At 42.5% G+C, this 144,179-nt stretch overlaps 5 protein-coding genes and 1 pseudogene across 8 annotated transcripts; 5 read left to right on the top strand and 1 right to left on the bottom strand.

Moving 5' to 3' along the window:
• Positions 1-6,686: 6,686 nt before the first annotated feature.
• etv5a (ETS variant transcription factor 5a) lies at positions 6,687-18,328 on the top strand. Of its 2 annotated transcripts, none has more exons than XM_041950411.1 (13): positions 6,687-6,813; positions 8,672-8,812; positions 8,972-9,065; positions 9,197-9,244; positions 9,829-9,879; positions 11,740-11,863; positions 12,003-12,305; positions 12,440-12,762; positions 14,538-14,600; positions 15,021-15,089; positions 15,380-15,549; positions 15,659-15,760; positions 16,242-18,328. In XM_041950411.1, the coding sequence occupies exons 2-13, from the start codon at positions 8,765-8,767 to the stop codon at positions 16,470-16,472; spliced, it is 1,626 nt and encodes a 541-aa protein (XP_041806345.1). In that variant the 5' UTR covers positions 6,687-6,813; positions 8,672-8,764; the 3' UTR covers positions 16,473-18,328. The 2 variants fall into 2 exon arrangements, with proteins under 2 accessions (XP_041806345.1, XP_041806344.1); XM_041950410.1 differs by having other exon boundaries at positions 15,659-15,766.
• An 8,831-nt stretch (positions 18,329-27,159) lies between these two features.
• Positions 27,160-33,980, top strand: rbm44 (RNA binding motif protein 44). The gene is given in 19 exon segments (XM_041950971.1): positions 27,160-27,174; positions 27,349-27,487; positions 28,375-28,565; positions 28,718-28,914; positions 29,298-29,712; positions 29,782-29,843; positions 29,930-29,978; positions 29,980-30,089; positions 30,238-30,403; positions 30,518-30,552; positions 30,669-30,735; positions 30,884-30,989; positions 31,084-31,212; positions 31,320-31,387; positions 31,615-31,688; positions 31,902-32,123; positions 32,707-32,976; positions 33,555-33,691; positions 33,778-33,980. Coding segments are annotated over 19 exon segments (2,655 nt in total).
• Positions 33,702-74,524, top strand: itgb5 (integrin, beta 5). Its single transcript, XM_041950720.1, has 16 exons — positions 33,702-34,287; positions 35,146-35,231; positions 35,391-35,598; positions 35,725-35,974; positions 36,899-37,067; positions 38,432-38,593; positions 40,178-40,273; positions 40,377-40,466; positions 42,238-42,372; positions 47,365-47,539; positions 47,850-48,104; positions 64,994-65,216; positions 66,657-66,757; positions 69,344-69,463; positions 70,291-70,457; positions 71,437-74,524. Exons 1-16 carry the CDS (start codon positions 34,209-34,211, stop codon positions 71,530-71,532), a joined length of 2,412 nt encoding a protein of 803 aa, XP_041806654.1. The 5' UTR covers positions 33,702-34,208; the 3' UTR covers positions 71,533-74,524.
• A 10,403-nt stretch (positions 74,525-84,927) lies between these two features.
• Positions 84,928-87,967, bottom strand: LOC121616258 (annotated as a pseudogene).
• A 1,891-nt stretch (positions 87,968-89,858) lies between these two features.
• tnfaip6 (tumor necrosis factor, alpha-induced protein 6) lies at positions 89,859-100,698 on the top strand. The gene is made up of 6 exons (XM_041951342.1): positions 89,859-90,007; positions 91,424-91,561; positions 92,355-92,516; positions 99,198-99,426; positions 100,292-100,332; positions 100,464-100,698. Exons 1-6 carry the CDS (start codon positions 89,908-89,910, stop codon positions 100,583-100,585), a joined length of 792 nt encoding a protein of 263 aa, XP_041807276.1. The 5' UTR covers positions 89,859-89,907; the 3' UTR covers positions 100,586-100,698.
• A 1,930-nt stretch (positions 100,699-102,628) lies between these two features.
• On the top strand, positions 102,629-125,771 carry rif1 (replication timing regulatory factor 1). 3 transcript variants are annotated; one of them, XM_041950949.1, is made up of 35 exons: positions 102,629-102,786; positions 104,178-104,314; positions 104,417-104,495; positions 104,619-104,715; positions 104,827-104,957; positions 105,085-105,179; positions 105,491-105,680; positions 106,624-106,716; positions 107,129-107,267; positions 107,357-107,508; positions 108,041-108,107; positions 108,269-108,445; positions 108,804-108,914; positions 110,037-110,099; positions 111,025-111,125; positions 111,514-111,600; positions 111,701-111,774; positions 112,921-113,101; positions 113,688-113,795; positions 113,928-114,077; positions 114,562-114,661; positions 114,747-115,036; positions 115,126-115,328; positions 115,655-115,748; positions 115,850-115,960; positions 116,103-116,245; positions 116,336-116,425; positions 116,533-116,587; positions 117,968-121,144; positions 121,277-121,405; positions 121,523-121,609; positions 122,435-122,550; positions 122,690-122,840; positions 122,930-123,056; positions 123,739-125,771. In XM_041950949.1, the coding sequence occupies exons 2-35, from the start codon at positions 104,199-104,201 to the stop codon at positions 124,026-124,028; spliced, it is 7,374 nt and encodes a 2,457-aa protein (XP_041806883.1). In that variant the 5' UTR covers positions 102,629-102,786; positions 104,178-104,198; the 3' UTR covers positions 124,029-125,771. The 3 variants fall into 3 exon arrangements, with proteins under 3 accessions (XP_041806883.1, XP_041806881.1, XP_041806882.1); XM_041950947.1 differs by having other exon boundaries at positions 111,022-111,125; XM_041950948.1 differs by having other exon boundaries at positions 102,629-102,842; positions 111,022-111,125.
• The last annotated feature ends 18,408 nt before the right edge of the window (positions 125,772-144,179 follow it).

The following is a 144,179-nucleotide window of genomic DNA, read 5'->3' as shown; positions in this document are numbered from 1 at the left end:
ATATATCTGGATAACGTATATGGGACTGATTCAAAAACTACAGTGCCCACAGTCGTAATGATGGAACATGTCACCCAGTGCAACAGTGTGGCTCACTGAGGTGTTTTTATGAGTTTTTGGACAAAAGTAAGTCTGTGTCACAGTGAATGAATCTGTATCAGGCAGTATTTGTTTAGTAAGATAGATGAATTGTTGTCAGTTGTCATCATCAGCCTTATCCTTAATTTCATTTTGCTACAATTGAGACATTTGATTACTGGCTGGTTGTTAAGCATTAAAAAGCCACATAATCAGGTTCAGTACCACTATTAGACAAATCCAGCCTGGACACTCGGATATGCTGAGCAGTGATGTTCATTCCAGAAGCTATTTTGAGTCATTTTTATTACTTCAGCCAGCCTGGTTTACTTTGTCTTCAGTTTGAGATTTCTCATTTTCTGAGAATGATATTCAGTAAAAGAACACACATTTGTGATTCAGTCGGCTGTATCTGCAGTTTACAGACAGGTTTCCAGTTGTAAAAAGAGAGTCTAACCCTTTATGCAAAACAAATTAAAAACACATGCCCTCTAGTCTACTCAAGCTGTTGTGGAAAAGTTGATTTCTCCTTGTGCGATCTTTGAAATGCAAATTAGCGAGTGAGGAGGAAATGCTTTGGAAACCGATTCTGAGGATCCATCACAAACATCTGCCTCAGCCATTCTGGGGAAATATATTTATCTTGCAAAGAGTTAGATGAAAACATTGATACCACTTGTTATGTCAGTGCGTTTACTACAGAGCTGGGGGTGCTCAGTTTAGTTTAGGATTAACCTGTTCTGTTTCATTTGTTCAATCTGTACACAAACAGAAATATACAAGCAGCAAGTTGTGATTTTTAATGGGGAGTTAAGAGGTGTAGCTACTTCTTGACACACCACAGCAGTTCTCAGTTCTCATCCTCTCACAACATCTTGGAAGTTGAGATATTCAAGTCAGATTGAATATTAAACATAACTACAAGGAGCCAAATGGGAAATCTGAAGAACTTTGAACAGTGGAGAAATTTCAGATTTGGGAAATTGGCAAAAAGAAATACAGAAGTGCCATCCAATGGCTGGTGGCTCCAGAGCCACATTACATCGAAATAAAATATGCAGTTATTGGTTAAAACTAATACAACCTATTCTGCTACTTTAAAATGAGCTAAAAGAGTTTGTGTTTGTTTTCACTTGTGATAACCATCCTCAAATACATCATACAACAAAATAAGATCATTTACAATATTAGTGTGGAGTGCCTGCAAGGTCAGGACTTCTTCATTTTGTAATATTACTTGAAAACTACCACATGGAAATTACACAAGGATTTCCTGCTGTGCCATTCTTCCGCATGAATGCAGCATTACTGCTGCCGGATGCTGCCCATGAGCTGCAGTGGATTAACTCCCAGTAAAACCATAAATTGTGCCTCTTTAACATTTTTTTACAGGTGGAGCAATAGAGCTACAGTGTGCTAACTTTGCAGGTGTTGATTGGTGGATTTTTGAACTGAGCCAGCATATGCAGCTGTTCTGTCTTCATGCTAAGCTAAATCAGCAACCGGCTCCAGACTACAGATATGACAGTGGTGTCAATCTTTTCCTCAACTGCAGCATTCATGTCATATCAAGTTATTGTAATTACCCATTTCCAACCTGTTATTAGTGTCAACATCCAAGCGGTGTCATGAGTGTGGAAGTTGGATTTTTCTGATACCTCCAATATATTCAAATTGGATCTAAAAAAAACTAAACGAACAAGGGTGTCTGACATCAGCCAAAGTTGTTGTTCAATACAGTTTAACCCATATACGCTGGCTATTGTGTCATAGTGTCAAAGCACAGTATCTTTAAGCCTCATAGAGCAGCTCTGCAGTTGTCTTTGTTGTCTAAGTCTTAAGTCTTTTATGTGCAACATGTTACTATATAACATTTAATATCTGGGTCCTGTGTGATTTATAACTAGCACCACACAACTCTGTGTTCTTAATTAGAGGCACTTTCATTAATCAACAGAATCGCAGACATTTGCTTCCATCTGCTCCCCACATGTGGAACCATCTCAGGTCCCTCCCCCCTCCTTTTGCTTGGTCCAACCCCCCCTGCGAGGCAAACGTGGCTCTACATTCCTGACCGGTGTGATCCAGTTCTCATCCTGGGACCGATTTGCAGTGAGTGACATCAGAGGCATAGATACAGCAGAGCCCCGGCCGTGTATTGTTGATCTACATGTACACTAAATCATTAACTCATAGAACTAGGGTTTACAAAGTGGATCACTAATCAGATCCCACAACAGCAAAGTCATCACACAGCCTCAGGGGATTATTACAGGGTAGGAAAAGGCTACTGTATTTGTCCAAGGGGACAGTTAATCATAAGATCTGATTGAACTGTACATCTGTGATATGAAACTCCCCCCTCAGGGTGGTAGGGTAGGGGACTCTCAGCACACAGAGGGTCAAGGGCAGACCATCCCCCATGTTGTCCAGGACCTGATTGGATGAAAGAGTTGAAGATCAATATGCCCAGCCTCTGCAGTCTGCCCTGTGTCTGTCCCTACAGAATGTCACCCTCGCTTATTGTTAACATTTTACCAAATAAACAGATGAGGTTGAATATGCATTTGTCCCTTTTTTTCTTAGATCACATAAACTAATGAACACCTGGATTCCTGCTGAAGATGGTATGGATTGGTACTGGACACTGCATATATTTACTCACATGTGAACTGATCAGAATGTGTTCAATACTGTCTGTTAGTGCAGCCTGATAAAGACAGAAAGCTGATCTTTCATCTTTGTGAATCTTTTAAACAAATACAAATACATTAATCAACACCTGTGAGTCACTGACGACATTAAACAGACTGAGAGGAAGTCTGCGATGAGAATGACTGAGTGAGCAAATCATGAGACGACAGTGTGAAGAAGACAGCGTTTCTCCCTCTGAACTGTAGTGGAGCACAAGTATAAAGTATCACAGTACTTTATTAATTGTGTTCAGTTACATTTAACCATAGATAAAGGTATTATTCATTGCTATAACGTTGTGGTTGTCCTTAGGGTTTTTTCTTCTCTGATCACACACACATGCCGGTATGTTTAACAATTAGCTAGAGGAAATGGCTATATCACAGGCTGCTCTTGTCCCAGCAAGCTGTACAATTTATCAAACAGGCAACTCAAAATCTGATGAGGATTTAGCAGAGAATATGAAACAAATGCAAAAGGAAGTGGAGAATCATTTCAAACTCTCTACAAAGTGGTGTGTCATTTTTAGTCTACCCCTGTATAAGCACAGCTATGTGGATGGTTGGTCCACTACTGTGTTTCAGACTGAAATATTTCTACAACTTTGGAATGGATTGCCAAAACTTTTTGTGAAGACATTCATCAAAGTATTAGCATTGGAATTACATTTTGGCATGCTGACATTAGCATTTAGCTCAAAGCACGTCTGTGTTTATTACAGTTTTACATAGCTGCTAGCATGGTTGTAGACTCATTGTCTTGTTAAAAGTTACATGTGCACTTTGGTTTCAAGTGTGTTTTTTATCTCAGTCAGTTCAAATCTTAAACCTGTTTAGGAGCTCCTCATCATTTTTTGCAGTGTTTAAATATCCTTTTTATCCTTTTGGCCCTGATCTGTGGACCAGTAGCTTCCTACAGAGCAAGCAAAAGCAGAGAGAGAGAGAGAGAGAGAGAGAGAGAGAGAGAGAGAGAGAATGACGGAGAAGAGAAGAGAAAATGTCAAAGAAGAAGGAGGCAGTGAATTAAGAATGGGAGCGAGACAAGAGAGAGATAATAAAAGAAAGCATGGTTATACAACTCAGAAGAGGCTGCCTTTGGCAAGGCTTCTTGAGTACGGCTGCTAAGATAACAAGGCAGGAATTATCTCCCAAAGTGCTATTAATAGCAGGCAAGTCACATCTTGTCCCTCAGTGAGAGAGCATCCTGCGCCCAGAGGCACTACTTTCCCATTTTGACTCTTTGAAATGTGCAGTTTGACAGACATTTGCAAGCTAGGACAGACTGCTAGGCCTCTCAGTTATAGTGCTCTCACAAACTTGTGCCTCATCATCGCAGTGGCTGTTGTTTTACTGTGATAAGATTAAAGGTCAGGTTCTGAGAGTAGCCTATATAAGAGTTTGAATTCGAAAAGAAAAAATCTCCATGTATATGTACATTTGTGCATTGCTGATGACATGTTGACAGTTAAGAGAACAATCTCACCACAAGTTTAGGAATTTTACATATCAAAGTCTGTTTACAGGTCTTTGGGAGTACTACTGCATATGTACAAAAAAAATGCATAAAGCTTTTTGTGGATTGAGAGAGAATTGCACCAAATCTGACAAACTGCCAAGTGGTGTCACTTCAGTTTGAAAGTTTTAAAAAGAAAAAAAAAATCTGGAGTAAGAGGTTTGAATTAGAAAGAAGTGATCTTACCAGACCTCTGTAGCCTGCTCTTCATCTCTAACCATCTCTGAGTACTCACAACACACCTGAGTCTCCGACCAAAGTGTCAGCAGTCCGAGTTGCATTGTGAATAATGTAGGCACCAGGCAAGGAAGAAGAACGTGTGGAGTAAAAAAGATGATATCTCTGGTTGTGTTGTAGTGATTTTGAGTACTATTGAGCTAATTTGAACATAATTTGATCAATTCAGTGACAGCTGAGTAGTAGACTGATCACCTGATGATGACTTTGTGATGATCAAAAGCTGTACAGTAACTGAACAAACCTTTCTCCTTCATAGTTTCTTTGGAAAAAGAATGGAGAACTGTGGTATATTGCTGGCTGTACTTGTACATGAAGGATCATGGATGAGAGGCTCCAGGTGTAGTGTTTTTGTGCCATTCTCACCTGGAGGATTCTTAGTATCAGGATTAGCCCACATTACACCCAGGCAGCACTGCTGACCTGGCTGTTATGTCAGTGTCACACTAACCTACAGTAGTAGTCTATGAGGGAACAGGAAATTGGCGCTTTAAATCTTGCTTGGCCTTCGCGACGCCCACTCTCACAGTCGCAGTCATCCAGAAAGAGAAGTATGTACACAAGCAGCATGTCACCCTTTGCATATGGCACATTTATTTAAGGAAAGAGTAAGAACGGCAACACAATGTGCTCACTCTTCACACGCCTCCAAGTGACCACCCACCACATCCGCACCAGCAAAGAGGTGCACCATACAGTGGACCTGCAGGCAGTTGCTTTTGAAATAGTCCTCTGCTGTTTAATGCTTCACATACATGTACAATTGAATTTGACAGTGGATTTTTTTAAGTCCTCTCACCTCCACATTTCTCAGTGCTACATCTCCAAGTGGAGCCCATATCCTGAAAGACAAGCTGTTTGCCTTTGTCCTCAGTGCTCCGGGATGTCAATCAAAGATAGCACTGCATCCTATCTGTCAACTACACGTGTGTTTGTCTGTTCTTACTATTATTGTCTCTGTCATAATCTCTGCATCACACACAGAGTACATGAGGGATTCCTAATTTGGTGACTGAGGTGATAATGACCAAGGTTATTTATGTATGACCTCCAACCTTTGGGTTTCATCAGCCGCTCCCTCACACACATATAGTGGGCAAACACTCAGACACAAGTCATGATATGTTTTTTTCTTTGAATTCTGACATTCAAACTTGGGAAGGTCATTTTAAAACTGTGGAACTTAAAGATATTTTATCCTCTGATGAAACCAACTAATGGTTCCAAAATTTCCACTACTCATTCAAGGTGACTGGGCTTTTGCTGTCACTAGAATACCAGGCAGGCAAACTCAGTTGCCTCTGTTGAATTTCTTCTCTAAATTCACTTATAGCTTTTTCTTAACTGATGGCATTATTATATGAAAAACCTACTGACCATGTTGCTTTAAATTGAGCCTTACTTATCAGATTGTGTGCAAATATAATGACTGATGCAAGTTATGATTTGTATTTGTTTATAGATAAATATATAGTCCAGGATTTTGCATTGAAAAACAGCAAACAAACAAATGTAAACATTTAAACAAGGCCAGTAATGCTTGGAATTGGACAGCAGTATTTTAGATGCAAGTGCTCTGAAACATTTGTGGTTTGAGGTATTTAACCTCTGTAGTTCCAATAATCCATTAATTTCTATCATTTAGCCTACTTTAAGTACATTTTTTTGTTTTAGATCCACACTGATTATCTGTCATTTTGGTCTTTCCCCTGAAAGACAAATATGTTGCATTACTGCACTGTTAAAATAAACTTAAGATCATAATGGTATGTTCTGTGTGGTACAGTGTGTCACAGTGTGAGTGTACTACTCTATCACTGGAGTCCAGGCAAAGTCAACTAGAAACTGACGTTGCGACAGCAGCCTCAGTGTAGGATTTATACTTTAGTATATTTCCATTGCAGCTGGCCCTTTAACGACACATCTTGGCATTGATGGTTGAAAAAAATGTGAATGAAATCCAGCCATTCATAAAAATAGGACACAGCTACGCTGTGATTGGCCAAACTGAGCCTCATGCATAATTCATTAGCTCCGGAGTAGCTATTGGCCACTTACTTAATCGACAGGCTCAATCAACCAATCAGTGTGTGTCTCTGCGTGCCGCTCGAGCCCAGGGGAAAACCGACCGGGCCATTAACGAAAAGCTCAGTCAAGTTTTGTGAGTCGAAGGAGGCACATCAGTTTATCCGTGCGCAGACGACTACCCGACTATCGACACATTGTTTTTGTATTTGTGGATATTTCTATCGCATTCTTTCGATATAGAGGAGATATATGTACACAGACAAGGTAAGCCCCACTATTTATTTCGGCGAGAAGTTCCTTTTATGAAGCTCAAGTATGGCTAGATATTTTCTGACGCTCTTTTTAGACTACAAATAAGCGCAACGCCATCTTATTTAATGATATTTACTTTGGCAACCATTTTATATCGGCTTCGTTCTTTGTAAAATAGCCGTGTGTTGTATTTAAGCCGAGCGTGTGTTGTGTTTGGTCCCTGGTTTATCTGCGTGGATGTTGGCTGAGGCTTATCAGCGCGGTCAGGCGGCTGTTTGTGATTTTATGAATGGACGGGGCATTTTTTTCTGCCTCTGTGTTTCCACACGGGTCGAGTTTCACTTCATTGAGAAAAACAAGGGAGGGATGGGTGGGGGAAGGGCGGGGAGGAGGAGGAGGAGTGGAGGGGGAGGCGGCAGGGGTGTCGGGTGATCGCCGCCCCCCAGCAGCGGCCCCCCAGCCTCGGCTGATACTCAGAAGTTTTAACGAAAATGTCGTTATTTTTGTGATGTTGTCGCAGTGGTAAAGTTGGTGTGAATTACGCAGTATCTAACTTTGACTGTTTACTTTTTGACACTGCAGTGACTGTGGAGCTGTAGTAAAAATCACAGGCTCACGGTCATAGCTGCATGTGCTCAACTTTGTCAAGTTTTTGGTGCGTTACATTATATTTTTCTATTTTTCTTGAGGTTCATCTTAGTAATACTATTACATAGAAGTACTGGGTCATCACTGTAGTTATTTTTTTGATAATACAGTAACTTAAATCCTCACATTTAAAAACAGAAATTTAAGTCTCCCCTCGTGCAGTTATATCTTCACTGTTATCCTTGTCTTAACCATGTGTGGATTGCATGGCACAGCATGGGCTTTAAAGTTGATAATGCTAACTTCTTACTGTTAATTGAGTGGTGTGCTTTGTGAACATACGCCACAAATGAAGGCATGCAAGGAGCTAATGTATTAAGTGGTGTCTGTGCTCCACGCCTGTAATTATTGCCCAGCAGCTATCCTGTATTTGTCATCTATTAACAGGAGATAGAGGAGTGAGTCACATCACTCTGCTGAGAGATGTGAGGATAGAGGGCAGTGTTAGTGATGTAGCCTTGCATTATTGTTGTTGAAAGGGAACTTTTTTTATTCATAGTGTTTCTAACTTATTGCACACAGGGGGGTGGGGAGTTTGGGTTCAGCAACTCGAACAGCAGTATTGTCACCCAGCAAAAGCTTCTTTAAGACACTAATCAGCTCTATGGCTGACCTTTCTTCGATCTCGTTTGGGAGGCTTTGTGCACGCCATAGACCATAGATGGACTCTGAAGAGTCACATTTCCAAGTCCTTCACTCACGATCTCCCTGCTGATTATAGTGGAAAGTAATGGCCACAGATGGCCAGTGAGTGTAGCTTATATAACTGTCTACTGAATAACTCCATGTGTTCTGTAATGGCGGTGTGTTTGAATTGTGCCGCGTCCTCTCACTCTGCACCGCCGTGTTCAAAGAGCTGTTTGTTGGTTAAATAAAGGGCTGACAGAAGATGGTGGCCTTGTTGCAGCATCAGAACATGATGCTGGTTGGGAGGTCCGTGTGCTCGGTACTCGCTCGAGTGCCAGTTGTGCTGCTACATAAACACATAATGAAGCCCAGCACTCAGTATGGCCTCAAAAATTATAACCAAGGTCAATCACAATCGCTTTAAAACAGTCTAACCAAAAACTTACATACTTAATAGTAAGGTCATGCCATTATTTTGGCCACTCTTCGAAAGATTTTATTTTTATATTTTTCAAAGATGATGTTTCTTGCTGTGTAAGTATGAAAATTTTTATCTTACCCCGCTTGATGTTTCCACTTTCAATCTGTTTTCCAGTGACCCACAAAGTGACCCAGGCACTGTCGCTTTAAAGCGAACACCTCCCCTCCCCCCATTATTGGAGCCCCCCCCCCCAATTACCCAGATAACATGGACGGATTCTATGACCAGCAAGTCCCATTTATGGTCCCACCCAGTGTAAGTGGACACATGCCAGCATCAAACATCACATCCTCACACTCAATCCGTGCCTCGGTGTTATGGGTGGACCACCTTCTGGTCTTTGTAGATCACTGTACATTTATAGCACACTTCTGTTAATGGTTTGACATTTCTCCATCTTTTCTTTCCCATCAGCACAAGTCTCAGGTGGAGGAACCATCTCACAACAGGCCTCTAAACGACAGGAAAAGGAAATTTGTCGACACAGAGCTTGCCCAGGACACAGAAGGTAACAGATAGTTAGTGCAAATGTTAGCTGCCACAAAAACATGTGCGAGTATCCCTGTACGTACAATGTTTTAACGTGTTATTGGATTGGTGGGAACCTATACTCAATATCTTTCACCACTTGATTTCCAGAACTCTTTCAAGACCTCAGTCAGCTGCAAGAGATTTGGATTGCGGAAGGTGAGTTCTTTGTTAATTTCATAATAGTTTTATCTTTCAGTTTCCTCTGTTGTTTTCTGATGATAAAAAGTCCTCCATTTATTAAACACTGCAAAATCATTTTGGTGTAATTATTTGGGTTTTGTGAAATTAATTTTTTACTTCACGCCACTACGATGACCCACCACAGCGTGTAATATGGAGGAGACGTCTTATCTCGTAGCCCTTTGTTTGCAAATGGTGAACACAATGAAATTAGGCAAGTTTTCAGATTGAAGATTAACTTGATGAGAATGTGAAATATTGCTGTTTTTGTGCTAGCAACTAGAGCAAGAAGATCAAAGTCCTGTGCATGAGAAACTGCTGTCCAAGACCTCTTTTGGATTCCCAAGAGTTGGCTTTTTTCACTCGCTCACTATCTTCCTTTTTACATGACATTTTTTTTACATTACTATGTTTTGTCGCTTTTCCTTGTTTTTTTTCCCCCCATGTCCACGTTTCTTGGACACATAAAGGTGTCCGTGCTAGGTTGCTGGCTATAGAGAAGTCAGAAGGGCTGTGTGTTTGATTGTTCTCACGTGCGTCACTCTCCTGTGTCCTCACAGCCCAGGTGCCCGATGACGAACAGTTTGTCCCAGATTTCCAGTCGGATAGCTGTGAGTACCTGATTTGTTTTGTTCACTTCTGAAAACTGTGAGTCTGTGTGTGTTCCCTGAGCAGAATCTGTAACTGCTGGTTAGACATCAGTCAAACTTGCTGATGATTAGAATCTTTTAGTCCAGCAGAGATTCAAATGGCGGAGGCAATTCAGTCTGATTATCAAGTTATATTTTCGCACAACTCCATCAGGTATTTTCACCTCTATAAAAACTGCATTCATTTGTTTTTATCAAAAATTGCTTTGTCCAGCTGACAACAAACATTGTTCTTCGTCTTCAAAACACAGCTCTGGGAACGGCTGCTCTCTTCCTCCCTCCCTCCATTTTGAGTTTAATCAGCCGATTGGCATGGGGCATCACATGAGCCAAGCTCCTAATCTGATTTCACACTTTCCCGCATTCAGGCCCTGCTGCTGAAGTGGGCTAGATTCCAGTGAATAGGGCAGCTTCAGAGCTGCCTGTTTCAGTCCTCCTCCCCAGAGCTCACATCCCGAGTCTGCACTGTCTGCACCACGTCCCCCAAACGGCTCCACACAGCCTCCTGTTTGTCTCTGCACATTCCCCTCAGGCTGCAGCTGAGGGATACATTTGAATTATGCCCAATGGAGCGCTTTATGATCGCCCCCCCCCCTCCCCTCTGTCCTTCTGAGTTTATGTTTTTGTCTGATGCGTAGGAGGTGGAGACAGGGTGTGGTTGCTGCCTGTCTTTGGCAGGGCTGCCTTTTTAAATCTTGGTTAATGTGGCAAAGCAAGCTGTAAACTGACCACTAACCCACGGTGCTGTAACACAGTGTTGAGGCTGATGCATTGACATGTAAGTATTTATATGGATGGCCCCGTCCAAGGTTGTGTTGTTTTACATAGTTGGCTGATTTGGAGTAGTCCTTGACCTCGTGCTGTCAGTAAGAAGTGTGTGTGTGTTTGCGGCTATGTGTCAGATGCAGAGAAGTGAGTTTGGCAGTTGCCAGGCTGCAGGCCATTCTGTCTCACAAATTGCCTGTTCACCAAAAGCAGATTTTCTGATATGAGCTGCAGTCAGTAGGACATAACGTGAAACACCGGTGCACTGACCCATGTCCGAAGTATGTATAATTTAGCTCTGTAGTGGAGGAGCAGTCTCAGTTTGGAAAATTTTTTAACTGAGATGTTGCAGGACAGGAGTTTGCATGTTGTTCTTTAATCCGCCCCCTCGCCCTCCTTGAGAGTGAGAAACGATGCCTAATCTCCCCATTATTTACTGTTCTCTCTGTGTGAAGAGTCTCGCTCAAGCCATTGGGTATCGCTGCGCGCAAAGGGGAGCTCACGTGCCCATTGTTAGCTCTGCTTAGGTCCATCAGCACCACGGGTGATTTATTTGGCTCCTGCTCCTCTGTGCCCAGGGATCTAGTTTCTGCCTAGCTATTATGTGGCGCCCCGGAAACTGCAGCCGATACGCAGAAAGCTGCAGTTAGTGTATAATGGTTACAGCACGGGAGAAGAAAATCATTCATCGCCATTAGATTACAGCCACACTGATTCATGGGTATTGGTATTGGCCTGCCCTAATGGGAATCAGACGAGAAGTTTGATAGCTTTTGTGTGTATAGTGCAGTTAGTCTCATGCTACCTAGCAGTGGTGGATAGATGGTTGTTTTCAGAGCCTAGAGACGACCATCATTAGGGCAGATGATGAATTGCTAAGTGGCTCTGTCAGTTGAGGGAATACTCAGACATTGTCCATACATCCATTTATCCATCGGTTCCAAATGTGGTTAAGATAACTGCTGCGCTTCTGTTTATGCCATCAATTAGGTGATATCTGGAGTTTATCTAATGCACTCAGTTGTGTTTCTTCTCTGTATGTCTGCTCATATCTAGTGATGTTTCATGGCCCGCCACCAGCCAAGATCAAGCGAGAGCTGACTCCCTCCAAAGAGCTCTCTCCCTGTCGCCAGGACAGGAGTCCCATGCCCTACGGAGAGAAGTGCCTTTACAGCCACAGGTATGTAGTGGATAATTACATTTGCGGTCTACCAATCTACCAAGAGCAAGGCAGCAGACACTGAATGGCATACTGATTAGCTATCCCTCTGTGGTTAAAGGTTTTTTTTTGTGTGTGTGTCCCATCTCACCATCCACAGTGCCTGTGACAGGAAGCCCACTCCAGGGTTCAAGCCATTAACTCCCCCCTCAACACCTGTCTCTCCTTGCGGCCCTACCAGCACAGCAGGAACACACCCACTGAGTGAGCAGGCCCCCCCTCCTCACCCCCACGTAGCCAATCAGACCCCAAGGCCACATCCAGTACACGTGCAACAGCCTATAACGGCAAACATTGGATCTCCGAACCAGCAAGCACTCCCAGTCCACAGCCACAGCCCACCCTTCGCTGTGCCCTGTGCACCCATCAACCAGGATGCCAACCACTTCACACCTGAGCACAGGTGAGCACTCACAGTTGAACCTCTTTCTGGTGATGGGATTTTGTCTTTCAGTGTTTCATTTAGTCTCAATATGAGTGGCGTTTGAGAAAAGAGGCTTGACCACATTCTCTTGCTACTTTCCCTTCCATCTGTAGGTTCCAGAGGCAGATGTCCGAGCCATGTCTACCTTTTCCCCCATCAGAGAGCCAAGGGCGCCCCCAGTTCTTGCCCCAGCCTGCCGGCAGCAACAACAACAGTCTGCAACGTGACAGCCGGCCACCATACCACCGGCAGATGTCAGAGCCATTGGTAGCTGTGCCTCCCCAGGGTTTCAAGCAAGAGCTCATCGACCCACGATACACCGAGCAGGGCGTCCCCACCATGGGGCCTCCAGGTCCACCTCCAGGCCCTCCGCGTCAGGCTTCTTTCCACCCAATGGCCATCAAGCAGGAGCCTCGAGATTTCTGCTTTGACTCTGGTGAGTAGCAGGGTTTGGTGAAGAGAAGCAGTCCACAGGGAAGAGTCCATTACCTCTTAAGATGCCCCTGTGGAGTTTTCTGCATATCTACTTCTCTGAACTAGCTCAGCGAGGAAGTCCATTGGTCCCTTTGTGAAAGTAAATGTCTATGGCTATGTGCAAGTGGAGTGGACAGAGGGTGAGGAATTTGCCTGGCCATGTTTGTTCTGGGCACTAACACATGCCTATGACTTTTAGCATGCAGGAGAGGTCTGGGTGCACAGGTGTTCATTTCACACAAGCACTCTTAGCGCGCGTGTTAGTGCCTCAAAGTCTAATCCACATCATTCCTCCAGAGTCAGTGCCAGTAGAGTAAAAGTGGGTCTTTTAGCTCAGCCTAAGCCTCCAAGGGCAAAAAGTAAATGGGTCATCCAGCCAGGTGCAAAAAACCTCTTCACCAGGCCTACCTGGAATAGATCTAGGCCAGTGCCCTCAGAGGACTTTGTGACCTGCGGCGCAGCAGGTTGATTGTAAGAGCCCGGTAATTCTCAACTTTGTTTGACAGAATACACAAGGGGCCAAATGGTGCCAGTCCTCTCCAAAAGTCTTGTCAAACAGTCGTGGCAGAGATGCTGTTTACTCACATGGCATAAATCAAACGGGCCAGAGCTACTGTCGGTGAATTGTTTGATCCTAACGCCCACACACCCAGCTGTTGTCCGTGCTCTGATGCATTAACATCCTCTTTTCCTGAAACTGCAAATTTTTTTAATCTTTTCTCGCTCACTCACTCTCATATGCTCTCATTCCTTTCCTGCCTGGTGGGTGACCGGCTGGCCGGGCAGTGATGTAATGACAAATCCTCTTAGCTTCTTATGGCCTTTAAATACCTACGTCACAGAGGCCTAGTACCTCTAAATGGATGGAAGAAGTGCATGTTCAGCATACCGACATAGAACATATTGTTACCACAGCGTTGGTGGTCGACAGGCTGTGACAATACCATTTATGTAGATTTAAGGCCACAATTTGAATCTGTGCATTTGGCACACGTTTTTCTTTCACTTCATCTTTCTTTTCTGTTTCTCTTCATGCATTGTAAGACAACAGTTACTTCCTGCAGACTCTCCTAGAGTTTGAACAGGAGGAGACAGAGACTTAAGGAAACACTTGCTCAAGATTGATCTCTGGCTCTCTTATCAGTAGACAGGAAACAAAATAATGGGTGGTGGTGGAGATGGTTGGTACTCAATGCAGAGACACTGAGAACGGAAGACAGGCCTCGACCCCTCAGGGGGGAGGACTGGTGTAACTTGATTGTCATTGAGATTTAAAACAGCAACCGTAGTGCTAATCTTATTTCCAAGCTTGGTGGACATGCAAGGGATGTTGTGTGCTGTGCAGTCTACTGTGGTCTGGGCTGTAGTCCACTCCTGGGTGTGTGGGTGGGATTAGCCATTTTTCCACCCAGTCGTCGGAGCTGCATATGAACATGGCCATTGGTTGGCTAGAAAAGCAGCCACCATGTGTCTTGACTCTTTATGCCCATTCTAAATATTTATCAATGGAATATAGCTTATAGAATTAATATAGCTTGGACTGAATGTCTCCTCCTTAAACAGCAAACCAGACAAACTGCAGTTAAGTATCAAAGACATGTATCTTAGTACACAGTGGAAGTGATCCAAATATATCTGTCGGCTGCGAGGTGGATTTTGATGTATTACACATTTGATATGACAGTGAGGATGTCTCTGGTCTAAATTTATACACCCTTCTTCTTTTTTTTTTTACAGAAGTGCCTAACTGTCAGTCATCATTTGGAAGAGCAGGGAGCTTCTACCAAAATAACCATGAAAGTAAGTTCAGATTATTGTCTGCTTTTGTCTTTTTATGTCTCAGATGTCTTAGATGTTTGAATTATTTCATTAGTCAAGTCCATTCTTAGTGACCCTGACCCTTATGACTTATGGAGCTGCTGAAAGATCACCACTGGTGATCGGTGAAAGAATAGCAGTCAGCAGCACTGAAATGACAGCTCAAGTGGAAGTGAATCTATCAATGAATCCCGTGGAGCTGCTCCACATGCAGTGCATTTCTCACATCAGCAGCGGGCAGAAGCTGCCCAGCTGTGTATATTGCTTTGCAAGCAGTTTGAATCTCTGGGTTGAACATGGTCAATGGCCTTCACGTCAGAACAAAAGCCTGTATCCCACGCTCAATCTGCTGTCCCACTTTCACCCACTTAAAGTTGCATTTCTTCCTTTTTTCAATTTCAGGTTTCTCCTTTGACAGAGATCCTCAGATGTACTTTGATGATACCTGCGTGGTCCCTGAAAGATTAGAAGGTAAACTATCAAAAAGATGTTAATATAAACCCAAGGTGTATACAAAAGTGCTAGATACTGTATGCACATAAAGTGGGCTACTGTGGGCATTTTCTGGGACAGAGTCCAGTCATGGTGCATAATGAACAGCAAGTCCACTTCACAGTGACCATCTGGCAGGAATGTCTCACCACACTGTGGAGTACAGTGCTGACTGACACTTTTCTTTTTCTTCACTCTTTCCACTTCTGCCTTTTTTTTATTTCTCTCTCCTCTCTTCTGCTGCTGTTTCCCTCTTCTTCCACTCGCAGGAAAAGTAAAACAGGAACCCTCTGTCTATCGAGAAGGACCTCCCTACCAGCGCCGTGGCTCCCTGCAGCTGTGGCAGTTCCTGGTCACGTTACTGGATGATCCAGCCAATGGCCACTTCATAGCCTGGACTGGTCGTGGCATGGAGTTCAAGCTCATTGAGCCTGAGGAGGTCAGTCCCCACTGTCCACAACTGGTCTATGTCTTCTGTCCAGTTCTACTACTCCTACAAGTTTGTAGTCTATGGATTCATGTTGATCTAATTGCGTGTGTGGTCTCAGGTGGCTCGTCGCTGGGGTATCCAGAAGAACAGACCAGCCATGAATTATGACAAGCTGAGCCGCTCCCTGCGTTACTACTACGAGAAGGGCATCATGCAGAAGGTAAAGGCACGTCCACTCTTTTGTTTTCTCTCCCTCCACCCTCTTACCTCAGCAACTTTGTGTGCTGCATGGGGGCTAAAATGATCTAGTTAGTGCTATTTGATTTAAACAGTGGGGGGTGCTCTAATGTAGACTCTTATCACAGCCAGCGGTTAGACAGTTGCAGTGAATGCTACCCTGCTGGACACATTTCTTCTTCTACCAAGTGTATTAGTCTATTTATGTTTAGTGTTTGCTATCTCAGATGTCAGCCAGATCCAGATCAACGTTTTGTAATTCTTACATTTCATCTGAAAAAATACATGTATGGGTATGGGTTGGCTCAGAAGTCATACAACAATACCATTGTATCAAGAATCTGTAAAGGAAATGACACATTTACAAATATGATGTTAGAATGGTTTACATTCAACATATACAAGCAGTATTAAACAGGGGGTTTCGTATGTAGGTCAAATATGTGTTCTGTTTTGTTTCTCAGGTGGCTGGTGAGAGGTATGTCTACAAGTTTGTGTGCGACCCCGAGGCTCTCTTCTCCATGGCCTTCCCTGACAACCAGAGGCCCAACCTGAAGGTCGACCCGGACAGCCTGCCGGGGCTGGACGACGACACCGTGCCCCTCACCCACTACGACGACACTGCTCCGTACCTGCTGGATGCCGGGGAGCAGTGTGTGGCGGGCTTGCCCTTTCCAGATGGCTACAGCTACTAGCGAGACGCAGGGTCCTGCCGCACAACACACATGTACACACAAACACTCCCAAAGTCTCTTGACGCCCACTCTTAAAATCCAGAGCTGGAACTGCTGAGCTGCTTGGACAGAAAACCTGGCGCTCCGCTCCCTCGTGGTTCTTTCTCCTGCTCCCTGGAAAACCTTCAGAAAACTCTGTTAGCTCCTAAGCTAAGAATGAATGAGGGGAAAAACCTGCGACAGCTCGTCGACTGCACCACCATATGAGAGAGAGAAAGGGAGAGGGTTGTGAAGCCAGTGAGGGTGAACTGGACTCGGTAGCTCTGCCCACCTTACAAGCTTCCTAAAGTAAGGCAAGGGGCTGCTGTTGCTATGGAGACCAAATGAAGTGAGGCCACACACCGCCAACTTTAAAAGAATGGACAGACCCCCCCCCCAAGACTGAAAGAGTTGTTGCATTTCTGAATTTGTGACAATCTGCTTTTCTTAAAAACAATCGAATAGCCAACAGAGTAAGAATTAAGCAACAAATCTATTGAGATATTCTAAATGCAGCACTATTCTATAGATGCCTTTTCGAGTCCCCCTCCCCATTTCCATGTCACCACATCTGATCTACAAGATCCGTGAAAGGGCTTTAATTTGCAAAGACGGATTGACAAGAAACAAAACAACACACCATGTTCTACACCCACGAATCAGTTTGTTTCCTGTAGATAGAACTCTTTTTTTCTTTAATACGCCAGCTGTTCTACTGTTTTGTTGAAACTTTAGAGACCCAGAACTCTCAGGTGTCTGGGGCATTGCTGTATTTCAGGCTAGTTGGTCGGGCTGCTCTCTCGTGTAAATGTTCCGTTCTTTCATCGTTCTGCCTGTGTACGAGATTGTATCTGCTTCCCTTTAGAGACTGCACCCCATGGTAGGAGCCCACAGTCTATACAGTACACTCCTCTTATGTCTGTTCATCATTGCTGGGTCTTTTTATTGAGATGGTTAGCACTCCATCTCTGCCATTTCAAAAGGGATACATGACGCAAGTACATATTTTCCCAGAGGGGTTGATAATTCCTAAAAGCCTAAGAAGTTATTATGTATGGTAAATGGTCACATTTTGTATTTCTGTCTGGGTGCTTGCTGTTTCCTCGGCAGTGTACTAGTTCCTCTGATGCACCAGTATGGCAGGAGCATCAGGACGTTGCATGCAAAAAAAAGAAGGGTGACATTTTGACACCCTCTTTTGGACACCTCTCTGCCAATCACAAGTTGTCAACAGGGAACTTCTGCTTCTCTTTGCATGGTGTAATCAGTCAAGACTGTGTGTCCACTAACATATCGCTTTACTGTCTTTGGACAAAGAAGATAATTGTGATATTCTCTGCATTTTTTTGTGTTCATTATATATGTTTCTGAATGGGGGCAAAGACAAACGTATATAAAGTATATATTTTTGCTATAAGGCCGCATTTGTTTTGATTTTGATGTATAAGCTGTATAGTTCTGGCTCTACTAGACATGTACCTTTTTAAAAACCAACCTTGGTCCTTATGCTACTACTGCAGACTGTTTCTTTAAGAGGCCTCTGTAATGGGTTGGAGAATGGATGAGAAGATATTATTATCTTGCCTATAGTGTGTGTCCGTGTGGGTGTGTGTCCGTGTGGGTGTGTGTCCGTGTGGGTGTGTGTGTGTGTATGTAAAGGCCAGAGTTCCAGCAAAGACCACAGTGAAGACACACATTATATCATGGGATCCAGCCCAGGCATGGGGATTGTCTGCACTTGTATAGGCTTCAGTCCCCTCCCCTCACAATGTGTTTCTTACACTGCTGAGTTTATTATAATCTGTACTGGGTACAATAAACAGTCCTTTATGCTTCACTGCCTGCAGTCCTGGTGTGTTTCATCATTTCTCCCCCCTCCCTTCTTGCACTCAGTCAGCTGACTGGCTGCTGGGGTCTGGCAGTCACTGTGCTTGACCAGGCTCATTTCTGAGTCACATGCCTCAGATTTTTTTCTGATACCTTTCTTGGTAAATGATTACTTTTTTAACCTGGGGAAACACTCACTCCATCCATTTCATTTTCTAAATGCCTTAAAACTCTTTTTTTTCTCTTTTATTTGTCCCCATGATGATAGTGTCTAATGTTTATTGGGCTGTTTCTCAGGCACAAAGTTAAAACTATGTAGGTTACAGGTTACCTGCACTGTTGGAAATAAAACCCCAGTATGTGCAGGGCTTTTGTTTGCTGCCATCATGTGCAGTACCAAAGTGTGAGAGAACAAGACAAGAAGGCTTAAGAATTTATGCTGTGGTTACACTTTTATGTTCTCATGGTCAAGTGTGATTCATCAATAAATAATTCACAGTTTGATGCTGCAAACCTACAATGAGCCCCAACATTTTTGATGCTGTTTTGTGCCTCTTTGAGTGTGTAGAATTAGTCATGAGTGCAAGTAGCAGACCTGAGCGAGCACAGAGTAATCCACGAATATTATCCTGTACAATGATTATAACATTCAAGTGCAATCTGAAAGCTGAGATAAAACCAGGAAAAATGAATGGAGAAATAAGACTTCATACTGAACTGTTTTGTATTAAAGAAAATAGAAAAGGTTGCCATAAATGCAGGCTGTTTAACACTAATTTCCTGCCTGGAGTGGTAACTAGAATACGGTATACTGTTGCACAGATAGGGGATGAAACAGAGGCCCAGCAGCTCAGTTTTGCCCTGTGAGTTCTACATGCTTATGTCCTGATATTTTTACATTCCTATTTACAATACAAATTTATGTGAGGGGGTACATCTGTATGCATGTGTGTGGTAAGAGCTGGAAGAAGCATTCAGATCATTTACTAATGTAAAAGTAAGATAAATCCCAGCTGGGGAAATTTGGATCAATAAAAATAGCAAAAAGCAAAGGCAATGGAATACTCACTCAATGAATGCTACACAAGAAAAATACTCCAACACAAGTAAAAGTCCAGCATTCCAACTTTTACTTCAGTAGATATATAGAAGTTTCACAAAATAAAAATATTACTAATGCTACATGACCCCTGTCAGTGTTACATTATCATATTATGATGCATTAACATTTCAGTGGTACTTCAGTTCTGGGGTTTGTCAAGGAGGTCCTGATTTAAAAGCTTTATACAGTTGGGTAGTTCTGGAATCTGCAGCGATGCATCTCGCTTTATAAACTAATAATATATTTTGTATGGAAAATCTTAATCTGAAAAGTAACTAGCAGTTGGAGGTGTCAGACAAATGTAGTGGAGTAAAATGTATGATATTTCCATCTGAACTGCAGAGGAGTAGAAGAACTGGAAGTACAAGAGGAATACCTGAACAAATGTAGAATTCCGTACAGCACTCAGTGGCTACACGAGCCACTGAGTGCTGTTTGAATTGACTGTGTTTGATTTTGTGTGAACTCTGGCTGAGGACGTGTGAGTTAGATGATGTTTTACAACTGTCTTGTGATATTTGTTTTATTTTAACGACTCATTGAATATTTCCCAGCGTCTGAAATGCTTCCCTCAGGCATGGCTAGTCCTTTCTTAAGTGTCTGGTTTGTATTGTTGCAGTGGTCTTCAGTCTGTCTTGAACATGTCGGTATGTGATACGGGAGAAATTTGTGAAGCTTCAGACTCCGACTTTGTTTTGATGGCCAGCGGCACTCTGCCTGCTGTTGAGTCAGAGCCTTATCAAACCACAGAGTGTAAAAGCCAAGCTCCGGTCTCCAGTAACACAGCCTGCCAGGCAACTCTCCATTGATTGAGAGAGCGGAGTGCCTTTGAATGCTGTAAGACCTTTTAGTGTGCTCAAGGGAGGTGTCCTGCCCTGATGTGCATGTGTGAGCATAGTAGCTGCCAGCACTCATAACGGATGTATTTTTGATAAACTTTACTCTGAGCTGCTTTTGTGTTTTCCTCCTCTCTTTGAGAGCAGTTGGTGGAGCTGTATGGGGGGCCTGGAACAGAACCATGTTAGATTGACGTCTATGAATGGAGACGACATCGCCAATGATGTAGCTTATATCTCTGCAGCACTGTGGCGAACATTTAAGCATTTTATCCCCCTAATCGACTGTCTATAACACTTGGAAAAAACACTGTTTTCTTCCTCTTTTCATTTATTTAGCAGTAGCTGATAACAGTAAATAAAAAAACAGTAAAAACGCATATTACTGTAGAAATTGAAATATGAATATTCACACCATAGCTGTGAATTCTCAAAAAGACACCCACAGTCCTCTTGTCAGATGCAGATGGAACAATGCATCACAGAAACACCTTGAGACTGTCCAGCTTTTTGAGCATGAAAGTTCATTCTTGACCTTGACAGCAGCAGTTTGACAATCCGATCTTAACTGAACTAGAGTAAATGGACTTGGCATTAATATTTGTTTGTCATACGTCCAGTTTTGTCACATCCCCATCAATCACTGTTTATTGCAATCCTTGTTTAAAGAGACAAAGAAATATTAGCAGCTCTGTGAGGCTGCACTAAGGGAACAGTGGTGCTTTGAGATACATGCTAATGCCGGCATGCTGACATGCTAACAATGGATGTAACATTCTGATGTTTAGCAGGTATAATCGTTTGAATCCCAACTTTAGCTGATGATGACTAAAGCCAAAGTACAGCTGAGGCTGATGGGAATCATCGGTTTAGTTGATGTTGATGATCTGGTGACCCTGGATGAAAACTCTTAGGATCACCACTTATTCAAATTCATCCTGTGAGGGAAATTCATGTTTGTACCAAATTTCATTGCAATCTATCCATTAGTTGCCTTGACATTTTAATAGAAACCACAAGTGTCATCCTCATGGTGGAGAGGAAAAGTCAGTGGGCTTCATCCTCTGGGAGCCATGAAAGTCTGGACAAATTTGCACAGCAATCCATCCAATACTTTTAGAGATATTTCAAACTGGAGCAAAGTGATGGACCAACAGACTGACTGAGCCATGGCGCTCATGTGGCTAAAATGTTCTTCTCTTGCTTTGTGTACCTTTCCTTCCCCCCACCAAAAACCTGCTATGCACAGTCAAGATTAAGCCATGAGCCCAATATAAGCATCCTGATCCATTTAACAGGAGCAACTGAGGCCTTGGAAATGTCCCATCACCTTGGCAACCCTCCATCACTAACACAGAATGCTTCCTCCTCCTCCTACCACTTATTGACCTGACAAAGGCTAACAGTAAGGTATGGACACAATGTATAGCTGTTGGAGAAATGATTTAGAGCTCCGCATGTGAACCAAACAAGGCTGCATCAGGCAGCATAAACATTGCAGTAAATCAATGCATACATTATTAGAAAGTGCTTGGCACATGGCCCTGGGCGTGAGCAGGGAGAAAAGTGAACATACCGAATGGGAAGTCCTTCAACATACATTATACCTCATGACCACTGGCTGCCTCCGAGTAAATTATTGATCCAGATACAAGACAAGGCAGCTCAGGCATAATGTGGTTTCAGCTCTGAGTGTTCAGACCACAGTAGGCACTCAGTGTGTCAATGCACACGCGCGCGCACACACACACACAAAACCTTCATCTTCTGTAGTTTGAAAGAGCGAATCACTCTGTTCTGGCCACAACCGTGTAGAAACATGGGTCACACTGGGAACAACACAAATCTTTCTCATTATTTGGCCAACACGCTGTATTCACAATGCTAATTACCATGGTGAGACCTCGCTCCTGAAACTCTGTTACATAACTGATTTCTCAAGAACATGCGCACAAACACACACCACCCACAAGTCATTGTTTATTTCAGATTTTCATGAGAGCTCATGTTTTTTTGCATTAACCGTGGCTGCCCTCTAGTGGATGGGTTCCTGTACTACTAGAAGGTGGGTACCATGGTGTCTTGCATGTGCAACACGGCAGTAACAGACTTACACAGCAGGAAATATACCCAAAATATATTTGTGCTTGTTAGAGGAACCTGTGAGGTGAGGTATGGCATCCTGGGTAACCAGGTAACTCCATCTTGTTCTTGTCGGATGTCAAGAAGCAACCTGTTCGTATGCAATGCATGTTTTAGATAGCATTACTGACCACTGTTCATTCACCACTATGTGTAGGCTGAATGTATAGGGCATTAATGGAAGAGTTGGTTGTTTGATCCCCAGCTCCTCCTGTCCTCCAGTTCAAGTGTCCTTGACTGAACGGAAACTGAAGCAGCTCCTAATGTGGGCAAAAGGCAAAGAAATGCAAGTTTCTCTGAAACGTCTGCATGAATACAATGTGCTATAAGCATAACAATCCCATATTTAGTCACGCTCTCTTGTTCTCTTCCAACAGGCTTTTAAGATAATTTGCATCTAAAGTGACAGTAGGGACAGCTAGGCCAAAATATTTCATGAGCCCTGCTGAGCATTTCTTACAGAAACTATTTGCCAGTGAGCTGGTTAGCCATTAGCATTACATACCTGGTTTCATGAACACTGATAACAATGCCAGTGAGGTGTTGTTGCATAGTATGCTGAAAAAAGAGATATATATATATATAACAACATCGTGTAAAAGGCTAAGATATATATATAAAAAAATACATTGTCAGTCCCAGTCTTCCTCAGTAGATGGAGTTTGCCCATCTGTCATGGAATTGTAGAAGTTCAAATATGAGAGACTTTATGGACTTGACAGTGTGTAAAACATGAGGCTGAAAGTGTCATCATTTTGCATGATGACACAATCTTCCTCTTCCTCAGAACAGCTACTAAATCGACCTTGTGGTGAGATTGTTTTGATACCAGCACGTACGAGGTAATGAAGTAGTGGACAAACTGCCAGGTGCTTCAGTTTATTTAACAAGACCAGCATCTGTCTTATAGAATTAAATGTATATCATATTATAGATTATTTCTGATTTAATTTAACTGGTCCACAAGTGGACTTACTGCACTGGTCTATAACACTGAATAATTTCATCAGCCAAGCATGACGGTACATAATACACATAATGCTGGTCATCACTCTTTTGAATGGATTGATTCACTCTCACATACTTCAGCTTGTAACACTGTAGCATGTGAGCATGTGTCCTGTTGCTTGTTGCAATGGAGAATGAAGCGTCAGCACCAGTAATTGTGTGTTTTATCATTTTGTGATATGTAGATGATGTTTCTGCATGCAGTGCTAGTTGCTAACCATCAAACTAACTCCAGTAGATTTCCCAGCTAATTTGCCAGATTAACAACAAAAAAACAGAAAACAGTCAAGCATCTACGGCTCTGTAAGACAACTGTAGATGGACAAAGTGTTCCCTATTGCAGCTGAATTTCTGCCTTTCTTGTTGTCTCTAAATCGTGGGTGTAGTGTGGGAGCTGTTATAATGTGTTTTTCACTCTTAGCTGCACGCTGAATTTCCACACGAGGACACTAAAGGTGCTGAACTGAATTGAAATGCACAAAGTGAATTGTAGCTCTCTTGAGAGCAGCACATGGATATGTTCTGGTGTCACAGTAACAGCCACAATTGTTCCCACATTGAACCCTGCAGACCTTAGATGTGCTGATACCGCCAATGATGTAACTGCCTTCCCTGTGGCTGCTGGGGGAGAACCACAATCCTCCTCACAATCTCTGTCACAACTGCAAGATGTGGCCACCTGTGACCACAGATGTCCAACCATCCCTGCATGGCCAACTTTTAACCTCTGTTAGTTCGACATTTCTGTGTGTTTTGCTGAAATATTCCCTGCTTTGATATAAAGACTTTTACCACATTGAACATGTTTAGTCATGAATTTGGATCGTGTCATCAGTGTTAGGCATGATGACGATGACCAGACATAGTGTTGTAGCGACATAATAAAATTACAAGGTAATGATAATAATATAATAATACTAAAGTAATTATTATATACTATATATTACAATAATAACCATTCTGATAATTAATATGAGATTTATATGGCAATAAAGAATTAGGCCAGACCGGACCATCAGGAGGGAGAGTGAGAGTCCTGTTTTTGTTGTCATATATTGATTACATTAAAAAGCCTGGATGGATGTGATGTGATCTGTGTTTGATGAAGCCCATCTGTTCAGGGTGAACTAGCACAGGGGTGACCTTCTCTATTCTGGTCACTAGAGTTTTGGTGATAATCTTTAAATCAGTGTTGATCAGAGAGATTGGTTTTTTGTGTTGTTTTGTTTTTTTTAATGGGTATTATCACAATAACTAAAAAGAACTCCACCAAACTAAAAGGACAATACTCCAGATGAAATACTCCGACCAGTAAAATGACATATTAGTGCGAATGCCAAAGAGGAGTGATTGAACCCAGCTATCAGTCATGTTGACGTGACATTAAAAACCACTGTGAATGAGCCAACAGTTGTAGCTTCTTCATATAGAGAGACGTATGATGTGCTATTTAAGGGGTTCATGATACAACTTCATGATACTGGGGTGAGTTTGCTCACATATGACATTTTCAAGGAATGAAAATGTCATATGTGAGCAAACTCTTCAGGTTAGGATGGGAAGTCCCCCGTGGTGATTCCCAGATAAATGTTAATAACCCTGTGCTGGTTAATAGTCGGTTCAGTGGTCTGTTTAGTGAAGCCGGAAGACAGCTGGGTTTCCCCTGTTTAGTGGATAATGGGGCTGTAATGAAAGACAAAGACCTTTTAGTCTGTAGGCTGATGGATATATATTTGAAATATGTTGAAATATTTCAAATACACACCCACACACACACACACACACACACACACACATAATATCCGATGCCAGCCTCCACAAATGTAGCATTCAAGTTTTTATAGGTTGATGGGAAGAGTACATGTGGAGTAAATAACAAATGACTGTTTTATGTTGCTTGTGGGGTAAGGACACACAGCAGCAACATAAGGTTTGGTTTTAGTTATGGCTGCATGGCTAAAAGGTTCACTGATACCAAAACAATACCTCTGGTAGATTTACTAAAGAAACGTACCAAAGTATATACCTACTATAACTAACAGTAACACTATAACCATGTTTTCCAGCTTCTCACCAAATTTCATAATAGAGGTCAAATTTCATATACTTACTTAATTACTCAAGCATTGTGCTTGATTAAAAACTCAGTGGACTTGTACTTTATTTCCACTTCATGACACTTCAGAAGAAAATATTGTTCTTTTTGCTTCACTACATTGGTCTGACAGCTTTAAGTTACTACAAATTGAGATTTTAAGACAGATGCATCAAAAAGAGAGTGCACAGAAAATCAACTGCCAATTCTTTTTATAATCATGAGTCATTTTTATGTAAAACCATTTCATGGTTCCACCTTCTAAAATGTGAGGATTTGCTGCTTTTCCTTTTAATTATTCTGATCATTTTAATGTACTTTTAAAGATGTTGAGGTTTCGACTGTTGCCTTATGCTCTGAGCTTTGGGTAGTTGTGATGGCATTTCTCAGTATTTTCAGAAGTTTTACAAAACAGAGTAGAGAAGAGAGAAGAACTCTACCGGTTGCCTTTTGAAAGACATTCTCAGAGAGTGAAAGACTCTGGGCATGAACATGTGGAGGTAACAAATGCACACTTCTGTAATTTGCAGAACCATTTTACAGGTAAATTCATAGCAGGCCGACACTGAAATACACATTGTTGTCTTTTTTCAGAGAATTTTGAAAATGGCAACTGATGTAATACTGCATGAATGTGTCTTCCTAGGTGAGGCTGGGCTTAACCTGATGAAAGTAGGAAGAAGAGGGAGAAACACTGGCCACAGAGCTTTTGTTGCAATCATACAGAATGGGGTCCTCCACCTGTATGCCATCTTAATTCATTACACGGCCCACATACTCACATTTTTAGGCAGACTACGTTACATGGTCACAGCAGAAGACCAAATGGATGCAGAGCAGATTTTTTTCAGCATGGTGGCAGCTCCAGGCCTGTGTCAGGATATCCCTCATACAAGCCACGGAGGAGGCCGGCAACCAAATTTAAGCAGGGTCCCTGTGCAAAAATGGATTTGCCTTTCAAAAAGACGTGGCTGTCTTGTGAGACACGACATTGCCTGTGGATGATCTGCTATTGCCAGCAGGTGAAGAGACAGAGCTTAGGCTTTATTTTTAAATTCACCATTTCTTTTTTATTGTTTCTGTCCTATATTCTCTTTAGAATATGCTCTGTTCTGATTTTCTGAAACTGTTTTTATCAGTGAGCAGTGCTGGCCTTGTGTTGTTTGGTCAGTATATTCATCTACTTTACAATATCTGAAATAATAAAACCTAGACAACAATCATTATGATTAGAAAAGTGGAAATGTTAAAAGTGATTTAGACCGACCACAGCAGTATTTTTTTTTATCTACATTTTTATCTAGTTTTGAAAGAAATGTCTAATTTGGCAGAAGATCTTTGTTTTGTGCTACTACTCTGTGTGGCTGTGTGAGTTGTGTTTAGTGCTTTGACTAAATGAACCACGTTTTAAACTGCTAGGCGCTCTTGAACAAACGTTGGCTGGAGATGAGATGTTCCTGCTCCTGATGCGCTCGCTCAGGCCCTCTCAACGCCACGCGACCCCCAGCAGGCAGCAATCACTGGCAGCTTGTGTCAAGGCAGCTAGCTAGGCGCTAGCTAGCTAACATAGCCAACGACACCAAAGGAGCAACAAACGACATCACAGCTGAAACTACTGTCCGGTTTAATACATTTTCATTTTTTGTAAAAACAGTCAAAATGACAACGCGGCAGGTAAGCGTTTAAAATTGAGGTTAAATGAAATGAATAAAGGTAGGTCGTTTGTAAATTTCAGACATTTGTTTATCCATAGCTAGCTAACGGAGTCTCGCTGTGCCGCTCACATTTTCTCGATCCCAACTGCTGCTCATTTAAATTTTTGGAAAACCCGACCTGTGCCGTTTTCAGACCGCGTGGCCGGGCTTTCCACCATCGTTACACTACGGGGTGCCTGTGCCGAGGCCATCGTACTGGACTGGGGACTATGCAGGCGTGCCGGTGGGGATGCCTCGTTTGCACCGTACAGCGATGGAGATGCCAATTCAAAGTAAGTTAGCTACAAAGTCAGTAAGATATTGCTTTTAAAACGAAAATGTCTGTAAACAGTATTTTCAGCGGTGTAAAAAAAACCTCTGTTTTCCGAAAACTAACTAGCTTGCTCCACCTATAAAGTGACGGTGGTGCAACTGCAGGGGACTTTGAATGTGTACCGTCGTTGTTTCTGGGTGGGCTGTAGATGTCAGTTAACCTTTAACTGCGTAAAAATCCCGTTTGTGACATTCAGCTGTCAGACTGGCTGCATTGCTATGTTGATTATCCTATAAATAAATGCTGTGTACAAATCCAACAGTGACTGTTTTTATTTTCAAACCATGCAGATAACACCGGAGGCACCAGTCCTGCCCAGCAAGCCATGACATCCCACAAGCGTCGGTATGTGTCACAGTGATAGCACGCTGCAGTAAAATGAGTTCAGGCTTTATCCTTTCACAGTGATTTACAGTTCAAACTCTTCTGTTCTCAGATCGAGAATGTCAGGAGCAAAGACGTGCAGATGTGGTAATGTGCAAGTCTCATTCACTGCTCGTGATATAGTTTTGCTTTTCATTTAAGAGCTAAATATGTAATTTTAAAGAAATAAACATCCTATATTCAGATTTGCTCTGACATGAGTTTGTCCCAGGTGCTGTAGTTCAGGTCAAACGTCCTGTGTTTGGGGACTTCACAGTGAGTCATCAGTTTGCCAAACAGGAAATGGGGCTACTTCTCCAAACCCCTTTAAATGACAACACAGCACACAGACGCTTTGTCTGGAAAGCTGTAGCTTCATCCACTTTCTTTCAGTCATTCTCTCAGGCTTTCAGTTCCATTAAAACCCAGGTTTCATAGTTAAGCTTCAACTTTACAGTTTTGTTTATTTGCTCCTCCTGCAAGAAATGCCCCGTGCACCCCAAGAGATGCTTCCCAGTAATGAGAGGGAGACTGTAACCCTGCTTGGCTGTAGCAGCAGTTGGGATAGGTCACAAAAACATCCACATGAGAAGATCTGCCATTCCAAACTCCACCTGCAAGACAGCTTCCAAACGACCTTCTACAGCCCCATCACACAGGATCCAAAGCACAAAGTGAAGCAGTGTATTGTATGTATATATTGTATAAGAGCTGAAGTGATAACACTACTATAGTCTTTAACTGCTGCTGTTGTTGTTTTTTTTGGCAAAAGGATGAATAATACAGGATTATAGGATTTATTTTGAAGGCTTCACCTCTGTTCCAGCTGAACGAAGTGAGGCCATCATGGCACGTGAATAGCAGCACAGCTGTTTGCATGGATCGAGCAGCCCTGATGAGCTTCTCTGTGGACATGGAGCAGGAAAGACGCAGAGAGTGGGCAAAGCCTGAACTCAGGAGCCAGACTGCAATGACACAAAACCAGACTGCTGACTTCAAATATGCTGAAGTCAGTCCATTACAGTGAGTATGCATTTTATGGTCAACACAGTACGTAATTTATGCATTTCTTGCATCTTAACCAGGTGAAAGTGTACTTTTTGTTGTATTTTACATATACATATGTGGAAAATTGTCAATGTAATTCATCAGTTTCAGAACTAGTCTAAAAGTCATTTCTAGATCAAACTGGGCAAAATAAATTTAGCTGCGAAAGATATTTCACTTCACTCTGTAGTTAAATGGCTTTAATTAAGGACGTCAGTCATTACATGTCTTTAAAGAATTTGATCTGTTCACATGTAAGGGGAAATTTTTTAATGAAACTTTCAAGTCTGCTGTATTTAGTTTAATTTCAGTGTACAAGAAGAATTTGTGCTGATATTTTACACATTGTCATGTTACAGGTCAACAACTGAGAAGGTGTCTTCTTCTGTAGACACTGTGGCTGATGAGGCTAGCTTAAGCTTTGAAGATCAGAGTGACAACTTCCACAGCATCATGGAGGATGATAAGAGCATACTTGTCTGTCTGGAAAGCAAAGATGTGAAGGCACATAACAGTGGGGTTCACTCAGGTCCAGTCACCACTAACAGTGAGGTAGCCAGCAGTGAGAACTTGAAGTCTGATCAGTCTGTCATCAAGAAGAACACTGCAGAAAAGTACACCTCCCCAATACCCTGCGTTATGACCTGTGACATCATGGCTGGCACTGAGCTGGCACTGTGCATGACAGCCTTCACCCAGACTGAAGATCCAAAAACATCTGATATGAACGTCATTACTGAAGTCCACATGGCAGATCTGGACTATATCGCTGAGGTAAGGTCTTAACCAGGGAGCAATCATTATAGTAGCTCCAGCAAACACAACCTCTTTTTACCATTTCAGGAATTTAACAAACTGAAGGCAGCTGAAGGGGAACTGAGAGAGCAAAAAGAGAACATGAACAGGTAAGTATCCAGTACACACAGTCCTACATTAGAGTTGCCCCCAAGGAATTTCTTCAACAGTAGAACTAATATCTTTAATTATACAGATTGGGTTGTAAATTGAGACAGGAATGTGATTATATATATATATATATAGCATGCTCAGCAAGCAGAGCTGTGCCTCCTGGCCCTGTAGTACAGTATGTGCAGACAGCACTGCTGGAGACTCTATATACCTCTGCTTGAGGAGACAACAATATTGATCAGGTTTTATCTGGTTTAACCTTGACTTAGTCATTCACTGTGACAATTAATGGCCATAATATATCTATCCAGATGTATTTTTGTAAATGCATAAGGAGGCCAGCTGTTTAGGGTGGCTAGTATTTACTATTATTATTCCCCCCTCTTGTAGGCCAAAGAACCTTCCTGCAGACATTTTAAATGTTCTGCAAAAACTGGAATCTGATTATACTCAGATGAGGGATGAGATCCTAGCAGGGGTTCCACTGGAGCAACTTGAGCCTCTGTCTGTTGACTCTGAGAAGACGACCACAGGAGCAAGTTACATCCCTGCACAGGTGAGACTCAGTCTACTAAGCCATTAATCTCTGAATACTTCAGACTGTAGGTGGTTTCATGTTTTCATCAAAGCTGCAACAGTAATGGTCTAATTCTTCATTGTTGCTGTTCAGATCATTGGTGATGTGCTGGGAAGTGTTCCATCTTGGTATGTCAACACATGCTGTGCATGCATGTGTGTCTGATGTAGTTCAATTTCAACAGCTGTGCAGACAGGGCATTTGACTTTCTAGACACTGTGATACTTTATTTCCTGTTCCCAAGGAGCTCCCAGGAGCAACATTATGTTTTAGGTGAATCCAATGAAAGTCAAAGCAGAAATACCTGCCAGGTATGCTCGCACCTTGAGATGTCAAAGAAGAGCAAAACCAAATCCTTGAGCAGCGTGGTGCTTTATTTCTGCTCTTTGAACCTAATTTGGCATTTAGTCCTGGTCAGTTTGACAAGCTTTAGCTTTTGGCTGATTTCTTTCCAAGCAGAGTCAGAGAAAAGAGCAGACCAGGAGAGCAGGGGGAGATGTCCCGTTTGTCACCCAGGATGGAGACGCTATTCATAATGCAAACAAGCAAGAAGAAAAACAGACACGTAAGCCAAAGAATCCTTCTCACATTTTCAAGTTATTCCCTTGGGAAATAGTTAATCTAAAGAATAGATGTGCCGTTCTTTGTGTGGACGGCAGCTGCCGTCAAAGAGCTCAACAGAAGCGAGGTGTGGTATGATGCTGAAGAGGACCTGGAGTCTGCAGGACCTGCAGTAGCTGCCGAGATGGGACAGGACCCAACAGTGATCACAGAAGATAAGAACAATGGTAAGTAGTCAATTTCTCAGTGTAACTAAACCACTATAGCTGCAGATATAGACATTTTGAATTAATTTGGGATGAGATCCTCTGTAGTGAATTTGTTTTTATTACAGAATCGGCCAGTGAGGAGGCCAAGAGCTCACTACTCTGTGTTTCCAACCTGCCCTGTAATGTGACAGAGGTGTGTTTGTCAATTTCTGCTGACTGCTCAAACAGTAACAGTCATGTGAATAAGTATTGTTATAGTTGTCAAATGTAATTCAATATTAGTATATGCTGGAAATGTTAAATAGCAAGTCAGATTTTGTAATGTTTATATTTTTACCTTAATGCATTTTCTAGTTGTATGTATAGTTGTATGTAACCAGCAGATGGCAGTACAGGCTCTAAAACTTTTGTCTTTGCCAGAGTGACTTGACACTGTGGTTTGAGAAATACCATGCCTCTGAAGTCAGCATCTCTGCTTTAAAGAATGATTTGAGGTGAGCTACTGCTCGGCTATCTGAGGACATCTGTTGTAAAACACATTAATTAGCATTAACAGTAAATGTTGTTCAGCTTTGCCTGACTGTATGTAGGTTTTACAAAGTCATCATTCATCAGCATCACTCAGCAAAGTCAAACTCTTCACACTGCTATTGAAGCAACAAGTTCGAATGTGAAAAACAGCAACAACTGCCAGTCTCCTTCTCTAGAGTTGCCATAGTGGTGACAAGGGGACGTCAGTCTGCTGAGGCTGCAGTGAGAGAGCTTAACGGCTGCAGCATGCAAGGCCATACTTTACATGTGCAGCACGTCAGTGGAACCATTGGTGGTAGCCACAGTCAGGCCTTCACCTCCATCAGTGGGCGTGAGTCTTCACAGGGTGCCACCAAACCACAAACCTCCAAGACTGAACCCAGCGGCGCTGAGAGAAAGGTGAGAGTATGAGGAGGAAGAGTCTGGTGTTAGTACTTCAGTCTGTCCAGAAAATCAGGACAGTTTTAAAAGATGTACTGACAGTGTGGATTTAGTGAAGCCGTGACCCCTGACTCTTTCTGTGACAAACCAAATGTAATTAACAGTAACAATCTGTATATCTGAATGTACAACAATAATCAATTTATCTTTTTAATGCATTGTCAAGTAAAGTCAAACGTTCTCAGATTTCAGCATCTCAAGTGTGACTTTGCACCTTTCCTTTGTTACATATTAAAGTGGTCTGAGTATTTTTAGCTTTGGGACTGTAGCTCAGATGAAACATTGAGAATATGACCTTGGATTGTAAAAACATTTTGTAGACAAAATGTTTATTTGGATTTATCAAAATAATCGTCAGACTAATACTGAAAAAATCTACAACAGTTTCAATTTGAAAATAGAGATCTATTTTCAAATTGAATGGGTTTGTAGATTAGTCTATTTATTTGACATAATCCTGGAAATGTAAACAGTTGTGTGTTTTATTCTTTGGGAATGATTGATTTCTCTTTGTCAAGAAAAATCTCTCTGTCCTCTCTGGCTGATAACTCAGTCAGTGCTCTGCTCCAGCATCAGGACCAGGAAGGTAGTCTCCACCTCCCCCACAGCAAAGGGCACCTATGTGCCCCAACACTTTGGCACCATGGGCAGCTTTGATACGTTGATGGCCGAGCTGATGCAGCGCCACCCAGATGTTGTAAGGCAGAGGATTGTGGATGCTCTGATAGAGCTGAATACCAAACATCAGGGCGTCCTCTGCAGCCTGCCCCTCAGCACCATCAGGGAGATGACTTCTGAGCTTCTGACCAGGCGAGCAAGTGCCACACAGTTATGAGGAAGCAGTGCTCAGCACTTCAATGTCTTTCTCGTTGATTTGATTTGTGATTTGTTTGATTGGGATTGAACTTCCAAAGTTGAAAGTTTGGCTTCACACAATCCCACCCCCGGCCAGTTCTTTGGTAGTTAAATTAGATTTAAAAATATGTTGTTGTTTTTTTCTCAGATTGCTTACAGTTGTATGTATAGCAGCTTTATTTGTGTCTAATTTCTTAATAAAAAAAAAAAAAAATAAACTGGCATTGAAATATTTTTCTTAGTTGTGTTCAGTGTGACTCCCTCTGTGTTTGACTTGAGGCCTTTCTTTGATTTATAGTCCTAATGGGATTAATAAAGGGTGTGAAGGTAAACACCAACCACTGGGAGAGGAGCAAAGGGGGCGATGATGAGACCTGAACACTGAATCTTCAGTCAGGAAGTACAACCATGAGAAGGTGGCTCCCTTTGACCCACAGAGTGGGGTGGGCTGGATTACATGCAGTCCTGTTGTGCTACCGTCGAGCCCAGCAACAGATCAGTGACCCCTGGCAGTTCCCTGAACCCACCACTAGGTGTCCGCACCCACTGCAGGCGCGCTCAGCGGGTGTCGGCCGTCATATGGCGTTCAGCCCGGAGAGGAGCGGGTTAATGTTCGTAGCTGCGAGTGGGCGGAGAGTCCAGCTGGGACGCAAACGGCACAGCGCCACAAGTAACACAAATCTGGGAAAGAAAACTACTCTCGGAGTTGAATACCTACATTTGTTTATCTATCGGACCTCTGTGATTCTCTTCCAGTTCACCTTCGAACAGCTTTTGGACCGCATCGGAACGAGAACTACCGAGAACCCGATGGAGAAGTTTGTGAGTTGCTGGCAGCTATGTGTGAAGTAGTCAAGACGTGGAAGTTCGAGGCGTCCGGACTCAGATACTCAGCGGAGTCGAGTTCAAGGAGCAGATCAACAGGAGCGTGTGGAGCGGCCGCGGGCTGCACTCTGTGAAGACATGGGAACAGGGCTCTGCCTCTCCACGGATCCTGCGTTATGAGCACAGTTTAAGCGCTTCGGTGGAGCTGAGATGGTCTAAGCCCGCTTCATTACATTTGCACAGATCAACAGGACTGAATCCAATGAGCGGCCTGGAGGAGAAGGAGCACATCGGTGTCAGCTGCTAGTAAATCTAGAGATCTGGTGTTTCACAAAGCGTTGGTAAACACGCCGGGTGGCAGCATGTGGAGCCCGGGGACGTGGATGTGGAGAGCGGCTCTGTGCTGCATGCTCGTGGAAACGTTTCTGCACAGCGCTAGAGGTAAGACAAAGCACGCTTGTCTGCTTTGCAGTGCCATCAGCCTGTTTTTGCAATAACATCACAGTGAGCCAGTGTTTGGTGCGCGCGCACTCACACACACACACACACACACGCGCACGCACGCAGAGTGTAGAGCTACTGTAGACTGGAAGCACATGGAGGAGAGAAACAGTCAACACTGGGTTGGCTGTGTTTTCAGTCAGTGCTGTTTACAGTGGAGAGAAATGGCTCTGAGAAGTAGAAATACTATATATGTGTGTGTATATGTCTCTTCTTTAAATCCGCCTGCTTGGAAACAAAGGAACTGTATAATACACCACCCACACAGACTCACAGGTCTCTGCACGCACGAAGGAATACAGCAATTAATCAAATGCCAACAATGTCGAAGGTGTCATCAATGTGTATCACAGACACTTCACATTGGCTGACCTGAAAGCAGAAACTCTCTCAAAGTCATGCTTACTTCCTGCAGGTTCGAGCTCATCATCATTAGCACTGTGCCAGAGCAGTGCAGCTGTGAGCTTTGTTTCATTGGCCCACATTTACATTCTCAGATGTCTTCGACATTTTGTCTCCCTCATTTAAATATAGATAGAAGTGCTTGAAACATCCTATAATATAATTTACTTCAATGCTGCACCATAAACTACAGCTTCCGACATCACTGTAGAGCTGAGGAAACACCTCTCAGACACACTGCCGACAAAAGCAACAACAGAAAGTGCGTTGGATTACATTACTGTGCACGGGGGCTCTGTTTTTCAGCTCCCTAACTTGAAGTCCTTATAGAAATATTCCATTCCAGTCTTGTACTGTAACTGTCCCTGTCTGTGATCCTTTCCCACCTCTTCTCAGGTCTCAACATGTGCATGAGTGGCAGTGCTACATCCTGTGAAGAATGCCTCCTGATTCACCCCAGTTGCGCCTGGTGCGCACAAGAGGTAGAGATTACCTGCTTCATTATTTTATTATGGTGCACACGGTCCACAGAGATGAAAAATGATTGTAGGCCACACATGTCTTAACATTTCAAGCCTGGATTATTTCCCCCTGAGTTCCAACAATCAGTCATGTGAGGAATGTGGCTTTCCGTCCCTTAGGATTTTGGGAGGGGGCGGACGCTGACATCAAGGTGTGATTTTAGCCAAAACTTGCAGAAGAGGGGCTGCGATGTGCAGTTCATTGAGTACCCCACCAGCAGCATTTCTGTCCTGAAGAACATGCCCCTGAGTTCTAAAGGGTCTGGGTGGACCCAGTATGATGTCATCCAGATTATGCCTCAGAAGATCTCTCTCAGCCTGCGGCCAGGTGAGTATGTATACAGAGAAGGCACCGTTTAAAACGATTTTTTAAATAAATAACACATGGCTCCCTTCCTTGAGGATGTTTCTGTGAGTAAACCAGCTGACATAGTCTGTCCACCTGCCCATCCAGGAGACCAGACGTGGTTTGGGCTGCAGGTGCGGCAGGTGGAGGACTACCCAGTGGATCTCTACTACCTGATGGACCTCTCTCTTTCCATGAAAGATGATCTGGACACCATTCGTAACTTGGGCACCAAACTGGCCCAGGAGATGGGCAAGCTCACCAGCAACTTCAGGCTGGGCTTTGGTTCCTTTGTGGACAAAAACATGTCCCCCTTCTCTTACACAGCACCTAAGTATCAGGAGAATCCATGCAACGGGTGGGTAATGGCAGCAGGATTACACATATTTAAATTGGATGGTGCTTTGGTGGGTTTTGGATTAATATTCTAACGGTTAGATTAACATTAAAGGTATGTCAGCCCAATTCAAATGAGCCCTACTAAGAAACAGTAGATTGATACAACACTGTGTGTGAGCTTAAGAACTCAGGAAATCCTGAAAAAATAATCTACTGTCACCCACATCTTTTATTTTTACACATTCATGAATCATGTATAGGTAGATATCCTGAGATTTTTCATATTTGATAAAGGAGAGTGAATAAACAGTTCTTCAAAATGGGCCCTCTACTCAGGGTTGTTGATGAGGGCAAACTGAAAGGGAGCAGAACAGATAGCGGTCAAAAGCTGTGGCACACGATGTTTGCCCTGGAGGTGAGACTGCACTGCACTAACTCAGCGCCTGCCATCGCGCATCACTTCCTATCTAGGTTATGGCTTTGTGTGTGTGTGTGTGTGTGTGTGTGTGTGTGTGTGTGTGTGTGTGTGTGTGTGTGTGTGTGTGTGTGTGTGTGTGTGTGTGTGTGTGTGTGTGTCACATAGGTTGAAGCACAGCAGGAAAATATTTAAAGGGATAGATAACATTTTGACCCCTAAGCCACCCTGCTCACTTCTGCTGCTCCTCGCCCCATTTATACAAGACGAGAAAGCAGCCTGCATTTAGTTCCACTGGATCTTGAAGAATGTCTGATTCAACATTTAAAGCCAGTAGCAAAGCAAACTGAACCACTGATGACCCCTTAAAAATGTTCAGGAATGTTGTACAAATCAGTCAGCTGTATCATGTTTTTGTAAATGTCATGAGTTAGTACAGATAAATCATGTTTTGCTCCTTTGAATATTGTCCAAATGTGACTTTCAGAGTCAATATCTGTATCTCCACCTGTCTTTCACCCCACACAGATACAAACTGTTCCCCAACTGTGTCCCCACCTTCGGTTTCCGCCACATCCTCTCACTGACAGATAAAGTGGACCGCTTTAACGAGGAGGTGCAGAAGCAGATGGTATCTCGCAACCGGGACGCACCAGAGGGTGGATTTGATGCCATCCTGCAGGCTGCTGTTTGTAAGGTAACAACTGTCTCATTCCTTTATCTCTTTTCTTATGTAGGCACACATTCACCCACTATTGAGTGGACTTATTTAGTGCCCTTTGAGAGTCTTTGAATGTTCCCTCTAAATGAGTGCTGACGTGGCTGCGTTTAGTGACGGCACACATTTGGTTCTGATGGAGGGGAAAGCTGCAGTGAAACCAGAGAGATGGGCTTGTGACAAGCCTCTATTTGTTTGTTAATTAAAAGCAGCAGGGGGTATACACAGGAAGTGCAGTCTGGTGCAGCTGGTTAAACACGAGGACGAGTCACTGGCAGGCCCAGTCATAACCCTGGTTTCCTCTCCAAATGTAATTGTTTTCTACAGGAAGAGAATGACTCCCTCCAAGTAGCTCCTGCCTTGTAATTTACTCGTGCTGCACTATTTCAAACAGTCACTCGAGGCTGGGCTGGATCTGTCCGACGGCCTGATTGATCCTGGGGTTTTTTTTCTGTCTTTTAATTACAGCAAGTGACATGAACATGACTTCAAATAAGTGAATTGAGTTAAATAATTGCATTGTGTCTAAAAGCAAGACTTATTTATTTATTGGGAGAAAACGCAGTCATGCATATGTGGCTCTTACTAGAAGCAGACAGGAGGGATTTGTCATGTTTTCCTAGTGGACGTGATTTTGTCCTCAGTTTTCTGCTGGCTGTGATTGTTTGATGAGTTGAACACAGTTCATTTTGTTGCTTCTGTAATTTTTGCTTCTTTTTTCACTGTATGTCCTCAAGAACAGGATATAGCTTAACTTTGTCACACAACGTATTTTCTCTTTTCATAAAGCTCCTCTTCAAAGAGGCCTCTGACAGGGGCATCCATGGCTCTACTGTGAACTGTACAGGCCAAATAACAAAAAGAACAAAAGAGTGAGAATAGCCCTCTCGGCAGTGTTAAAACATTAGGTTTCTTTAGTGTCATGCATTAGTCAGCACTCTGTCAAATGCTCACTTTGCCATTGCGTGTATCCTATTGATAGAGGCCAGGACTGGACCTGTGGCAGAAAGCTCTGGCTGTTGTTACTCTCTCATTGTTTTATGTGTGTTTGGATCAGTGGTTCTTAGGCTTGCTGAAAGTGAAAAGAATCCTTAATGAGTTTTTAGTTAAATGACAAGACCTACAGAACCCAGGATCTAATTATCAATTACTGATCTGTTAACATGCTGTTCTGTCAGCTCTGATGGAAATGCCTTTATATATACTGGCTCTAATAACTTACAATAACATCACTTGGTGTAATCCTAATAACCAAACCAAATAATAGCAAGACTACATGTCACCCTCAAGCAAAATACAAAAAGCATCTCTCCTGGTGCTAATCTGCTGCATGCTGTAAACAGGAGGAGATCGGCTGGAGAAAGGAGGCCTACCACCTGCTGGTATTCGCCACAGACGATGTTCCTCACCTTGCTCTGGATGGCAGGCTGGGAGGCCTCGTCCAGCCCCACGATGGACAGTGTCACCTCAATGACAAGAACGAGTACAGTGCTTCCACAAAGATGGTAAGAAGAGCTGCCTTTTCTGCCTTTTGGCTTCGCGTTTCCAGCGGTGCGGGGACATGGTTTGAAATAGAGACCCCTCCGCTCTCATTACTGTCATTTTAAAGCAACATTGCGTAACAATTTTTCCATAAAAGAAGAGCTTTAGAATCATTTTGATGGTGCACTGACTTGTGATAGGGAGAACGGTGTCATTCCTACTCAGCACCCAGAATGCCTGTTAATGCACCATGTGACTTAGACGAGCAGGTACGATCCTGTGCAAGAAGAGTGCGATGCTTTACGCCAGTACATCACAAACCACCAACTATGTCAGCCAAACTGGATCATATTTCATGGAGAAAACGTTTTGTGGTTTTACCTCTGATTTCCTCTGGGGGCTCTGCCTCAGCATTCTGTCATTTATGGAAAACCTCTCGTAGTTTACCTTACAAATGCAGCAGTGAATGGATGTTTCGATTGTGTGTACTCAACGGATGGCTGAAATGTACACTGTGTCTGATACGCTGAGCCTGCTACCTTCTTTGATGACAAAGGTTTTTGATGATAATATGCTGTTCTTTTCAGGATTTCTGGCTCCACTTGGCTCTTACCCAAGCTGCATTGGATATATTAGGTTATTTTATGTCCAATATGTTTGCTAAATCTGTCTTCATTCCAAAGACAATCTTGAGTGAAATGAGGCATTTTTAAACTCTTATGCAACCCAACAACATGCTTATTATTTGCAACAGTCTGTGGTGGTAATTGCAGAGGGAAAGGCCAATACGCACGTCCACACCTGAAGGCTGCTAGTAAAACAAAGAACTGTTGACTCGTAAATACACTGTGAAAAGGTACAAATATTTCTTAGAAAACTCTGGCCCACATTTTCAACCGGACTCCTCCAGCTGACACATGGAGACAGTGCAGCAGGTTTGATTTGAGTTATAATGCTAATCAGGTGCCAGTGGGTTGTTTTTTCAATAAAAGTCTTTACAGTGTCTGAAGATGAAGGTGGACTAATGCTATAAAATGTCTGAATATCGTGTGGATGACACTGTGCTCCCATTTAAAAGGATTTCTGAAATTTGTTTTTGTTGTTTCTTCTAAAAGTAGAATTTCAGACACACTTGGATACCTGTGTTCATCACAGGGGAGCTACAGTAGAGGAATTAAAGGAAGTTAAAGGAGGTCATTTATCTTGAATAATTGTATATCTTTGACTTCAGTCCGTGTTATGCTTAAACAAGTTGCATTGATTGTGTTTGTGGGACACGTTCTATCAGAGTCAGACTGTTGGATGGATGATTGATTCAAATCAGTGGTCTGGAATAGAAATGTCAGTGGGGACTGAATTGCACAGAATGAAAATAACCAATCTCAAAGTTTTGTTCTTTCTGATAATGAAATGTGATAAACATGAGCCGTTGTCTAAAGGTAGAAACCACATCCACCTTTACTCGGGTCAGAAGGCCAGCTGAGCAATGTAAACACAGCACTGGGGTCATCAACATGTTAGCCAGCTTCCTGACTGGGAAGTCTGTACTCTCTCTGATCTGTGTGGACAACAATACCCATAATGCTCCTTTCCATCTCTCTGTACAGGATTATCCCTCTCTGGCTCTTCTGGGGGAGAAACTAGCAGAAAATAACATCTTCCTCATCTTTGCAGTGACAAAACGGCTGTACGTTATTTATAAGGTACTTTGATTTTACTGTTTCATCTTAAAGCGCATACACTTAAATGATCTGTTCATTTATGTGTCGGCCACTAATGCTGTGCCTTATGCCCTCCCTCACAAAGAATTTTACTGCTCTCATACCCGGAACTACAGTAGAAATCCTGGACCAGGACTCGAAGAATGTAATTCAGCTCATCATTACAGCTTACAATGTGAGTAAAGTGTCTGCGTGTGTGTGTGTGTGTGTGTGTGTGTGTGTGTGTGTGTGTGTGTGTGTGTGTGTGTGTGTGTGTGTGTGTGTGTGTGTGTGAGAGAGAAGAAGAGGGGGAGCAAAACGGAGGCAAATTCTTTCAAGTCTTCCCACTGCTGTGACACAGTTAATGAGCCTCCAGCTGACATGGGTGGTTGCACACAAGCTGGGTTTCTCATTTTGGTGGAGGAGCTGGGGTGCTGAAGTGGTTTTGATTTTGCACCAAATTACATTCTTTTAATAGAAACTTAATGAAAAATTTAGATAATACAGTAATCATTTAAGCCACCGACCAAGCTAAATGCCATTCACTTTAGTTTCAGCTCCTCAAATGTGAGGATTTGTTGGAAGTTGAATATCTTTGGGTTTTGGACTGTTGGATTCTGATGATGTCACATTGGTGCTGAGACATTGTGATGGACATTTTGGACTATTTTCTAACATTTTTATTGAATAAACCAGCAGTGCCCAGCCTCGGCGTTGGGGCCGCCCTCAAGAAGTCACAAGTTAAATGTGAGGCGACATGAAATCGTTACCAGAATAGTAACCAGAAAAGGCAGATTTCTGCTGTTGTAGTTTTCTTTACTCTGTCAGACTTTCCTCTGTTCCATTTTCCAGTGAATAACTGGGAAAGTTAACCTCCCCACAGCTGTAAAAATCAGAGTGAAAAAAGGTTTAACTGGTCACAAGTGGTGATGAGGGGAAGAAGATATTCCATAAACGATTGACAGATGATGATGAATGAATTGATAATGAAAACAGTTATTAAATGCAGCCATATTTAATGAATAATAATAATTTGTTTTTGTGGATTTTTTGAATCCAAAGATATGCACTCCATGTAGTCAACCTTTCCCTGAATGTTTTCCTGTGTGGGTGTGCACATTTTTCCTTGCCTTTGCAGGAACTGCATCTTGTTTTGGCCCGTGGCAGTATTTTCTGTGCGACAGAAACTCATGTCAAACACAGACTTGACATACTCAGCGTGTGGGAGTGAGCCTGAATGAAGTGCTTTGACTCACGGCCTTATTAACATTCCAGCTGCCACATTATATTCACCACTCTAGGGTTGTTGGCTCGATAGGCTTTGCCAAACACTGTGAGGTTACGTTGTGTAACCGGCTCATTTTTCCTTAAGTTTGACTGTGGCACAAAGCTGCTCCTTGCTGTGATTGTGTTAAGGGTCAGAAAAGTCCAAGTGTGTGTGAGGGAGAGCGAATGAGGGCACGCTTATCCATGTGTACCAAGTATGACTCTGATTATCCTCGGCACGGTTACGTTGCAGTAAATTTGCATGACTGACTACAGACTGGGTCTGCACATGTTGCACGGACCAGATGCAGCTGGCTTTGCCAGCCATGGTATTTCACATCCACACACAGACAACCTGCATCCACGCACAGCACTTGTGGTTTTGGTAAGACTGACTATAAAAATGTGCCTAACCAAGGCAATACATTCCCCATGTTTCACTCTTTTCCACACTGTTACTCAACCAGAGTTACAGGCCTGGAAAGACAGTTTGAGGTGGATTTAATATGAACGTGTGTGTGGGAGGCATCATTAATGTGACGCTCGTTTCAGGACACAGGAAAGTGTTTATGTACACAACGCTAACTGCCTCTGTTCACTGCAGAGAAGCCTGGAAGAATTGAGTTTACCATGCAACAAAAGTCATCTGTTGTCACTACCATGTACCAACCAACTCTGTGTCCCTCTGGGTGTGTTCTCAGAACATCCGTTCTAAAGTGGAGCTGTCAGTGTGGGATCACCCAGAGGACATCAGCCTCTCCTTCACCGCCACCTGCCAGGATGGAAAGCCACTGCAGGGCCTCAGGAAGTGTGCCGACTTAAAGATAGGAGACACTGTGAGTCCCTGCCCACGCTCCCTTCTCCAACTCACCTCACATTAGAAATGTTTGATGCATCCTGTTGGCCCTGACAAGGTATTGTGGTGGCCTGGCTGTCTTCACCTGAGCCATTTCTTTCTTTGGGGTTGTTGTTTTTGAATGAATCAGATGTGTGCTAATTCCATAACATGTACAACCTGTGCTATAGGATCTGAAAGGTGTTACATTTATCATTACAAGGATATGTAATGGGTTTCAGGAAGTATAACCTTTAAGTTGTGATTGCATGAGAAGAGAGAGTTTTCTCTGTGACTTTAAATCTGCTGATGCATGTTAATGTTGTGTGCTCATGCAGAGATGTTTTGGTATAGATACAAGTGCTCAGGACTTTGGTTCAAAAAACATCTTTATATGTTTCAGTACATGATAAGGCCCCACAGCATCTCTCTGCTTGGTAAAGGCTGCAGATATCAGTCAGGTCTCAGGTTACAGCCAAAGGTTGCCATAAGACCTTAAACTGTGGACAGATTGATTAGAGAGAGGTTTATCTTATCGTGCTTGACAATCCACCAGATTTATCATCAATCTTCTTTTTCACTGATATGTTTAAAAAATAGCCAATGTTACATTAATCATTACAAGGATATGTGCACAATTTCCTTCCAATATTGGTTTTAGGTCATATAGCCCATCTGTAATCCTCCTGCTTTGCTCAAAGTGAAATTCAGAATCGCAGTCAATGACTAAAGAAAGCAAGTTGTGACTTCAGGCAAATGCTGTGTGACCTTTGAATCCTCTTAAAGTGAGTTCCTGTCTGATGAAATCAAACATGTGGGTGGCCAAAAGACAGCTGGCAAAGACGTGCTATTGGCACGTGTGAAGAGAAGTAGCCGCAGTAATGAAACTCAATGACTGCCTGAGGGTCACTCCAGGACCCGCATTCTGTAACCAGAGGCCTCTGCTTCTCAACGTTTTAACTGCTTGATAACTTTTATCTGCTATGTCTAATAGAAGACGCACATACCATCACACAGCTCTGCTGGCAGGTACTGCTCATTCCTAAGGGAGTACTTACTCTGTTGACTCTCAGCTGGGTTCAGTCAGCAGCAGATACAGCTATGGGAAAGTGTTAAAGTCTCACCCACTGTCTCTAGACTGTACTCAGACCATTAACAGCACAGCAACAACACATGCATGTTCTCCCAGTAAGAATATTGAGCCTGGCTGACCTTTTGCCTCACATTCATCAACACTGAGGGTGAAGTCGATGGCTATGATTGTTTTCCGTTCTGAGAGTGGAAACCTTCCCATGCTATTATAAACTGCTGTGCAGTGTTGTGGTGTGTCATATGTCTTCAAGCTCATAAATGATCTCAGTTCAGGGAACCTGTTGTCCTGAGAGGTGGTGAGACTCTAAACCAAAGAGACCAGAAGCCTGTAGCTGGCTCACTTTTAAGCTGGGTAGATGACCATACTCACCAGTGCTGGATGGAAAATCTTAACAGCTTCTTACATTGCATTCATTGATGCTCGTCTCCAAAGGAACATTTTTCCTCGCTACATACACACAGTGGCAACAGTTTGCACCTTGGTGACTTGCTCTAGGATGGCATGTGTGGGAGGACCCAGGAATCAAAACACCAGCCCCGATGATTAATGGCTGGCTCAAACTACCATCAAGCTGCTTGACATGACAATGCCCATGTTGTTTAGTAAGGCCTCCTTCCCATAATTACAGTCTATATAGCCTTTGACTTACTTGTTGTATTTGGAGATTATTTGAACTATGTTAATACTTGTTTTGTATTGGACAATTCAGACTTAGAAAGCTGATAGTCAGCTTTGTGATACCAGTTATCCAAGGTCAACTGTATTAGGTCTAGTGAGGCCAGGTAGCCCACAGAGAGCCAGGCTAAGAGTCTTGACTCTTTTCTTACGTTGAAGCGGAATTTCTGAATGATGCACTGATGGATGAGACGCACAGGAGCAGTGGGAATAATATATTGAAGACTTGTGTCTTTTTCTTGGCTGTACATTCAGCACAGTGGGAATGCTTTCTCAGTTCCTGTCTCTCTGGGCAACAGCAGAGGTCAGCTGACACAGGATGACCGTACATCTTAATTGCTTTGCATTTTGCACAGCCCCCTCTCTGGTGGTCACTTTATATTCTATACAGGCCTCAATTAAGATTTGTATTGAGTCTTGGATCCATTGAAAATGCTAGCAAGGGGCAGTTTCATACACGCTGTCACACAGTGAGCTTCGGCGTGGTGGAATTCTTCTCCCCGCACCCCCGCGCCCTTCTCTCAGCTGCTTTGTTTTCCTGGTTATGGGATGGGAACAGGTGCTGGAGAAGTTGAGGGTGATTGAGGCAGGATAACACCAGTGAATGGAAGGGGGCTCTTGGGTGATGGACCTCGCTCACGTCTTTTATCCTCAGCAGTGAAAGGAGATGGAGCTCAGTCCGCTGGGTGCCAAGCTTCCCTGTCTTTGCTGAGGATACGACCTAGTCCACGGCCCAGATGTCACTCACTGTGTCTGTGTGAGCTTGCCATGGAGCCTGATGCTGCATCTCAATGACCTCACACAAAAGTAGGCAGGGGGTGGCCTGTGAAACTGCAAGCCATGAAAGGAGTGAATTGGCAGGGGGAGAAGTGCTAGTTGGAGTGTATATAGTTAAGCCAGCATCCTTTTCACTGGAACACCACAGAAATGTATGGCTGCTGAAAAGGCTCATGCATATGAATGAAACCAAGTCTGTGCTAACATGCCACAGGTCTTTTTTTTTTATTAATAAAGAATATTTGTCCAAGCAAGCCAGACGCATTGGAATTAGATTCTGTGATGTTTTGTTTGACCTTATCGATGGGGTCTCTCCCAGTTAATCTCATTTTAGGCAGTCATGAGAATTCAATCATCCCAAAAGTCTTGTTGTGATACAGTTTTCAATGTTTCAGATTGAACTCCATCATCACTGTTGTTCTACTGTCTACGTGTGTTTCCGTCCTCTACACAACATACAGTCTGTCCTTGAATTACATTACTGTGTCATGAGGCATTTTCTCAATGAGTCCCCCCCCCCACGATGTCTTCTATTTCTACAACTCTCTCTTAAGTTTTTTTCCCCCTCTGTGTCTCCACAATGAGCCACATGATTGGGTGAGCTGGCCTCCTCGCGACTCACATTTACAGTAAATTTAATTGGGTCCCTCGTTAACTTGTTAAGCTTCTGTGTGCAGGGTCCGGACAACATGTGACGTAGCCTCTTCCTGAAACACCCCCGCCTCCTGAAATAAATTCAAGCATGCTCATTGGTATCAATATGTCCTCTATGTTCTGTCTAAACGGTTTCTACCTAAGAGATGTGGCATGTCAAGCCGTGAGAAAAACGAGAGTCATGAGTAAAAGATGGGTGGTGTGAGTGCCAATAAAAACTGTACCAGGAGAACGGCCTGTCTGCACAGGAAGCTTTTCAGGTGACGTTTAAAACGGTCTGCTCTGCCCATTGATCTGCTGTCTGTACCTGATGCAGCTACAACTGTTGGTGTGTTCAGTGTCTGTGTGTACCACCAGGACATTTTGCACTCAAATAGCTGACACAGTGATGAACTCAAACAAGGTTTATGATAGCAGACTCCACAGTGTGCATTGTGATGTTTTACATGGCCACATGACAGACAGACTAACAGAGCAGCAGTATAGTTACCTCCTCTTTCCACATCTCTTTCTCTGTCATCTGTGTAAATCTGCTGTTTGGGCAGCCTGGCTTCCAGTATTTACACCTTGCAGTGGCTTGATCAAGTTTATGTGATGTATTTACAGTGTGATATTTCCTGAATCAATTAGTTGATGAAAATTTGAAACACCTGTGGCTGGTTGTGTCCACAGATCCAGGCAGAGGACATTTGTACCGGACAGGCTTTGCCCAGGTTGTGACATGTTTGGTCTTGATTCTCAGGAGAACTTAGGGCGAAATTGGTTTCTCTTTATTCAGGAGATCCAGATCCAAATACACAGATCTTCTTGCTAAGAATGGGTGCTGCAGGACGTTTGTCTTCAGATGGTCAGATGCTTCTAGTCAGAGCTTCAAAGCAGAATCATTGCCTTTCCACTGTAACAGTTTTGATCTCTGAACCAAAGGAGATGAGAAATCTTGCCTCACTATTTTTTGTAGCTTTGTGTGTGTTTGCCTGTCTGTCTGTCTGTATTTGTTGTTGAAAAGCTGGGAGGCCATGTATAAAAAGAGCTACAATAACCACACAGGATATCTAAAATGGCTGTAAACACCCTCAAATTAAAGTTGAAATCTGGCACGTAACCCTTGCAAAGCTTTTTTTTAGCATGTTGTCATACTCTTTTATGTTCTGTTTGTCATTTCAGCAATCACTTGTGCAAATTTGTAGCAGCATAATTTCATCAGTTAAAATCAAGGCATCTTCACTGAGCTGTATATTGAGCAGACAGCGTTGAAGTTGCAGTGATTGAGTACATTTGAGGAAAATAGCAGAAGAATGTTCTAATGGTGGAGCAGAAACAACAGCCAGGGTTGGGTTTCTCCTTCTTTCCAGACTTCCTTCCTCAGAGCAATCAAATGGGTGTAGTGTTGTGTCATGTTCCACTTTCTGTGCACCCTGTAAACTCCTGTTTTGGTGAAATAAGTCTGCTGGTGTAAACACAACACACAGGGTCATATGTGGTTCATGTCTGCACACAGGCTAGCTGGCAGCTGCCAAGTGTTTGTATGGTGGTTGTGGTTGCTTAGATGAAAAGATGGTGTTTGTGATCAGATCACGTAGAAATATGGCAACTGACGGTGCTCATTGAAGATATTGGGGTTTAGACGCTGCTGTTGTACAAAACTCTGCTCTTGTATCTCTCAAAATCATCTGAACTTGACCTGAACCCTTCTCAACCCACAAACAGGAAGTCACTTTCCTCTCCCCGTCAGTGCCAGTGTTTGTGCATTTTGTTTCTAATTACACCACTTCCTTTTTTTTTCCTTCTTTGCAGGTATCATTCAACGTGAGTGTGGAGGCGAGGGGCTGCCCTCCCCGCGGCACTGACCAGAGCTTCACCATCAAGCCGGTGGGCTTCAAAGATCGTCTGGAGGTGGCTGTGGATTATCAGTGTGACTGTGGCTGCAGTCAGACAGCAAAAACCAACAGCAGCATCTGCAGCTCCATAGGTACTTCATCTTGCTTTACAGTTTTCCAGTGATGTTAGTTCTATTTATTAGGAGCTAGATGTTAGAACAATAGTATGAATAATAGCCCAATCAGATTAGACCAAGCCGTTTTACATTCACATTTATTTGATTTTAAGAGTGGAGCGTTAATTAAGCACTTATAGGATGAATTAGGTCTCATTATATCCAGTTTTTATTTACCCCTCATTAATCCACGAGTTTATCTGTGTTGATTAGGAGCAGGAGCAAATGTCAAAGGTAAATAAGACGTAAATCAGTCAGTAGAATAAAGTAACTGTTGCCCTTGCAGGTACTTATAACTGTGGGATTTGTCACTGTGAGCCGGGCTACCTGGGCGCCCGCTGCGAGTGCCAGGAGGGCGAGGCCAGCAGCATGTACCTCAGCGCCTGCCGGGAAGCCGAGGGCAAGCAGATCTGCAGCGGTCGAGGAGAGTGCAGCTGCAACCAGTGTCTGTGCTTCGAGTCTGAATTTGGAAAGATTTACGGCAGCTTCTGCGAGTGTGACGACTTCTCCTGTGCCCGACACAAAGGCGTCCTCTGCTCAGGTGGGAATGTCCATGTTTCCACTGACGCTCACTTGATCTGTTATGGATTTAAACTCTGCTGTCAGAGTGATGTGTAGAGAATTGTTTGATGTGATTACATTGAGTTGCTGTGTCTGTGGTGAGGTGGTGGTTTGAGCTACAGCTGTTGAGAGACCGCACCTCCCTGGGCATTGAACTAAATGAGAATATAAGATGACATCAAACCCGCTGTAAACTCTTTAGATCTGCTTCTGGTCGTGAGTTCTAATTAAAGATAATGCACATTGATGGTGTTGAGTCACGTTCCATACCTGCTCTGGGTGTGTCTTGGTGGTTTGGCCCTCTCCTGACTCTAGAACGACTTACCCAGCTTTTATTTTCAGTGGGAGCTGAAACAGTCACCTGCAGGGTTGCTGGCTTTGCTCCCAGACGAAGCTCAGAGGAGCAGCTGCAATAGTAGTAGTTCAGATTTAGGCTTGTGTTTTGTTTCGCTTCTGCCTCAGGAGGGCTTGTTTTTTATATGACACTATGTCTGAGAGTGATCGAGGACCTGAGGGAGGGGGAGAGACTTGTTTGCTGGAATAGAGAGTGAAATAAATATAAGACGGAATTGAGATTTTAAAGTGACTGTCAAAGCTTTGAGCTGAAGCACTGTGGTCATCCTGAGACATGAATATGCTCTGTTAATCAGTGATTCATGTGCTGAAGCCAACTTAAAATCCTTTTGCTCTCGCTGAGCCGTCCCTGCTTTACTCCGATGCCCAAAGAGACTCAGTATGAAAGGGCAGGTTTGGCTCAGTGGCCGAGGCTGTTGTGTTCCCACAACATCGGGTCCAAGACTCTGCTTTCTGGCGCATCCCCAAGCCAAAGGCTGTTCCTGTGAAACCACAGAGAGTGCTTTGTGACAGTGGGGCCAGCTTTGGCGCGATCTCCTAACACAATGCCTGCTTCTATTTATCTTTGTCCAGTAGAAACAGAAGTCTTTGCAGCAGGGCTGGACACAGTGAAGGCACAGAAGTGCCGATCATCCATAAGTAGTCATTAAATGTGAACAGTCCACTACCTTCTGCTGCTCTTCTTTCCTCCTTTCTCACTGCGGTTGCCCAGTGTGGAGCCATAATGAGTTCCTAATGATACCAAACAGTACGCCTCCTCCACACTTTCCTCCCCTCACTCCTCTGAATCTGACAGTTAATTATTGTGCAGTGCCCTGCTGTAAAAACTGTTCTGTGCCTGCACGTTACTAAAAGCCCACTGGAAATGCTCTTAAGGTCTGCTTTGAGCCCCTAAGCAAGCGAAATTATCTTGTAAACTGTACTGTGCTGCACCTGGATGGGCCACACTCCACTGAGAGCTGCTCATTTGTATTCTTATGTCTGGGAAAATCTAGGGTGTTCAGTCTGATAAACCGCCTAAAGGCACAGCAGGTTTTATTAAAGAGGAAATCAGCTGGCGTGGTATCCTCAGTGGTTTTTTTCTTTGTCTCCTTGAGTGTCTGAAAGTAGTTTTCCTGCTGGAGCTCGCTGCGGTGCAACTATCAGCCTGTGAATGTGAAATGCTGCGGGCTGGAGAGTGTTTGGTATCAGTTGTTGAACTTGTGATATTTCTAGTAGTACTCTTGTCTTGGCAGCATGAGCTGCTGTGCAGGAGCACTGCTAGGGACAGTATATACCTCTCCCCATTCACTCCTATTGCTACAACTACAGTATATCAGTGCTCTAAATGCAAGCAAGCACTGCTGTCCAGGTGATTGAATACATGACTGCCACGTGTGTTCAAAAATGCTCAGACTTAAATGATCATCTCAGATTCATCTCTTCATCCTTTGAGGGGATATTTTCTTCTCCCTGTTAGTGCATGTCAACACTTTGTCATGTTTTCTGAGTGAAATGCAGTGCAGTTGTTTGAGTTTCTGTGTGATATTTTCATTACTGTCAGTACTTTGAGCTCTACTGTTCTCTCTCAGCCTGTGTTTGTCCCTGGTCCCTGCTCCTTCTTCATATTCATGAACAGCACTGTGATGAACTTAGTTCCACCTTAAATCTCATCCCTTGTGGGGAGAAAATAACGTGTAGGACCTCTCCTCTATGTTGGCTTAAAAGTGAATGTGTGAAGAGTCCTGTTTAAAGAGAGTTTAACGTGAGGACCCAGCGACAGACGCAGGCAGCTCCACACCCAGCTGTGGCCCACACCTGCTAGGCAGACCGCTCTTTGGGTTGGGCTGTCATTTTGTGTGTGTATGTGTGCACGCATTAAATGGATGTGTACGGGTTGTGGTGACACAATGCAGTCGAACCAGCCAAAACCACTAGAACACACAGTTCTCCAGCGTGCCTCTCTGAGTGTTATGCTGCTGAACCAGGAGCAGTACTGCTAGACTCAGCAAATGCTTGTTTGGTGGAAGAAGCAGCCAAAAAGGATGGCAACACTTTAGATTTACTAGCTTTCTTTTTGTATTGCTTAATGTGATCAGACCCCAGAGACATTAATCAGTCTCAACACTTAGCTGCCCTTTGAGTATATATATTATATAGCATTGTTTTGATATAGCTCGTAACTACCCTCTTCTGTTCACTCTGAAGATAAGATAAGATAGACTTCATTAATCCCCAGCACAGAAATCTGGGTATTACAAGCAGCAGGTAATGGCAGTTGAAAAAAAAAATAGCCACAGAAAAAGAGAAATACAAAATAAAAGGTACATTTATACAAATGAATGAATATATTATTGCCGCAAAGAACTATAAGAAGAATTGCCGTAAAAATATACTACCAAAAATACCATGGAATTTCACAGATTTTACACAAATTACACAACGCTGGATATGGTGACTACAGCTTTATGATATTGCACAGTAATAAATATATATTTGACCCATCAAGGTGTAGTGATTTGTTTCGTTGTTGAACTAGAAATGTATAGATTAATTATGGTAAGCCCTGTACTTTCTCTTGTATGCCCCATGCAATGGAAGGGGTGGAGGGTGAGAGGGGACGTACATGGTTTTCACAGGACAGCGATGGGCATTTACCTCCTCGAGACACATCTCATGTGAAGTGTTTGTTAAGGAGTGTGTGCTGGCGTGTCTTTATCACGTCTTGTACTCTTGGTATGGTTACCTGCCTCAGAAATGCTGCATTGCTCGGGCTCTTCTCTCGTGTCTGCTTTTTAACAAGGCTCGAGCACGTCTTGGCTTCCTAGTCCTCCTGCCCCCCTGACCCACATCTCTACTGCAGACTGCAGCTGGTTCTAAATAATGATCTAAGCACTCAGCAGTCTCTGGTTGCCAGAAATAATGTGGCTTTATTTTCCAGACTTGCACAATCCCCATAAATAAAACTGCTGTCCCAAAGCTGTGTCCTTACATACACACTGAGTGTATGCGTGCATGTGTGTGTCTCCTTATAGGGTAAACAGGAACATATGTGTTTATTCTCGTTGGTGCCGAGCAGCACTGGACCAGTGCTTCACTGCAGGAAACAGTTCTCTTCAGACCCCAAGTGCCTTTTGGCCTAATGAGCCTTTTTGTTTATCAGAGGACCCATCAGTTAACAACAGAGACGATCTTTTCTTTGCTTTTTGTTTGAAGCAGAGCAGTCTGACAGGAACAGACAGCGCAGGTGGAATACAGAAGCTCAAGGTGTTTCCTAGTCACAGTAAAGACATGCTGTAACACAGGTAATACTCAGCTTCAGCTTCAGCTGTTCTGGGCTGAAACTGAAATAAAAGAACTCCTGTTTCTTACGAGAGAAAAGTATCTCGATGTCACAAATTCGTGTCTTGCTGTTATAAGCAAACTTTCCTATTTCCCAGTTTTATTGTTCAATCAAAGCCAGTTAGTAAACTAATTAGGCTTTCTGTTAGCAGGTAGCTCTTAAGTCTAATTAATAAATATTCTACACTTCAGTTTACCAAAGTGACACTCAAGATGTTGTAATATTCCATTCTGGGAAGCTTATTGTCTCATCATTGTTCTGCGTTCTTTTTCTGAGCTCTCCTTGTCATCTGAACTATAGATCACGTCTTATAATGGAAGTATCTTGTTTGTTGTTGTGTCTAGTTTGTGCCCCCTGACTTCAATGAGGTAATGTGCTGAAGTCTTTCCACTGTGGTAGCTCTGCTCTTTTCTAGCTTGTCAATTAGATGGAGGTTTGAATATGATTTTCAACCATGTTGCAATGAGCAGTAACTCATTTACTAAAAGAAACGAATCCTTATATTCTCCAGTCAAGCCTGGTGGTATGTCAGCTGCTGTTCTCAGTAGGAAAACACTCGGATGTCTCCTCCAGCAGTCTGTAAAGTGTCTCTGAATCAGCAGCTGTGATGTTGCAGTGTGAAATGTCCACATATTACTGAAACCCTGAACGTTCGTTCGTGGTCGGGGAAAGGGGGAATTCAGGTGCACTTTATGTAATTGCAATGCTTCTGACTTAACAAGGCTGAGTGAGCACCTGACACTCTGTCCTCAGACCCTAAGGTAAAACAAACACCGGATGAGTCCTCCCTCTGCTCTCAGCTCTTTGAGACTTGACTGAACTTGACCGCAGTAGACAAAGACCTCAGGTTTGTGTGGTGAAATGCTGCAGATACAAGGCCACACCCTGATCCTACCACTGTGTGCAGACTAGTAAAGCTGCTTAGAAACATTTGTGAAGTTGTGGTATATTTGAGCTCTCAATATGACTTTATTATTTATAAATGTGTTAATTTATTTGTGTGTACTTGGAGCTAAAATTGGTGGTTAATTTATTTTTGGGATAAAGCAGAAAGTTCAGGAAATGTCCTTTATAAATGAGAAACTTTGTATGCTAAGTTCACATTTTTGAAGGAAGCTGTCCAACACTCACTTGCTGTTCACATGTAAATGTCACCATGTGCGCACCTGACAGAGTTTACACAATCAGGTGAAAAGCTCTGGAAATGTTTGCGTGTCGTGTCGTAGGCTGAGCTGCTGCTTCCAGGGCTAATGTTGAAGTCTGTCAGGCTTTTGGCCAGTTCAGCCTCCTGGGTGATTCTTCAGCATTTAGAGCCCCCAGAGGTCCCTGAGATTTAGATCCTTCAAGTTAAACAGCTGACTGGTGATCCTTTCAGTGGGGTGGAAAAAAAAGAACCACAGCTGCCTGCTTAATGTTAGTGATGATGCAAGCTGCGCTGTCCGCAGTGTGTTGGACCAGGGTGCTGATGGGAAAATAAATAACTGAGAGCTCCTGAGTTGACATTTTTTTGTAGAGTAGAAGGAAACCTTTCTTACATTGATTTGCCCTCAACTCATTCAATCATTCAAATGATTGATTGGGTTGAAACATGTCTACAACTGAATGCTAATCTTGCTCTGTAACTGCTGGATGTGTAAATATGTAGCTGGAATCATCTTACATGCTGATAATATGTCAGTGTTGTGTTTACTGCTTGTTTTTGCTGCCCCTAAGTAGCCAAAAAAAAGTTTAGTGCAGTGTTTAAAGTAAGTAGAGGTACAATGTATTGCTTGAAGATAAGTCATGTAAGAGCACAGAAGTGGCTCAGGTGGACTGCTTTCATTAAAGGCACAACTATACATCTGTGTCAGGATTATTAGAGGCAACGTGCACAAGCTTTGTAGCTCTGGTGCTTATGTGCCTCTCCTCAGAAGAAGTCATGTTTGGTGATATTCTCCACTGTAGTCTGCTGCAGAAAATATACCCATAGCATAGGGAGAAGATGCCGGAGGTAAAGAGGCTAGCTAATAGAGACAGGACTTTGACTTTCTTGTGGCTGGAAGGAGATTTTCTTTATTCCTTGTTTGGCACTTCTGCTGTGCCACCCATCCACCATAAAAGCAGCATAAATCCCTGTCTGTATTTTGGAAACATAATCAAGCTGAGCTTGCAGTTCTCCAGTAAAGAAAAAAATGAGGAAAAACTTAAGAGATTATTATCCCCTAGCACTCCATGGAGTGTCAACAAAGAAAATGCTTACACAGCAAATGTCAGCATTTACCACATAGCTGTTTGCCTCAGACTGCTGAAACTCAGGTCACAGAGATAATCATGGTGTCTCCAGGGTGCTCTTCTGTGAGTCCTTTTATAGGCTTTTGTCTTCTGCTTACTGTGAGTAATGTCAGTGGATGCTGAGGTATCCTATGACTGTGAGGCTGAGGACAATCTAGAAGTAAACACTGTTGTCATGGCTGCTAATGACTGTTGTCCCTCAAACACATGATGTTATCCACGTAAAGATCACACACCAGGGCTGCTGATACCTGTCATCGCTGCTGCACGTTTTTTTAGTTTTAGTGAACTCTGCAGGCTGATTATTTTGAACGTGGCATTATTCCTCTTTAACAGGCAGACAAACACAAACAGAGCGAACAGAAGAAGCTCTCACACAGACCAGATATTGACTGTCTGTTGTTTCTGGTGACGAACAGCTTGGCTCAGCATACAAAAGAGAGCCTGTCTTAGCCTGCACATTTTAACAGCCCACATTTTTCAGCTGTTTTACCCTGACAGACACACACACATACACAAGGTCGGGCAGTAATATTGTTTTAACAGCCCTGTTAAGTTGCACAGTACATAGAAAACACACATCACAGGAGTTCCAGATGGAAGATCCAATGTACTTCATGGAATTGGTTTCAGAAATGTAGTAAATGGGTGAGTAGGAGTAGAAGAGAATAACATATTACACTGCAGCACTCCACCACATTTACTGTGGCTTCGGTATTTTGCAGAGCTCATTTTGATGCCTTAAAGAAATGGCTTGACGTTTGGGGGAAATAAGTTATTCTTTTTCTGCCGAGTTTTGATGAGATGATTCACTGCACTCTATTTTCTGTGTGTTAAAAAGGAATCTCATCTCTTAAAAGATGGTCTTGTCATAAAACCGGGCTGTTTATACATTAGAGAGTAGCAAATATTTCTGAAATTGGTGCTAGATGACCTGAGAAAATAGAGAAAAAAGGTTTGTGGTATTCCCTTCTGCTCTCAAAAGCTAAAAACCCTCCAATAACCAGAATGCACTGCCTTCATTGCCATCCATGGCCACTCTCAGATTCACATTCAGATTTCCTCATTTACACATTTCCAGTCTGCTTTTTAAACCATGTCATCGCAATAGATGAATGGATGCAACAAAGCTCTCAGATGTATCTGTGAGAGATCACAAAATGAAGTCCTTTTGGGATGACCCCTGCATTGAATTCATCTCTTTATTTATTTGTCCTTTTGATGTCCTGTGACAGTGAGAAACTGTGTGAGAGCTGTGAACCATCTCTTGGGTTTGTTATCAAACTTTTCCCACAGTGAAAAATATTTCCTTGTTTGATGCAGTACTCTGGTGTTGAAATTCGCTGCAGCACAGGGACTCGTCGGACTCGGACTCGTCTTTGTCCACTGGTTCACGTGGTTCACTGCGTCGCTGTCCTCATCAGCCTGACCCTTGGCTGTGTGGCCCCTTCCTCCTACATACACCATAATTCCACATTGTATTCTGGCTTACATAAGTGGCTCTGAATATCCGATAATTACACCAGTAAAAGAGACATTCACTGCTTAAATCCCAAACAAGCAAGACAAGAAGGAAGATTTGTTTTTGAGTAGCGTCTAGAGCACCCCCCCCTGGATCTCTGACTTGCTTTTATGTTGTGCTCGGTGCCGTTGGCAGCTGCAGTCATACAGCAGGATGTAGCTGCTGTGTGCCTCGGGCATCTAAATCTGATGGTAGTTTCTAGCTTGATGAATCATGGGCCTTTTTAAGAGGACAACATAGAACTCAAGCCCTTGTTATCCACTGGTTATATCTGGCTTTAACATTTCTAGCATTCTTGAAATGCAGTTAGTCTCAAGAAATATTTCCGCCCTCAATTTGGAAGACATTTACTTCCACTCCCCCTCCATCAGGTTTGCTTAGTTGCCTTCAAAGGTGTGAGTTTGGAGAGGCACACAGAGGAGCCACTGTGTGTTTTCGTCTCCCTCTCAGCGTATCAGAACAGTATGTATAACAGCCTCGGGCCCTGAGGGAAGTTTAGTGATCATTCCTCATGAACGACAGAAAACGTGACTGGCAGTGTCCTTGAGTGATGCTGAAGAACCCTAACTGCTTGAGGAAATGATATAAACATGTTTTTGGTTCTGCTTGGTGAGACAGAACTGATTTTCAGTGTTATTTGTCATGGTGGAGAGTTTACTGTTGTGCTGTGGAAGAAAACCTTTAGTGCCTCATCAGCAGTTCGGTGCTCATTGACTGTCACTCCAGAGGCTTGGCAGTGCTTACTTAGAGGGTTTCTCTGCTGGTTGTCTTTGTGGTTCTTCCTGTTGCCATGAAAGCATCACTTCTGTTTCCACTGCTGTTTTGGCAGTTCGTGTCGGGCGGGGAGATCTTTGCTGTTGCATCGTTGGGAGACTGAAATGATTTTCTCACCAGTCCTGAGGTTGAAAATAAGTGTGAGTGCATATATCTGCCACACCTCTTTGAGAGAAACTTTGCACTCTGACACCTGAGTTTGAATGCAAAGCATGAAGGGAGCAGCCTCTGTTTCTTTTTCTCTGTATGTTTTCCTCTCAAACACAGAAGGAAGAAATGCTCTCAAGTCTGGGTGAGCCTATGACCAAACCATAATCTCATCCCAGGGCCTACTATGTAATTAGGTCGAGTGGTTTTGCTGATATTGTTCTGCTGTCAGAGCTCTCAGTTAAAATGGTGCAGTCATATTCTGCGTTCCTTCCCAGGGTCAGGGAGGGGCTGCGTGCTATGGTAGATTTGTCTAGCCGAACCTCTCTGAAATTAATGCACCAAGCACTCTGTCATTTCACATATTGGCTTTTTTTTAAGTCAGACAGAGAAGCTATACCAGTCACACCAGACGTGGTTGTATTAACTGGAATACTTCAGTTGTGTATAATCATACATTTAGATACAACTATGGTGGTTGTTTCTACTTTGAGCTTTGACCACCACCACTGTGGCTGTGGTTCAGTGTGTCTTAATGAATCTGGTGATTTAATCAGGTTAGTCTAACAAGCAATTCATTTTTAAAGCAGAAATGCCAAAACATTCCCCATTTCAAGCCTCTCAAATCTGAGAATTTGCTTTTTTTTTAATTTTTTTAACCAGCTATAATAGGAAGCGCATGTTTGAGTTGTGGACTGACAAAAACAAACAATTTATAGAGGTCATATTAGCGGTACACATTGATTGATCTGTCAGCTGATGAGTTCAGCCGATGATGCTGATTCCTGCTCTCATGAGGCCAACAAACAGATGCTGCTGGGTGCTTCTATGTTCACTCACATTGTTTAATTATTTTCTATTTCATTCCGTCAGTTTCCAAATATTTGCTCTCTTTCAGAAATAGGAGACGTTGGTATGTGCTGATAAATACTCCAAACAACAAACAAAGCATTTATTTAGTTGCTGCATTTATTTATTCAGATCGTTGCCCTGCAGACAGACAATGCTGCTCCTTCAGCATAATAAACTGCTCAGCTGCCCATCATTGCTGGTCGAGTGGCAGGTGGAACTGTCTGGTTGGTGGGGAAGGAGCAGAAGCTGGAATTGTCCAGAGGCTCGGGCATGGTGAGGGGTTGCCTCTACACACCTGCATATTGCAGAGAAGAGGAGGAGGAGGGGCAGAACAATGAGTTTCTGTCTGGAGCAGTGGACCAACTCTGGTCTCATGGCCCAGGAGACCAGAGGGCTCATCATGGGACTTTTCCCACCCAGTCTACATGTGATTTGTGGACTGACTGTGTCCCTCAAATCTCTGGTCTGTGTCGTTACCCTCACCTGTGGTCATGAACTCTGGGCATGAGGAAGATTTGCAGGTACAAATGGCTGACATTAGCTTCCTTTGCTGCATGTCCAGGCTGTCTCCCTCAGGAACAAGGTGAGGACCTCAAGACATCCTGAGGGAGTTTGTTGAGGTGCTTTTAGTACCTTATCAGGATGCCCTCTTGATACCTCCCTGCTGAAATATTGTGGAGGAGATCCTGGGCCAGACCCAAACCACACCCGAGAGATTTCCTGTGGCAGCTGGCTTCTGGATCCTTCAGGAGGAGCTGGAGGATGTGGGCAGGAAGAAGGCTGTCTGATTGACCTTGTTTATCGTGCTGCCACTGTGAGTGCAACTAGCATTAAAAGTAACAAAAATGTGACATACTGCACTGTGTGGCTTCATAATTTAAATAGTCACTTTGCCTCAAAGCTGAGAACGTTGCACCCTTATATATAGGCCTGCTGTTTCAGTTTAATATTCACCCTCACTACCTTCACTTTGAGGCAACATTGTTTAAAAGACTGTATGCAGGTATGCCAATAATGTACTGCAGGATTTCCCACAAGAAATAAAGCCTGTATGCATTTTTTCATCCTCCCTGGAGAGACTTGTTACCTCTTCACTTGCCTTTTTTCAAATGTACGAATTCTTAATGTGAGGCAGGCGACCCAGGGTGCACCGCAACTATTTCAAATTTTCAGTGAAGCTTTTCATCAGAGTCAGCTGAGAGCAGAAAATAGGGCAATTCTTCAGAATGCAACTGGAGATGTAAGAGGTTAGAGGGCATATTTTCTTTCCATACACACACACACACACACACACACACACACACACACACACACAGCACGACCTCTGGGACACAGGCAGCTCTTTGACCACGACTGCAGGAAGTGACTGTTTCTGTCTTTGCATCAACAGAGAGTCAACGCTCTCTGCATGCTACCACATCATATCAGACACTGCATTCCTAATGAGGGTTACTGAGTTTGCTATGACGACCCCTCTAGGTTTGTTGGAGATGATTCCTCCAGACCAGAAGAAGAATCTTGGCTGGATGTAAAACTGCTCGTATGCTTCAAATCTGAGAGAATTCTGTTGTGCTTCGTATAATCACTGCTTGGTTTAGTGTTGAATGTGATCTGTTTGGTTTTCATTCGTGCAAACCTCTGCCACGATTATACATTTGGAAAAAATGGCAAGTTTAAATCCAAAAGCTTAGCGTCAGAGAACTCCAACTCGCAGGGCCAGACACGATGCCCAGCTGCTGTAAAACAACTGGGAATAGCTCTGTAGACGTCTGACAGATTACACATCTGTGTCCAGCCCATCTCATTCTCCCTCTCTTGTTTTTCCCCACACAAAACATGCCAGAGAGGATGGTTTGTCAAACGCTTCTTTGTTCATGCTCTCGCTGCAGACAGGAAATATTTGGATATGCACAAAGGTCTGTTGCTTTCAGATGTCAGATATAATTTGCTCTGGGAACGTTTTGTTTACTCTGAATTCTTTAATGAAAAGGGCAGCATTAGTTGTGCTTCTGTTTGCTTTTAGAGCCCAAACACTCGCTGTCCGCCACATTTGCACGATAAAGTGCAACAGCTCTCCCTCTAAAAATAACCCAGCAGTCCATTTCCTCTTTATATAATCTCTAAATATTCACCTAAGCCTGTCTGAATATGATGTAGAAATCCAGCATGTCTCCAGGCAGAAAATGTGGAAATGCATCAACAATGTGTCTCTGTACTGCATCTGCCTTGGTTTAGTGAGAAATACATTCTTGATCCCAAAATTAAAACTTTAAAGCTGTTCCCCCAGCACATTCACTGGCATTTAACTGGTGTGACAATCACAGATGTGGCCATTCATTGTAAACCGAATACTCTAATTCTATCTGTGTTACTCCTCTTTTTATGTGCTTCTGAACCATAAATGAAGCATTGACAGAGCAGTCTGTCTTCATGGTCATAACTGGTCGGGAGCTTTTGATCGTATATCACATTATCTTCATCAGTAGATGGAATTTGCCCTTTTGTCCTGGAAATTCAGATAATTTCCCTTGAGCTCTGTAACGGCATCTCATCCATGTTGGCTTATGGGTTGAGTTTCAAAGTCCATTCTTGACTAAAACTGAATCTGATCAACTGATCCCCCACCGTCACCTAGTTTATTCCTGCTGGTAAGATGAATTTTCACCGTGCCTAATCTGAAAATGCTGTCATTCTAAATGTAGCCACATCCCATAATGAATGTATTCTGATTATTATTATTATTGTTAGTTTGAACCATTTTTTTGTTTTTTTGGCTATTTGTAATCCCACATGGAGTCAGATCAGATTATGGTAAACTCAACCATCCCATATCAGGCTCGTTGCATGTTTCAGGGCAGCATTCAGCTGAGGAGTGACACTGAGCCTCACTCAGAAATGATTTTCTTCATAAAACCATACAGAGAAAGAAAGAAGAAAACATCTGGTTCAGAAAACCACACTAGAAATAATAAATGAATGTTGTGCAGCTAGTAACAACCTCTAAATAAACTTACACTCTCGGCTCTTAAAACCAGATAATTTGCCAACAATTCAAAATCAACCTTTGCGCTCAGGGGAACCAGACTGACTGCGAAAAGTTAGCATGGCCACCATTCCACATCATGACTGTGAGAATCTATAGTGCTGGCTCAAATGTAGTTACACAATATCCCTCGTGAGCTCAAATCATCTGTTCCACTCCTGGCTCTGACATTAACACACAAACTTAATTCTGCTCTCACTAACCGGCATGTGAGCTCTCACAGCTTGACATGCAGACTGAGTAGCACTTGAATTTATTTTGTGCTTTCTCAAGTATTTTGTCGTCAGTGAACTTCCATATCATTCTCACTTCCACTATTCTGATGCCTGAAATACAGGACTGAACAGTCTGAAAAGATGTACTATTCAGGAAAGTCTCAGTTTGGTTTGTCTCCAGCAGCTCCTTCTTGTGTCATTTTGACTCAGCTTGGCTGCTTGTCCAGACTGACTGAATGTCTAGAGAAACGTCATGGAAAAGTTGCAAGCAAAAGAGGAAGGTCACAGCTCTGAACGATCTGAAGACATTCCACATCTCCTCCTCTGCCACAGCTGTGTTTATCATGAGAAGTGTTTAATCTCACTGGCCCGGCAAAACAGCCAGAAGAAACGTAACAACTTAGCAGCTCGGCTACGAAGCGGAGTGGTGGGATAAAGAGCCTGTGCACTTGCTCTAAACATCTGTTTTAATTCATCATGATGGTTATCGTATGAGGGCTTGTGTATTGTTGGTGCTGGTATTCTCTTCTGTCAGCATGCCAGTTATCTGTAGAGTGGTGAGCTGGCTGTCAGTGTCTGGATAAAGATAAAGTACTTTGGCGAAAATATGACAAGGCAGAGACAACTCTAACTCATGGACTGATCAAATCTGACACAGCTCACTTGAGATGCCTCTGTACCACTAGCATGTACTCATTGTGAACTCTCTTTAGGGCATTATTTTAGAAGAGTAAGGTGTCTCCTGGCTGACTGGTTACATCACTGGAAGTGCTTTCACTCCTTGTTTTTCAATTGGAGCAACATTAGTATTCATTTGTGGTCATTTTTCCAGCCACCTGGCAAATGTAGGCCCAATGCTCACCTCCTTGTTGCTCTGTTTTGGTCTCCACCAAGTCCCAAGGGAAATATCTGGTGCTTCACTGTGTCACCAGCTAGTTGCTGTCTTTGAAGCCTGCCATTTGGTGGTCAGGTAGTGTGCTGTGGGTTTGTCAGAGCTTTATTACTGACAACAGCTGCCTGCTGCATCAGGAAACAACACTGAGGAGAGATGAGAAGTTGAACTAGAACAGTTAAGTTGTTGCCGGTGAAACCAAAACATTAAAGCAGCTGAGGGGAACCGCAGACTTAGGCGACAATTTGTTTGTCTTCCACTTCTATCGCCACCCTTTCATATGGACAAATATTTTATTAGTCAAGCTTTAAAGCTGCAGAAAACGGCGTAGGAGAACACCAGTCAAGTCCTTCCCGTACTAAAGGGCTATGAAACAATATGTACAGACTTGCATAATCTGTCACATAAACACAGTGAGCAGAAGAGAGAGTTTGTAGATGGCAGTCCTGCGAGCAGCTCGTCTGGACTTGTTGAATGATAAGCTGATGTCAAAGCAGCTGCACTTGCACTTTTCTCCTCACCAACCTCTCTCACAAAAAATAGAAAAAAAATAAACGCTCCTCTGCCCTCTGAATGCCCGAGCAGCGGTGCTGTCATTTCAGGACACATGCTAAGGGTTGGTGCTGTGACCCAGCCACATGCCACTCGTCATGCTGGCCTCCTCCACTGAGGTTTGGGAGTGGTGCTTCAGACTCTTAACCACAAAAAAAAGGATTAATTTGATCAGTCTCAGTTTTTCCACCTTAAAATGCACAGGTCTGCAGCCTACTGTATGCTGAATAATTAAGAGCGCAGACGTGTCAAAACAAAAATAGAACCATTTATTGCATGTCTGTGAGTCCAGACAGCATGTTGCACAACCCTGACCACCCTGATGATGATCCGACGGAATGTTTCCTGTTGATTTCGAGAAGTCTCTGTGACCTCTTTGAGGATCTGGGTTTAATCATAGACTCTGTTTTTCTTCTCCACTGTGTCTGAGGTTGAGTCTCAGCATAATATGATTGTTCTCATCCCAGACTGTCATGGGTGCATGTTGGACAGGAGGAGCAGCCACTCCTAGACAGACATCAGTGATTTCATTTGGTAGTGACCCATTTTCTCCTCAATCTTCACTCCTTTGTCAGATCATAATTCTGTTTTCACTGTTTTTCCACTTGAACTGCTTAGAAGAGGAAATGTAACGACGGCTATTGGAAAGATAGCTGTGTTACTTCATTGCTTTTTCAAATAGGTTTATGAAATAACAAATGTAAGGCTCATTTTCTCTGACCATAGTGCCCCCAACCCCTGAAACATGACTGACCTGTCTGAAAGAGACCGATGCAGAGCTACAACTTACAATTATTTTCACTGACAATTAAACAGATGATTATTTTCTCAGTTCATTGATAAAAAAAATGTCAGAAACTCCCAATCACATCACAAGATCCTAAAATTTGATATGATGTCCTCAAATAGCTTGTTTTGTCCAGCCAACCGTCCAAAAGCCAACGGTATTTGGGTTATCACAAAGCACAAAGAAAGCAGCAGATCCTTACAATTAAGACACCGAAACCAGAGACAAGGGATTGGGGGGTTCCAGGCTCCATGATGAAACCACATGCTGCTTCTTACCACAGCTCAGATCCAGCAGAGAGTTCTGTAAAGACTGTTAGCCACTACAGGATCATCACCAAAGCTTTGTAGATGCCCCACAGTACTGATGTTTTCCTGCTGTTGGTCTGCACTTGTCTTCTGATACAGACCATGACGTCTTGGATTTGACCTGCCTGCAGCCTGTCTTGATAAAGTGTGGCCATCTCTTTTCTGTCCACTCCTCATCCATCTCAGACAGAAGCTCAATGAATGTGGTCTTTGTGGAGGGTCTTGGAACAACTAGCGTGAAATAGGCTTGTAAAATAATGCTTCCCTGATTACAGCTGCTGTCCCCCTCCCGTCAAGGATTCCTCTTGTCTTAGAGCAGCATGCAGCTGAGGGAGAGTGGTCACGAAGACGACCAAGACGAATCAGAGCTGCAACATGACCCCATGGGACACAGCTCACTCCCAGAGGCTTGCCTCCTGTTCAATTTACTCCAGTGTATGGTACAATAGGGGCAGTTTGCTCAGTGCTGGTAGTAGATGTGGATTCGGTCAGCTCTGTAAACCTCCAGCTGCTCCAATTGTTCACAATTGCAAAGGAGGTTTAGATTATTCTCTCAGGCAGAGGAAACTGTGAGCTTGATTATTTTATGTCCAACTGTTTTTTTTTTTTTGTTTTTTTTTTGTTTTTTTTTGAAGAGAAGTTCACCCCATAATCAAGCAATTGTTTTACTAGTGCTGTTTATCAGTCTAGTAGACTGTTTTGGGGTGACTTGCCTGAGTTCTGGAGAAAAAGGCTCTGGAGATGTCGGCATTCTCTTAAATACAGTGGAGCCAGATGGCACTTGGCTTGTGTCGCCTAAAAGGTGACAGAGACAACCCTATCACTGTGCAGAGGGAAGTGTGCATCCACTCATGGACGACAGGCTTGTGCCCTCCTATTAGCTAACAGTATCAGTTGCTATAATTAATGTCCACAAGGTAACCATGTCAGATTAAGATTAGGGTGTTAGTGTTAGGTCAGGAGATACACGCTTCCTTCTGCACAGTGATACGGTTGGTGGGTGTGGTTTGGTGGAAAGGAAATGGTTCCTACATGAAACTGCTCACAACAAAAGGTCTGTGGATTATCTAGAGTAACTGGGTCATGATTTCTGAATGTCTCCAAGAGACATTGCTGTCGGGTTTTGCTGCTGAGCAAAGTAAATGTTATTGCTACAGCATATAATGATATTTTCAGACAGTTGTGTGCTACTGTATTCTTCTGTGCTCAAGGAGAGGTCCATAAAAATAGTTTTCCCAGTTCAATATGGAAGACTTTAATTTATGTTACCCAGAGCCCTGACTTCAACCCCATCCAACACCTTTAGGATTAATTGAAATCTTAACTGCTGACCAGTGTTGGACCCCCCCTAAAGCTCTTGTGGCTGAATTGGAGCAAATCCTTGCAGCCAAATCCCTGTAGAGCTGTTAGTGTCCACACACTTTAGTCCATTGTAGTGTGTTCTTTTACACAATTCTTGCGTTTTATCAGGCTTGTGGTGTTGAGTCTTCTAATTCTAACTCCAGCCTTAGTAAGCATTCTGCCTTTTTATTTTTTTATCCCATCATTATAAAAAAAATCCACATAGCTGCCAACATCAGGCAGCCGCCCTCAGCTGGTATGGGATTGACTACTAGCATTATTACATGTTGCTCATTTTTTCTGTGGCAAGTTGCACAAAGTGTGTGTTTCATATGTGTTTCAAAGTATTTTTCTCTGTTTTGACTGTTTGAAGATGGTATCACAGAAACACAGTATCAGATCAGATCTACCTTATTACAGCAGCTGTGTATTATAACTGTCCCGTAGAAAAACCGTTGCTGACTCCCTTGTTGTTCCTCTCTTGTCCAGGTCATGGAGAATGCCACTGCGGGGAGTGTAAATGCCACGCCGGTTACATTGGCGACAACTGTAACTGCTCCACAGAGACGTCGTCCTGCATTTCAGATGATGGGAAGATGTGCAGCGGGCGAGGCCACTGTGTGTGCGGCCGCTGTCAGTGTACTGAGCCAGGGGCCTTTGGAGATGCGTGTGAAAAATGCCCCACCTGCCCTGATGCCTGCGGCACTAAAAGGTAAAGTCTGCGTTAGGAACAAACCACACTGTAATGAGCTCTTCACAACACCAGTGGATTCAGAATTGTGGAACAGCCTATTGGGCTTCATCACATGTGTTTCTGTGATGCTTTTATCATTTAATGGAGGACGTTCATTGTGTGAGAAGGAAGGTGGAAAACTGAAACAAGGTGCAGCCTCAGAAATCTGCTTCAGTGATGAGAAGCAGTGAGCCGAGCAGGGAAAAGGTCAAACCATCAAACGCATGAAGTCTAAAACCAGCACATAACTCACTCAGCTCTGGACTCATCTAAGCTTTGATGAAGAAGTCATGAGAGAGTTGTCCAGATAACTCTCATTCCATTTGTGACCCGAACAAATGAAACTGTTGGCCCGTCTTTTGAACTTGCATCACGCCGTGTGGCAGCTCAGCCTCTTTGAGCCTGGCGTTATATGGTCATCAGATGTCTAATAAAGAGAATAGTCCTCTGTGAGGACAGAGTAGCTGCTGTGCCCTCTCAACAGGCCTCCTCACATACACATGGCTCCAGTTTTCCAAGGCAGTGGCAGTCTTTATGGAACAACCTTTCACCCTGGACCCTTTTGCCACCCTTTTGCGTGTGTGTACTTGCTCCCTTTAATGTTTTATTCACCTGCATGTGCCAATGCCAAGCTCAAGTCAATGTTACATTTTCGGATATATTTTTTTTCCGTACACAATGTGGTGGCACAGTGCACTGCCTGCAGTAAAATGAGAGAAGCTGGTTGAAATTTGAATTAGAAAGATACTTTTATTTTATATGGTGATCTACAGGATTATATGCACTCAGTTTCTAGTTTATTAGGTAGTACACATAGCTAAAACAAATGCAGTCTGATACAACAGTCCTGCTGTAACTCCGACCTGAAGGTTGAAATGTTCAGGTTTTTGTTTTGGAGGTGCTGATTCAACTGTATGATGATTTGGAGGCTGCAGTTTAAGGTGCTGTACAGTAACTGTGTTATATTATACAGAGAAGTATTTCTGTTATTTAGCCTAACTTCATTGATGTAATGGGGTGGACAAAATAAAAGACCACACCTGTACCAATAATGAATTTCAAATTCAGGGTTTTACACACTTGATGCATCTTTAATATATTGCTGAAACCCAAAGTGACTGTTTCAGTCTAACTGATGCTCACTCAAACATCAGTAATTGGAATCACTGGCTGCAGTTCATTTGGTTTGTCACCCGCTGTTCAGTTGCTTACAGTTTGCTGCAGAGAAACTTCCAGTGTTTAAAGGAGCGCAGTGGGACATTTGTGACAGCTGATGTACCCAGAGTAAAATAATAAACAGCATTAAAATAATAAATTCAAGAGGCTGCGCAGGCCTTGTGTAGATGTGTGCTCTCTGAGTGCTTCTTAGCTTAGAGGCCCTTTGTAGATTTAAATGTAAATTATACTTCTCTCCTTCAGAGAGTGTATCGAGTGCCGGCTTTTCAATTCGGGACGGCTCGCAGACAACCAGACTTGCCAGCGCCTGTGCAAAGATGAAATCATCACCGTGGAGACCCTCAGTGAGTAAACACCCCCATACACACACATGCAGATACTACAGGCACACACAGACCAGCTGGCTGGCAGAGGAAAGTATTCACATCTGTGACATCTGCAACAGTTTCACTTTTCACATTACGTACCTCCTCCACTGTCACTTTTTATTAGCCTTTTCATGCTGTTATTGTGGGGCCCTGCCAAAGTACAGTGAGTTGTCCTGTGATTCTAATGTGACACATTTAACACCTCTGATGTGATAAAGTACATACAAACCCAACTGCTTAACACCATGCTTAAGCATTGTCCTACCAAGAATAGGTGTATTTAAACAGTTGGTACTAAAAATGGCTAAATGTGTTACGAGGTGAGATGTTACCTGAGGTGCCAAGAGTACCAAAATATTATACTCAAGTATAAAAAAGTAGTAGTAGGAGTAGTAGTAGTAAAGTTTAATTCATGAATTTTACTCCAGTCTAAGAACTTTGGTAAAAAATATTTCAATAAAAGTGAGGGAAAAAAAGGGGGAAATTTTTTTTAAACAGTTCCTGTGTGGATGTTTTTTTTTTTTTTTTTTTTTGGAGAATGAACCTGTGTACATGTGGTCTGAGCATAAGTGCATTCAAATCCTACTGATATGTCACTTGCATAATAATTTGGAACACGGTAAACTGGAAGCAAAGAACAACATTCAAGAAGACGCTGGTTGCTGCTGAGTAGAATTAAATTAACGGCACATAAACATGGACATTGTACCGTAAAAGTTCAGAAGGTTGGTGATTAGATCTCAGAGCTCCTTTTGTCCATGCACTGACGTGTCCTTGAGCCAGACACTGAAAAATTGTACACATAGTTATGATAAAGTCACTTTGGACATTAGCATCTAGCAAGTGCATGTAATATAATGTGTCCAGAGAATCTGACAGACTATCTGTGAAAACAGCTGGTGTGAAACCAAGCTGGCTGACTGCTGGACAGGAGCCTTGTCCTGTTGTGGATAATGTAAGAATGCCTCAGTGCCCACTGAACAGGAAATACTGTCTGTTTGTTAAAAAAGCCCTTTGCCATTGTGCTCCTACAACATTGTCGGCTTGATAATGGATAGTTAAGAGAAAAACATTTTTAGATGTAGTGAGGGCCTCACAGAGCCACCAGCATGGCTGCAGGCTCTCTGTGGTCGGCTGGGGCTTCACTGCTTCCATCGTTTCATGATTAAAGCCTCACACGCCTCTATGATTAGTAAGGAAAGCACACCAGTAAGCACTCGTCAGTCTTTTCCTGATGTTTATATTATTATGTGGCAGGTGTCGGTCTGCTCCACGGACACCTTCACTCTACCCTGCAGGAAACAACAGCCACCCCCGCATTTGGTTCAAAGAGTTCAATCCATTCAAGTATAAAATCCTTCAAAAGACTCCTCTGCCCTGCCCTCTCTTCAGGGAGAATCCACCCACTAAACAAACCTGTACCTGCTACAAAGGAGGGCCTCTGCATGTGTCATTTTGAAAAGTTTGAGGTCTGACTGTGCAGACTGACTTCACTGTGTTCACTCTCAGTGCTCCTTTCCATAAAGCTTTCTTTTTACATCCCTCCAGCCTGGAGGAAACCAGCAGAGAGATGTTTAGGAATGTATTAATAAATGCACAGTGATTTATGGCCTTCGATCCACCGCTGTGCTGCATGGCATTGCACAGAGGAGAGAGAGGACACTGATGCTCGTGTGTTTAGTTTTAGAGCCTATTATAAGAGCATTCCATGCCCAGCGTGGCCCTGGCCCAGATCTGACGTGTTTCATAGCATTCCCCGCTCGTTCAGCCATCTGACTGGCCTTAATGGACTCCACATGTACATTCCAGATACTTTGTGCATGAAATAGAGGAGGAGAGGCTGATGGGGGGGGGGGCGAGCAGAGGGAGGGTTGGACCAGGGCAGCGTGACCTCACCCTCCCTCATGAGCTTTTGAGTCTTTTTGTGTGATGAAGATTGACTGAAAACGAGAATATGAGACAGAGTATCAGCTTCTCAATCAGTTGTGATTTCACAGCAAAGAAATTCAGGCTATGTGAGGATTGCTGACAAATGTTTTCTGTAATTCCCTCACCATGACATTTCTCTTCAATTGTACCTCATCTTTTCCCCCTTCTTTCTCTTTCTTCCTGAACCTGAAGCCAAACATTAAGTGTAGATCGATCCATGTCCAACGAGAAGAGTTTCTTACGGAAATGAACGAAGAGCAGAGAAGCTTAATGGTGGTTGAAAAAAGGAAGTCAATACAAGTGATTATTCCTTCATGAACCCCCCTCTGGGAAATTCATCGTTCACCATCCTTACTACTTCACTACACACAGATACACCAGCACAAGTTTAATCAAGCGACACGTTGTTCAGGAGCTTGTTTTTGTTTCTCAGCGTGTTCATTTTGTTTAGATAGAACAGAGATTCTGGTTTATTTCCTTGCCTATTCTCCATCTGCTTCTGTTTGACTGAGTCCTTTGGTGGGAAAAGCTGTTTAAAGAAATGTCCTTGACTGTTCTAACGTGGGATTAATACTGGAGAAAAACTCTTTTTGACCTGATTGAAACTCAGGTCTCTCCTGCTGTCTCTTTCAGAAACGGAGGACCCCGGCGCTGTGCTTTGTCTCTACAAGACAGACAACGATTGTCTCATGAAGTTCACATATTCTGAGCACGCCAGCGGACTATCCATCCTCACAGCTTTAAAAGAGCCAGGTCAGTGCTCCAAATAACAACAATTAGGTATTTCTTCCTTTTAACCACGCTGGTTTGTAAGTCAGAATTTGACCGCTGCAAAGAACCAAATGCTTTTAGATTGTATCTATGCTGCATAAAGGAACAAGGATCTCCACCACAACTTCTAAAGATTCTACAGTCTTTGTTCATGAGCTGACCTTTTCCATGTTGGCTGCTAACTGTGAGCCTGTCACGTCGTAGCATAGACTCAGACTTCTTTGACTAACTACAACCAGCTCTGCACAACTTACTGGCCAAATGTCAACCACAGATTCATGTGAAATGTTTGAATTTTAAATATTTCTGTGTGCTGTGTTCTTGCATTTGGTGATTCAGTGTAAACTGTGTAATGCACTTTAAAGATTAGCACTCATAATTCCATACACAAAACAGCAGTAAAGGATAATTCCTATGTATTCTCACTTGTGGCATACTTTAATAGTTTTGACCATCATTTCTTTGTGAGATTGTTTAGATCCAGGAACACTATTTAAAAAGTCGTATTCTGAAATTATGATCTGCTCATTCACTCACTTGTCATTAAAATTGGGGGCCTTATTTTAACGGAATAGAGTGTGTATGTACACATACACATGCAGCGACAACTTGCTTTGCCATGCCTCATTTCAATGAACCTCTCTCCTCCATGTGCTCCACACTGGGCACCAAAACACAAAACAGACGGGCAAAGCCAATGTCAGGTCAGGGAAAAGCCGAAGTGTCAGAGCGCTGCTTGCTCTGGTTTTTGGGCCTCTATAAAAGTGTCACCCTCAGTGTCTAACCACATTTGCTTTTTCCCGTCTCAGAGTGTGGTGGTGGCCCAGATGCTCTGATGGTGCTGCTTGCAGTGGTTGGCAGCATCCTGCTGGTGGGAGTAATACTGCTCGCTGCCTGGAAGTTGGTCATCACCATTCATGACCGGCAAGAGTTTGCACGTTTCCAGAGTGCGCGCTCACGAGCCCGATACGAGATGGTAAGGATGGTCCCCTTCGCCTGTAAAATTTTGTTTTGGTATAGTTTATTGTATCTACTGGCACCAAACTGCATAATAGCCAAAAATGTCAAGCAAAAATATGAGGCCTGTAGTCGAATGACACCACAAATTACAGCTTCCAAAGTGACCGTAGACTTGAATCAGTGCCTTCTTGCATAAATAGTGAGAGAGGAAATGCCAGCACCATTTCCCCGAGCCACTAAGCCTGCTAAAAATGCTGAAACAAAACAACGTGTTACAACGTCGTAGTAATTAAGGCCCAAGCCATATGGGATTTTCAGGCTGGCGCCAATGTTAAGAGTTAAAGTGATGTAAGTATTTTAATTAAAATATTCAGAAATTAACTAAAATGATCAGCAGAAGGTAAAGAAATAACAGTTTAGACGTTATGTCAGACATCTGTTGCAAAGATCTCTACAGAAGTTAGTTTGCTAGCCAGCTAGCTGCAGCCCTGTCTCATAATACCACTTTGTACATCCAGGGGTGCTGAGTCTGATAGTAAAGGCCTCAGGGCTCCTCCCGTAGTTTCAGCTGGGAGATGTATGCCAGCTGCCAGTTCGCTCCCTTCCACAAGCTCTCTTAGCTTTTTTTAGTGTAATAACTAAATCACAATATGACACAGTTATTTTCCTTATTAAACAGAAAAACATAGCCGTTCACCTTCTGCATTCAAGTCTCTCTCTTTTTCAGAATCTAAGACGAGCTTTTTGCCTTGTGAACTCAAAACACACTTTATTCAAACTCGACAGAAGTGAAATAAAACTAAAATAAAACAACAATCACCAACTTTGCTCTGTGCTCTCTGGTGGACATTATATATATATATATATAATATATATATAATGGGGACATGAGCAGAACCCGTGTATTAGAACCCTGAACTTTGTCAACTGAAGTTCACAGCTCTCATCTACAGCTGCCTTACCTTGTACCTTTCTGTTGGATCTCTCATCCACAGGCCTCCAACCCTCTGTACAAGCAGCCTGTCTCAACACATTTTGTGGAAACAGATTTCAACATGTATGGGAAGTCTTACAACGGAGGGGTCCACTGATCCCTCTGCACAGGGGGCGGCAGGACCGGTCCAACAAACAGATCCCTGGAGGACGGGCCGAGGCGGACGGCGGACTGAACGCTCATCCCTCTGCATGGGTCACATCTGAAAGCAGAAGTGAAATGAACTCGACTGTGTCCAAGGGGGAATCTGTGACCATTTCATCTTTACGGCGGGGATTCAAGCCTAGCACAGAGCGTGATGGGACTTTTTTTTTTTTTTCTTCATCTGTGTGTTTCAGTGACAGCGGCGGCGGTCGAGGGAGGAGCAACGCATGAACTCCTCGGGCTTGTTTAGAGAGAGAGGAAGAGAGAGTAGAGTTTGTCTGCAGTTCCACAATATAAATAAACTCTCTCATGAAAACCTTAACTCCCACCACATGAAACACACATTCAGTCTTTGTACAGAGCAGGCAGGACGTTGGTTTATCTTTGTATATTTTTAAAAAACACAAAAAATGCCTTTTTTAGTAAACTTTGCACCCAACAGGACTCTGAACTGTTTGAATATCACTCCGCAGTACATAACTTCAAATTTACAGGATTATTAGAAAGCACATGTTTCTGACGGTGGCCATGATGATCTTGTGGTACTACTAACATTTACTAAGCAATAGACTTCTTACCTTCATTTTGCACAGAGAATGTTAAGAATCAAGTCTCGTAAAGGGTTACATTTCCTTTTGTGTTGTGTATACGTGTGTGTGTGTGTGTGTGTGTGTGTGTGTTATTATATGCTCAATTGCACTCCCTTCTCTTAATCTGAATTGCAGGGTACCCAGCTTCTGAACCCTTAAAAGATCAGGCCGGTGTTGCTCTCTCTGTCTTTTCTATTAACAAATCTCATGAAAAGACCAAAACCAACAACTTCTTCAATACAAAGTTTCATTTTTCTAAGATATTCAGCAGTTTCCTAAAGCCACTGGGCACAGAGGTTATTAGCAAACATTACTTGAATAGGAAGAATGAATTTGTTGGGGACTATTTTCAGCAGTGCATTAATACACATTTGGAGCTTGCAGTAAACTGTTGTTTACTTGATTGTAAATTGACAGAAAATTGGCCTGCAACTATTTTGATAATGGATTAATCGTTAAGAACTTTCATCTTGTGTTGGTTTTGGCAGCCGCTGTGGACAGAAGCAGGAGTGTTTCCTCCGCCTCGTGTTGTAAAGAGCTTGATCTGGCTAGCGTGCACATTTGTTTTGGAAGTGAGTGAAAGCATTTTTCTTTTTGAAACACAGCTGTTTGCTGGATGCACAGTGATGAAATAACGTATCTGGTCGTGGCTATGTATGACTAATAACTACAATATGAAGATGGGGAAACAAAGTTTTAGTACCATTTATATACCAAGGCTGTATGTTAGCCTAGAACAGATTGGGTTGCTCAGTAATAAAGCTAAAGCTATCAACATTCCCCATGTTACATGTGTGTCTAAGAGAGCCAACTTACAATCAGTTTTGAATCCTGTACCATTTATTTTTTTTCTTTTTTCTCCCTCTTTGCTGATCCTGACCCAGTATCAGCCATAACCACAGAATGTCGAAAAATAAAATTGAAAAGAAAATTGAAGTGCTATCGTGTTGCTTACTACAAGTCAGCCTGGGTAAATATAAACATAGGCTCTTTCAGCCTACGTCGCATAAATGGTTTGGTCTGATTCCGCAGGGAATCCAATCCACTGACAGACATGAACAACCACTATGTATGGCCTTGTTTGCTTATGTAGGTCGTATAGAGGCATCAGTATTACGTACATTTCATAACCAGGTAAAAGCTCCTTGTAGTATGTTTATGTCTTTTCTTTTTGTTTTTTCCTCAGAGTCATCAGCTCTCTCCAGCTTCAGTGGTCATTGTTAGGATTGGCTGCTTTTCCCTGTTTTCATTCATTGTAAATTGAATATTTTGGGGGTTTTTGTCAGACAAAACAAGCAATCTGAAGATGTCACCTAGGGCATTAGGAAACTGTGACAGGCATTTTTCTTTTACTATATTTTAAAAAATAATTGACCAAATTAACAATGAAAATACTGTAGAAATAATGGAATGAAAATAATGGTTAGTTGCACTGCAACATGTGGCTCATTTTCCAACAACAACACAGAGGAGTGACCTTTATCAAGCTTTGGATACACAAGCAATACTTGCTAGTTGGATCAGTTGATTGTTGGTTTTGGTATTTTGGTTGGATCTGTTGACTGTAAGAGTCTCTGACCCCTTAACAACACCTCACAATCAGAGGCAACGTCACATGATAACACTGTATATCCAGCACTGTGGTGACTGCCTTAAAACATTCTCCTGATAAAGTAGATTTGTTTCGTTCAGGATCAGTAGAGATGCAGAGTACATCACCTCTTTCTTGGAATACAGACACGTGTGGTACTTGGAGTTAATGTACAGTAGATCTGGGCATACGATATGACTGGCTGCTACATGAGAAAGTCCTTGTGACAGTTTGTCCACCCTGTCTGCACTGGGAGTGGGTGGAAACTTTGAGACACCTCAAAGGATTGTGTCCAGAGTTATAAATCTACCGTTACAGTTCCCACAGGAAGAGGTGGAGTATGAGCTGTCACAGGGAAGTCTGACAGTGAGAAATGCTGGAGGGGTTGAGCCTGGGTGACAACGAAGGGTGCTCTGTGGTCTTTTTTGGGATGGTTGTACAGTAAAAGTGGCAGGGATTTGGAGTTTGTATGTGTAAGCGTGTGTTTGAGTGGAAAGAGTGTGTGTACATGGGTATGTATGTACATACAGTGCCAAATGAACTGATTTTTTTTTTCAGTTTGGAGTTTTGACTTGGCTTGGCTGTGTGCCTTGGCACAGTTTACTAAAACTCACCCACACCTCTTTCAGCTCAAACATAAATCTGTAGTATAGCGCTCTCTGTACAATTGTGAACATTTTCACATGGATGAACAGTCCACAAATGGACTCGCACCACTACACGTTTATGTAATACTGTACACAGAGCAAGAACAATAAATCTCATTATCTCCAAAGCCAGTGAGTGCGTTGTGTTTGGCTCAGTCGTGCATTACATATTTACAAAGGGTACATTAAAGTCTGAGCTCTAATTTTAAACATCACACACGACTCTGCCTGTGTGTGTGTGTGTGTGTGTGTGTGTGTGTGTGTGTGTGTGTGTGTGTGTGTGTGTATGCACACTCTTAAGTTCAGGAAACCATCTGTTTTTACCACTAGCCATGCTATTACATGTTTGATGTGTGACACAGACAGGAAGGCTGGTCTAATGTGTCCTCTGATGCTGTAATTTACACCTCCCTGGTTAGACCCCTCCCAGATATGATGATAATTATGATACTGAAGCTTTTGCAAAACTCCCCTATTATTACATATGCAGTCACTTATTTCTTATATGATATTTTGAAGCATCATACCTCTCAATTAGCATTATTCTATCTGAATCAATGCATGTGTACTTGGATTTGTGTTAATGTTGAGGGACTGGATGAATGTGCTAATGTACATGTAGATGTACAAAATGTGTATAGAGATTTGTGAATATGTACACAACAACTGTAAATATGTACATCAATGTGTGTGTGTGTGTGTGTGTGTGTGTGTGTGTGTGTGTGTGTGTGTGTCCTGGTGCTTGCTTGCTTCTTCCTGTGCATGCTGTATGGACGGGCAGCTGAGGCTATATGTTCTCCTTCTCTTCTCTACTTCACACCCGTCTAAGAAAAGCTTTTCTGCTGGAGATGTTGTTTTTTGTTTTTTTTACTTTTAAATGCTTTTATTTCAGTTCCTTTATTTGGTTTCTTCCCTCTTTAAATAAGTTCCCTTCTGCTTTATTTTCTATACACCCAGCATTTTCAGCATCATTTCTCTTTTTCTGGTCTTCTGACCCAAACGCTCTGCTACTTGAGGTCACACCACACCACGTGCTGTGTAGCTGTACTCTCATTAGCTGTTTGCAGCGGAAATTCAAGAATTGTGAGTCATCACTGACAGCTTTGGGATCAATATGGTAATGGAGCTTAGTTTTCACTTCACCTTTGCTGACCAGTGGACACTGTGAGAAAGAGAGGCAATTACAGCATAATGGTAAATGCTACAGGGTAGTGTAACAGTAGCTAGAATACAGAAGACTCATAGAGTTGGCAGACTGACTCTGTATTGTCAGAAACACAGGAATATCCAGTTTGCTAATAGCTTAACTAGCAGTCCTACCAGATCTAGAGAGGAGCAGCAAACCCCAGAGTCAATCAACTGAAAAAGCTTTGTTTAATTGCTTAAGAATACAACTTGTTTGTTGAGGAAGATGAGGGAAATATATATAGTGGCACTTCAAATAGCCTAAAAATACAAATATCACAATGGTAAAATGCTCCACTACAGTTTAAGTTCAAGTATTTAACATTTTACTGATGTTTTTAGTATTAAAGGTGGCCTGTGGAGTTTTCTTGTGAACAAGCAGTTATACTGACAAAGTTCCACTCACAGTCTGTTACTCACCAGCACTCACTGGGCACGGCTACCTTGTTGTTGACAAGTTGTCACCACAGCATGTCCTCAGGATCCCAGTCAGGTCAGGATGGAGCCTTGGCAAGTGAATCCTCCACAGCTCCACCCTCTCTCCAAATACAACATACAATAACACGTAGCTTGTAATCACAGCTGTCAGATAAAATCAGTGGATTTTGATGATTTTCTTTCTGGAATGAAGTAAAGAGTAGAAAGTCTCTCAAAATCAAAAAATCCATGCAAAGTACCAGCACCTCAAAATTGTACTGATGTACAGTAGTTGAGTGAAAATACCTTTGTTTTCATCACCTATTTTGTTTCAACAGATATTTAACTAAATACTTAATTCAATAACACTCTTTAATCCCAGTTTATCACCAGCACACAGAGTATGCTGTTGATGTAGTGAAAAACCTCTTACGTAAAAGATCTGAATACTTCTTCCACAACTATTCCAGAGTTTTAATCCACTCTTGCTAACTGTATGATGCACCTCTGGGCTTGAAATGCACAGTATAAATCCACAGCCTCTAAACATGCCTGTCAGAAATAATCGGGCTAATGTATCACAGTCTTCACATCGAGAGTGGGGAAAGGGAACTGCCAGTCTGTTTTCTGTGGAGCCCTAACCTCTTTGTGATGTAAACTCAATTCCCAGGTCTGAATGCAGAGATGTTTCAAGGAATGAGAGCTTTTCACATGAAGCCCGGTGTGTGTGACAGCAGTTCAGCTGTCACTCATCCTCTCTGAGTCAGCATGCTTTCATGAACACGACACTGATGTGCTCGGCACTTTGCATGCCTGCTCTCACATTCAGGCTGTGCGCTTCACAAAAGCTCTATGAACCGTGTGAAACAACATTGTCACAGAGTCGCAGTGCTTTGACCTTTGACCTCCTGTTGGTGAATGCCATCAGTCAATCTGATGTGTTTGCTGTGAAATACATGTGGTGGACAAAAACACTACCATAGCTGCAGTGTTTTCAGTGTTCAGTTTAGTTTGATAGAATATATTTTTTAGCCATCAAGAAGCTTTATCTTAAATCTGATCTCAAAGAAATCAGTGATTCACAGGGAGTGGACAAAATAAAGGAAACACAAAGTACAATTACAATTCTATTTTACACAATGGCAAGTGTGAGGAAGACTTTCCTGTTTCAACATGACAATAATTCCCGTGCACAAAGCTAGGCATAAAAAGATCTTGTTAGTCCACTGTGAGCCGGGCCTTGGCCGACCTCGCTAGTGCTCTTCTGTCTGTCTGGTGGAAGGCCTGAAACCAGAAACTGTTACAACAGCCGGTTACAGTCCATATCCTTCAGATGTGATGTTAAATCAGATGGCGTGTAATGTCTGGATGTCCATATATTTCTGGCTATTTTACCTATGTGTATAAATAGAGTGTATTCATGCCAATATTTGACCTGCTGACTTGTTGTTCATGAGAAGCCTGATTGCTCTCCAGTATCCTGCCTTCTGCTGCCATCTAGTGAATGAAAAGATGTCAGTGGAGCTCATGCATTTACCTTCACAATCTTTTGGGCTCTTTAGAGAAACAGTGCACTGGCGTAAGAGCAGACAAGTGGACAAGGAATGTTTGACTTGTTAATTATATCAAACACTTGCAAGTTGCCAGTAGGCTTGCTTGGGACAATAAGAGTGAATTCTGTGTTGCCATACTGATCTTCAGTGTGTTTCGTATCAGTATGGTAGTTGTAAAGACATTTCCTTTAACTCTGACAACATTTACATGGGAGCTGAGCTACAACTGTCTTAGAGTCTCCAAAGGAGATATTCCTGCATGAGAATAACCAGACTCTGGATTTTCAGTTCAATCTGTGAACACCAGGAGGCGCCATCAGCTGCTCCAGCACTTCAGAGTGCCAGCAGTCATGGCGGAGGACACATTGTAATAGCGGCGAGGTTGTCTTGACAGTATCCTGACTCATGTTGCTGATGGAAGTCTCCCATAACTGCAAAGTACGGTTCAGCACATTGTCAAGCAGCACTGGGCGACACCCAGGCTGCTGGTGGTCTGCACAACAGGAGGAAATCATTTTGAAGGATTCCTTGGTAGATCCACTGGCTAAAGCCTTTTTACACACTGGATTTGAAAGCAGTCTGCATACCTTAACATTCCCCACTTTTTTTTTCAAACTCCTGAGAATTGTACAAAATAAAGTAGAGATCACTTTTGAAGGGCAGTTCCTGACAATATGGTACCTCCCAAAAGAAGAACATTGATAGAGTCAAAAGTGTTTAGTTTAGCAGATTACAGGACCCAAAATAGCACACTTACAAAGGACAGGAGAGCAATGTAGGTTGAAAAGTCTTAAATGATGACTGATCACAGAAGCAACAAGTGGAGTCAACGGGTTTCCAGACACTGGACAAGGCTTGGGGAGGAGTGGACCAGACAAGCCTTCTTCCAAGGACGCAGACAAACAGTGCATGGACAGAAACAGGTAAAGGCAGGCACCTCAGCACAAACAAAGACAAGGATCAGGAAGGCAGGCAAGGAAAAAGAGTTCAAAAATACTTGATTGATTATACTGATGATTTGACGAATACTGAGTGGAGAGCTGGTGCTTCTATCTACACTGTCGCAGTAGGTGAGTCTTGATTGCATGATTGAGTGCAGCTGCGCTCAGGTGGGGAGGAGGCTGAGCCCAACCTGGGGCCTGTTGCACAAAAGTAGGATTCAGACATCCAGGATAAGTTACTGAGCCTGGCTCAACCAATCCAAAACAACAGAGTTCAGGCTTAATTGGTTGCACAAACGCCAAGCCAGGATAAGTAGACACGGATTCATCAAGCCAGGTGAAACCAATCCTGGATAAGTTGCAGCACACAGCTCCTCAAATAGGGCCCGCAATCAATCACAGATTCACGGATTCACCATGGCATCTCGTGCAGCAAACTTTTCCCCGTTGGAGCAGGAGATAATTATGGACGCATATAAAGAGGTGAAAGACCAAATTAAAAAAAAGGAAACACCGCCACTACCATAAAACAACGAGAGAAAGCGTGGCAAAGTATTGCACAAAGACACACTCACTACTCCACTGAAACCATCACAATTACAATCCAAATAGTTTATTAACATCCCCAAAAACGTAGTTGTATTCTGATTATGAAACAGCTGGAACTGCCAGTGAAATTGACTGCAGATGTGAGTGAAATCATGTTAATGCAGCTCCGTATTTGCTCCTCATGCTCCTCTGTTGTTGCATTCATTATGTGTGTGTGTGTGTCCTTTGTTCATTTTTTAATTTAATGTATTATTTTCAGATTAAACATGACTGGGCCCAAACGAACTTGGCAGCAAGTCAAGATCAAGTACAAGAACATCCTGCAGAACAGTAAGTACTCATTCAGTCTACAATGGTGAGAAGTCATCATCTGGTGCCCACACAAAATGTCATGTCTGTCACAGGACCCAGATGCTGTACAGGGTGAAAGCCAGCCGTGCAACATAGTGAGTATTAATGGAAGTGCATTCTCATCATACAAATAAAACTGGCAGATCTGGACACTGAATATAATAAAAAAAAAAAACAGATTGAAGACCTCTCATTGCAATCTGAACTCAAAAGGAAGACACTCAGAAAATTGGACCTCGAAATAAAAATACTTGAGCGGGAGGTGAGTTTTACCTTCAGTGCACACTATATGCTGACTGTAACACAAACAACACAAAACTCTGGTGTGCTGCTGGGTGACTGAGGGTATGCCTGTGAGCCTTTTTGCCTCACACCTTACGCAGACCCTCAGGGAGCACAGCGGGCATATAACAATGCCCATGCCAGGACAAGGGCTCAGATCGAGATGACCTTTGGCCTCCTGAAGGCACGCTTCCAATGTCTGCACCATCTGAGGGTCGGTCCAGACAGAGCATGCGATATTAATGTGGCTTGTGCTGTCCTCCATAATGTGGCCTGCCTGAGGAAGGAGAGGGCCCCCAGAGTGCCATCAGACGTGGACTGGGACGATCCAGCCATCTTCCCGGATGACAACAGTGGTCGGCTGATCAGAGACCAATATGTTTTAAATTATTTCAGTTAAAGTGCATTCTGTACATTTAAGTTGAATATGGCCTGCAATAGCAGATAGCTATTCATTTGGCCTATTGTGCTGTGTACTGTGTGTACAGGCCTAACATTTGTCTGTTCATTTGTTAAGTATGGATTTGTCCTGCATTTATTTCAGTGTGCAGACATGCAGGGTGTTTTATATACAGACCTTTGAGAATGTGTATTTATTCTTGTGATGAATAATATGCTTTGATTCTGTGCTTTCTATTTTGTAGAGCACTGTGTGACTTCACTTTTGAAAGGGACTGATGGATTACTTGCTTTGATTTATCCTATTCAATAAAGGAATGTCATGTCACCTTACTGTATGATGTGTATTTATATATATATATATATACACCCACTGAGCATAAAGACATGATCTCTGAAAAGCCAGAAGACGTCCTCAGGGGAGCCAGAATGAGGGGGTTTTATACGTCTTTTCTGGACATAGTATAGATTCCCTTACTAGACATTATATGGACACAATGAAAATTACATTTTAAATACGCAATTACTAGACATCCAGAGAATGTCCTTAGGGGCGCTAGATTGAAAGTCTGTCTACGTCGTTTCTGGACGTCATATAGATGTCAATGAAATATGTGTTAAAGACAAAAAATACTGCATATCTAGTAGACTTGCTGACTGCATGAGGATAAGGACTTTACATTTGGAAATGTTAAACATTCAAATTGGGTAACTGGGAAGAACAGCTTGTAAAAGTAGTTCAACTGATCACCATCATAGCTTTGCAACCGTTCATTCCTTTGACAGCAAACTGACCACTCCAAGAAATCACTTATATAAGTCAAATACTTTTATTCTCTCACTTGAAACAAAGTGTAAATAAAATAAAAAGCTACGACAAATCTGAGAGAGCTCTGGTCGCCACCACTGCGCCCCCTAGGACACACTGCTCCCATCAGTTATGTGCAAATTCAGCTATTCTGAATACAGAATACAGTTAGGTAATGCAGAAAAAAAGACGGACAAAGTGATGTCAAGTTGGGGGTGGACTGAGTCTTTTGTTTTTAACAGGTAGCCTGAATTTGTTTTTGCATGTGTCTGTGTGTATTGGGGATACGCGCCTAAAATACAAGTGACCGTTATTTTTCCAAGTTGCTTTAGTGAATAGGACATCATAAAATGTCTGTCTAGCTCGCTTGTGTTTTACAAACAGCTATGAGTGTTAAAAGTTATGCGAAGTTAACTTCTTACCTTAAAATAGTCCAGGTGCAAGTTGTTCTGTGCCAGGACTTCCTCCTTGGATGTGGACGTCCAGATTACAGCCTGGCATGATATCAATTTGTCTTGGATGTCCACAGACGTTGCTTGCTCAGTGGGTATATATAATATACGATTGCAATTAATGATCACAAATGTTTAAATAATGACAGTGGGTCTTGTTGAATGTGATAAGAATGTGTAGTGGGAGGTGGAATAAATATTGGTTTCCATTTATGGTAACTGCTGACTGAGATAAGGCATGAGATTAAATAGATCTTGGAATTTAGCCTGGTCTGGAGCAGGCTAGCTCCACAGAATAAATCTCCATGGTAACTTATGTCAAAACATATCCCGCTTCCCCCTATCCCAGTTTTGTGCAACCTGATCAAGGATAAGTTGATCCAGGATAACCAACATATCCCGGCTTAATCCCTTATCCTGGTTTGTGCAACAGGCCCCGGGTCATTTTTAGTTTTGTCTGTGTTTGTTGCAGTTTCCTCTCTCTCCTTGGTGTGTGTGTTTTCTAATGAATGAATGACTGAGTGAACGAGGAGCAGGTGGTGTCCCTTGATTGGCTGCCTTGGCTGCCTCGCCTGATTGCCGCCACATGATGATGGTCACGATGGTCAAGGGGCAGATCCATGACCTGTTTTGAACAGTCCGCAAACTTCACTCTTCCTCCTCCCTGTCTTATCAGCATGTTTGGTAGCATAGTAAAATGCTAAAGTAGTGTGTTTGGTGGAAACTGCTGTGAATGTTTGGTTTGAAATTAGATACAGAGCAATATTACGCAGAACCTTGTGAACATGTGAAAATCCTGTAAGAGTTGAGCAGTAATAGGAGGGAGAAGCCTTTTTGTTTAATTCATGTTCTCATGTTCTGTTTCGTCATTTATAGGAGGTAGTTTTATCCTTTGTCATTTATTTACCTTTTCTTTTGGTTAGGGAAGCTAGGGTAATTTAGAGTGTTTTTGTTTATGTTGGATCATTTCTACCTCTGAAGCAAATAAAACTGCTCCTTTTTGAATTTGGCTTGTTGATGTTGCTGGCTTCCTTGGAGTGGGAAGACTGGGGGAGCACCATATCATGTTTTGTTAAAGGTTCCCCTCGACCGGGGCATAACATTGACAGACAGGAGACAGAGGGAGAGGGGAAACACAAGACACAGAGAAAAAAGGAGGTGAATGTGCACATCCCCACAAAGAAATTATGTCAGTATTAGTAAATTCTATTACACCATAATGATGAACGGGTGGCAGCATTCAGTGAGTTGCACTATACAATCAGTGAGAGTCAATGTTGAACTCTTTTGGCTTTGAGCACAGTGTCTGAGAGCCAAACTTTAAAAAGATACCACAAATACAGAAAAGAAAAGCAAACCCTGAGACATGTGTGTTGTGTTGAAATTACATGGTCAAAAGTACATGGGTGTTAATCTGCTGCTATAACAGCCTCCACTCTTCTGGGGTTTTGAGCTCGATGTAGGACCCTGGCTGCAAAGATTTGCTCCCATTCAGCACAAAGGACATTAGAAGGATCGAGTAAGGCCTGGCTTGTACAGTGTCAGCATTTCACATCATCCCGAAGGTGCTTGATGCAGCAGTTTGATGAATCTGTTAGTAGTGCAACAGACGAGTCTTGTAGATCCACATACAAAGGGGCTGACAAGATGATGAGGGTGAGCGGGCAGGAGAGGAATACAGATCTGCAGACCCTTACAAAAAATCTACTTCTTACTATAAGTGATATAGTCCAACATGAACACAAGATGATCTGAAAGGACAACCTTTATTGATTCAAACGATAAGATGTTTCATCCTCCTGGAGCACCAGTCAGGGTTTCACCACATTTGAATCAGAATCTGACGACAGTCGTTGTTTTCTTGGGTTACCAGCATTGTCAATCAAATCCAAATCAATGCAAAACACATCCACACAGTCCTGTTCTGAGTAGTAAACTCTTAATAAGTTATACCTGTGTTTTTTATTCCAAACTTGCTTATTTTAGTATAGATTTTAAATGTTACAGGAAAAAACTGGATTTAGAAATTGTCAAAGGCTTTAATTGGTACTAAGTAATCTCAACCAAACCATAAAAACCAACCTCAGAAGATAATTCCTAATAACGCTGATGATCCCGTAACTTTTCCTATCTGTTCATTTAACCAAGTTCATACCATTGTTTTTATAACCCACACACTTTTTTATCCAAGTGTTTTATAACTTTTCAGTTGATTTTATGGGAAAAAAAGTAAAACAAGAAGATATATGTATCCATTAAAGCTTCTGAAGAAGCTGAAAAGGATGTTTTTGTATACGTATGAGTGTGCATGCATCAGTGTGTGTGTGTCACAGACCACCAGGGTGAGGAACACCACCAGCAGCTCCAGTGTGACACATGCCGGTACCAGGATGTTAAGTCAGTCAGTATGGCTGTAAGAATTAAAGCGGAAGAGAAAACTCAGCACAGAAACAAAGACACTATTATCCTCTGCATCTCTCTCCTTTCCCCATCTGGATCTGTTGGATTTGGCATGCATGTCGAGGTTCACAGCAATGCTCTACAGAAGAGTCTGAACAATAAAACAAGCTCTGCTCCAGAAACGTGTTTGACATATGTGGGGAGGATGTCACGTCATTTCAGGGCAGTAATTACCGACCACATGCTGCCCCCAGTGCTCAGGGATATTCTGAAGAAATTTCCTGGTACTGCTGATAATTTCACAAGAGTTCAAACTCACTGGGACTTTACTGACCAAACTAAAACAAACTAAGTTTTACCTTAAAACTCAATTATATGTTTTATAATGAGATTATGGTAAACTCAGCACAGTGAGCTAAATGATGTGAAAACACTTCATAGGGTTCAGGGGAACCACAGAGTTGACTGCAGCTTTATTGCTTCACTCTCCCTGTTCTCATCAGCCTCATTCTCCGCTCAGCGGGAAGCTGTTTTCAACAAGCCTGAAAAAGCCTCAATGAACAATAAACCCATCGATAAACTCACTTGTACATCGGCTTTGTAGCAGCGAACAGGAGGCCGACACAGTTAGCGACTATCTTGTGAACCTAATGGAGCATTTAGCAGCTGAAGAGAAATTTCTCTTATGACTAGACCAAAATAAAGCTAAAAGAGTGAATATTGGACTGTCATTTTTCTCAGATGGACACAAACATGAATCCAAAGGAATGCTGATGTATGTCTGCTGGATGAAATGGTTTGCTAACACATTAGCCATAACTTTAAAAGGCGATAACATGCACATTATTTTGTACTTGTTGTGGAGTTCTGCCCCTAAGAGCCCAAATAAACTGAATTTTAAATTAGTCCCACATAGTAAGGGACAGTTAAGGGATTACATTTATACTGTAGATTTGGGTGTGTGCACACAATAGACTTGAATGAGATCATTTGTCCTCTGTCTCATCTAACCCTAACCCATGAAATATAATGCCTTATTTTGTTATGCTACACTACATGGCGGACCTGTTTCTAAAAAAAAATATCCTGGAGTCACTGGGTGTTTCGGGTCTCACAATAGACATCCTCATCCAGACAACCCGACGGAGGCTGATCAGACCCCGGCCCGTGTTCAAGTGGCATTCTAATGTTCCAACCACTCTCCCCTCCTCAACCAGAGCCATCTGGACGCTTTCTTCACAGCCTCTGCATTGTTGTTCATGGCTCTCTTTTGGTTGGCATCTGTTATGCCCATTGGGCCGTAGGCCTTGCTCAGGGAGTGGCTGGCAAATCCCAGACAGCCCACCTCCACTGGCATGCATCTGGTCCTCCACCCCTGAATTTTCAGTTGCCTCTCCAGGTCAACTGCCATAGCCTAGTCTCTGGCCGTGGAGAGCAAACCAGCCGAGCAGTACTTTGGTGTTGTCTTTGGCTTCTGTACTTCCTTGATGAACTGGATGGCTTTGGCTGTAGCTTGGGCGTATCGACTGTCCTTTATCCCCTCGCTTAATGTTAATTGGTCTTGGTCGTGTCTCCATCGATAACGGCCCTCACTCAGCACCTTGGAGCAGCAGCTTAGGGTGTGTTCCAGTGTCCCTACCTCGGAACACAGGGGGCATACAGGTGTTTGTATTTTGCCCCAGGTGCACAGGTTAGATGGGCTTGGGACATCATAGACCCCTTGGATTAAGAACTTGATCCCCGATCAGATGCCCTCCAGGTGATGCGCTGCTCCATCGCCTGCTCCCACTTCATCCAGGCACCTTGCTGCCTCATGGCCACTGCTCTGCTGGTTTGCTCTTCCTCAACTCAAGCTTGCACCTGCTTCTGCACCAGCCTCTGCCTCTCCCTCCTGCTAGCAGACTCGCACCGGGTTTGATATTAAGCTCCGAAGTCCAGCTCTGCCTTGTGCCACTGTGCTGAGGATGGCCTTGTGCTGCAGCCAAGTTTCAGCTTGCTGGACTGCCTCCGCTTTGGCGCTTTGTCACTTTGGCATCTCTGGATCCTGTGCCCGTGCCACGATAAACTCTTCCCTGACTGAGCTAAAGGGGAGCCTGAGCTTTTTGGTGTTCCCATACAGCCCGATGTTACTCAAGCTGCATGGCAGACCCAGCCATCTGCGAAGATAGCTGCTAACTCTTTGCTCGAAACCTTCAACCACAGTCATGGGAACCTCATAGATGAGCAGAGGCCAGAGGATTCTTGGCAGGATTCCATGCTGGTATATCCAGGCCTTGAATCTTCTGGGGTGCCCAGACTTGTCCACTGTCCACCCCTCTAGGTGAGCACTGGTTGCCTTGATGGAGTCATTCAGGCTGCAGTTGAAGACCTTGCCAAGGCTCTTCACTGGCTTCTCAGTGACTGATGGGATCAGATGTTGTCCCAGCCTGAAGCGGAATTTGTCCGTGACCTTCCCCTTCTTTAGAACCAAGGACCTGGACTTTGCAGGCTTGAAGCTCATGTGTGCTCATGCCATGATCCTCTCCAACCCCTGGAGAATCCACCCAGCCTATTCCTGGTTGTCACTGGTACTCCAGACTATCTCTGTTTCTAAAAAAAAACATCCTCTGATGCACTAACTTGGACACACCATCAGAGACAACAAGAAGTGTGACTGCCTTTGTGTTTTCTCTTACATGTTTTACTCATTGTGAGGACAAGACCATTTTTTAATTTCTATTTCAGTAACCCTTCACCTGTATCATGATCCAGCAAAGCCATTTCCAGTATAAGCCTTCACTATTACAGTGAATAAGAGACTGTAAACATGATTAATGGTTTCATGGCATTGATTTTCTTTTCAGTTGTTATAAACGGTAAACTGTCCTATGATACTATGTCACAAGGTGAATGAAATAATCTACTTCAGGTATATAATTATAGCATGACATGTCTTGATGACACACATCTGTAAAGACAGATAACGGGTCAGATCCCATTGAGCTTAACTATAAATCAGCTCCCGTACTGAAGCCATGGAGCCAGAAGCATAAATCCAGCTTGTCAGGGTTATAAAAGTTGCTTACTGTGTGAGTCACACATGCACATTACAACATGTTAAAGTTTTTCCATGATAGCAGTCAAAGTATTGCACTCACACTGTTCACACTGTTGTCTCTCTCAGTATATGACAACATCTTCTAGCAACGCCAGCACCTTTGCTGCACTATGTAATTTTGATTTTTAAACCTTAATGTCATTTTGCATTTATTGTTGTTGTGTCCATTTAAACCTTATTAACTTGAAAGCAATGACATCAGTCAGATTAGTTTTAAATCAGTGTCTCTTGTATGAGCTTGTTCAACATTAAGCTGCCTTTCTTCCAATTTCTGAGCACATTTAAAATGTTTTTTGGATTTATTGCCCTCATGACAGACATTATGTCAGTAGTATAAATAATTTAGTGTACTTTTATTGTTGTTTAATCATGATACAGACGAGTCACTCCAAGCTGTGTCACTAGTTTACCCTCTTTAGTTGTAGGACACATGGAAATGATGATGAATCTCTTATTCATATGCAGTTGTAATATACAGTATTTCAAAATGACTACGTCTGAGACGGACTTTCCATGTGTGGGTCTGAATGGGAGAGGCGCACTGAGAATTAAGAGGGTACAGATCATTTCCTCCCAGATCTGGAACCTATTCAGGACAATTTTAACGTGTGTGTGTGTGTGTGTGTGTGTGCCCTCTCACATTAACCTGTGATTCTGAGAAAAGGGGATATAACGTTGCAAGTTGAGGTATCAGGGCTATGCTTCTAAAAAAAAAAAAAAAAAACATATTGCAGCAAATAAAAATTAATTGTCCTAACATTTGAATGTGGTTTCCAAGGACAGCATTTAAAAGGCTAATATGGTTTCACCTGGCTTGATGAATCCGTGTCTACTTATCCTGGCTTGGCGTTTGTGCAACCAATTAAGCCTGAACTCTGTTGTTTTGGATTGCTTGAGCCAGGCTCAATTACGTAACCTGGATGTCTGAATCCTACTTTTGTGCAACAGGCCCCAGGTTGGGTAACAGTTGGGTTATCCTGTGTGGGTTTGTCAGCACAAGCAATTTATTTCACACTGTAGATAGTCAATTAATCCATTGTTAATGTAAAAATACTGAGGTCTAAGTAGGTCTAATAGTAACAGCCCAGATTTCTACTCAGACTGTGTTCTTGGTGGTGTACCCCATTATCGAAGCCGTGGAAGACAGCTAACATCTGGAAAAGCCTCACAGATGGTGTTGTGCACTGTTTCCCTTACTCAGCAATACTGGCCCCCTTTTGGTCTGTGTTGAGTAACTGTGCTGACAGGACTCTGCTGGACTGAGGAGCTCCAATCCCTTTCCTGTGTTAAAGCATAAACACAAGAAACAACACGAGACATGATTCTGCATTCAAAATGATGCCTTAATAAAGCTGCATTATCAATAAAACACTAAATTAAATGACCACCTGTAATGTGAAAGGGCTCACTCCAAAAAGTTAAGACCCTCACAGAAACCCCCCCCACCCAACTCTACAGCTCTACAGGGCGTTTTCCTTTAGCTCACTGTTTTGTTTTTATGACACATTTACTGCTTTGGTTCCCTCTCACCACTCTCAACAAGCCCATGTCCAGCAGCAGCAGCAGGCTGCTAAACACACCAGTCTAGTCCAGTCAAGTCTATTGTATCTGATAGACTACCAATATCACAAATCTTTGCAATCTATAAAGCATATGACATCCACTGTCATTAGACCATCAATTTAGATGAGGAAAAATTCCCCCAAAAACCCCTTTAACAGGAAGAAAACTGAAGAAGCCTCAGGAGGAGCAACTCGGGAGAGATCCCACTCCCAGGACAGAATGACATGAAACAGATGCCATGTATACAGAACAGACATTACAAAAAAGCTACAAAGAATGGATGGATGTCAAGCAACTTCATGTGTCCCGAACATATAATATCTGAACCACATGACCTCCTCTCCACTATCGAGACGAGGACAGACTATAAACACACAAGACCAAAGCTCAAGCACACCGTTCACACAGGTAGGAGGAAGGAAACAAACACACACACAGGCAGAGAGACAGACAAGAGGAGAGGCTGATTTCCAGATCTGAAACATCTGGAACAAGGCACAGACAGCCAAGCGAGACCGAGGGGTCCCAGGACGGCTGATGTATCCGGCACAGAGACGCTTGAGTGAAAAGAGAGGGCAAGGAGGAGAAACAATTAATAATTAGAGGAGCCTTGAACTTTGAGAGGGAGATAAGCACACAGCTGTGCTTGAGGGACACGAGTGGAGACAAACACAAAAAGACAAAAACTAGCAGCTAAAAAGCTGTTGGTGGAGACCAAACCGGAGCTAAAAGGAGAATGAATACTGGTTGGTAAGAGTTTCATTCATCATGTGTCTTGCAACACACTCTTCAATGTCTTTAATAATATATATATATATATAAAAATATCCTGGCTTTTGGACACCGGATCCTGAATGGAATTTAATCAACTTTATGGTGGTTTCGTTTAATTCAGGTCAAAGATAAAAGAACCCCAATGACATCATCAGGGTTTTCTTCGTTTGCATTTTTTTGATGATGCATAAACTGATGGAGAGTCGATTGATGCAGCTTTAATTACAGAAAATATACAAGCATTCAATGTTTTAAATAACAGTCCCCTCCGTGTTGCTTTCACAAAGTTACCTTATCAAATTTCTTTAGCATCGCTCTCTTACTGAAACTCTAAAGTAGCCTTAAGATCATGAAAACAACATCCAGAAAAGTTTAAAGATCTACAAGCCTTTCTTCACCGGACAACATTATAGCATTTCATGAGCTGACGATGTAGCAAAAGCAGACAGTGAAGCTGTAACCCCCTGCAGTAAAATGGATGTACAGGTTTATCTGTGGAATGGCAACAGACAGTAAGCAGGACAAAAGTTGACGTCATGTTAATAAAGAAGTGACCAGTAGCTGCACTGAGTGAACCTGCAGTGAGTCATTGAGTAAAGTCAGTGAATCCCCTGTGCGTTGGTTGGAGCAGCTGTATATAAGGCGGCAGCAGCAGCAGCCGCGGGCGGACGGAGGACCGAGCTCCTGAACACATCTCCACAGAGAGCTGCTGCGCACTGAGGCTGCAGGATGCGCGTCTTTACGCTCCTCTTCACACTCGGGTTCCTGCTGAAGGAAGCGCGGGCATGGGGCTTCAAAAACGGAGTATTTCATAACTCAATATGGCTGGGTAAATAACTCTTTTCTTCCTGTCGTAGTCGTTTGCAGCCGTGGAAAATGTCGCCTCCGCTTGGACATCTAGGACCACTTTGTTGAAGTTGAAAGTAATGATTGTGATGAAGTTAAGCCTCAATCGGCATACAAATGATCGAGCTGCGAGTTACCAGTCATGACTTAATCAGTGTCATATAACTTTAAGTAAATATGATGACTTCCTTTGGTATTTATCAAAACTAGTTTAACTTTATCAACCGGTGTCTTCAGGGGCAGCGGTCCAGAAATATTCACGTCTTTCACATGTAATCAGTTACTGTTACCTGGGATAGTTTTGTGTTGTTTTTTATTTCAAACACAGGCAGAACAGGCTTTCATAAAAGCATATTGTTCGAGTAACAAGCATTAACGGGCAGCACACCAGCAGCTCTCACTGTGCCAAGCGCATGTTTATGACCTGGCTGAGTGCTGCATGAGGCCCATACACATGGGGAAATGACTTCATCTCAAGGCCTCCCAAAATGCAAGCACATCAGAGTCAGAAGAAAAGATAGTTCAACTCATTTCTATTTCCTGCATTTGGGAATAGACGTTTTATCCTCCTACTGAAATGAAATTGACAGCACGGCTTTGAGTCTGTCTTTATGTATGTTGAGGCATATATGCTGACATGCTGCTGACTTTCCCACACACACACACACCTCTGACTATCACTTCATGGACCACATTGTGTACATTTTTATGAGGTGAGAGGCAAAGTAACAAAACGGTGTGCATAGTGCTAATGTGTTTGCCTCACTTGAATCACATGCACAGCTTTTTCTGCCATTATTTCATGCAACTTCTGTTACATGTGTTTTCTTGGAAGTGCTCACACAGAATGTTACTGGTGTGAACTCTCGCACAAAATGTGTGCCATGCTGAGCAAGAAGGCGATACGTTCCTGTAGCAGTGAGAGTGAGAGTTTGATTCGTGTATAAACATTCATCAAACAGGTTAAAAGGATGAAAATATCAACTTGCGGCTAATTTCTGTGGGCTCTCTGCCTAGTTTTGCAGTCATGCATGCATAAAGTCAAAACAGGATCAGAGGACTTCCCTCTGAGGGGGCCAGGGAGCAAGTGACCCAACTGTTGGTGAACATCCAAAACGGGGAAAAATGTCACACGGTTAGCCTTTCTTGTTCTTGTTTTGTTTAGCTCCATTTAACCTTCACCTCCTCTCTGAAAACATTGCCACTTGCTTGGCTATAGCCCCATGAATGTCTCTCAGACCTTCCAAAGTTAAGCCAAATGCTTTAACTGTGTATTAACTGCTTGGATGCAAATCACTGTGGTTGCTACAGACAGTGTCACCACAAAAGCATCAACATCGTGTCTCTCTTGGCCTTCAACAGTGGTGGTAGCTTTTCTGGTTGTCCTTCTCTTTGACAGAACAAGCAGCTGGAGTTTACCACCGGGAATCGCGCAAAGGGAGGTACCAGCTGACATATAAAGAGGCCAAGGCTGTCTGCAAATACGAGGGAGGGAAGCTGGCCACTTATGAACAGCTGGAGGCAGCTCGTCAAATAGGTCTGCAGCAGCTTACACACAAACTCAGCAATACACATGAAAAAGACTGACTGCAGGAGAAGTGTATGCATCATAATCCCATTGACACAATGCTATTTCATGAACAGTTTACATTCTCAATCCATGTCACCAACTGGAGGTGAGGAGGGCTGTGTTTACTTTTCCTTTCTCCCATGAAATGCATGAAACATATCTGCAGACAGGTCTCTGATGTAAAAGCAGTGTTACATCCTTTAATCACTGGAATGCTTTTAACATGTAAGGAGGTGCATATGTTCAGGGTAAGGGTCATTGGGAAGCAGTGAGTTAAACACTTCTTTCCACCAGTGCTCTGCTGTTACGTGACCCTCTGCCAAATTTTAAACAAGCCCAAGAGTATTGTAAATGTCTGTTCACACCTTCTTGGGTGGGGAACATCACTGTTCCCTTGGGACAGAGATTGAGTCCAGCCACTGGCTCCTGTCACTACGATCCACCTCCCTGTCAGCTGCTACAGCTGAGTTTCCACACAGCAGTCTACCTTGGAGGTCCCTCTTTTATCTGGGCTGTTCTGGCTGGAGTCTGCTTATTGTAACTCTAAGCCAAGCCCCAAGCCCCCTTTCTCCACAGATAAAAAAACAACAACAAAATAACGAACAAAAATCTCTTAATATCCACCAGAAGGCTGTGATCCAGGTTTTTTCTCTTGAGGCTGCCCTGTTGGCAGAGTTGAAAGACTTTCTGTGGTTGAAGAACACAGGACCAGTGTATTGATGCAGAAAACTGATTTTTTTTTTTTTTTGCTCTTGTTCAGGTTTCCATGTGTGTGCAGCTGGATGGTTTGACAAAGGACGTGTTGGTTACCCCATTGTCAAAGCTGGCGCCAACTGTGGTTTTGGAAAGGTTGGCATCATTGACTACGGATACAGGCTGAACAAAAGTGAGAAATGGGATGTGTACTGCTACAACCCAAACTGTAAGTACATGTTTTATACATAGTAAGAAGTGGTGGTTTAAAGCTGCACTATTCAATCATTTTATGAATGAATTAAATGATTTGTGCAATGTGAAAAGCTCTTTTTTGTTTTAGTTTTCTGGCCTTCAAATTACTTATAGTTCATTCCCATCACCCAACAGCACCCAGACACAGTTAACATTCAACAGCTAATAACCTCCATTTGTCAGGTAGCCAGATACACAGCTGTATGTTCTTGCCAAATCTAATGTCACTCTGTCTGTTGAATGTGTAAATAAAAAACTGTGATTTTAAAAGTGAAAATATATCAATTTTTACCATACCGCTCTTTTTTGTTTCCATATAGTGGCCAAAATGCAATAAAATACTGGCCACTAGGGGGCTGATGAACTAAAAAACAGAAGCTGACAGCCACATTGTCTTGACATCTCCTCACAAACTGGTTATGGCTAATGTATTAGCAAACCATTTACACATCATGCAGTCAGTGAGGTTATCAGAATATTTTCACTTAAAATGGAGTTAATGAGAACAACTACTGGTCATGCATGCAGGTCATGAAACTAAAACAGTGACCTAAAAGAGGACAGAAATATTCTCTATGCATTCACGAGTGACGTCTTCAAATTGTACTGAGTCGTTCAATTCAAGCTATTGATTTTAATGCTAATATGTCTGAATATTTACAAACATGGTTTTTAACATTTTAAATGCAGGACTTTTTTTGTAGTTGCATTTGTGGTACTGATCTTTCGCCCAACATTAAATACCTTAATGGCTTGAAAGGATGTGTGTGGTTTAAAGAGTAAGTGCTGACTGCATTGCTATGGGTAAGTGCTGGACTCATGAGTCTCAGTGGGGGAGATCTGGACCCACAGGTTTAGAAGAGTCATCAAGTCTGAGGCTCCACAGACTCACTCAGGATGTCGTCATCACCGCTGTGATGGATGGTGTAGAGAACTTGTAAAGAGAGAGGAAGAAAAGAGGACTTTTTGTTGCTTTGACTCAAAGCCACATTCTCAGTCCCACCCTGTGAGTTATCATGGTCAGACCAGAATAAACCTGGAGGAAGTAAGAACATATCAGTCTGGATAAGATGTCGGTGGAGTAACTGAGTAAGTGATAATAAAACAAAGGCTGGACTGTCTGAGTTGTCAGAGTCTGAAAGAATGAATGAAACACGGATGCCTTTGTGTTCAAACTTTATCATCTGTCTGATTCATTATAAGTCAAAGAATATTCACACTAGTAGATCTGTAAAACATTTAAAAGCATTATTTTGAAAACAAACACCCAACCACGCTACCTGTGACACTGGTGATGTTTTAACTGTTCTGACTGGATCTTGTTTTTTCCCCTACACCTCCATTGAGTTAAAAAAAAAAACATTAGTTCAGCATGAGAAAAACTTTATTGTCCATCAGAGGGGTGCTCATGTGTCTTTTATATGGCTTACAAATAAAAAAACAGATGAAGTGAAAACGTAATTGACGGTACTAGAAGTGGCCAAATGCAAACTATGTACATATAGGTAATGTCAAGTCTGTCACAGCTTGTTTGCACTTAATAGCAGCCAGAATGAATAGAGACTGATCACAAAATCAAAATTTGAGAGTCTTATAATTACATATTGGCTGATATCTGTGTTTATTTTTTATATAAGGATAATTTAAACCAACAATCAGGGACACAAACTGTAAAGACTGCACTGAAATATTTCCACCTTTCACCACTAAGAAGTGAACTTCAGCAAACAGATGCTTATCTATACATCCAGCAGACATGAAGCAACATCTGCACTCAGTTTGGAGGCCCACTCTTCCAATACCAATAATTCACTCTCCTTTTAACTGTGTTTTAGTCTCCACTAAATCCTAGAAAAATATCCAGCTGAATCAATAGTTTTTACATAAACATGGAGTTTTTACGGATCATTTTGTCCTCTTTCAGCTCAGTGCTTTAGTTGTATGGCCTTAGAGTTAATTCTTCTCATGAACTTCGTTTTCAATGGAAAGATTCTGACAAACTCACTGACTTTTAGATATGTTAATAGGGGATTGTTTGCTAACACATTAGCCACAACAGGTTTGTGAGATAATGTCAGAGCATGTATGGCAGCTTTTTTGTTCTGTTTTGTCTTTCTGCCCCTTAGTGGCCAAAATCACAGGTAAACATTCTCAGTATGGCGAAATGGCCCTTCCAGACTGCTATAAATTGCAATGCATCATATTAATTGAATTTATTATATGTTTGGGATGTAAAATGTCAATATACTCATCTACAGCTGTCAAGTAAGTGTTGTGTGTGCAGTAGAAGTATTGAGGTGGGGGTAGTTATGGCTCGGGCAATGAGTACCAGGACCCAGATGCAGAGAGGGAAAAACAAAAGTATTTATTAACAATCACAAAGTACAATTGAGGACACCAAACGGGAAAAAGATATCAAGAAACAAAGTAACAACTAAAAGAGCTACAAAACACCCAAAAAGGGGAAATAGTACTCACAAAGTAGCAACACAAAAACTATACAGAAACTCGGGAGGATGACTCAGGAAAATACTCAATACAACAATGACTAGGAAGCGTGGCTAGATTCTCCTCAGGAGCGAAAACCATGCGTGGCAACATGAGGGAATATTCTGGCACTGAGGAGTGTTTGGTTCCGGCTGATGGGCTGATTTGTGTCAGGTGTGCAGTCAGTTTCCCTCCTGAGGAGATCAGCCCCGGCCCTTCTCATGTACCTGTGGGCAGAGAGAGAGAGAGACAAGAATGAGCACAAAATACCAGACAGAGATTGTGACATGACAGGGGGGATTGCAAGGTCTATATCTCAGCAATTCATTGATTTCTACGGAGAGAACAATTGAATTATTTAAGTTTAGAGTAGTATTTAAGATATAAACTTTAAAAAAAAATCTCACAGGATAAGGGCAAGGTAAGGACCTGAACACAAGCTATATGAAAAGAGCCATCATTTTCTGCTAATCAGCCTCATCATGCATTACAAAAAGTTCCTAAAAATGTCAGGACAACTAATTTCTGATGAATATTCAAAAGAAATATTTTCCAGACATTTTCCTGCAGTTATTAACACTGTTACTGTTACACATTAAATATAATATGTAATATCCATAAAATATGTCACTAAGTCAGGAATCATCAGTTTACACAATGATAGAACAGGGGTCCCTTAAGGAAAAAGGTTGGGAACCACTGCTTATGATATATGCACATCTCATGCCAATCTGTAATGTTTCCAGGCAGGATGATTTCTCTTGCTCCTCCACACTGCGAGATCAGTGATTTCCTCCTGATATGGATTCTCATGCTGTTTGTAATCTGGCTGATGAAGGTGTTCTTGTCTGCAAACTTCACAACAGAGTTCTCTCCATGTCGTGGACTGTGGTCATGGGTGCACAGCATGAACAGGAGGGGGCTGAACACGTAGCTCCGATGTTGAACACCAGAGAGGAGGACTTGTGACCAATCTGAACTGTCTGGGGTCTGTTTGTGAGGAAGTCCAATATCTAGCTGCAGAGTGTTGTACTCAAGCCCAGAGTGCTAAGTTTGCTCATCACTTTCATGACAGCGTTTGTGTTTAATGCTGAGCTGAAATCAACAAACATTCTGATGTTGGTGTTGTTATTTTCAAGGTGTGTGAAAACTGAGTGGAGGGCAGTGCAGATGGCAAAAAAACCCAGTGATGTCAGTGATGACATCAATCAGCTATTTGGCGTATGTTGTTGGCACGTGGTCAGGGATGTGGAAAGGCCCAGCGGCTTTGCTCACATTCGCTTTCTGCATGATTCCTCTCACATACACTGTCGATGCTAACAGTGGCAGGTCCTCTGGAGTCAGAGTAGACTTTACAGCTGACTCTTTGTTCAGGAGGTCAAAGCTGGCATAAAATGTGTTAAGATCATCTGACGACATGGCCTCATGCATGGTGGGTAAGGCTTTTGTAGCCTGTGATGCTTGCATCACGTCACATATATTGTTGGTTTTGATGTCTCAGTCCAGGTGGGATGGTTTGGGTTGAAGGGAGGGATGAAAGGGGGTCAAGTGAATGGGGATGAGCAGGGGCTGAACGGGTCTTGGTGGAGTGTTCAGGAACCCAGGGGTTTGGACTTAATAGAAGCAGAAGAATCAGTTGGATGGAAGTATTAACCCTAATACGCATGTCTTTGATGGTTGAAGGACACTAGAGCACCTGGCGGAACACTAATGGGCAGTGGGAGAACATTCACACTCCACATGGAAGGACCTGTGATGGCCAGAGAATCTGGGCAGCTTGGGTTTGAATCCTGGACCGTCTAAATGTGAGGCAACAGTGCAAACTGCAGATCCACCATGTGGCCTACTGAGAGGGAGAGAGAAGAGGAACTGGGTTCGTGGTGGGCGGTTGTGAGAAGTAACAGGAGAGAAAGGGTTAGACACATCTAATTTGAGCAGCTGACTGAATTAAAAGGCACAGGTGACTAGATTACTGAGAGAGAAGCATCGTCTTGCTCCTCAACCCCCAGTGTTACTTGACAGCAGCAAAATATGTAAACATACATTTTCACCTCATAAGATTGTTAATGGAAAATGTATTACCAAAGAATTACCTATGTACACATTCTGCAGATATGGAGCAATGTCAGATAAGTTCGTATGGATAAATTAAGTAGTGTTTGCAATATTGCACAGTAGATAAATATATATGTATCACAGTAGAAGAAAATGCATAGGTTTAGTACGCAAAGGAAATAAAAATATTGTAATATTGCATGTATGTGACAGCAGGATGTTAAACAAATCACACAGTAGTGCAAAAACAGTGGAGCTGATCATTCTGAGAGCTGTTGGAATGGAGGAAGTGTTCATCTGAATACCTGATGAATGTGGGGGGGTGGTTTCTGACCCTGGTTTTTGACTCTAACGGTTAAATGCTCATCTACATTCACCAGCTAGCTCGTCTCCAACTGTGTCTGGCTGCTAACTGCTGTTAGCCATTGGAGTACACGGCATGAAAACGTTTATCAGCTGCCTGCTGCAAAGCAATTCTTTTTGTTGTAAAGTTGTAAAATCCAACGCAATGAGCTAAAAGATGCTGCAAAGCTACATGGAGCTGAGGGGAGTTGCATAATTTCTTTCATTTCTTGACAATTTACATTTCTTAGTGATTATGAGGTCAACTCATCCAACAGAAGTACACATGAATTTTATTATTCTATAACTGTCTCCTCCATAAAATTTACAGTATGTTCATGGTAAATACTGCTTAATACTGTATGTTAATGTTTTTGTGTAGAACATGTATATAATGTGAACGTTGTTGGGGCCATCTTGTTCAAAATATGCACAGGGTATAGAAAAGAACGATGCTGCCAGTTTTATTTTCCATTCCTATGAACCATTATGTATTTCCTTCTGTGCAGAGCTCCTACTGCTCTCCTCCCCCTTGTGCTTGCAGAGAATCCATTACTCTGATAAGCATCAACATTTTAGTTTTCAGCTGTCCCACACAAAAAAAACCTGTAGCTGCGTACTCTGCATACTGTATTTTCACATGTCAGATATAGTGCCTACAATCATTTGACAGAATTAGAAGTCGAGCACTGGGGACATGTGGTTGGTTTTAGTACCGATTTCACTTGGTAAAAATGCATTTTCATACTACACACTCTGGACATACAATAATCACAAGACAAACTTCATTTGCAAACATTTCCTTCATACCTGGCATTCAGATGCCACATTCAACAGTGACAGGGCCCGGAGGCGCGAGGTGTCAGGACTCAAATACAATGCATGACTCAGACACAATCAGCAAAGTTACAAAAATAAAGGAGTAATTTACAAACAAAAGACGCTAAGGATAATTTAGAAGGTCAATTTTCAAAACTCAAAAAGGGCTCAATTGGCAAGGATACAAAGTAACAAATGAATCAAATCTAGACTAGAAAAACACTTGTTCAACAATGATTTACTTACGAAAAACACAAGGCAATAACAGGAAGACAAGGATCAAGGAATGCTGGATAAATCACGGCTTGGTACAAAGACATGGCACGGGACAATCTGGCACAGGACAAAGGGAGACGCAGACTATATATACACGAGGTAACAATGAACAGGTGGAGACAATTAGGGCGGGGTAGACAATCAGACAGGCGGGAAACACACCGGGAATTCAAGGGGCCTGAAACGAGAGGAGAGTTAGGTTTCACAATAAAACAGGAAGTGTAAGACAAGACATGACGCTCGTGAGCAAAAACACTTAACAGATCTGACGAGACATGACAAACAGGTGTTTTAAAAACACTTTTAGATAGTCACACTCTCTCCTTTATGCCTCTAAGTCACATGTTATTGTGCTTTATGTGAACATTTTAATTGCTTTTTGAGACTGCAGTAGCTTCGGGGGCCACAGGAGCTCAGTCCTTAAGGACTTGGGTTGGGAACTGCATGGTGGCCTGGTCCAGTCCAGCATGGATTAATTGATATGGAGGTGGAAGGTGGTCAGGTAGCTGGAGAGGTGTCAGCTCACCTCTGGGGCTCGAGGTGCCCTTGAGCAAGGCACCTGACCCCTAACTGTACAGTGTGCTGCACTGTGGTGACCCCTCACTCTGACATCCCTTCACGTTTAAACATGTATTTGAGAGGACTAATCACGACATTTCATTCATGTGTCTTACAGCCAAGGAGTGTGGTGGAGTTCTGACAGATCAGCAGAGGATCATTCAGTCTCCTGGCTTCCCTGAGGAGTATCAGGATGAACAGATCTGCTACTGGCACATCCGTGTGCGCCTGGGCCAGAGGATCCGCCTCCACTTCTTGGAGTTTGATGTGGAGGATGACACAGCGTGTTTAGCAGATTTCTTGGAAGTGTACGACAGCTACGATGACGTCTCAGGCTTTGCTGGGAGGTGAGGATTATTTTGGGAAAAAGTTAGAAGTGTCCAAACTGGTAGCTCTGGTAGAACTGGAACAGTTCATATAGGCTGATGTGACGCTCAACTGATCAAACAAATGGTAAATGGACTGTGTTTATAGCTTTTGTAGTCTGACGACCACTCAAAGCGCTTTTACAACACCAGCCTGCATTCACCCTTTCACACACATTCATACGATGGCTAGACCACCTGCTCAACACACGATTTTAACCGTTCACACACACTCACACACCAATGGCACAGCATTTATTTGGGGTTCAGTATTTTGCCCAAGGATACTTCAACATGTAGACTGCCAAGGCCAAGGATCGAACCACCGACCTCAAGTGGACAACCGCTCTACCTCCTGAGCCACAGACGCCCCTTACAAATAGGACAATATATCAACACGTACAACAAGACGTTCAAGATACATGGTCAAAATCAAAAATGTTGTTACCACTCATGAAAGTCACTCAAGCCTCAGTACAATAGACCTCTTCTCAGTAGCCGGGACTGAGTCACTGTTAATGAAATTTATTTCTCCTGTGCTTTTTCTGATATGTGACAAGTCAAACAGTCTGCTGTCAACAAGGTCTGTCAGAGTGTGTATTCAAACAAATGGTGCTAAGACAAATATATCAGTCCATCTCCCATTATTTTCCTATGTGTGGACACTCATCCGTTCGTGCATAGTTGTCAGACCAGGTCACTGACAGGACCAAGCTTTCGCTGTGTTAGACATCCAAGAGATGGAAATATAGTGAAAACAGAGATTCCTTTTCCTGCCCTCTGCATCTGTTTGAAGTAAAGAGAAGAGAGTTGTGAAGGTTTAATGTGAATGCCTGTCTGTTTACAGGTTCTGTGGTGATTATTTACCTGATGATATCATCAGTACAGGTGAGATGTCAAACATACAGTGTTCTGTGTTATCACTATGAGAAAACATTATTTGGCTGTTGCACACTGATGGATCTCTGGATCACCAAAACACCGAACGATTACATTTGTCTTTGCTACTTGTTTTACAGGAAACGTGATGACCCTTAAGTTCCTCTCGGATGCTTCAGTGACAGCTGGGGGCTTCCAGTTACAATATAGTACCTTCAATGCGTCTCTTTCTTCACAGAATTACACCCACTATTTTCACTGACCAATGGTTGAATACACTGATGTAATCCTCTTACTGTTTTTATGATGTTATTGGTTAGCTTGTGTAATTAATATGTCTTTATAGCTGATTAAATAAGTAATTCAAGTCAAATAAACAAGGGAATTAAATTGTGTTGCAGTTTCTGACATTTTTATATTCTAAACATTCAACTGTCCTTAGGATAACTTTGTGGAAAACCTGCTTTCCACTTATTGCAATAATATTCTCACAGACTTTCATGCTGCAGAGCCTACCATGGTATCGACCGTGATATTTTGTGGATAGGTATTTTCTTTTTTTCTTGTTAACTTTAAATTTAGATTTAGATCTGCTGTCCCAGAGGGACATTTGTTTTGACAGACACTGCACTCAGAAACATACAGATGTAGACAATACACATAATCTTCATGCCTACACTTATAATATGCCAGCTTTTGTGAGGGCTTTGCATGATGGCGCTGTGGTTCATGTCTGAGAGATTGGGTGTGGGAAGGCAGATTTTAGAGGCAGTTTGTATGATGCCGGTCAGTCTGTAGCTTTGGTAAGAGATGCAGGGCGAACAGCAAGACGGGTTGAATTATTTGAGTTTGTTTTGTTGTTCTAAAAGTCAGAGAGGAATGAAAAAGAAATAATTTTGCACTTTCTGCATTTTGTCATGTAGTGATGAAGAAGCATAATGCATATTTTCTTTAAATCCACATGGCCTGACCTTAAATAGATCTATGAGTGAATGACATTCACCCTTTGTAGATCAGCATCCAAATGAGAACCATTAAGATGCTGGTCTTGTTTTGATCACTAATAAACACAGTCTAGAATGAACTTACAGTCCAATTATCAGAGAAAGATTTAACTCTTACTAGTACAACACACCTTAACACAAGCACTCAATGAGAGAGGGGGACAGCACACTATGGATTTGGCTGCTGGTCTGGTTCAGCGTCATACTGAGCAAGGTGATCCAGAAATGGCTGCCAAATATCTGAGAATTGATTAAGACTGCCCATCATGCCATATCAGACTCTCTCCATATGTAAAACACCAGTCAGCTCAGTTAGCCAGGTCTTAAACTGAAGCACAGTATCTTACTTCCAGTGCCTTGAAATTACTGTCTTTGCTATTACCATTCTGTACATAATAGTGGAGAAACTGTGGTTTAATAGGTTCACAATCAGGTAATCAGGTTCAAACACACAACCATACATGTCAGAGAGTCGCTGGAATGTGTCTCACCAAAAATGATACAGTTTTGGGCATGTCCAGAAAAAGGTTGGCCAGAGAGCCTTCTGCAGATTTACATCAATCACATAGTGATTAAATGGTAGGAAAGATGCTGTTTATTTTTTGAATAATAAGCCTGTGCATCACCTTGAACTGGATGAAGTGATATCTGGTGTGAACAGAACAAGATCAGGTCCTGTTGGGGCCCCCTTCCCAAACATCGCGCCCAATCTGAATACCCAGTTCCTCCTTCCAAACAGCGTGTGTGACATAATTCACTTGCTCAGAAAACATATTTACAAAACGTGAGATCTTTTTTTTTTTTTATTCAGGTGGGCCCAAAAAAAAAAGTCTATAAATCATTCGTCTTCAGGAAGAGACCCAAAGTCAGGCACAGACGAACATAATGCCTAATCTGTTGTGGGAAGAGAGAAATTGTTTTTGAACTGATTAAACAAAGCAAATTGTTTGTTTCTATGCAAACCTTTCTAGCTACACATTCTAGCCTCCAACTGTCAAGACACATCCAAGGGGGATGAAGGGAATGCATGATTGCAATGTGCTGGGATGTAATTCTTTCTAATTCCTATTTATTTTTTTCTTGCACTTAATATATTTCTAATTGTGTGAAACACTCAGAATCGCCTTGACATTACTTTCATTGTTTATCATTCACAGTATTGTGATTTTAATAGTTTAGGTCCGTATTTTCCTCACATGATAAAATGGGCGGGCCCTATGTGACGTCAGTAGGGTCAAAGGTAATTTTGTACGTCGGCGTGGTGGTTTGGCGCCAGCAGTTTCGCGGGGTAACAGCTCAAGGAAAAGCGCAAGAGGAGAAAGAAGCTAATATATTGACCATAAAAAGTTGGTGCAGAGTTACAAACATCACGTCGTGAAGTGGGCGACCGATGTGTTTGCTGGCTTTCATGGTGTGTCTGTGTCATTACTGCTTCTCGCATTTCGCCCTGAACTCCGAGGTGAGCAGTCAGTGTGGCCAGCGTCGGATGCTGTGTGTGTTGGGTCAGACAAGCAGGTATAAATATTTGCTCGCTAGCTTTGTTTATTTGCTTGTTGGTGAGTCTGAATAAGCACCTTGCCGCGGACAGGCGGGCTGGGGGTTGAGGCAGTGTCACCGCAGTATTAACAGCCGTGGAGGAAACTTTGCTAGCTACAGAGTCAACATGCATCCTGCTAGCGCCGCTAACTAGTTAAAGCTAGTTAACGTTAGCAGGCTGCTGGCTGGGTGTCCGCACGAGGTTCTGGCAGTCTGCTACGATGCATGCAATAATTTGGTCCCTGACTGGTTACATTTCTGAAATGACCATGCGTAGAGTGTTTTCTGTTAGTTCAGTAGGGTCATTTACATTGATATACTTGTTTTGGTCCCCCTAGGGTGTCCGAGAGGAAGCTGCTGTATGGGACTGCTGGCCTCTGTTAGCGTTCAGCTCACACACATCACATCCTATCAGTCGTATAGACGGTGTTTACATTGGCAGCTATTCCTACCTGTCTATACACATGGTATAGTCATAGCCTTTGTACAGTCTTTAGTTGTCCTGTGTTTACAGCTGGATACAGTTTAGGGTCAACGCAGCCTTACATAAGTGTCACTCCCTGAGTCTGTTTATCTGCTTACTCAGATTCATTATGCCCGATCTTTATCTTTGTTAATTGAGAAAGCTGGTGCAAACCACTGACTCGTTTTTGAAGAAAAAATCATAACTAACTCAGTCACAAAGTTTAGGCCACGACATTTGCATAAGAACTGCAACAGTCCTCCTCGTGTGGAACTGATTAAGATATTATTTCAATTCATGTCTGCCTTCTCATCAGCATAATGCATCTTAGTTCACCTGCTGAAAATAAACGGCACAGCACAGAAAACGTTATGTATACTGTGGATTGGAGCAGAAGTGCAAATAGTATTGGAAGAAAATTGATTAGTCAGCTGACAAAAAATCAATAAAAAAAAAAATCTGCAAGTATTTTAATCAATTAATCACTGGTCATATTTCAATACGGTCAGTCCGCCTGATCGAGTCACTCGTTTACATGCTGTTGAACTGTGAAGCTGTCCATGATATGTCCTCCACACTCAGTGAACATCAACAGCTGCGTAGATGTACTGCTTTTTAAAACACATTTCTCTGTCAGTTTATTGTTGTTTTCAGTTTTTATACAACTGCTGTTAGTGTAACAATAAAAATTGCAACCTGTTCTTGATTCTGTGTTCTTGAGAGTGACCTGGTTCAGCCTCTTCCTCCTTTCTCCTCCAGATGCAGCAAAGAGTTGATGAAAGGACCTTTCTTCCAACATAGCTTCTGTACTCCCTTTCCCTAACTCCCCCTGCTTATCTCTTTTTTTGAAGGCCTTGAGGAGGTGAGTAATTATGATGGCGACGGCGGGGCCTCCAACCAGCTCCAGCTTCCTCACCCTGCTGGAGTTACTGGAGGACAGCGCTGCTGGACAGTCTGAGCAGATAGACGCCTACCTCACCATTGCCAAGTGCGTTACTAGTGCTAGTGTTTGACCGTCCAGAGGATATGATGTGACAGTGTTGCCTCGAGTAGAAGAAGAGTAAGAAAATCATTTCTTTTTCCTTTCCAGTCGACTTAGTGGAGAGGAAGGGCGACAGTTCCTCCCTGCAGTTGAAAAGCACTTTTCTCGTTTGGGTATAGCCACCTTGGTGAGTCTTTTGCACATCATTAATGCATATAAAGCTGGAGGAACCTCGAAATCTCCCATATTGATATTAAAGCTCTTCATATCTAAAATAGCTGATTCTGTTCTTGTCTCATGTTGTGTACAGGCTCACATGAACAGTCCGAATGTGGAGTTGAGCCAAGCTGCCTTGCAAGCTTTAGGGTTTTGTGTGTACCATTCTCGCATAGTCTCTGGAGTGCCTGGTACGTTAATTTACATGTTTTATACATCATTATTTTAGACTTGACCTCGTTGAACTAAATTGTGTGTATGTATTAGCTGGTGAGGGTGAGTTTCTTTTGTTTGTTATCCAGAAACCTTTGCAGCAGAAATACTCTCAGCACTGTGCTCTCTGGTGGTGAAGTCGACAGACAAGAACACGTGCACCAGAGCGTTGTGGGTCATCTCCAAACAGAGCTTCCCTCCAGATGTGGTTTCTAACAAAGTGAGCATGAGCAGAGTTTAAATATAGGGAAATATGACTGAAAACAGTGCAGTGGTGTTTTTTTTTTTTTTTTTAAGGGCTGACAGGTGTCATGCTGGTGTATTGATCTATTGCTTCACTCCCTCAGGTGTCTACTATACTGGGCACGCTGGAGAGTGTGTGGAGCAGAGAGGACATCCAGTCTGTGGTAATGGAGCATGAGGCCTTGAACGTTGTCATCAGGTAAAAGTTTTTGATCTGCATTATTTTTATTTTGGAACCAAAATGGTTACAGATCACAGATCTCACTGTTTTCTCTCAGTCAGATTCACATTTTGGTATTTCTTGTTGTCTTGATTCATTGTATCAGTATATATAAAAATGAACAGGGTATTTTCCCCCTTTTTTATACTACATTGCATCCATGGCTTTATAACTACTGTACACATATATATTGTTGTGTCCATGCTGAAACAATATGTAATTTAGTGTAAATTTCTAATATATTGATTGGGATTACAAGAGTTAGTTGTATTTTTTCCTGGTATGCATAGGATGCTGGAGCAAGTGCCAGCCCAGATGGGTGATGGAGCTGTACGGTGGGCGAAGCTTATCATCCCGCTGGTGGTCCACTCTGCCTCCAAGGTGCGGCTACGGGCTGCAGCAGCCATGGAGATGGGCATGCCTCTTCTCCTGGAAAAACAGATGGAGGTGGCTGCCATCATTGAACCGATGATGTCCTCAGTGAGTATCTCTGTGTATCAATGGTGCTTCACACTGGAAACATTCAGTCCCAGTATTTACAGAAGATCAGGTCTTACAGTTAAATATTTGATTCTTAAAGGATAACTTTCGTTTTTTACAACCTGGACTTTATTTGTAGCATTAAATACGACCATTTACTCACCCAGACAACTTTGGTGGCATTTGGAGTCGTTTTGAAGAAATTAGCCCCAGAGGAGCGGCGCGTATATCCGTATGATGCGAGTACTCGGGGCATCCATGCGCAGCCTCTATATAACGCATAATCTGCGGCGAAACTCGTTCATATTCCAATATTTTGTTATGATATGCTGGTGCTATTCCCCTTTTGAGCCCGTGGTGGCATGTTATCAACATCTGGCGTCTCTAGACAACTACCTCTGACGTGGATGATGTCATTACCGAACGCCGCGCGCCGCGAGCAGCCAGCCACAACACGGCTAACTCTGCGGCGGTCGGCTACGAATACGCAATAACGAACCATAGCTGTGCCAAACTACAGCTAAACTAGCCGACCGCCGGCTCAGAGGGGAATAACACCAGCATATTATAACAAAATACTGGAATATGAACGAGATTCACCGCAGATTATGCGTTTATAGAGGCTGCGCATGGATGCCCCGAGTACTCGCATCATACGGATATACGCGCCGCTCCTCTGGGGCTAATTTCTTCAAAACGACTCCAAATGCCACCAAAGTTGTCTGGGTGAGTAAATGCTCGTATTTAATGCTACAAATAAGGTCTAGGTTGTAAAAAACCAAAGTTATCCTTTAAGTAGCTAATATTCATAAGGATATATTCACATTGAAGATGCCTGATTCACGTGCAGCACTTATTGTCTGCCTTCCTCATATTGAACAACTGTCCAGACAAAAAGGAATTGTAAGAAATTCTTCTGAAATACCTGTCATTGTCTTCATAGAAACTGATCCCAGAGCTCCAGAAACTTTTCATGTCCAAGAGTGAAACCAATGTCCTGAAGCTTTGGCCCTTATTTGTGAAACTGCTCGGGAAGGTAAAGTCTGTGTGTGTCTATGACTGCTTGTTCTGTCTCTGAAGTATTAGTGCATTAATCTATGACTGAATGTACTGTATAGAAACCCAGGCCTTTCCCTCTGCAAATCAATAATATCAATAAAGAATGGCAGCGAGGCACATTAACATCACTACAAAGTCACTGTGTTTGTAGTGATGCAGAAGACCATCACAAACATTTTTATCTTATTTTTAGAAGTTTGTATTTGAATCACATGTTGCGCTTTTAACTCAGTTATTTAGCTGTCAAACATGTAAACTATTGCTAATTTTAAGGTATGGCTATTTAATACTAAGTGTGCTTAAGTCCAGACTGTGATGTGCTTTCTCCACAATATTTGGAGATTAATTTTCTCTCCCTCCACTAATCTATCAATGTATTTCCTACACAGTTGCTACACAGAGGAGGTCCTTTCATCAACTCTTTGCTGCATCTGGAGGAACTTGGTTTCCGCAGCTCCTCTCCTACCATCAAAAAGATTGCCTTCATTGCCTGGAAGAGCCTCATAGATAACTTTGCACTCAATCCAGGTGAGCCACTGGTCCCAGTTAGTTTTTCTCTCAGACTAATCCTGTTTTTCAGCTACAAAGAGTGACTGACTTTCAATTTCCCATGTTAGACATCCTGTGCAGTGGCAAACGCATGAAGCTCCTAATGCAGCCCCTCACATCCATCCATGTCAGGACAGAAGCCCTGCTGCTCACCAAGGTGGAGGTCTGGTGGTACCTGGTGGTCCAACTTGGGCCCAACCTGTCATCCAACTTTGATCAGGTCAGACCTCCACCGCTTGCTCTCTCAGCTAGTGTCTCATTCCCACATTATGCTCAGTACCTTTAGGACTGATTTCAAAATATAAGGTCTCAGTCGGCCACTGAAGGAGCTGCTCAGCTCCTCTACAGTCCGGTGCAGTGGGTGAGAGCTGTTGTCCATGATGGCTGTGAGCTTGGCCAACAGCCTCCTCTCACCCACCTCCTCCACAGAGTCCAGTGGGCAGCCCAGGACAGAGCTGGCCCTCCTGACCAGCTTATTTAGCTGCGCATTCGCACGTTACTGTTGATCTTCAAGATTCATAGACTCTATGTGAAAGAATGGGCCTAAATCCCAATGAACACTGGGAGAGATTAGTTTCTTCGTTGAAGCTGTCATCACAAACAAAGCCTTCTCCAAGTATTAAATCTTCAGTACATTTTTCCTGTGTCATTTGAGTTTATTACACGCACACACACATATACATGATGTACTGAGAATTTTTCTGCAGGGTGAAACATTGTGGGCTGAGTGAACAGTATTTGTTTCTCTCCAGGTGTCTGTTCCTCTGCTCCAGTGCACCAGTCAAAGTGGTGCTGTTCCACCTGCTGCATCCAAAACTGGTATGTTTGAACACCCGCCTCCCCCTACCCATCAATTTCTTACAATATATGATGCACTAGACCACTTAACACAAAGACTGAAGTTGCATTAGAATTAGCAAAGACATGTATGGAGCTTATTATTCTTAGTTTTTTTTGTTTTTCTTCCCCTCCACTTTCAGCCACTCCAGGCTTCAACAGCCCAGCTAATACGTCTCGGATGAGCCTGAACTCCAGCGTCCATGTACCCTCCACCTTTGCCTCCATCCAGCTGCTGGGCCTGGAGATGTTGCTTCACTATTTTCTGGGACCAGAGGTTATTGCCACAGCAGCAAAGAACAAACTCATCCTGAGTCTTGGTGAGAGTCAGAGCACATTACATACCTATGCAGTTTGGACACAAATTCTCATCCAGTGGTTTTTCTATATATTTATTGTTTTCAACATTGTAGATCAATACTGAAGACATCAAAACTGAATGTGGAACATGGAGCCACATGTTGCTTTCTACTGACTGGACAAAATTTGATGTCTGAACACAATGTCAGACTGAGTAATGTAGTGAAAAGAAATGGAAATTGTGTCTCACCATGCAGTGGTTCTGATTGGTCAGCTGCTCAGTCTGTGCATAATGTCCATGTTGGGTAAATGAATAGAAAAACTGCACTTTAATTCTAACATGTTTCTCATATGTGCCAAATTCTCTTTTCTATACAGAGCCCTTGAACCACCCACTCCTCTCTGGTGCTTCCTCTTTCACTAAACATGCTGCTGTGCTTACCTCCAACATCAGAGATGGATTCACCAACATCGGCAAAGATGCTCCAGGTAAACACCAGCTTTATGTGACTGAGCTGATTGAGATTCACCACTGACTCTTTTCTGTTGTGTAAATGAGATTTCCTTTCTCTGAAGGAGTCTAGGCTGTGTAGTTTCTAAACAGTTAAATGAAATACCCACTTCACCTTCACCAAATAACTGAACAGCTGTTCTTGACAATTTATATTCATTGACTGAAAATTCTCTTGGAGTTCCTTGACAAGACTAAAGAAGTAATGAAAAAATGTAACTAATAAGAGGAATGGTGTTGGTAGCAAGTGGGTTGATTTTAAGTGAATGAAACTGTGCTTTTAACACGCACTAAAATAACCTGGTTGTTGGCTCCTGCAGTAACTTTATTTTTAGTGGACATTTAGAACTAAAATATCCCTGCATTAAAACAGTGCATTTGGCTGGGTAGGTAGGGACACGTTGTTTCAGGTTCCTGTAAGACAATGAAATTAGATCCAGGAAGTACATGAATGCATTCAAAGCCTCAGACGCCAAACACTGCACTCACATTTAAAAATGTGGAAAGGTATTATGGCAGCAATAGTTTTACTATTTTTTGTCACAGTAATAGTGTGATCTATGGTGGAAACACTGCGTTCATGTTACAAAGTAATCTGCCAGGAATGTATTCGTACATGCATTAACTGGCCAATGCAGGGCCTTGCTGAATGCTCTTACTTTGAGTAATTACAGAAGTTGAACCCGGTTCAAGGTTTTTTTTTTCCCCCTTATTTAATTTACATTTTTTCACATAGGGCTCAAGTTGTTCTCAATGGGACCTCACACCTGAAGTATATGAGAAACCTTTTTAGTTAAGGATAATAGATAAACTATGTGGTTTTTGCTAGAGTGTATATGCATGACAAAGACATCAGAGTATCTTTGTGACAAAGCTGTGAGGGGCTGAGAGGAAAGACTATTACTCATAGGTACTTGTTTTTACATCCAAGTGTGTTCATTACCATTCAAGACCTTTTCACTGATAATATGCAAGCCTTGTTCAAAAAAATGTTATTGTTGTGCACGTTCTCTGATGTCCTGCTTTTAACAGCTTTATCCCAAAACCTGCTGTTTTGTGTGCATGTAGTTACTGTTCCACCTCCTCTACTCCTCCTGCAGATTCTCTTTTGGCTGTCATATGGACGAGTCTTGTCCGGTTCGTCAACTTAACTATAGAGTCTGGTAAGTATTTGGATGTTGAGTCATCTTGATAAGCAATTGGGAAAAGTCTGAGTGCTCCCAAAGAATTAGCATTATGCTCTTCTGTCTTTTTATCAAATGCAAACAATCTGCAAAAATGGCTCATCAGAACTCTGAAGGTAGTTGTGGAGTGGACTGTGGAGTTTGTCATTAGAAAGATGATCTCTATTTACTAATTTTCTTTTTCATTGTTTTTACATTAGTTGGGCAGTAAACACAAGAGCTTTCTGTGTTTTAGTGAAGTTTGCTGATTTTTGAACGCGTGATAATTTACTGTAATATTTGACAAGGTAATGCCACAAGAACCTTTTTAAAATTGATTAGAAGACACTTGTTTGCTTATTGTGGCTTTATTTACCACAATATACATTGGATTCAGAACTGACAAGACAAAACCATGATTACTCGGAAAGTCCAGCTATGAAATGAAGGGACAAATAAAATTGGTCCTAATGAATATTATTCTGACTGCTTTGTGTTGTCATCTTAATAGAATATCTTCTTAATGTCATTGTGGCTGCTGCTCAGCAGGGTGGGATTTTAAAGTTGTACTTCCCACCTCGTAGCTCCACATAGAGCACTCTGAATGGGTCTGGGTTCTGTCATTAGGGCGGGGTACCGGTGAAACCTCATCCTCGCCTCCTGCCCGACTCACTCTCACTCTCACTGTCATCAGTTTAAGTCAGAACGTTCAGATCCTTGTGGTCTGGACTGCTGTGAAGAGAAGAAAAGCACTGAGGGGTCTGTCCCCAATGATGACTATTCTCTTATACTTGACACATTTCCTGCTCCAAAGCAAAGCCTACAAAGATTTAACAAAAAAAAATACTTTTTTGTGCTTCAAGAATTTCTGTGCACTTGTTGGCATTGTGTTTTTGAGATGACTCTCCCCCCTGACTGTCAGTAGGCAGTAAGAAGGATCGTCAGGGCTGTGAAGTTGTGACACTAATGCTTCAGGCTCTGCAAAGCATTGTCACCTCAGAGGCTGTGCCTGCAGACAAAGTCCTGGTAAGACTAAGTTTCATATTTTGTCATGTTTCATTGTGACTTTGGAAAACACAAAGTAGAAAAAAAACAAAAGTTGGCAAAAACATGTGAAAACTCTGAAAACTTCATAATGGGCATTTTAAACTCATTATCAACGGATAGTATGTAATCATTTTATTATCAGATAGCCTATTGTCTTTATTTAGCTTCCAACATTTGCTATAATTACCTCTTAATCATTTTGTTTATCCTCCAAACCAAAAATATTTCCCTGAAACTAAATTTGTGTTAGGTTACTGTTTCAGTGACTCTTGGCCTCCTTCACTGGCTACTTTCAACTCATTGTGATTTGAATATCTTGTTTTTAGAAGTTGTGGGTAAAATGGCTAAAATTCAAATATATCTTCAGATTCTGTTTGAGGCCACAGTCAAAGGTCTTCCCCAGAGAGTTCTAGGCTCTGCCTCCTATCAAGTTGGCAAGATGGATGTGCTAAATGTAAGTGCTTCTTGGTCCCCTGTTTTGCACATTCTCACATTCAGTATTCGTGGAAATGTTCTTTAGCAGGATTGGCTAAACTTTCTATTTCATTCCTCAGGGAACACCGGCTCTGTTCCTCATTCTTCTTCTCTACAATAGCAGCATGCTCTCAGCCTTCATAGAGGATGAGAGGTCGGTCTAATGTTTGTTACCTCTGCCAAAGAGCTTATGTTTTCTGTTAGCTTTGTTTGTTTATCTGACAGCAAGTTTATGGGAAAACTACTGGCCTGATTTCCGTGACACTTGTAGGGTGTAGCATTTTTCCCTTCCCTTAACACTTTTTGATATGGCAATTGGTCTTGGTTGAATAAATGCTATATACCTTAAACTCCAGTAGATAGTAATCAATTTCAGTAGTGACAATATGTAGCCAATCGTAGAAAGACGATGTCCCCACGTCACAATCCACATCCATGGATACCAGTAATCCTCTGGGATAGATGAGACACATAGTTTCTCAAACTTCACACAGAAAGCAGTGGCTATGAAGCCCTCGGGGACAGTGGTTTGTAACAGAGCTTTCTCCTCAAACTGAGGTGTGGCCATTGAAACCCACAGACAGACATATCATGCAACTAATTATAGTCTCACTAACATCCAAATTGTCTGCAAAAACTTCACCAGAGAGATTAAGGAAAAAGTTTTAACTTTACACTTTCCTACATTATTGATAATTATTATTTATGACCTTATTAGTAATAATATTAATGTTGACAGTGAAGTCCTGTGACAGTACTGATTTTCGATATATATAAGTTTACATATTTTAGCTTCAAGTTTACCATGTTTACAAGAAAAGTCCTTTTGAAGGACCTGCTAATTGGTTGACTAATCATAATTTTTTGTAGTTAGCATAGCTACCATAGCTTAAGCGTTCAAGCACTTTTCAATGACATGGGTATTGCCAGTTGATGTGCAGTACTAACACATTATTTAACCTGAGTAGAGTGTTGTCATGGATGATGGTTTGGTGCCCCCTGGGTAGTGCACAAGTAAACAGCAACAACAGAGTTTAAAAGAATCCACCAATACATGTTTCTGATTTAACAGAAAAAAAGTTTTTCTTCAGTTAAAATTTCTTTTTTTTAAGTTTTTCAAAATTGTTAGATACTTTCCCAGCCCATGAAATTACAAACTTATACATCTTTAAATTATATTATTTCTCATTTTTTTGTTCATTAGCTATTATTAGCTATTTGGATTTATGAATGTGATGCTTACTCTTTGTATTAATTATATATAATATATAAAATAATTTTTTTGTTTCTCCATCTGCAGGTTTTTTCAGTGCCTTCAAACGCTGGTGGAATGTGGTTTGTCAGGCCCCACTTCCCCTCTGGCGTTTGGGGAGGCAGTGCTGGGGGCCATTGGACGCAGTGCTGGACCTCTGCAGAACAAGGAGCAGCTGTGGAGGATGTGGAGCGTGATCGTCAGCCCACTTACTGACACCATCACACAGGTAGGCAGAGAAGCAGCGGCATAACACATGGGAGTGAAAATGACCGCTGTTGTCATTTGGAGGAAGAAATATCACAGTCAAGTCGGGGAGGTAGCTTGACTGTCAGCATGGGGGGGTGCAAGATGTGATTGAAATGAAGTGGGCTGGGGATTGTCATTTTGTATGATTGCAGGTAATTTACCCCTTAAGCAACAGCTGATCCCTGAATTCTGAAGAGAAGTTAATGGTGGAAAGGGCTCCCTTGAAGAAGGAATTTAGAATTAGAGTTTGGAAGACATACAGGGAATACGCCCAATTTACTTAAGTCTATTTTTTCAGCACAAATGTTTGCACAAAATTAAAACTGTAATCTTAAAACTAGATGAAATGCCTTCCATGATGGAAAGGAGAAATGACAGAAGGGGAAAAAAATCCCTGAGAAAAGACGGACAGAAATAACACGGCACTCAGAATAAAATTATGATCACAGAGCATGAAGCTGTGATCATAGAAGACCACAGGTACCTACTGCAGAGGAATGTTGTTAGTGAGCGCTAAATGAACTTAATCTCACATGAGTAATGTTTTCTATCACTTCTTTTTACAGTCTAATGAAGTCAACCAAGGTGATGCTCTGGAGCACAACTTCAGCGCCATGCACTCTGCCTTGTTGTTCCCCACAACACACCTGCTACGTGGCACACCACTACAACAGGTCTGTGCATCTTAACATTTTATTTTACCTACATGACCATCATATCTTGAATCACTGTTTGCCCTTAAAGACAATGAAGCAGCCCCACTGGTCTAAAATCCTGTTTTCACTTTGAATGATTGTTTTGGTCAGGCGACCCAGAAATTGATGCTGTCCACGTGGTCCAAGCTGTACAGAGTGTTTGCCTGCTGCTCTGCGCTGGTGGTCACAGCTGAGGAGAACATCTGCTGCGAGGAGCTCTGTGCCAAGATGACAGCTACAATAGATAAAGATGCCTTAAAGGTGAGGAGAGGAGAGCAAAGCTGCCTTCACATTGAAGCACCAAACCACAATATTTAAACATCTGAACAAAGATGTATTTTACTGTACAGGTAAAATATAAGTACTAAAGCCAGCCTGAAAAAAATTAAAGAAAATAAAATTATAGCTCCAACTAGAAATAAACTGACTGACTCCATGTCTCTCAGTTTTTATCTTGTAATTTTTAGTTTTTTGTCAGAACTTGCTTTTTAATTTGAAAAGATTCATCCTCATTGAGGAGTTTACAAAATGGTAATGTTTGAAAATTATGATGGTTGCTACTGTGCCATCATCAGGCAAATTGTTCCCCCAATTAAATCTACATCTGTGGGCACTTTAAGGCACTTTCAGACACTTCAGTGTTTTTCATGCACAAAAACAAATTCCTAACCTGGACAAAGCACTTGTTTTGATTGGTTTTGAAAACAGCCCTGGTTTGACATGTTGCTGCTGTTTGATCTTCCAGGTTCCTTCAACATTAAATGCCGTTGCCAGTATCCTCCAAGTCATGGTGGAGTGTGTGGACTTCTCGCCTTATACTCCTCAGTTTCAGCAAAAGCTGAAGTGTAAGAGAACTCAAGTTAACCTTATTTCAGTCTTCATATTAAGATTCAATGGATAGTTCATTTTTTCCACTCTTGTTTCTTTCAGCGCCACACACTCCAGTAAACTGGATGAGAAAGAGAAATAAGGTGCTGGGAAATTTATCCACCTTCCAGTCCCTGCTGGTACAATGTCTCGAGGTCTATCTGGAGGGCCCCGAGGCTTCCACTGAAGCGACAGGATTGGCCCTGGTCTCCATCCTGTCTGCTCTCTTCACCAACCTTGCGCTCGCTGACACTGTCAAGGAAGCCGTTACCTCTCTGATTCAACCTCTCACACTCTTCTACAAACAAGTGGCCAGAGAGCCGCCCAAATTTTCTGCACAGCTTTTTGGGAAGGTGGGTCAAATGGGTGTGTTTAGGCATTTTACTTTTTTGTAGCATTTTCAGCAATAACTGTCTGCTTTTTCCCCTCCTGCCTCCTGTAGTTGGAGAAGCTTCTCAGTGACATTCTCGGCTGCCTGCACACCCGCTCATCTTTGGCTTACAATGATGAACTCCTGGCTCTGCTGTCTCCTCTGCTTTGTGTGTTGTTTCCTCACAAGAACAAGCAGCTCCGCTTGTCAGTCACCCAGTTCTGGAACACCACTTTTGCCAACTCTGTCAGCCTCACTTACCCTGATGAGATCAGGTGAGAATCATCAGCTCGTATTTGCTGCTATTGTCACGTTTTGGGCCAGAGGAAAAAGCCAAGTCTGTTTGTATTCATTTTGATATAGATGATGCTCCTGTTCATCACTGTATAACAAGGTAAAAGGAAGGAGAGTATTTAACTGGATGATTTTTTTCCTGCATGTATGACTCTAAGACTATCTAGAAATTGATAACATACCACTACAGTGGGGATGCAACACGAGAAAACTTTTTGTTTTTTGAAGGACCAAACAATACAATGAATTAGATACAGTTAGTTGGCCTAAAAGTAATTTTATCAATGTTGCCATTTTCTTTACGCAGACCAATACTGAGCCAAGTGAAGCAAAAGACCCCAATCATTCTTCCTGGTTTTGAGGCTGTCAGTGTTCCTGATGAGCTTAGCGGGCAGTATTCAGTGAGTTGTATTAAACACTCTTTTTGCCTTCGTGTGTAGCTATGTTCACCATTCTCTTTGTCATTACTGTTATTTGTGGCTGATTTTGTTTGTGTGTTCAGAGTGAAAGTTCCCAGTTGGAGACCAAGCTTAGTGGGATGCCCGTTACACTGCAGGGAAAGACTGCTGAGCTGAAGGACAAGAGCTCCATTAAGACCTCCAAGCCAGTTTCTGTAAGTACCAGACCATGTTTCATGAGCGTCGTGTCACCCATACTACATATCTGCCTCTGTCTGATTGATAATCTCCTGTTTTGCAATAAGAGAAAGCCATTCCAGCCACCACTTCTGATTTCCATTGTTGTCCCTTCATTAGACAAAACTGGACTTTGGCTCTCCAAGGCCTCCTCGGAGAGAAGTTTTGGAGGAAGAGGCCTCCATCGACTTTGTCTTCATTCCTCCTGAGACGAAGGAGCGAGTTCTGACGGAGCACCAGAAGGAGGTGAAAAGGTCTAAAAGGTCAGATGTCTCCTTTTGTTTGAATGCAAAATGCATTATATATACACCTGTGTTGTCAGTCTAAAGTAGAGCTACTGTTTTCTTTGACAGGGTTGACATCCCTGCCATGTACAACAACCTTGATGCTTCTTTGGATACAACGGTTTTCTCCCAGTACACACAGAGCCAAGAAGACTCTTTGTAAGTTCTAAACGTCTGCTACAAGGATCAAAATAAATCCCTTCTCTCTGTCCCACCAAAAAACCAAAACAAAAGAGCATTCATATGATAAACCTTTTTCCCTGCAGGGACAAACTGACAACTGAACAGGCTGACAAGGTTACCAAAGAGGCTCCTGGCAAGGTAATCAAACATCTCCATAATGGGCATAAGAAATAAGGAATGAGTCCTGCCCAGAAAGACTCCACTGGGAGCTTGTGTTGTCCTGTTTTCATTCTGCCAAAGTGAATATAAATAAAACAAAAGCTCCTTGTATATTATTACCGGCAGCGCTTTATAGCCCCTGCAACAGGAGTTTCAGTGCTAAAATAACAGTACGATCTCCATGTTAAAAAGGTTTAACACAGAAATAATTAAAAGCGTTAATTGAAGCAGTGTCAGGATTGTGCTGTCTCTTCAGAATCACACATTTGTCAGTGTAGAACAATCAATGACCTAAGCAGAGGTCTGCACACTCCAAAGGACGTTTTCAGGTGAAGTTGCATCTTCATTGATGTGGTTAGAAAGCATAAACGTTATCCATAAAATGGAAAAATACTCTTTTAGAGAGCAGAAATCAGCTCATCCATCTGCTGATTTCCTGAGCTTGTTTTGGTGTGGGTTGGGCTGGCAGCAGGCGAACCACGTTAGCCCAGATGTCTTTCTACCATGCCCTGCAGCTCTTCCTGTAGGATGTTCCAGACCGGATGTGTAATCTCTCCACTGTGTTCTGGGTCTGCTGCAGTGTAGCTTCACAGTTGGACATGGCCAGAATATGTACCCCTCACCATGATAGGTCAAGAGACATCCTGATAAGATGGCTTTTATAAAATTTGTCTGCTGTTTAAATGAATTTCAAAGCACACAATAAAGCATCAGCACAGTATCTGTATTGTGTGCTCTATCACACAGATTTAAAAATTAGGTTACAATGTAACTGTTTTCATGGAGCTGCAAGTTCTTAAAGTTAGCACGATGACCTCTGTTTAGGGGCTGACAAAGTCTTGACCTTTGGGACTTGAGTGGTAGCTACTGCTGTAACTCTAAACTATCAGAAAGACTGCACATGGCTTCAGTAGAAGAAGAAAACACATCCGCTTCGTTATAAGAAGATAACAGACTGCAATAGTGTCTCTAGTGTATTTATGTCTCATAAGACCATATCATAGTATTTTGCATTATTGATTATTTGTCTCACCCTAAATGTTTCACTCTTTCATTTCCAGTTAGTTTTTTTTTTTAATGATTTTTGAAGTGCATGAACATTTCCATCTATACATGTGTGATGATTTGAATGAATTTGAACCATTTGAGACTAGTCCCTGTTTGGAAAAAAACAGATCATCTCTTTGTCACTATCATTCAATAATGCTTTGCAATCAGATTTCTCCATTTACTTGTATTGTGTAATTTGACAGGACATTGAGCTTTTCTACATATTCTCCTTTGGATAGCATCTGTGTTTGCCCTGTTCTTTTTGGTAATCTTTGCAGACAGATTTTACTTGTATTTGGTTTCTTTCAGGTTCCTCTGGAAGATGTGGAAAATGAGGAAGACATTGAAGTTCTAAAAAAAGAGACTCAGGACTATGTCAGCCCACAAGCAGTTGAGAACATGAAAGGAAACCACAGGCAGGAAGAGATGATCCCTGTGTCAGCAGGTGTTTCTGTGGAGGATGATGCCAAGAGTGATGATGGAGCAGAAGACTTGGACATGCAGTCTAAGGAAGGCACAAGTCCTAACATCTCTGGCACTTCGGATTTGGTCTCAGGGACTCCCCAGAAACCCAACAGTCGCCGTCAGTCCTTCATCACTCTGGAGAAGTATGCTGAGGGAAAGCTTGCCGGCCCCAGCAGTGTGTCCACATTCACAGGTCCCCTCATAAAGACCTCCAACAGCCAAGAACGCTCTAACACACCTTCCCAGACATCAACTAGTTCAAACTCTCAGGATTCCCAGCCCTCTCATACAGGAAAAATGAACTTGCAGTGTCCCTTGACCAATGCCCCTGAGTCCCCTTTGAGACCAAAAGACTCTGGGACAAAATGTGGGCCAGTAAGGCTAACTGAAAGAATGCCCAGTGACACAACAGAGGACGAAGATGTTATCCCTGACACCCAGTCTGAAGCGGAGGTAAAGGAGAGTAAAAAAACGACATTAGAGGAACTGAAACCATCATGCCAGGAAGAGGAATCTGAACAGACTTTGGATGATTCTCAATCCTCTCTGACCCAGACTTCTTCAGGTGAACCAAGACGTTCTGGACGAAGCAGAGTCAGACCTCTGCGTCCTGGAGAGGACCCTGAGGAGCGGGAAGAGAAATACATGATACACAAAAGGAGACGTTCTCAAGAGGAACCTAAAAGTGATTCTCCAAAGTCAGACTCAGTGCAAAGCAGACCAACCAGGAGAAGTAAACAGGCTTCTGAGGAGGACAGTAGCAGTGACAGATTACGAACGAGGGCTCGGAGGGAAAAGAGTGAGTCAAGCCAGACCAACTCTCAGGGTAGACCTCACAAAAAGACCAGACAAACATACAGCAATTCAGAGGAGTTCCTTGATAAACCTGAAAGCAGAAGGAGAATCACCAGAGAGCAGGACTCCAGCCAAACTGACCTGCAGTCAGACACACAGTCTGATTCCGAAAGCCAGTCACGGGGTAGGTACAGTCGGCGGAGCAAATCATCACTGGAGACCAAGGAGGAGAGTGAAACGAAGAAAAGGGTTTTGCTTGACAAAGAAGATTTCAGCCAAACTGACCCGCAGTCTGATTCTGAAAGCCAGTCACGGGGTAGGTATAGTCGGCGGAGCAAATCATCACTGGAGACCAAGGAGGAGGGTGGAATGAAAGAGTCCAGCCAGCCTGCCACACATGAGCTTGAGCTTGTAGAACAGGCCGAAAAGGATAATAATAAGCCAAAGAACGATTCTCAAATGGTCACTTCTTCTCCTCAAACTGGTGGCCAGTCCCAAGGGTTTGAGCTTATAGAAAAGACCAGAAAGGAAAAAGATTCTCAGATTGTTGCGTCTTTAACCACTGAAGAGTCCCAAGATCAAACAATCACAACAAGCAAGTTGGTGAATGACTCAGAGGTCAAAGATAAACACACAACAAGAGAAAGTACAGATGACAGCCTTAGTCAAGAAGACTCTCAAACGATAACACACTCATCTTCTGATAGTCAGTCTCTGCGTAGATCCAGAAGAAGCAAGGCATCATCTGAGGCAGCAGAGTCTGAAAATAAAGGTGAAAATAAGGGTTCATTACGAAGGCAGAGTACGTCCAATTCCCAGGCAGCTGTCAGCGGTCATGCAGAGGCCACAATTGGAGGTAGGAAAAGAAGGAGCAAGGTCCCAGAGGAGAAGTTAAAGTCAAGTCCTTGCTCAACCCCAGAGAGTTCTCAGTCACTAAATATTCCAGGATCAGGAGAGTCCTCCCAAGGCAGGGGCAGATACTCAAGACGAAGATCTTCTCAAGCATTAGTAGCCAATATAGAGCTTTCAGAGTCTGAATCCTCAGAGGTCAGAGAAATTTCCCCTATGCCTAAAAAGAGAGGGAGGAAACCTCGGGCATCTCTTCAAAGTCCTCTCACCCTCGAATCTAAAGAAGATAATATTAATAATGATATGGTGAAGTACGATTGTGATTCTTCTCAAAAGGCATATGCACAAAGCTTAGAAGATGAACATGCAACAGATTTGGAGGATTCACAGAAAACCCAAGATTTGCAGGGTTGTGAATTACTCCAGGTGACACCTAACATTAAAGAGCAAAGTAAAGAAGAATCACCAATGGAAGTTGAGGCGGATGCTGTTGTAGAGAAAGCTGACACAGAGAACAGGAAGAAAAGCAAAGCGCTCAGTGTGTCACCTCGTAAGGAGGAGCAAACACAAGAGGACTCTAAAACAAACATTCATAATACATCTTTACAAGAAAGTGACACTGGGGAGTTACAATATGCTGAGAGGCTTGAATCAGTGGAGATGAGTACTGAACAGACTCGGGAGAAGTTGCCCTGTGATCCATCTGTGTTATCTGCCGTGGACACGTCGTCACCTCCTGATGAGACGACAGAGAAATTGCAGGTCTTGGACTCCTCGGAGGAGAAAGTTGAAGTGTCTAAACCTGGTGAAAATGTTTCAGAAAAACAAAACAATGATTCAGATTCAAACCACCAAGAGCATCCAGTGATCCCAGTGGAGGGCCTTGCTGAAGGCAGTGATGGTATCTCTGAACAAAACCTGATGGAGTGTCCAAATGCCATGAATGATCTTTCAAAGGAAGAGGAAAACTCTGCCTCTGTTGAAGAAGGCAAATCACCAAACCAGCACACAGAGACCAATACCAGTGATGACATCTCACCTCTACAAGAGAGTGATAAAGACTGCAAAACCCTGATTGAGTGTCACGATGAAGAGGAAACACAGACCACCAACACTGAGAACCATGTCTCAAATTTGGATGCTGCTCTGGTTGTTGATAACGCTGAAGCATTACCAGCATCAGGCAAAGATGTTTTCCAAGGTTCCCCAGTGAAGCAGAAGGACCTGGAGGCTGTAATGGGGCCAGATGTTGGCCAAAGCCCCAGCAGTGGCAGGACCAGAGGAAACTGGTCTCCTTCAGCCTCCCCATCAACCAGTATTCTTAAGAAGGGCCAGAAGAGGCCACTAGAGGATGACACTCCTTCACCTCTTGTCAAAGTAAGTGACCAAGCACTTGTGAAATGTACTTGGTCAAAATGTGCAAATACACAGGATCTACGATAAAAGCTGGAACTTGTATTTGTGTGTAATGCTGGTGAAAGTAACTTCATTCTCCTTTTAACTTTGCAGTCAAGGCGCGTGTCTTTTGCTGATCCAATCCAGCAGCAGGAAATGGCAGACGACATTGATCGTCGCAGCCCTGCTATCAGAACCAGCTCTCCCAGAAGATCCAAAATTAGCAGCCTCCCACAGCCTAAGGTATCAATGAGGCCAGCATTGTTCTTAATTACCATATTTCTGATCAACATGAACCGAAGTGCTTATTCAAATGATCTGCTTTATTCTAACACAATGCCCTTCTCCTACTTGTTCTAGTACGTCACCACTCCAACAAAGGGCTTGCTGATCCTGAGTCCCAGAAATCTGCACAGTCCAGGTTACAAGAGCTCCAAGAAATGCCTGGTATGCATACAAATGAGAAATGGGCATTGATTATCATCACTGTTTTATTTGGAATGGTGCAAGAAGAATCAAACAAGCTGACAGGCACAGTCCTGGCTAACAAAGGAAGGTCTTTACACACCGGCAGGCACAGAGCAGCTTTAACAGTCATTTGGAGTCTATTCACATGTCCAGTGTCATTTCTTTTTGTAGCTCTGGTTTTGTTTCCACTGACATCTGAGGGAAATCTCAGGCTCTCTATCTGGATGTTTTACTTTCCTTATCAGCCCAATCACTTCTTTGGTTTTTAGCCGTGTTAGCGACCTGCCTGCAGGGATGGTAATGTCTGTGTAGTTTTGTACAGGCATTGATATTCCCTACAAGATGTTTTCCATTATCAGATCAAACTTTCTGTTTGTCCAAGATTGATTTATTAGCAAATACTTATAAAACTACATTGACATTCCCACAAGCTAACACACGAAACAACAACAAACTAAAATGGTTAAGAGTACTCGAAGAGTAACTGATTTAGCATTACACTCCTCTGACATTGTCAGACTCACAATGGACAATTAAAAAAAAAAAAACCATTGCAGCAGTCCCTATTGCCCAGACTTAGTGTTGCTCCCCCTGGAGCCATTAAAGGCCCCTATAACTTCTCCCACTAGCACCCCGCCCACCCCTGATGTGTACAATTGCTGTGTTAAAGGCACATAGTTAATGTTGTCATTTGATTCAGTTTTAATATAATCATATTGATTAACTGTGACCCTCAGTAAAATGATTAAAAGCTGCACTACAGGCTGTCAGAATTAATTGTAGATGCAACACTTTTTTTCCCAGATTTCTGAAATGAGCCAGGAGCCGCGACCTGTCTCCAGAGACTGTATCTACCCTGCTCTGGTGGGCTGCTCCACACCTGTAGAAGCTGTGCTGCCTCAGATATCATCCAACATGTGGTGAGTGCAACACAGTGTTAATGAAAAAACAAATGTCTTGTATTTGTTCAAATATTCAGCATTCTACCCTCTAAATGAATCATTTTTGATTGTCTAACCAGCTGCATCTATTAGTTACTGCTGTCGATTCCCCTCGTAGGTCTCGTGGTTTTGGGCAGCTTGTTCGAGCCAGAAACATCAAAACGGTCGGTGACCTCAGCGCTCTTACTCCCAGTGAAATCAAGACTCTGCCAATTCGCTCCCCAAAAATCTCAAATGTCAAAAAGGCACTTAAAATCTATGAACAACAGGTATGTAGAGGAAAGAGGACAAATAACATGAAATTTTACAAAAATGTATGAAGATGAAATTCTTTAACATCTTAACCATTCTCTTCTAGCGTAAAGGGCGAGGTGGTGATGAGTTGAAGAGTTTTGATGAAACCGAGATGATGACCTCTGAACTGGAGGAGTCCAGCGCTCCTCAAAACCAGGATGACGAGGATAAGACCTCAGGCGAGATGCTAGGTGTGTAAAATCTGTGTCAATGAATCTGTTTCACATTAAAGGAATATTTTCTTGCACCAAGTTACATAAGAAGATCAATACAAAATATCTGGACAGTAAATATGGAGCTACACCAGGAGCCTTTAACTTAGCCTCAAGACTGGAAACAGGCAAACTATTAGCCTCGCTCACACCAAAGGTTACAAAATCTACCTACTTCTAGACCTCACTACTTAACACATTATACTTAACACATTATACAGTGGCTAAGCAGCTGCCTAGCACTGAAAATTAAAATAATTGATGCCACAAAGCAGGAGAAGGCTAAATGAAGACCGCAAAGTGTTTCCAGGTCGTTGTTTCCTCGGTTCCCGATGTAATTGGAGGTCAAGCTGAGGTCTAGAAGAGCAGAAAAACTTTCAGAAAAAACTGTTTGTTGGTTTGCTACAAAGGCAAGTCAGACCCCCCGTTTGAGTGAAAGTCTGAAGTGGTTGTGCACTGTTGTATTGTGCAGCGACACATGCACAAAGAGTTCCTTCACAGAAGAGTCATCAGAAGAAGATGTTAGCTGCATCCTCACCACAACATTCAGCATCAGACGTTTGCAAAGGAACCTCCAAAAAAACAAGTCCTGTGGACTGATGACTTTAAAATAGAACTTTCTGGCTGCCATGGACAAACAATCTCATCTTTCTATTTGCAGCAACAGAGCTGGTGGATGAGGCTGTACCTGTAGATGGGAAGCTGGACAAAGACGACTCAGGGAATCACCCCGCCGATATGCTGGCTGGAGAGCCGAGACCCGAAGGACAGCTGCACCCCGAAGGGCTGCTGTCACAGGTGGAGGCCCTGACCAGCAGGATGACGCCATTAGAACTCAGTTACTGCTCATCGCAGCAGCTTGTTGAGCTTCATGATCAGTTAGGAGGCATGATGAGGCGTGTGGTCGTCGAGCTGCAGACGCGCCTGTGCCAGACAGATGGCAAACCCTGAAGAGACTTCTGCCTCTGCCGGATCAGACTGCTGCACAAGCGTTAAAAGGCACATAATACGCACATACGCTTGGTGTAGATAGGAGTATTAAATGAACAGATTTTACCAAGGAGGATTTTATGGTTGTAACCCAAAAATGCCCTGGCCTGATTTTTCTATACGGACATAATTTTGTTTTGTTTTTTTAATAATTGCTAGCAGCACTTTTTTTTTTTCCCCATTTCTAGCTTAAACTGTTGCTTAGTTTATACAGTTTTAAGAAAACTCAAAGGGATGCACAGTCACACTTTAAACTGTGCCAAAAGAAGAAAACAATTTTTAATAGTTGTAAAGTTGACATGGATGGTTTCCTCCTATTATCCTCTGTAGCCTTTTTAATTAAAGGACTGATGTAATACCACAAATGTATGTGTAAGAAATAACACCTGTCTTAACATGCTGTTGACACCTTTCAGTTTTGTACATATGCTTTCTCTCACATCACTTGTTTTCTACACGTGCCTCTTTTTAGGCTGTTTACAATTAACTCATCAGTCCTTTTGTATATTTTGTCAGATTTCCTGGTTTGTAAACTTTTTGTCATTTTACTTTAATGTCTTAACGCATTTTAAAAGTCATGAAGCATATTCTAGATGATGGACAGTCTGAACTTCAGTCTTTGCGGTTTTAAATACTTCAATAAAAGATGGAATTCATCCCTTAAGCGCAATGATATTTTTCAGCTTTTTGCTTTCTCCTAAGTACGTCAATGTTATTTGCACATAAGGTGGCAATTTAATGTGCATTGATATACAGTATAAGACATGAATCACTTTTGAATATGGATTTTTAAAGAGAATAGTTGATTTTTAGGGTTTTTTTTCTTTGTAACAGAATCATGCAATGAGCTCAACAAATTATGTTTCTAAATCCTTGTGAAAGGCTTCAAAAGACTGGCTCTACAATGCTGAAGTCCACGGCAGCGATCATGGACTCAGTGTTTACAGTTAAACTGGTATACAGGCGTGTTCCAGAATAGATGAGTAGGCACTTAAAGGTTCACAATCTTTAAAATCTGTCTTAAAACATGTCATGCTCATATCTTTGAATAAACTGGTTTTATTTGCTGTGATCATTCCTGCTGTTCATACTGACCTCCTTTCCTAAACTAATTTAAAGTGATGGAGGCAAAATGCACAGTCCTCATTCTGTCCAAAAAAGTATTGAAAAGATAATCTAAAGATAATATATCATGCCTTGGCTGAGGTAGTCAAATCATGTGGGTGTGTTGATGTTGGAAACCTTTAATTTCATATTTTTTACAGTTTTTCAATCAATTTGCTGTGTATTAGCTGTGAATTGTGTGCTAAATTCAATGGGAAATGGCAACAGGTTCAAGCAGACACCGTGTCATTCAGGTTTGAGATTGTGGCCTGTTGACTCAGACCACACAATGAAGTGATGTCACAATGTACGGACAGGAAGTAACTTTACATCACTGCAGCAGGGTGACAGGTTCAATTGCTGAAGGTCAGCAAAACAGGTTGTCTGCTGGTTTTCTTCTATTTGTAAAAGATATGTGAGGTGGAGTGAGTTCAGTGATATAACTCTCACTGTTTTACTGCTTTTATCAGCTGATCTGTGTCCAGATTTTTTTTGGAATCAGAGTTGTAACATTAACGTTTTTGCTCCTGGTGGCTTGTCAGAGCTTTTTTCTTCCTCACTGTGAGGTCTTTTTGAATCTGAGCATCACTTAGCTTTATAGAATTAGATGAAGTTGTATGACTGCTGCCAAAAGCCTGAAATGTAAGTGGAAATACTGTAATGATAATAAAATACAATATGACAGAAGGTGCCACAGACTGCTTTCACTGTTTCGTCCTCCATGGCCTGATAAGCAGGCCTCTCTTTGGCTCAGTGTGGAGGTAATTATCTGATTATTTCTGCAGAGTGCTGCCAGAGGCTGCGTTGCATTTCCACAGTTTATTGAGATAAGTCAGACTCAGCGTGCAAGCTTAGCATTTTGGGCTCTGCTGGACGATGACCAGGAAGAGAAGCGTCTCCGACAGACATCTCCACTGCAGGACGAGAGCCTCCACACAGTGCTGGGAAGAGGAGACAACACTGAGGTAAGACACACACTTTACAATTGCAATGCATGTGAACACACGACCATTTTCACCTCGTCTCATATTTGAACTAAGAGGCATCAACATCTGTGCCAGGGTTAGCAATCAACACAGTTCCATTTTTTATGCATCAGGATAAACATCTTGAGATGCACCATCACCTTTTCGAGTGGGATTGCAGTTTTCCAAACAGTCGTTGCTTTTTTAATCTACTGGTTATTTTGTCAATGTGGCGTTATCTGTCTTATTCATGCCAAGAATAAATACATTCTCTGAAATCCTGAAAAATACAAACTGGAACAAGTGGAAGAGTTGGAATCTGTGCCTGCAGTGCAGTGCAAGAAAGCTTACAGTGCACTGAAAGATGTAGGAGTTGGAGATGAAGGTTTCAGGAGTCTCATTTATCGAAGCATGAATGGAGCAAGTTCTAAATCTGTCTCAAAGAACTGCCCATTGTTAAAAATAATGTAATTTAGCAAGCAGCATATGCATAGCCATATGCAATGATCAATCTGACGTGTTCTGCATCCACTTGTTGTTTGTCTACCAGGAGTTTGCTTGGATGTATCGTCAGGTGTAGCTATACATGTATGCACATGTGTAGAAATGGGGCCCCAGACCTTTAGAGAAAATATAATATTAGAGAAAGGGAATCTGAGTAAATACATGAAAGAAATTCTTATTTTTCATCATTAAGTGAAACTGTATTTATACATCATTTATACATGCTGTTTTGTATTATATAGATATATGCATTTTTTTTCCAATGTTTAACATCCAGTTGTTACAGGAAGAGACGAGATGCTGACTCAACTGGTTTTGGGGTGGACTGCCTTGCTCAGTGGCCTCCAGCTGGCTGCTCCCTCTGTCACAACCAGTGAGTACAAACATGAGACAGAGGCAACCAGAGCTGCCCATCCAAGCCAGGTGCAACTGTCAGCTGCTCTGAAGTTGTTGCTCAGGTGTCAGCTCACAAAGGAAGAGGGCCACTCACTGGCTAACACTCTGTTCTCTGAACATTACTTATCTGCTTTGATGAACAGTGGAATCGTGAGTTAAAGAGTTGCGACCTTTAGTTTGCCACAGCTGAAGAGGGCGACGGCAATTACTGCTAGAACTTCCTTGTGTCCAAAAAATAGGTTGAATTAGAACTATCATTTGGACAAAAGAGCACAGTCACAGTAGAATGCTGGCTTTTCTCTTCTTGTTTTATTATTTTTTGATGTGTGTTCTGGATTTGTTTGCTGGTTGTGATTCCAGTGTAGATGTGGCTGTCTACGATTGAGGGCCCCATCAGCTGAAGAAAAAGCTGACTATTCTGGCAGCAGAGCCCATGTTACTCAGTCATTAAGCATCATGATTGGGGAGTAGACCATGTGCATGGGATCAAGGTGTCAAAAAATGTCTGTACAACTAATGTGATCAATGCTGGTGCTGCTAAGTGCTCAAAGCTTTGCAATCTAACAGACAGCAACATGACTTATGCAAAAGTTAAAGCTTGGAGGAACATTAATGGGTCACTTCTGCGTTCAGAAAATGTGTCAAATTAAATGTCTGTCTGTCTGTCTGTCTGTCTGACTGTCTGTTCATCTGTCTGTGTAGGACTTCTGTCCAGCAGAAACAGCAGGTGGTCTGCTCAGAAATGTGAAGTCTTCATCCCTCCTCCTCTTCCACCACCTTTGTTTCCACCAGTCAAACGGAAACTAGAGCTGATGGTGATGATGCACGCACACAAACACACTCACTGTTTCATACCACAGTGTCTTTTGGAGTTGGATAATAAAGCTCTAAGGAAGGGCCAATGTCTGAACATTTTAAATCCTAAACCACAAATGAACCGATTCTAAAAATCCAAATGTGTCAATGGGTAAAACACACAGGACTTCAAACTAAATCACACTGATTTGCCTTTAACTCCTCAGGTCGACATAACAGAACACATCACAGGAGCGAGAGGGGAAAAGGTACGACACACGTCGGTCATGAATGGGACCGTGAAACAAGAGATGCATAGTTTAATGGTTTGCATGTGTTGTTTGAAATAGTGAAATTCTAAAATTCTACCATCTTCCATGCTCATTCCCTGTTTTATTAGCACTTCACAGTACATCTTAATGTTGTCTATGTTTAAAGGGCTGTAGAGGACCCAGAGGACCCCAGGTACAGTGTAACATGCTCATACTCTTGCACACACACATACAAATAAGCACACAAATGCATTTAACCCCCTCTTACTGCACATGTAACGTAAGCATGGAGCTGTCCTTCCAAAATTCTGCCTTTTAGACACAGAAAAATGACTGTATGAGCAAAAGGTCATAGAAGGAAAGGTCATGTTGTCTCAAATGGGTGTGTGTTTTAGGGCCAACCTGGTGTGACGGGTCCAGAGGGAGAACCCGGAACACAAGGAGCCATGGGACAGCCAGGTCAAAAGGTCACAGAAGGACCAAATATCACATACAGACATACAGTGCTCCCACATCTAAAACATAACTTACTGCAGTTCACAGCCCTTGAACTTTCTGCCATGCACATCTATTTAACACATCATATAACACATCTACAAACAAACAAACAAATGTAGGGCTATAAGGAAAGTCTTTCCTCTCTTATTATCACTAGTTGAAACACCGGGTGGAATATATTTCAAAAGTCATAAATCATCCATTCGTGTCAACATTGAGAAATCGCATTTGTCCTCTACATTTAGTGTTCTCTTTTACTACCATTGTGATTAGTATTGTGTTAGTATTAGTATCATTTCATCAGTAGTTGTATAGTCACGATAACAACATGCAGTGATTTGATGCTTCCACAGGGAGAGAAGGGGGACAGAGGATGGAGGGGTCTGTATGGAGACATAGGAACTCCTGGCATGATGAAGGTACGTTGTGGCTTGGATTAATGCTGCGTTCATTTAGCCCTTGATGACTCATAAGTTAGGAAAATGATCATGTTTCCACATTGTATATTACATGCTTTAGTCTATATCACATGAACTGGACTTATGCAGACAAAGGCAAAGTGTAAATAATGAAAGCAGCAAATTATCCAAATGAAAGTTGGATGCATGCATGAATTTACCATTGACCCACTGCATCGTTTACCGTTTGTCCATCATCTGTTCAAATCACACTGAAGAATATGTAAAATCCAGTATCACGCAATGTATCATTAATATTCACAATGTGACAGCAGCTGGAAAGCAGATGTGGTTGTCCCTGGCTTTAGCAACAGAAGTGGGTAATGTGAGTGTTGATAATAATAATCCAGTGGTGCAGTCTTGCTCAGATGCTCTACATTGTGTGATCACTGTTTCCAGAAGAAGTGATCCTGGGTAAAGAGACATATTTAGATTGTGAACAAAGCCCAGAAACAGCACAGTGTGAAAAACAGCACAACTACGACAGAATAGTCTAACCACTTCACTTGTTGCATCTTTTCTTTCATCTCGCTCTTAAAACTGTTTACTGGTTTGCACGCAAAAAAGTGGCAAAATATTTCAAAACCTGTGCATTAAGATGCTTTTGACCCTGGTGGCTAGCAAGCCTATTTCACTAGAGGTCAGCACGGTCATCCTCTGCAGAGAAATAGACATTACTGCATCCTGGTCTACAGCAATGGTTGTGGGAAAATGACGGAAGTAATTAAGCTTGTGTGTATTCACAGGGCAGTAAAGGGCGGAAGGGATTCAGGGTAAGTACTCTTTTTTGTTTTATACACTTTGAACACCACTGGTGTTTTTAACATTTGCAATTTCCACTTATTACTCATTTTCTTTGCATATCTCTATCTGTGCATTAGGGTGATAAAGGTATGCGAGGAAGAAGAGGACCCAGTGGAGAGAAGGTGAGAAAAAAAAGTTCCTTTTCTTTCATTTGCTGTTTCAGGAAATGTGACATAATTATATGAATTATTGAAATGTTTGTACTAATCTGTGTGCCTTGTTAGGGCAAGCGTGGCACCACTGGAACATCAGGAGAGGAGGTAGAAGACTGGCTGACAGAATTAACATCAAGCACTGTGAATGTAACTACAGCTGTGAAAACATGGTACTCTGTGCTGTGCTGCTGCAGGGCGCCTCAGGTCAGAGGGGCGATGCAGGGCTGAGGGGCGAGCCAGGAACCAGAGGAAAGCCTGGAGGCAGAGGAACCATGGTAGGCATATCCAGTGGATACATGCATAATAATATATATGTAGTATATATATGTACACACACACACATATATATAAATATAAAAACATATATATGTACATATGTGTGCAGAAGGCTGACATGAACAACTGCTTCCACCAGAGAAGTGACAATTTAATCACCGATCGATGCTGTCACCATGTTAGTATTCTAAGCATCATGACTGTAAGGACAGAGGAGGAAAATACTGGACAATGAACCTGCCACTCTCATCTATAACTCAGCATTACGGCTCTTTGATTCAGACTTGTTAAATGATGTATGCCTATACTGTTACATGCAAATACTTAGACTGAGAAGAGTAGCTGTGGTTAACTGCATGTTAATGAGTTGATTGAGTCTTTTCCAAATGTTTGCTAACACGGTATCCATGACAACTTTTTAATGGACTATTCTACTTGCTGTGGTTGAGACAGTCCCCACAGCACGAACTTGCGGATTCAAATACAAATAGGAGTAATATCTACGTGGTCCAGGCCTAAATTCAGCAGCTGACCTCCATGTAGACACTCCTGTTGTTCTTCTTCCTTCTAACCAGCTAACTGTTTGGTCAATCAGTCATCCAGTGAATGAATAAATCACTGTGTGCAGGGGTTCAACGGATCTCGTGGACCTACAGGAAAGCTGGGTCATCCTGGTCCTGCAGGACTGCCTGGTCTGACTGGAGGGCCTGGACTACCAGGACAAGGTGCGTCAAAGCAGGAGGGTTACAGATTACTGAGCAACTTTGCATGATGGAGGGTAACAAATATGCCTCTGAATACAACTCTACTTCTATGTGTAAAGTAGGGCCAAATGAGAAAAGTTTCCCAATTTGGAATGACCAGCTGCCTATTCACCACAGCCTTTGTCAGGGCTAACCCCGAACCTCTAACCGGAAGACTGTAAATGTGGGGTTCACACTTCCTGGTCCACTTCCACAGCCCACTATGCATTCACCAGGACCAATAAGTAGGACTCACAGTTACAGCAACAATATGAAACACAAGCAAATCAGAGCTGGGCTCAGTCGAAATTACTCTGAATCATGGTGCAGGTAAGGTTTGGAGCCATGTTTTACAGTGAAAGTCAGATACCAAACCAGCAGCTCAGGGGGAATAATCCCTCCACTTTCCTGGTTGGCTTTTAAAAAGTGTCATACTGTTGTGCAGATCAGCTCTGTTCACCTTGTTGTAGTGTACGTCCTACCTGGCCTGCACGGAGACGCGGGAAATCGAGGGCCTTCAGCCAAATGCAACTGCTCACAGGTTCAAACCCCAGACAGAGTCAAGACGGTCAGTGATGATGAAACATATTATTTTCACTGATCAATCATTACTGTGAATGTTGTGTTGTAATTATCACAAACTCACTAGTCTGATGGTTTACTTTGAAGATGATAAATTAAACGACTCATTGCAAATAACCAAGCAGTGGGTGTTTTACAGCCACCAGCCACAAGTGTATTTTATTGTAATTAACAGTATGTACAAGTGTAAACTAAGAAGAGGCACACATGCACAAGACAAAAAGAAAAAAACTGCAGCTTTGACAGAAGGTGGCTCAGTCGCTGACAGCTGAACAGCTCCTCTAACTTCCATGAGATGCTTCTCATCTAACAACACTGGCTGGCGTCTTAAGAATGAGAACAAACATTTCCAAATGTTCAGTGTATAAGGCAGGCGTGTATCTGCCTCCCTGCAGATCTTTATTGCAGATGGAGAGAAGCAGATGAGGAGGCTGCGGGCGGAGAACGCGATGGTGCTGCGGACAGACAGAAGAGCTCTGTACATCTACGTTGAATCTCAGTGGATCAACGTGCTGGTAACTGTCGCTGGAGGGAATCACCACACAAAACACAAAAATCTACGGCCTATCGGTCAGGGCCGGGGGAAAAGACAGTCTGATTCATGAGGACAGTGTTTCTCTCCTGATGATACACGAAAACACTGAGTGGGAAGCAGAAATGAAATGTCATGAAGCAGCAGAGTTCAGATGAGTTACTATACTATCTGAGTTGAAGTGTTAGCAGCCATGCTGGTGGCTCTGTGAGGCTGTGCTTTGAGCTCAGTACTAGTGTTAGCATGCAAACATGCTCACAGTGAGAGTGGTAATATGCTGACATTAAGCAGGTACAATTTCAATACCATGTTCAACATCTTAGTTTAGCATTTTAGTTTAGTTTAGCTTTTGTCAATAACAGCAGGACAGAGAGGACTGGTTTTAGACTGATTGCTGAAACTGAGGGAGAGAGTTTGGATGCATTTAAATTTCATTCAAATGTTCAAAATTGCAATCCTCTGCTGTAAGAGAAACGTAGGAAAGTTTATATGTGTTACCAAAGTAATATTTGATGCTGTAGGAGACAGAGAACAAGACAGATGTTTGCTTCACTCTCCAGCATGTGCGCTTCCATTCGACAGTGGTAAAGGTCAGTACATTAGGTTAACTCTTCACATAAATACACCAAAGAGGGTGGAGTGGACAGGGTGACGGTGTAGAATGAGACTGAAACAGATGTGGACTGCCATGTTCTCTTTATCCTCAGAACTTGTTCCTCTTTCTGTTTTCATGCTGCTTCCTGTTTGGTCGTGAAGGACCCCAGACACTGACCCCACTCCACTCAGCGCTGGCTGAAGTGCCCATGAACACGACGCTCAGCCCCAACTGCTCCACTGGAGGTTATAAGTGGCCAGCTGCTCTTCATGAGTGTGATCAGACTATTTGTTCATGCCAAACAAAATAAAGGTTGGCCTGTCCTCTGTACAGCTCCTCTAACATTTATTGTTACTTCATTGTAGTTACATATTTCAGTGAGTCTTAAATTTAGCGTTCCTCTAACAGGATTTACATGAGTATGTGCATGGTTATTGCATTTAAACAATCCTCAAAGTGTTCCCATTCACTTAAATGGACCTCAGCTGTGTCTTTCATTGTGATATTTTCCTCTTGTGAAGTGTTATTTCATCCATCTAGAACACATTATTTCTCATGTATTGCCCAGTGTATGCTGTTCCTGCTGCAGTGATCGAGCTTCCACAGAAAGATAAATAAAAACCAGATCACTGTCTCTTACACTGATATCAGACTGTCATATTGATGACAGTTGTACTTCTTGGGTTTTTTACGTTATTCCATCTCCATCTTTAGTGCTCAGTGATCTGTGGACTGAATGGAGTACTCTCTCAGTTTGGTAAATGCTCTACACCTGTACTACATTCTTGCATGGTGTTTGATGAGAAAATGTATCAGTTTCATCTGCGTGTATGCAATATAAATCAGGTTGTCGTTTGTGGTCGAACACAGGGTCAGAATATTTCACGATTAAGTTAGTCAGCACTTGCTTGATAGCAGTGCCGCATTTCCCACATCTTCACACAAAGATAGAGAGCCTTTTCTCATCACTTAAGCACAATGACAAACAGCCTGCTGATCACAACCCAAATCTGCTGTTTGGCCATGTCAGTGTCTTGTCATGCCAATATCAGCTGAGCGGTCTCAGTATGGAAACACACAGCATATATACTTGTAAAAACACCAGGGTTCTTGAATCAGATATTGTGAGCACTCTGTGACTGACTCATACACAAGCTGCCGTGTGAATCATATGCAGTGATGAACTGATGGATGACCAGTCGTCTCAAAGGAGATCCCTATGGAACCCTGGCTCTGCTGGACAGGTGATGGTGGATATGGACCATAGCGCCAGCTGGAACTTCAACCAAATGCTTGCAAAGGTTTAATGATGCAGGTTAACAGGTACTGAATCACATCAGTAAGAGTCAGTGACAGTTTTGTAAACATAACGTGGCCACGTGAACGCTTGTAATCATAACGTCAAAGTTTCCGACACATGAAGTTTGATAAATAACCCAGTGCTGTCGTCTATATGATGTTCCACACATGCTCTGAGGTTGCTGTTAGTGAGATTTATAACATAACTAAACAGGTTGTGGATAAAATAAATTTAATTAAAACATGACAGATTCTCATATTCTTGTATTTTTGCTCTTTGGAGAACGTAACATTAAGTTAGACACGTCTGAATTACAGCCATTCATTGCAGGATACTTAAACTTATGCAGTTTCTCCTCCACCTCATTCAAACGTGACAGCTGTGGGGGCAGAGTCTTCATACTGCACAGTTAAAAGACTTTCAGGAAGGATGCACTCATGTATCCTGGCTCCTCCGAGATCCCTCCTTACTCCTCACTCCTCTTTGGGACGGCCGGCAAGATGGCAGACCAGAAGTACTTCTGGTGCGAGGATTGAGGAGTGAGGACACGATAATTAAGAGAAATGACATGCACCCCATGAAAACACGCCTCCGGAAGTAGACCTCGACGACAGAGTGGTCAGTAGGGTTCACCTAAATAAAAGCACAACATAACAAAAACAAACGCTCTGGTTTAGTCTATGTTAGTCAACTTTCCAATCAATATGCCTGTGTGTGGTTTCTTCATGTTAGTGAGGCGGATGCTCACCAGCTCCCTCACAGTAGATGTGCAACGGAATTCTCTGCCTCCCCATGGTTTACAGCAGGGGTCACCAACCTTTTTGAAACTAAGAGCTACTTCAAGGGCACTGAGTAATGCAAAGGGCTACCACTTTGATAATACACTTCTGAAATAACAAAGTTACACAGTGTACCTTTAATTTCATATTATTATTAATGATATTCTATGTGAAGACACTGATCGCATATGATCCATCACAATAGTTATTCAGAATGATTAAACAAGGTAGGAAACAGATACATTTCAATATGCAATATCCAATTGTTTCATTTTCAAATGATCACTTCATGTGACATGTACTGAAGTGTCTCTCCACGTTGTGCCACTTAGCCGTCGCCACAGTCGCACCGCAAATGAGACACACGCAGTTTTCTTTCACGTCAGTAAAAAAGAACTCTTCCTCCCATTCACTGTGAAAATGATAAGTTTTCTTCCTTTTTTCTGCCATGTTTTTGTGGGTAGAAAACGCGTTCGTCTCCTCATCTTTGCAGCACTCACGAGCTCATCTCAGCACAGCTGGTTTGTCATGCACTCTAGACTGACCTCCGACCCATACTGCGTCAGAGTTCGTATATTAAACTTTTTTTATGATATACATTTTTTTTTACGTTTTTATGTATTCATTTTTAAATTTACATCACTGTTAATGTAATTCAAAAAGAATAGCAACACAATTAAATAAAATATTAGACAGAGCTAATTCGTGATTAGTGCTATTTTTAGAACTGGCTTACGGGCGACTGGTGTGGATGCTGCGGGCGACCTGGTGCCCGCGGGCACCGGGTTGGTGACCCCTGGACAGAGATGGCCCTCCTGCCCGGGGCCCAGCAGACAACAGCGTAGAGGATAGCAGAGGCTACCACAGAGTCATAAAAAGTCCTGAGCAGGGGTCTGCACACTCCGAAGGACCTCAGTCTCCTCAGGAGGTGGAGGCGACTTTCACCCCTCTTGTACAGGGCGTCAGTGTTGTGGGAGTAGTCCAGTTTATTGTTGAGGTGAACACCCAGGTACTTAAAACTGTCCACTGTCTCAATGTCCTCCCCCTGGATGTTCACTGGTGAGTGTGGTAGTGTCCTTCTTCTCAAGTCAACCACCATCTCCTTTGCTTTACTGGCGTTCAAACACAGGTGGTTGCGCTCACACCAGTCCGCAAAGTCCATAATGACTGACCGGTACTCCAGCTCGTTCCCCTCTGACACAAAGCCCACTATGAGTCATGAGAGAACTTCTGAAGATGGCAGCTGTCTGTGTTGTAGGTGAAGTTCGAGGTGTAGATGGTGAAGAGGAAAGGTGAGAGGACGGTGCCCTGGGGTGCTCCTGTGCTGCAGACTACCACCTCTGATTCACAGCTGCGCATTCACACATACTGTGGACGATCGGTGAGGCAGTCGATGGTCCAGGCAGCAAGATGTCCATCCACTCCTGTGTCCTCCAGCCCCCACCTGCTGCACCTCCCGAGCCACAACTGCCCCATAATAAAATGAAATGCTGCATTTTCCATCCAAAAGTGCTTCTATCCAAAGCACCTCACTAAAATTCATATGTATGTTCATTGTATGTATCTATGACTATCATTGATCTTACCAGACTGTTATCCCCCTGCAATAAATGCAATAAAAACTTAAATGCAGTGAGCCTGACCTCTTTAACCTTTTTTTTACCTTCTTCTGTAGCCACCACTTTGCTAAAATCCAAGCCGATGCTGATATTGAGCTTCAGGTGATTGTTGTTGCTCCATGTGATGAAGCTCTCTATTGGTCCTCTAAACACCTCTATAAAAATACTCTCTAGGTGAAGACAGCACGTTTCTCACTGGAAATCATAAATGTCAATATACTGATAACTTCTATTTGACCAAAAAAGTCACTGAATACCTTTTATTAAATCCCTCCACTACACATATTACATTAGTCTGTACAGACATGGATGTAAACTGTAACATGACTGGCTGGCGGAGGCATACGACCATGCTAGTTTTTCATCAGTTCACTGAACCTCTCCATGACAGACAGGTCAAAGCTTTGAGTGATGTTGCACTGACCATATTGCACCACTAAGGGGCATTACAGTGCAACCTACCATCTTTAGGGATTTTGTCTGAGTAAATAGATGATTTGAGCAGGAATTTAAAAGCTTCACTACTGTTAAATTCATCTGCTGATTATAAAATGACATGGGTGTATTGTCCCAAGTTTCCTGTTTCTGTTTGTCATTTAGATACATGAGGTCCAGTGGACTAATACACCTCATAATCAGTTTTCTCTTGGTGAGTTCTTTGTGAGACCAGAGAAGATGAAGAAACATGTCAGGTTCAGTAAAGTGCTGCTTATTCTGCTGTCAGTCCCCAGAGTTGATTTCCCTTTTTGGCTCCATGCAGTGCCGACGATGACATCAGCAAAACTATTCTATTTATGAGTTACCTGCCAGTCCACATTGCTTATTGTTTGCTCCTCTTTGTTCGTCTGTAATGAGTCAGTGTGAACAGGAAAAAAGACCAGAACTAAAGAGGCAACAATGCAGCACTTTTTTTACTTGGACCAGACAAACTGAACAGAATGACAGGTGAGAAAGAGACCTTTGGGCTCATACTGAAAACCTATTGTAAGCCAAAATAATTGTGATCAGGGCCATAAAATGGTTTGATTTCAACTCAGAAATCTGACCTAGTGTAGCTTTAATCATCAAGAATAAAAGATTTTGAAATACATGAAACATTTTCAAGGACATCTCCTGCTGCTTGCTTCTCTGTTATTCTACTTCTGCATTTAAAGGGACAGTTCAACGTTCAGCGAAAGAGGCTTATTCATTTCTGACAGTGAGATGAGAAGATCAGTATCTCATTTCTGTGTGTTAAGTACAGAGTTGAAGGTCACCTTCTTCCGCTCCACCAGAGACAACATGGTCCTAGTCACTGATGTTGCAGCAGGAGAGATCTGTGCTCTATTTCAGCCTAGATGCTGCAGTGACCTGCCCTGCTATTGATGAGAAGCCTCGTCTGGAGGAGATCCATACCTATCAGAGAAAGAGAATCTGGTGTCATTACTCTTCCACCAGCTCCTCTGAGCTCCAGTGTTGGAGCTCCTACTCACACCGCCATCCACAACAAGCAGACGAACAGCTAACATGTCTCCTAGAACCAGACCCTGCCATGGTGTCAGCTTCACCAGACATTCAGACCCACTCTGACAAACTTACTATCATCCCTGCAGTGCACGATGACCCGACCACCCATGCTGAAGTTCCTGCCAACATTGACCTGGGGGGAAACTGAGGAACAACCAGAACCTAATCCAGAACCTGCCTCTACTGTGTCTGATGATGGTGGAGAGACCAAAACCACTCCTGTGTTAATGAGGAACGTCATCTGGAGAAGGACTAAATCAGAGAATCTGCTGTCATTAGTCCTCTACCAGCTTCTCTTACCTCGAGTGCTGAGCCTCCTGCCCACACTGCCATCCACAATGGCTTAATAGTAGTCTGGATAAAGCAGATGAACAGCAGCAACCAGAAGCCCTGCAGGACTTTTAGAACAACCTCCATCACCACCTCATGTGGGTGTAACAGTTTGGACAGTTTTTGCTTTGTCAGGCTCTGGGTGTACATCTCTGCCCTGCTGATGATCATGGGATGTCTGTAGGTTGCAGTTATTCAAAGTTATTTTTAAAATCACTTCAGAACACCACAGAGACGCCACTGTACTTGAACTGATAATAAATGTGCCTAATATGACTCACTAAAACGGAGGAGGGGCGTCCTCTGGGGAGCTGAGCAGCCTTCTGGCATCAAACTCAGCGTCCCTTATCTTCATGCTTGTGTTCACGGGGTTCTGGTACCTCCTTCAGAAAAAGGTAAAGAAAAACAATGGCGTAGACGAAATGTAGGTTGGTGTCCTTTATTTGCCGGCCTCCCAAGGTGTGCACTGTGCAAACTATTTACAAGTGACAAAAAAACAGCAAAAAATAAAGAAATAACTAAACTAATAACTAGTAACTAAATTGTGAGGACTGAAAATAGCGGGGGAATGTGTGGCGTCTTTGTGCGCGCGCTGCTCGCCGCTCGCAACTCGCAACACAGCGACAGCGTGTGGTGCGAGTGTACGTGTATGTGTGTGTGAGTGCATCTGCCCGCAGTCTGCCATAGAGCCGCTCCGTCATGTCGGTCGCTCCGTCATGTCGGTCGCTCCGTCACAACCTCCCACACCTGAAACAGGGACTGATATGAGATGAACAGATTTTAAAACATTTACAGAATGAATCAACTGTTGACTCCAAACCACTGTTGAGTCTTTTCAGGGTTGTGGTCTTACCAACATGAGAAGAGGTTTTTACGTCAGCCTCATCAAACAGAAAGAAAACACAAGCTTCATCTTCACTGTTCCCCTCCTCCTCATTACATATATGTGGATGTGACATGAGCAGAGATGAGGTGTAGTGCTGGACTGTGTGTGTCAGTAACTCACTGCACTCCTTTGCTCTCCTCCACCAGCAGCTCACACATATCTTTAGCAGTCACCTCAGACGGGATCATGTTTTTCTGCTGATGCCTCATAATTTCAGTCACCAGTGCAATGGAAACAACAAAGAAGATATCACATGTCCTTATGTTAAAATAAGACACTATGTGTGAGGCTCTACCTGCTATTTTATTTTGGTGTAGACAGAATGAAAAGATGAAAATGACTGTGGGTCTTACCTGACACTTATAGGAGCCAGTCAAATCACACGAATCAACCCTCTGGAACTCTTCTCTATGACACCCACAACAGGGAGTCAGTGGTCTATCTCCATGCATTGAGATTCAGTCAGATTAACACAAATTAGTTACTTAGCAACAGTAGAAAGTTGAAATTGAGATTACGATCTATTTTACAAGAGTCCTGTAAAGAAAATAACATATATCACATCACAACAGTTCAGAATTGATATGAATTTAGAGTTAATCCATCCTGTGATCTGGTTCTTTGCTTAACACTCAACTACATTTTTTTATTGTCTATTTGTCCTTTTTCTACCTCTCATTTTTATTGTTGCTGTTGTAACTAGTACATTTCCCCATTGTGGGATCAATCGAGTCTCATTTTAATCGGTTTTAATTACCTGAAAATAAGAATCGTTTTTCCACGGAATCCGACATGTTGTACTGCCATGTTTCTACAGTTGCCCAGAACAGACAAAACCGAACACTGTCGTCTGAAGAGCACTTTTTGTGAGTTTTGTGGCAGCCGTAGGTTCTCCTACATGCTTGGAAGGGGAGGGTTAGGCTAGGAGTAACCATTTGGTTGCAATCTGCAACGTCACCACTAGATTTCACTTAATCCTACAGTTTGGTCCTTTAATCTCTTGTGTTTATTCACACATGAGAGCAACATGTTAAATTTCCTTCAAATGAACATAAAGGGATGCATGTCTGAAAGGGGATATAATGACCCATTCCTGTCCATTTAAAAGTGGCCATGAAGGACGGACATTAACAGAAGCTCTGTGCTGCTCCATCTCTTCAGACAGGAGTAGGTGAGCAAGACCAGAGGGAGTAGCAGACTTCATCGATAGATAGATAGATAGATAGATAGATAGAGAGAGAGAGAGAGAGAGAGAGAGAGAGAGAGAGAGAGAGAGACATTCGGACCTGCGAGACGAGAAAGCACAAAGACTCCGGGGAAGAAGCCAGTAACATGCTTTGGTAAGACAGGCATGCATAAAGATGGAGAGAGAGAGAAGAACAGAGGTTTGCATGTCATTGGAAGTCCCTCTGCAGCCTAATCCTATAGCAGCATAGCTAGGGGCTGGTCCAAGTCAAGCCTGAGCAAGCCCTAACTGTAAGCTTCATCAAAAAGGAAAGTTTTAAGCCTGCTCTTAGATGTAGAGAGGGTGTCTGCCTCCCGGACAATAGCTGGAAGATGGTTCCACAGAGCTTGATAGCTAAAACCTCTGGCTCCCATTCTGCTGCTAGAGACTTTAGGAACCACCAGTAAGCCTGCATTCTGGGTTCGCAATGTCCTACTGGGGTTATAAGGTACTATAAGTTCTTCAAGATAAGATGGTGCCTGACCATTTAATGCTTTGTAGGTAAGGAGAAGGATTTTAAATTCTGTTCGAGATTTTACAGGCAGCCAGTGTAGCAAGGCTAATATCGGAGAAATTTGGTCTCTTTCCTGTTTTTTGTCAGAACACGTGCAGCAGCATTTTGGATTAGTTGGAGAGTATTTAGCAAGGAATTGGGACAGCCTGATAGTAAGGAATTACAGTAATGCAGGCTGGAAGTAACAAATGCGTGGACTAGTTTTTCTGCATTTTTCTACATTTCTTTATTTCCTTGAGACACACTTGGAGTTTAGTCAAATGATTGGTTTCCTCTGGCTTCATTGATGAGTATAGCTGGGCATCATCTGCGTAACAATGAAAATTAATGGAATGTTTTCTGATAATGTTGCCTAAAGGAAGCATATATATATATATATATATAGAGAGAGAGAGTGAATAGGATTGGTCCAAGTACAGAACCCTGCGGAACTCCGTGACTTGCTTTATTGTACAGAGAGGAGTCATCATTAACCTGTACGAACTGAAATCATTCTGAAAAGTAGGATTTAAACGAGCCTAATGCAGTTCCCTTGATGCCAATGAGGTGTTCCAGTCTCTGTAATAGGATACCATGGTCAATGGTGTCAAATGCAGCACTAAGATCTAGTAACACTAGTACAGAGACAAGTCCTTTGTCTGATGCAATTAGAAGGTCGTTTGCGACTTTAACTAATGCGGTATCTGTGTTATGGTGCACTCTAAATCCTGACTGGAAATCCTCAAATAAACTATTGTTAAGTAGAAAGCCGCACAGCTGACTAGCAACTGTTTTCTCAGGGATTTTAGAGGGAAATGGTAGGTTAGATATAGGCCTATAGTTGGCCAGAACCCCTGAATCAAGAGTAGGCTTTTTGAGGAGAGGTTTTATTACAGCTACTTTAAAGGACGGTGGTGCATAGCCTGTTGACAGAGACAGGTTGATCATGTCTAATAAAGAAGATCCAATTAAGGGTAAAACATCTTAAAACAGCTTGGTCGGGATGGGATCTAAGATACAGGTTGATGATTTTGATGAGGAAATTGTTGAGATTAGCTCGTGAAGCTTATCAACTTAAATTGTAATGTCAGTTAGCTGGTCAGAGAGAACGTGTGAAAACAATCCAATGACAATTAACTGTATCTATTTCTTAAACAAGTATCTGCTACAGATGTTATTATCAGAAGATAAAATCTTTTAATCAGCTGGTGCATCTTGTTCCACTTGTTTATGGAGCTAACTCTACCATATAGCTGACACGCGAGAAAGGGATTCATAACCTTCAATAGCCAAACAGTGCCAACATTTAATAAGTGCTTGAAAGGAGAAAGTAAAGTCTTGAAGTTACTAATTTCTTCTGTGTCCCAGAAGATCAGCATACTTCTCAGGAAGCAAAGATGACAGAAAAGAGCTCTGAAATTCCATGTATGTATCATGTGCAGAACCATGCAACACACTTCTCATGGTTACTAGGATCTCACCATGGGAAAGTGATTCAAGAGAGAGGAAGTCACTGCATCTTTGCAAAAACCTCAGTTACAAAAAGTTTGTACATCCCTGTTTTCAGTGATAGTGGATTTAATGGAGGACAGCAAGTTTTAATGGTCTGGTCTGTAGTCAGGCTAAAATGAATTGGGGAAATGACAGCAAGTACCAAAGACCTTTTTTAAACTGTCTATTTCTCTTACCATAATTGCAGTGTGGTCACCATAAAAACTATTTTGAGTAAAGTCTATTGAGCACGTTCAATCTTGATCATCCTGTTTAATGGAACTGGAGAGCAGCATATGATGGAAAGGTCTCCAGAACTGTGAAATGCATACCATGTGACAAAGTGAGAACACGACAAGAAGCAGGGAGTCCTGACCCATCTTACTGCAGTGGGGACAGTTAAGCAGAGGGTGTAGAGGCTGTGAGAATGAGACATGGCCACACCCTGTTCTGATCCATCCCCACCAGAGCTGTTTTATTATCATTGGCAAGCAACAAAACTGATGAAGCTTTTCAGTAAAGCTGTACAATGACGCTGGAGAGTGGATCATTGTGCTTCAATTTATCCCCTTAAATAAAAAAAACAAACAGTGTTTGAGTGTTCTGTCACTTTCTCTTCTGTAAATGTAAATGAGCAATATGTGTCTAAAAAGTGATCTTTTTCTTTCAGCATTAGTATTGATAAGCCATTAATCTGTGTGTTAAGATACAGTTAGACACTGTTAAAAACAGTGAACATGCATAGACCAAAGATTCTGACTGTGGAAAAAATGTCATGCATGAAAGGATTAACAAGCCAGAGTGCTACCGTGCTAACTACCAGCAGATACCACGATTTCCTATCCTAAAGCTTTGACATTGTGTTCCTAGCTGACAGAACTCCTCCCGGCACACACACTGTGCCTGCTGACCACAGTGATTGTTAGTGTTATTCGTGTTGCAGTTGCAGGTCAGTCCTGTCAGGCACATCAGGCGTGATGGGGCAGCAGAGCTCACAGTGTGCTACAGAGAAACAGCTTTATCTGCAGGACGGCAGCTAAACCTCCCACTCATACAACTGGCCTGTCCAGGCCCTGTCTGCTGAGCTCACTGTCATTCCTCACATTCCTGCAGCCTCTGTGCACAGAGCACTTCTACACAAAATCAGCCTTCATACACAGAAACAATCAAATATATTTCATCACAACGTTTTTGCTATTTTAGTGCCAGGAACAATAGGAACAATCGGTGTCAGTTGGTCAGTCCATTCAACACTTTGGCCGAGAGCAAGTTATCTTAACAACTAGCAAGATCGCCATGGAATATGGTATCAATATACATTCCCAGAATGAATCACTGTCGTGGTAATGGCTATGGTTAGGGAAACTTTCAGGAAATGAAAATAAGTCAATGTAATGTCCCCAAAAATGGAATCATGACTGTGTGTGTGTGTGTGTGTGTGTGGAAGAGGCACTGTGGCCGGCCCTCTGTAAAACACCAGGGGGCGGCAGTGTGCATGTAACTGACACTGAAACAGTTCAGAGTTTTTTTTCTTTTCGTTCAGCTTAGGCACTGTGCATTTTGAGATCATGAAGGATTTCTGTTATGGATTGCTTATTGTTTGTAATCACTTCTGTTCTGTGCGGCTATTTGACTGTTTGCAGGTGTTTGCTAAGTTTAGTGACCAGATGCCACATTGCAGACAGATTTATGATTGTAATTGCTGTTGGCACTGTGTAAAAGAAGTACTTATTCAAGCTTTGGTCAGTACTTAAACAATGTGGAAAACTAAGTCCAGTACAAATTCTCAGGCCATGAAGAAGGA

Source organism: Chelmon rostratus, chromosome 13 (genome assembly GCF_017976325.1).
Source record: "Chelmon rostratus isolate fCheRos1 chromosome 13, fCheRos1.pri, whole genome shotgun sequence".
NCBI lineage: Eukaryota > Metazoa > Chordata > Actinopteri > Chaetodontiformes > Chaetodontidae > Chelmon > Chelmon rostratus.
This window is presented reverse-complemented; position numbering and strand designations above follow the sequence as displayed.

Coding starts and splice junctions, on each gene's coding strand:
- etv5a (XM_041950410.1), top strand. CDS start 8,765: ATGGACGGATTCTATGACCAGCAAGTCCCATTTATGGTCCCACCCAGT. Junction 11,864..12,002: donor AAGTGCCTTTACAGCCACAG/GTATGTAGTGGA, acceptor CACCATCCACAG/TGCCTGTGACAGGAAGCCCA. Junction 12,306..12,439: donor CACTTCACACCTGAGCACAG/GTGAGCACTCAC, acceptor TTCCATCTGTAG/GTTCCAGAGGCAGATGTCCG.
- itgb5 (XM_041950720.1), top strand. CDS start 34,209: ATGTGGAGCCCGGGGACGTGGATGTGGAGAGCGGCTCTGTGCTGCATG. Junction 47,540..47,849: donor CAGCATCTGCAGCTCCATAG/GTACTTCATCTT, acceptor TTGCCCTTGCAG/GTACTTATAACTGTGGGATT. Junction 48,105..64,993: donor CAAAGGCGTCCTCTGCTCAG/GTGGGAATGTCC, acceptor TCTCTTGTCCAG/GTCATGGAGAATGCCACTGC.
- tnfaip6 (XM_041951342.1), top strand. CDS start 89,908: ATGCGCGTCTTTACGCTCCTCTTCACACTCGGGTTCCTGCTGAAGGAA. Junction 90,008..91,423: donor TCATAACTCAATATGGCTGG/GTAAATAACTCT, acceptor TCTCTTTGACAG/AACAAGCAGCTGGAGTTTAC. Junction 92,517..99,197: donor GTACTGCTACAACCCAAACT/GTAAGTACATGT, acceptor TGTGTCTTACAG/CCAAGGAGTGTGGTGGAGTT.
- rif1 (XM_041950947.1), top strand. CDS start 104,199: ATGATGGCGACGGCGGGGCCTCCAACCAGCTCCAGCTTCCTCACCCTG. Junction 108,108..108,268: donor ACCTGCTGCATCCAAAACTG/GTATGTTTGAAC, acceptor CTCCACTTTCAG/CCACTCCAGGCTTCAACAGC. Junction 110,100..111,021: donor CAACTTAACTATAGAGTCTG/GTAAGTATTTGG, acceptor CCTGACTGTCAG/TAGGCAGTAAGAAGGATCGT.